The sequence below is a fragment of the Euprymna scolopes genome, chromosome 20 (assembly GCF_053919585.1).
Source record: "Euprymna scolopes isolate OS-2025 chromosome 20, ASM5391958v1, whole genome shotgun sequence".
Lineage (NCBI taxonomy): Eukaryota > Metazoa > Mollusca > Cephalopoda > Sepiida > Sepiolidae > Euprymna > Euprymna scolopes.
Genome location: NC_136501.1, coordinates 53,169 through 197,347, shown reverse-complemented (window position 1 = coordinate 197,347; position 144,179 = coordinate 53,169). Strand labels below are relative to the sequence as shown.

At 38.1% G+C, this 144,179-nt stretch overlaps 3 protein-coding genes across 5 annotated transcripts; 2 read left to right on the top strand and 1 right to left on the bottom strand.

Moving 5' to 3' along the window:
* Positions 1–26,841: 26,841 nt before the first annotated feature.
* On the bottom strand, positions 26,842–129,714 carry LOC145241274 (uncharacterized). 3 transcript variants are annotated; one of them, XM_080104013.1, is made up of 3 exons: positions 129,616–129,714; positions 109,027–109,129; positions 26,842–33,486 (listed from the first exon to the last, which is right to left on the bottom strand). In XM_080104013.1, exon 3 carries the CDS (start codon positions 32,893–32,895, stop codon positions 31,948–31,950), a length of 948 nt encoding a protein of 315 aa, XP_079960139.1. In that variant the 5' UTR covers positions 32,896–33,486; positions 109,027–109,129; positions 129,616–129,714; the 3' UTR covers positions 26,842–31,947. The 3 variants fall into 3 exon arrangements, 2 of the variants coding, with proteins under 2 accessions (XP_079960139.1, XP_079960140.1); XR_013862528.1 differs by lacking the exon at positions 26,842–33,486 and adding an exon at positions 102,689–102,908; XM_080104014.1 differs by lacking the exons at positions 109,027–109,129; positions 129,616–129,714 and adding an exon at positions 49,903–50,280.
* LOC145241673 (uncharacterized) lies at positions 61,218–63,698 on the top strand. Its single transcript, XM_080104802.1, has one exon. The coding sequence runs from the start codon at positions 61,218–61,220 to the stop codon at positions 63,696–63,698; it is 2,481 nt and encodes an 826-aa protein (XP_079960928.1).
* On the top strand, positions 64,482–65,504 carry LOC145241672 (uncharacterized). Its single transcript, XM_080104801.1, has one exon. The coding sequence runs from the start codon at positions 64,482–64,484 to the stop codon at positions 65,502–65,504; it is 1,023 nt and encodes a 340-aa protein (XP_079960927.1).
* Positions 129,715–144,179: the final 14,465 nt, after the last annotated feature.

Sequence of the window (144,179 nt, the reverse complement as noted above, 5' to 3'; positions counted from 1 at the left end):
GTCCGGCTACTGGCATTTGAAACTGGACGAAAAGTCGAGACGTCTCACAACATTCATTACCCCACATGGCAGATACATGTACAACAGGTACCCCATGGGAGTCAAATCTGCCCAAGATGAGTTCCAAAGAGCCATGCAGGAAAACTTCGGAGACCTCGAAAATGTCCTATCCATATGCGACGACATAGTAGTGTACGGATTCGAGGAAGACGGCAGTGACCATGACAAGGCACTGAGGCAGCTAATGTTTAGAGCAAGGGAAAGAAACTGCAGGTTTAATTCAGAGAAATTTGTGGTGAAAACCTCCGAAATCCCTTTCTACGGCCACATAATCTCAAGAGACGGTGTCAAGTCAGATCCCCGGAAAATAGAGGCGATCACACAGATGCAACCCCCCGAGGATGCAAAGCAGCTCACCAGCTTCCTAGGCCTGGTGAACTACTTGAACAAATTCTCTCCACGACTCGCGACACTGACAAAACCCCTACGTGAGTTAACATCGAAGAAGAATGACTTCACATGGTCTTCACAGGAGCAACAGGCATTCGAAGAAATCAAAAAAGAGATCGGAAATCATACGACACTCCGATACTTCGACCCTAAAGAACCAATAGTGCTACAGGTAGATGCGTCTTCAATGGGTATAGGCGCGGCTCTGCTACAAAACGACAGACCAGTAGCATTCGTGAGCAAAGCACTTTCCGGACCAGAAACACGCTACTCAAACATAGAGAGGGAGATGTTGGCTATCGTCTTTGGCCTGGAGAAATTTCACAGTTACGTTTGGGGCCACAAAACGACAATTCATACGGATCACAAGCCATTGGAGTCGATAGCATTGAAAAATCTAGCACAAGCACCCCCAAGACTGGCTAGAATGTTATTGAAGGTCGAGGGATATGATTTTACTGTAAAATATACCCCAGGAAAAACAGTTCCAATTGCAGACTGCTTGTCACGAGTAGCACCCAGACCCAGTGGGCACATTGAAGGGATCGATCTCAACGTCCATAGCATGATCTCATACCTCAACTTTGCGCCGACGAGAGTTGAAGATATAAGAGTGGAAACATCCCAGGATCCACTCCTAAAGCAACTTGTAAGCATGGTATTGACCGGCTGGCCTTCCAACCGGGCTGACTGCCCAGGAATTCTCCTGCCATTCTGGAATTTCAGAGATGAGATTGGGGTCCAGGATGGAATTCTACTCAAGAGCCAGAGAATCATTATCCCAGCCTCGTTGCAAAGAGGCATACTGGAAGAGCTGCATACTTCACACCAAGGAGTAGAGAGAACGAGGTTACGAGCGCGTTCAGCGGTGTACTGGATAGGGTTAAATAAGGACATAGAAGATATAGTCCGAGAGTGCCACACATGCCAGAAATACCAAGCCAGTATCCCGCCCGAATCAATACTCCAGCACGAAACCCCTACGTACCCCTGGCAGTACGTCAGCACAGACTTGTTCACATTGGCAGGGAAAGAATATCTGCTTGTGGCAGATCAGTACAGCCGAAACCCCTTCGTACGACGCCTTCCGTCCGCCTCATCAATATCCGTTATTAGAAGTATTAAGACGATATTTGAGGAACAAGGAGTGCCGGAAATCTTGTACTCGGACAATGGTCCACAATTTACAAGTAAAGATTTCAAGGATTTCGCCAGGACGTACAGCTTCCAACACAGGACATCGTCCCCACATTACCCCAAGTCTAACGGATTTGCCGAAAGAATGGTGGGAACATGCAAGAAAATTTTGACGAAGGCAGGGGAAACTGGTCAAGACAGCTACCTAGCAATGATGGCTTACAGAGCCACGCCACTGTCATCAGACATTAAGTCCCCGGCAGAGTTACTCAACGGACGAAAAATACGGACACCCCTAGTATCCAAGCAACAACTTGGCGATGAGCAGACTAGGACAGCCATACAGAAACAGAAAGATCATTCTAAGGTCTGCTATGACAGGAAACATAACAGACACCACTCCCACCTACATGCAGGACAGAATGTCTATGTCCAGCAGGAAATAGCAAAGATATGGGAGCCTGGAAAAATCCAGCGCTCCAGCGTGACACCCAGATCCTACATAGTTGAATCTGAGAACGGTAACACCTATAGAAGGAACAGGCAGTTCCTCAGACCAGCTGGGAGGAGATCAACAACCGCAAATAGATCCGACCAACCTCGCCCCAGCGACTCTCCACCGGATCCCACCCAGAAGGAAGGTCCCCCCCCTAAACAAATCGACCAGCCGACCACCGAACAACACTCCAGCGGCACGCCTCACACCCGAACTGAGAAACTCACCCCCGAATTAAGAAGATCTCAGAGACGAGTGAATGCTCCTCAGAAACTGAACTTATAGGTTACACTATCCTAAAAAAAAGAGACAATACCATTACCCTAGAACAATGGAGACAAGCTAAATAATATATTAGAGACTATGTTATCCCTTACTCAGATAAAGGCTAAATATCGCCCTTGGACTATATACATATATATGGAAGGGAAGGGATGTCATAATATAGGCTAAGAGACTATTAGTCGCCTAGAGTTATGCCCCTTGGCCCGTGACGTATGAATCTCGTCCGCCATTGTTTCTCAGTGCAACGTTTACTACTAGACAATAAAGAACGCATTTTACACCACCTTCGAGTCTGTTTATCAATGCTTCCAAAGTATGTATTATCACGACAGTGACTAAAAGTTTTTCTTTCACCCTCCTCCTGGGGAAAACGACGCTAGAACGCACACACATGCGAACAGGAGACAAGTAATTCGATGGACAGTTAATTCCGTGAAACAAAAAAAGAGAACTTATACTAAAAAAAAACAAAAAAATTGCTTTCACGTATCGGCCAAAACATAAGTACCCGTTTAAAGAATTCATTTACTTCCAGGTTATAGATTACACACACAGGCACACACACAAAAAAAAACACCCACACACACATATTGTCCATTTTTTTACCACTGCTCTTTTGAACAATTTTTCTAGTTTATTTTCTGGTAAAATTTTTTCTTCTCTCTCTTTTTAGCCTGTTAAATATTTTTCTTATTTTTGCCTCTGTTTAAATATTTCCCCTTTTTTCCCCAACGTGGTCCTATCTATATTTTGGATAGTTAATGTTTTTGTCTGTTGTCATTTTCTTTATATATACGAGTCTATAAAATAGTTGCTGCGAGCCTTCGCAATGATGTCACAACCTAACGGCATCGTAGATATATGGCTATTTTAAAAGCCATTGAGAGATTCACTCACGAGGTAAAAAAATTTAGCAAGCTGAAGCCGCAGTTTCGCAGGCACCGCCTGCAGACTAACTCCTTACATACAGGCCACTACCATCGCCACCGCCGCCACTCAAACAAGCCGAAACTGTGCTTTTATCACAGTCGTTTTGGTATGGAGGCGCGGAAATGTAAAAACCCCTGTTGATACATAAACCAGGGAAACTAAGGTCTGGGGGGCTGAGCACAGCAGGCTCTTCACGGGATATTCACAACAACCGTGCCTATTTCATTATGGACTCTCGATCCCAAGCACGTTGTTTGGTTGATACTGGGGCAGCTTATAGTATTTGGCCACTTAAACTTTTCACAGAGAAGCCTCCAGTGTCGTCCATCACACTACAAGCGCACGTAGGTCAAATTTCTCGTTCTCTGGACTTGGAATTACAGAGAGACTTTACGTGGGTCTTCACTATAGCAGATTTACCCTACCCCATATTAGGTGCGGACTTCCTGCACCACTTCAACCTGATAGTGGATATGTGCAGATGCCGGCTGATAGACGCAAATACAGAACTTTCTGCCCCTGGTGTAAAAACAAACACCCCCCTCTATCAGCCCAGTATTCTTCATTGTCACTTCAGATAGCCCGTATCAGACCGCCTTAGACTCCTACCCGGAGTTAACCAACTTAAATTTCGTGGTGAGCAAACCCACGCACACCACAAAACACCACATTGAGACCACAGGTGCTCCTGTTTTCTCACGCCCTCGCCGCCTCCCTGCTGATAAACTTAAGGCAGCGAAGGCAGAATTTAACCAAATGCTGCAGCTAGGAATAATATGCCCCTCGTCCAGTCCATGGGCTTCCCCTTTGCATATAGTCAGAAACGAGATGGAGATTGGCGTCCGACTGGGGACTACCGACGACTCAATGCCATGACGGTACCTGATCGTTACCCAATCCCACATATACAAGATTTTGCTTCCTCTCTGCATGGTTGTAAGACCTCCTCCAAACTAGACCTAGTTAAGGCTTACCATAAGATTTCAGTGAATCTGGCCGACATACCTAAGACTACGGTAACAACTCCATTTGGAGCATTTGAATTCTTAATTATGCCTTTTGGTTTACGAAATGCAGCTAGCACATTTCAGCTCTTCATGGATGAAGTAGTGCGCGACTTGGACTTCATCTATAACTACATAGACGACATCCTCGTGGCAAGTGCCTCACCTGAGGAACATGTCAGTCACCTCCGCCTACTATTCAAACGGTTTCAGCAATACCAGATGAGGATTAACCCTGGTAAATACGTTTTCGGTGCTTCGTCACTAGTTTTCCTGGGCCACACTATCAGCCCAGATGGTATATCTCCGTTACTGGAAAAGGTGAAGGCTCTGCAAGACCTTCAACCACCTACTTCACTTCGCCAGCTAAGGCACTTTCTCGGTCTGTTGAACTACTACAGATGCTTTATCCCACACTGTGCGAATCTTCTAGCTCCTCTTTCCGACCTGTTACGTAACAGGAAGAAGAAAAATGAGCAGATCTCACTTAATGAGGCCCAGCTAAAAGCTTTCAATGAAGTGAAAACAAAACTAGCGACAACATCTCTACTTGCACATCCTGTACCCGATGCCCAGTTTTCACTGGTCGTTGACGCATCAGGCACAGCTGTAGGTGCAGTATTGCAACAGCAGCACCAACAACAGTTACAACCTCTCGCATACTTTTCGAGACAGCTGAAACTGGCAGAACAACGTTACAGCATGTTTGGCCATGAACTCCTGGCAATGTACCTCACACTGAAATATTTCCAGCATTCACTCAAGGGCCGTCAATTTGTGATCTACACTGATCACCGTCCGCTTACATACGCACTTCGTTCTAAGCCAGACAAATATTCTCCCCGTGAAACACGCCACTTGAATTTTGTTTCGCAATTTACCAGCGATATCCGACATATCCCAGGTGAGCAGAATGCTGCGGCAGATGCTTTTTCCTGCCTTCCCATTAATTCTCTGTCCTCACCATCAGATATCGACTTACAGCAGATGGCCTTAGACCAGCCAAGTCTGGACACGTTGGATCCGTCGTCACCTAAATTTGCAACTTGCAAATTCGCATACCTGCCCGTGCCTACCTCGGACATGCAGATCATTTGTGACACCTCAACAGATTCACCTCGACCATTCGTTCCGTTGATTCATCGTAGAGTTGTTTTTGACACCCTACACAATTTGGCACACCCCGGATGCAGAGTCACAGTGAAGCTGATTACAGCTAGATTTTTCTGGCCAAATATGAGGCGTGATATCACTGCCTGGACACGTTACTGTGTATCCTGCTAAATGTCAAAGGTGCACAAGCATATCCATGCACCCCTTGGAACATTCACCACCCCAGACACTCGGTTTAGCCATGTGCACATCGACCTGGTTGGACCTTGGCCGGTCAGTCAGGGATTCACTTATCTCCTGACCTGTATAGACCGTTTCACATGGTGGCCTGAAGCCATTCCCCTCACAGGCATTTCAGCTGAGTCCGTAGCGCGAGCCCTTATATCAGGCTGGATATCGCATTACAGAGTTCCCACTACCATCACCACTGATCGTAGCGTACAGTTTGAATCCCACCTCCTCCAGGAACTCTCCAGCATGCTAGGGATCCAACGTATTTGCACTACAAGCTATCACCCTGCTTCTAACGGGATGATTGAACGCTTCCATTGCCAATTGAAAGCAGCATTACGTGCTTCCCCTGACTAACAGCGATGGAGCGAATATATACCGGTTGTCCTTCTTGGCTGTCGTGCCTCAATCAAAGAAGACTTGGGATATTCTGCAGCTGAACTAGTCTATGGAGCACCTCTATCATTGCCAGGTCAGATGCTGACCCCGATAGAGGATACAACAACTGACTCAGCTCTGTATGTCAACAGACTACGAGCCTATCTCAGTAAGCTACCACCAATGCACCCTAGGAAACAGACTATAAAATCTTTGGTCTCAAAGGACATATCAACATGGACCCACATGTTCCTTAGAAAGGACGCAGTAAAAGCTCCCCTAACTCAACCCTACACTGGCCCTTATTGCGTGCTTTCATGCACTGATAAAACTTTTATCCTCGACATTAGTGGTAAAAAAGAGACAGTTTCCATAGATAGGGTAAAAAGAGCCTTTCTGGACACATTAATACATGAACCACACATTCCTCCAACATACACACAGCATCATCATACACCTGAAGTAAATGCTCCATGTGAGAACAGTTATATGACCACTACACGCAGTGGCCGGCGGGTACATTGGCCAAAGTAACTATGTAAAACTGTATATTTCTGTTAAAAAAGAAACTTTTCTTTCTCTCCTTTCTACAAAAAAGAACATTTTTTTTCTTCATAAAAACAAAAAAATAACGTGAATAAATTGACATTTTTATTTAATTTTTTTTTCTTTTGCTATTCGTTCTGCTACCTTTTTCTCTGTCGGCTTTCAGCCTAAGCAGGGGGTTATGTAGCAGAAACAAATAGAACTCTTTTCTTGTGCGTCAGTGCCTCCCCTGACTGTGCGATATGGTACATACTGACCAATCAGAGGCATAGCGCAGGGATCTTCCTTACTCCCTTAAGGAACTATAACTGCTTCTGTCTCGGACAAGAAAAACTCTTACCTTTTTCCAGCGAGACGTCAAGGAGAGCGGAACTGTTTCCTCACTCTCTCTCTGTGCCTACATCAGAATCAACGGTCCCCACTTGGGAATAACTACCGGGCAAAGGCAGACGAGTTCTATCCCAGCTATATCTAAATGGCATCTTGCCTTACTTCAATAAACCTTTTCCTTACAAAGTCGTTTGTTCGTTTATTCAGTAGCTTGTGTTGAAATATTTATTTTATTAGGGAGTGCACGACAAGCATTAACTGAACTCTCTAAAGGTGTATCTCTTTGGGTAACTATAGCTTTTAATGTGTTGAAGGTAGACGGCAATCCCTTGAGTAACATAGCTGTTGCCAATGCGTCTGAAATTGTCTCTCCACCATTTCATGAAGCAGCTATTGCTTTTTCAGCATGTATAACGTAGCCGGTGACATCTTCGTCCTCGTGTTTTTGAAGGGTAGACAGTTCGGTATACAAGGCAATGATTTTTGGTTTGCCTTGGGACAAATAATGTTCTCTTAAAATTTTTAAAGCTTTCCTTCCATCATCTTTCGCGTCTCGCATGATTAATGCCAAACTCCTATCATCTAGAACTTGGATAAGTTCTGCGAATATATCCTCGTTTCTCTGTGGACCAATTTCATCATCTTCCTTTTTTTTAACTCGGCTTTTAATTTTAGCCTGTGAAGGTGCCCCATGAATTTTATTTCGAACATCTCATAATTATTTTCATCGCCATCAAACATTAGTCGGCTGGTCCCATAACCTGTTAAAGTAGACATTTTAAATGTATGTGGCAGTCAGTAAAAGAAGAAAGGTCCACACACGGAGATAGGTTATCAACATCTTTATTTTAAGAAGGTTAACACCGAAAAAGGAAGAAACATGACTCCTTAAGGAGAGAGTTCTCAAACCAAAGGGGCATAACTCAGGATGCTAAGTTTACTCTCTTAACAGCAGCAGCCAGATAAAACAGTCGATGTATTTTTGGTAGAACTACGCAGTCTTGTAGTCCGATTTGGTGCTGTATCAGATCAGTGCCTGCAATATGCTAGGTGTATCAGAATTTTGAGGGAATTTTTGACACCCCTAACACGAAACTGCAAATAAAATATAAAAAAACTCGTAATTTTTCTTTTAAAAGTGGGTTGTTTATTTTCTTTATGGAATGTACTTCCAAAATAAACTATTAAGTTGTTTAAAAAACAGTGCTTACAAAGTGTCGGCGCGCCTTCATGCAGCCATTTTTTTTACGAGTTAATTCTTTTCAATTTTTAAACTTTAAAAATCTATAAACCTTTTTAGATTGGTTAAATTTTTACGATATTTTCAGGGTCAATGTGAAATTTTATGCTCTTTCCAATAAATAGAATATAATATTTTAGACAAACGTTTTTTTTTTAATTTAGCCACCCCCATTTTGAAATGTCTATTAAAATTTTAATAATTAATTTACTCACCAAAGTTTTATATATCACAAATTGAAGATAAAAGATCAATAAATAAATAATATATTGTAATTTAAAACAAAAAAAGAAGTGTTTTTGGAAATTTACCTGTAATGTCTAAAGTGTAAAACCTTTTTTTTAAAAAAAAAACACGTTGATTTTATTTTTAATTGGAAGCCTGTGTTCCACTTATATTGTCCCGTAAGTATTGGATGCTGACAACAATTTTTTCTATTTCATTCAATCTTTTCTTTTTTTTTTTTTTAGATATTTAAAACAAAATAATTCCCCCGATAAAGAAGAATTAAAATATAATAAATCAAAAATTTATGTATTTCTTTGAGAAAAGAAAAAGAAATTCCCCAACTGCTTTTTTTAAAGGCAGAAACTTATAAGTAAAATTTAACTATTTTTAATCCATGGGAACACATATTTCTTCACACGCAAGGCTAGACGGCTAAACTGAACGTGTGGTTTTTACTGCCTTCTGTTCATCCGTAGTTCTAAACAAGAAAAAACCGCTACTTCCAGTTTTTCGATAACATAAGTCGTTTAAAAAAATTCTTTTATTTAAAAAATAAATGGAATTTAAAATATAAATATGGATAAATTCTGAACAATGAATAATGGATCTACACATTCAATTGTATTTTTTATGGGTAAATAATTTTTTGGAATTTATAATCGAAGTAAGTAAAATTTTGTTGATTTTCTTTAAATCTTTTTTAAAGAAAACCGATTTAAAAAAAAAACAAATATTGCATAATTTGCTATTAAACCTGTTATTTTTTAAAAAATTGGTCTTGGCTCCTTTAACTAAAAAAAACATTAGGGTTGGAATTACATTTTTTTAAGTAGTTATAACTTGTAAAGATAAGAGGTCGAATTATTCAATTTTTTTCATGTATTCTTAAGAATGGTTTCTGACACTGCTAGCAATATGCATTCATTGCTGGATTGCCTGAACACAAAGAAGAACTATTATGAGCATCCCCCCAGATGGAGAACCCAGATCTGTCACATGTGCTGGCGCATGCTTGTGCCATTTTAAAGAAATGCACTGGAGTTACAGAGCAGGCTGCAGTAGTTGCACAGTTAGCACAAAACATATCTAAGGAGACGGATACCTCCATGCTGTGTTATAAATGTAATGAACCCAATCATAGAGCAAGCGATTGTCTACTGAATAGTAAGAGTGTCAGAGTGATGTCAAGCCCCAAAGAAACATCATGTGTTATCAATGTCAGCGATGTGAACATATTGCCTGATTTTGTCCAGGAAACGAGCAGGAGAGAGTGAGAATTCAGCACCAAAAACGGCACATTGCCGGTTATAACTGTTTGCCTCAATGGAATACCACGCACAGCTCTGATGGATCTCGAATGCATGCATTAACTAGTCCGCAAGACGTGTTGTAAGGAATGAATGGGAAAAGTGACACCTGTGCTCACAGGGGATAGAAGCGTACTTAATTGCTATGGAATAAGAGTGATGCAAGTTAACATGTGTGCAAAGCTGTGCAGTAACATAGAAGTTTTAGTTGTGGATGGATACTTATTTGGATTTGATTTGTTGCTTGGGCTGGATGCAATCAAGCGTCTGGGAGGAGTAGCTGTGCCTAGTGCCGGTAAGGGAACATTTCCACAGTTCAGGAAACCAAATTTTGCTGTCATAACCATTACTGTAGCAGTATCAGAATTTTCAGCCGAGTCGCCATAAGAAACAGTTGTTTGAATAGACACCTATCTGTCTATCAGATTATAACAATATGAAAACGTAATTTAAACCCGTAAATTTTATTTCAATAAAACGAGCAAAGACCAAATTTTAATATCATAAAAGCTTTAATAGAGAAATAAACAATTTTATTTATTTTTCCTTGGATTTCTTCACTTAACATTTCACGGAATGTCAAACAATAACACTAGTTGAATCTTACGATATATATTTTAACTGGCAAAATATATAACTTACCTGGTTAATGAGTAAGATATGCTTTCTTTTAATCTTCCTGTATGAGAATTTATTCATATTTATGTATTATAATCCATGTATTTTTTAAATGGAAGGATTTTTCCAACACATATCGTGACAACGCGTGTCTTTCAAGAAAGTTTAAAGAAACCGGATGTTAAGATTGTCACTTTATTGTCTACAGAAGCCTATAAGTGTAAAAAAACACTAATTCAGAAACGTTAGTAATCTCGATATGGGATTATATTCCTTCAAATTTTCCACTTTTAAAGGTTTTCGGGGGCGCTGAAAATGGAAATAACCATTTATATATACGGCAAACGAAACTAGTAGTTTCCAAGATAAAAAAATTTTACAAATGGTTACAAAGTGGGGGTCACTTTTCTATAATGATGTGACGTCCAATCGGCACCCACTTTATGGCCACATTGCAATGAACAGATTTGGTCGTAATTTTAAAGGAATTTTCGATACCAAAGGGAGATAACTTATCGTCCTTTTTTTAATGTTGGCGCGTTTACGCTATCGTACATGAAAACTGGGATCTTTTATTTTTGGATTTACACGGATTACGGAATGACGAGGATATGAAATGTAAATTTTTTTTTTAATATCTGAAAGAAATACCTGAATTTTTTATTTATTATACTATAAATCTGCATTATATGGTATCGTCTTTTTTTTATATCGAAAAAAAGGAAACCAGGAATTAAATATAAAAATATACACTGACCGAAAAATATTGACTGGAAAATTCTAAACAAAAATTAAGCTTCCATGTAAAAAAAAAAAAAAAACAAAAAAAACAACACGTGGTTATCGAAAAAAGAAGGATTTACATTTTGGACTTTACCGGTAAATTTACAGATAAGTGATATTTTTTTGTTGTTTTAAATTTGAGCATTTTATTTATTGATGTTATCTTCAATTTGTGATATATAAAACGTGTCAACCAAAATTAATTATTAAAATTCTCATAGACATTTCAAAACGGGGGGGTGAATTTATAAAACAACGTTTGTCTAAAATATTATATTCAGTTTATCGGAAAGAGCATAAAATTTTACATTCACCCTGAAAACAAACGTAACAATTGAACGAATAGGAAAATTTTGATAGATTTTTAAAGTTTAAAAATTGAAAAATATTCATCTCATAAAAATCAATTGATTTCACTACGTAACAAAATGGCTGCCTGAGCGCACGCACGCACTTTGTAAACACTGTTTTTTAAAAAATGAAAAATGATATTTCTATTATTTTTTAAACAACTTAAATAGTTTATTTTGGAAGTATATTCTATAAAGAAAATAAATAACCCACTTTAGAAAGAGAAATTACGAGTTTTCTATATTTTATTCGCAGTTTTCTGTTAGGGGTGTCAAAAATTCCCCCAAAATTCTGATACAGCTACCATTACTGTGCTTGATTTCACCGCAGATTATGAAAAGAACACTCGAAACTGGACCGCATTTTGGAAATAGGCTTGTAAGAAGCCTTGAGTTATATTGAATAAATTGCAAGATATGTAGCCCTAGCACAAATGTGTGAGGAATATGATTTGCGAAATACAAATGGGATCAATAACAGCTGGCTACTGCCGTATCCAGAGGATGAAGACGCTTCACCAAAGGGTCTAATACCCATCATGCCCGTTGTGCAGGTAAACAAACAGAAGGTTCGACTCGTTATGAGTTATCGGGAGCTAAATGAGTACGTGGACATGTATACGGCCAATACGGATGTTGGGCTCGTGACGTCATCAAGGAGCTAGCATTTCCATTTACTCAAATTACAGGGAGTTTCGTACAAACCCAAAATATACGAAAGTAAGAATCATAAAGGATACAAAATACAAAATATCAAGTATAAGAACCAAATAAAAAATAATAAATGTAAACAGGGGGGGTGCATTATTATTGGTACAAAAAAAATTCCAACACTAGCACCCATGTCTACCACGAACATTACAGGGGAATTATTGACAAGGGCGGTCACTTTTGGCGTCTTAATTGACGGTGTATATTTTACCGAGTACACAGACTCATCACTAGACATAGAGGGGGATGCCGGGGGAGGATTGGTAAAACGAATTACTCTTACCGGCTTTGCATGCTCTAGCAAAGTGGTTTTTCTTGTGGCAATTTTTGCATTCTTTGCCTCGGGCTGGACAAGTCAGGTGTGTAGAGGAATAGCCACAATAGTGACACGTTTGCCGTCCGCCATCTTTTTTTGTCAACCATGCGGTCGATTCCTCAAGGTGCCATGGCGACTGTTTTGCCGTGCGTGTTCACAACAACTGTCTTTACTGCCGTTGGTGTTGAAATTTTCGTTATTTCCACATGTGAGACGTGTGCGGTTCTCGTTGCTATAAAGAGCATGTAGTTCATTATGCTCCATGTCTGCAGCACACATATAAGCCAGTTCGATAGCCCTAGCTTCGTCCAGGACTTGCTTTAGTGTAGAGTTGTCCCTTAGCGCCTTCCTTCTGATTTTAGAGGATGTGATGTGCACCCCTGCAAAATTTGGGCTAGAATCTCTCTCTTTATCTTCAAAATCACATGTGGAGGCTAGAGTCCGTAGTCGTGCATGGTACGAGTCTAAGCTTTCGTCCAGGTTTTGCATGGCCCATCGAAACTTGAAAATTTCATACAATGTGTTCTTTTGCGGCGTAAAATGATTTGTTAGTGACTTTTTGTAGTTTCATATTCGCCCGAAACTACATTTGCCGTCGTCCAAAATGTTGATTGCGCCTATGCCCTTTTGTTGGTTTGTGAAGTCATGGAAAATATCGAAAACTTCGTCTCCTGCATAGTGGAGAAGTGTCACTTTCTTTTTTTTTATTGTCATGAATGTCCATAGCGACAAATAAATTCTCCAACCTGTCTCTCCATTTTTTCCAACGAACGGCAGTTGTGGTTTGGTCCGTATGTACGCTAAAACTGGGAAAAACTGGTAAACCACCGCTGACCATTTTTTTTTTTTTTTTTGTATTAAATTCCGAAAATTATGTAGCATGAGTTCATTACAAAACATAATCTCTCATCCCCATGTTGGGGACTCCCGTCTGGTGGGAATCAAACAGCATGAAAGAAAGACAACGCAGACATAGGTGTTGACAACAGCTCGGTCGCCAGCAAACTACCGTCCAAGCTTACTTTATTAGAGAGCGCACATGCCTAAGGGTAGATAACTCTTAGGGTTATATCCCTTTACTTGTGGACATCACAGTATGTACCTCCTACAACTACTCACAGAAATGGACCTATGCAAAAATTACGGGCCGATTAAGATATTCGAAGATAACCAGAGTGCAATAGCACTTTCCAGGGACCCTGTGCACCCACAGAGGTGCAAGCATATAGACAGAAGTGGTATTTTCTGTCTATATGCTTGCACCTCTGTGGGTGCACAGGGTCCCTGGAGGACAACAGATAATTTTTATATCGCCGTTGTTTAGGGCGTCTCTGATGAAGTGGCACTTCATCAGAGACGCCCTAAACAACGGCGATATAAAAATTATCTGTTGTCCTACAAATAACATTTTGACTAGGCACCGCCAAAAATGGCCGAAAAATCGACATGACTGGTAGCGTCCGTCGTCCTTCCGGGAACCTCCTCCTACCCCCCAGGGCGGGGCTGGCATCGAAACTCGCCCTAGTTGGGTTGAGGCTGGCTGTATTCATTTGGCCAGCGTGATGTTGGTGATGTCGCTCTCAATAAGACAAACAATCGACTCTAATTAATTCTAGAACGAAATTTATGCAATAAAAAGTAGATTGCGAGTTTGTTGATTCCATTTAAATTAATATCGTCGAAAAGGTAAAAAGTCAATCGCCTGTTTTGTTGATATATTTAAATTCCGACGTGAGTAGCGACGTTGATGATGAAAAGAGAAAGGGTAGGTGAATGAATTCATTAGACCCGGATATTGTTCATCCGTGTAGCTCGCGTTTAGCCAAATTGCGTCCTTTGTTTAAGTGAAGAGAAACAGCGGGGCGAAAAGAGAAAGAAAAAAAAAATGGAGACGGTGATATTGAAACCGTGACAGATATATGTCTGAAACTCTCATAAATGTCTTCTTCATAGGAGAATCTCATACATATCTTTAAAAATAATCATAAAAAAATGATTGTAATTAATACAATAAATATATTAACATCTTTAAACGTTCATAAAATTTGATATCTTCCTTTGAGAGGTATTTTAATAAATGTTTGTTTTGGTAAACGTTTCAAATAAAAAATACGAACAGATATATTTTAGATCATAGACCTTTAAGATCTTTTTTTACATTCATCATGAAATAGCGTTAGATTTTTAGTACAATTAAGAATAACATAGAATAAGCATAAAATAGACATTTTGTAATGTTTGTAAAATATTTAGAGAAAAAGAATAATATAACACAGTGAAGGCTGTGTTTGGATGGAAAATCTTGCGTGGACACTGTAAAAGTTAGCGATGATTCCAAAGTGGAAATCAATGAAACCACAATTTCTGATCGGGTGTTATTCTATTTTTTTTTTTTTTTTTTTTTGGCTGACTACTTAAGAATCGAAGGCAAAAGAGCCACAGCAATGTTGGAAGTGATCATATTGTTAGATTTAACGATATAATCAATATATTTATCCATGCGTGTGTCTTCTTTCTGTCTATCTTTCCCTCTCTCATTCACCCATCATCCACAAGTGAATTATTGCTCTGGTGCTTTTAGTTATTGTCTCTTTTAAAATAAATTTTATAAAGTAACATCAGAGTCTGAATGTTTCATATACATCTGAAAAAAACCTGGGTTCACAGCGTTGACATGGGTCAGTGTTATATTTTCATTTAAAGGAAACGCCAATGCAAATTGTTTTCTTCTCACTGTTAAAAAAAATATTAGATATGCAAATTCAGTTTCTTGCCACATGATTTTGCACACGTTCCTTTTTCTTTAGCAGACTGAGTTCTTTCTCTCTTGCTTTATGTTATGGCGAGATAAGCAATTCACCGCCGGAACTTTTTATCGAAAGAACGTTATCACCGGTCACCGGTTGTGAGAGGCTTCCCTGGGCGGGAACACTTAAAAACGTAACATGCTGTCTGTTGTAGAACCAATAGTAATAAGCCCATCCAGTCTTCCTCCCACTCCTCTCCCATAACCCTACTTCCGGTTTCGGGCTCACCGCCAAGCAGTTCCGGTTTGTAAGACTAGAAAATAAACGCGTTTCAGTCTCTCAGCGTTCTAGTTAATCACTAATCATCAGCACGGTGCCCGGAAAACTCGTCCCGGGAAAACTCGTCTCCGGAAAACTCGTCTCGGGAAAACTCGTCTCCGGAAAACTCGTCTCGGGAAAACTCGTCCCCTTTCGCTAGGTAGGAAAACTGGTCCCTTATTGAATTAATATCGATTGAAAACACATTTTATGATCGTTCTTGAAGGAGAAATTGTTTTTTTAAAATAGACTATAGCCCCCCCCCCATAATATTGAAAAAAAAATTTTTTTACTTGTTTGATGTTTTTTTTTTTTTTTTAAATAAAATCGATTTTCTAAGTGTCCGTTTTCTACCTAACTGGCTAAGTTCTTAGTGGTTTCACTTATTTTAAAGCGTTTATTATGTTCATAAACGAGACCGCATATTTTTTTATATTAATATAAAAAGAATTTACTTATTTACTGTTGTTATAAAAGGGTAAAATCGATTTGGGGTTGTATTACTGTACACATAGATTCGAAAAAATTGTCAAAAAACAAATATATAACAAATAAATGTTATCAAAGGCAAGATAAGTTACTTTCCTACCAAACTGGATATATTTTTCGTGTTTTTATTCAATGTAACATGTTTATTCAGCTCGAAAAACATACAGTGTTTACCGATGTATTGGACAATTCAAAATAGCGGCCGACTCTCTCTTAAACACAGTAAGTTCGGGAATAGGTGTTATAAATAATAAACTAGACAAAATACTATTAAAAAAAACACCGAATATATGTCACGGTAATATATATTGAGCGAATTTCTAACAGTATTTTGTCTAGTTTATTATTTTTCGAATCTATGTGTACAGTAATACAAACCAAAATTTTAATATTTTTTGAAATATAATTTAGAGAGGGGGGGTTATATCTCCCTCGGAAAAACAACCAACAAAAAATGAAATTAAAAAGATTCTTGATAAACGATAGCGGAGTTTTCAATAAAATTGATTAATAAATTTATTTAGTGATTACTTTTTCTCTTAATGATTGATTTTAGAATTTTGAAGTAAAAATTAAAAAAATTAAAAATGAGTTAACGAGAGATTGTTAGCACATGGCATCTCTCGCGCCAAAAAAATATTTCGCTTTTGATTTATTAGTTAATTTTTGCAAAATTTGACAGGACGACAATAAATGTTGATAATTGATAGAATTATAATTTTAAATAACGCATGAGTGCATTGCATTTGGTATGAGAGAAAACGAAAACATAACAACAAAAAACTATCATAATTAAAAAAACGAAACAAAAAAGTAACGCTCCCAGTTTTTAATTTTTGTGTTTTGTTTTTTTATTATTGTTTTTATGACTCTAAAAAACATCGTTAAAATAAGAACCAAAAAATGTTTTAATTAACTTTGTATGAACATAATAAACGCTTTAAAATAAGTGAAACCACTAAGAACTTAGCCAGTTAGGTTGAAAAAAAAAAAAAAAAAAAAACATTAAACAAATAAAAATATTTTTTAAAAATATTATGGGGGGGGGCTATAGTCTATTTTAAAAATATCTCCTTCAAGAACGATCATAAAATGTGTTTTCAATCGATATTTATTCAATACGGGACCAGTTTTCCTACCGAGCGAATGGGGACGAGTTTTCCCGAGACGAGTTTTCCGGAGACGAGTTTTCCTGAGACGAGTTTTCCCGAGACGAGTTTTCCCGGGACGAGTTTTCCTAAATTCCATCAGCACATGTAAATAATACAACATGGTGTTAGAAGTGGTTAAATATAACTAGATATCTACGGTTATAGCAGAGAAAAAAAAAATAAGCAAAAAAGAGAAGAAAAAAAAAAACGAAAACCAATCGACCCATCAGTCCACGTGCGAACGCGACGCAGGAACTCAAAAACGTTGTATCATCACGGTGTAAAGTGAACTAACGAAATACACGCGTCAACTGAATAACTCAACAACAAGGAAATAAACGAAGTCACAGACTGAGGAATAAAAGTAATAAAAAAACACACACACAAATAAAGACAAGACACGACACAAGGTAGGCGATTCGCTATTGTTATTATTTTTTATAAAAGCAAACAAATACCGTACGCCAATCAGACACTTAAAAAAAAAAGAAAAAAAAAAAAAAAAGAAAGGAAGAATACAGTTAAAAAAAAAAAAAAAGTGAAGACAAGACACGACACAAGGTAGGCGATTCGTTATTGTTATTATTTTTTTACAAAAGCAAACAAATACCATACGCCAATCAGACACTTTTATAAATAAAAAAATAAAAAAAATTCTTATTTCTTCAGGTGCTAATTCCTTATCAACAATGGCTTGTCAAATACCGCCCCCTTCTATGGATTCGCAGAGTAATAATTTACCAAAAGATTTCGATAGATTCGTGCGACAAGTCATGTTGCACTTTAACGGACCCCTCAAGGATGTAAGTGAGGACGTAAAATATTTTGACCCAAAAGCGCAAATCAGTATACAAGTAGACGCATCATCAGCTGGACTGGGTGCAGCCCTCATTCAAAATGGAATGCCAGTCGCTCTAGCAAGCAAAACCCTGTCAAGGCCAGAAACAAGATACTCCAACATAGAACGTGAAATGCTAGCAGTGGTCTTTGGATTGGAGAAATTTCATCACTATGTATGGAGCCAAGCAGTGACAATACAAACAGACCACAAACCTCTAGAATCAATAGCCTTAAAGAATCTGGCTAATGCACCACCAAGACTAGCAAGAATGTTACTCAAAATCCAGGGCTATGACTTCACAGTTAAATACAATCCAGGAAAGTCTATCCCAATAGCCGACTGCATGTCCAGGGTATCACCAAGACCAGGGGAACCAATCAGAGATGTAGATATCAACATACATCTACTTAACGCACACCTCAATGCATCTCCAACTCGCCTGCAAGATATCAAGGCAGAAACATTCAAGGACCCAGTACTACAAGAGCTCACCAACACTGTTACGTCGGGATGGCCAGCAAATAGATTCAACTGCTACCCTCATATACAAGCTTTCTGGAACTATAGGGACGAAATTGGACTCCAGGATGGGATACTCCTTAAAGGCAATAAAATAATTATACCTCTCTCACTTCAATCAGACATCCTACAACAACTACATTCGTCCCACCAAGGGATAGAGAAAACACGTTTACTGGCTCGAACAGCAGTTTTCTGGGTGGGTATCAACAAGGACATAGAAGAACTAATTAGAGACTGTTCTACATGTTAGAAGTACCAACCCAGTATCCCATCAGAAACACTACACCAGCATGAAACCCCTTCTTACCCATGGCAGTATATCAGTACAGACATCTTTGCTATGGAAGATAAGGAATTCTTACTAATGGGAGACCATTACAGCCGCAGCCCATTCATACGGCGTCTCCACTCCACCACATCAGCCGCAATAATTCGACAAATGAAACTCCTGTTTGAAGAACGTGGTGTCTCAGAGGTGGTATACAGTGACAATGGGCCACAGTATTCCAGTACAGAGTTTGCAGATTTTGCAAAATCCTACAACTTCAAGCACACTACCTCGTCACCACACCACCCCCGGTCAAATGGATTCGCAGAGAGGATGGTGGGTATCTGTAAAAAGCTATTGTTGAAAGCTCAAGAGACAAACACAGACAGCCACTTAGCAATGATGGCTTACAGAGCCACACCGCTATCAGCCTAAATCCAATCCCCAGCAGAGTTACTGAATGGGAGACCCACGAGGACCCCACTGATATCGAAACAACAACTAGGAGATGAACAAACAAAGGTAGAGCTTGAGAAAAACAAAGAAGAAACAAAAAAATGGTACGACCGAAAGAATAGCCACCAACACACAGAGTTACAGACCGGTCAACAGGTTTATGTTCAAGACAAAAGAACCAGACTCTGGGAACCCGGAAAGATTGTACAGATTGCTGATGAGCCAAGGTCATACCAGGTGAAACTTGCAAGTGGTGTAATACATCGTAGAAACAGACAGTCATTAAGGCCAATAAAGGGCAAGGCAGCCAATATGAAGTGTCAGCACCAACTGAAAACTTGTTGCGGAACACACAGAGTTCCTTATCTTCACAACGCTATTCCAGCACAAAACCCAAGGCAAACCGATGGTCACCTATCAACCATCCCAAGGACACATCCATCAGTTCCATCGACGCCTGCCAAACCACGCAGACCAAGCAGGCCGAGCAAACCTATACAGAGACTCGACCTGTGACACATAACAAACGATCTATTACCCCCTCCCCACAAACCGTCCCCAGCCCATCACAACCCAATATACTTCTCCTTCCATAGAAAGGGAGATGTTGTCTTCCTCCCACTCCTCTCCCATAACCCTACTTCCGGTTTCGGGCTCACCGCCAAGCAGTTCCGGTTTGTAAGACTAGAAAATAAACGCGTTTCATTCCAGTCTCTCAGCGTTCTAGTTAATCACTAATCATCAGCACATGTAAATAATACAACACTGTCTCTGTAAATATTCTCAATAAACATCTCTATTTCTTTATTAACTTCAGACCCTCTTTATCCATTTATTTTCCTTGCGGAATACCTTTCTTGAATATTCTTTTATTACGGCCACCCACCACAGGATATATCAACTGGCGACGAAGATGAGATACGAACTGTAAATTCATCTAAAAATAAAAAAAAACAAACAAAAAAAAAACACGTGGTAACTGAGAACATTCTGAAAATTTTTGTTCACAAAGTTCACTTTTAATTGAAGAAAAAGCTTCTTAGAAAGCGAAAGACTGGTGTCTGTCACAAATTTACGCAAGTAAAAAAAATAATTTTTATATTATTGACGAGTTAAATTCCGTTTTTCTCTTTTTAAACTCCCAAAGAGTTGACGTTATATAACATGTGTGTGGGTGTGTGTAAATTGAGACTTTCTTCATGATTAACGGACGTGTTTTTTGTATTTGGTTAATACGATAAAAAACCAACAAATGAACAATACTGAGGAATCTGTCTTTATTTAATAAAGAAAATTTTTTAAAAGAAGTTCGTGTGTGTCTGCTGCAGTAGACGAAAAAAAGAGTCTCTTGAAATTTTGTCAAGTGTTATTTTAACGGTGATTTTTTTTTTATTCGGAACTTTCCTATGTGTTGACAATTTTCTGTGAAAATAAACATCTTGTTTTTGAACAATATTTTTTTTTCTTCTCTGTGGTATACGTTAACTTGTTATTGATACAATTAAAAAGAAAATGACATCGGAACAAATAGCGACGTTGACGAAAACGTTAACGGAGAGTTTAAGCGCTCATCAAAAAGCCCAAATGGATTTTCAAAAACAAATGCTAATTCAACAAGAACGTTTCGAAACTCTTGTAATACAACAAACGACGAATAATGGCTTATTTTGTGAAACGATTTTGTCAGAAAAATCTAAGGAGGGTGCATCCAGATTTTTTTCGGCTGAGGGTACAGCGAACTCACTTTCAGAGTTTAAATATGACCCAGAAAAAGGTGACACTTTTCCAGCCTATTATCGTAGGTTTGAAACGATATTTACAAAACGATGCGAGAAGTGGTCGGATGAGGAAAAAATAACACTATTACTCCAAAAAATGGGCACAGAAGAAAATACTAAATTCACGAATTTGATATTGCCTAAAAAACCGGAAGAGATCTCTTTTTTCTGAAACGGTGAAAATTTTGTGTGTTATATTCGGGGAAAGAGATAGTCTTTTTCATACACGGTATAGGTGTTTAAATATGTCAAAAGACGAAACTGATGACATTGTCACATATGCGGGCAAAGTCAACGCCCAGTGTAAACTGTTTAAATTAAAGGATTTATCAGTGGACATGTTTAAGTGCTACATATTTGTCCAGGGACTGACAGCACCGAAGGACAAGGATTTAAGGTCAAGGATATTATCAATCATGGAACAAGACCTGGAAATGAACTTGCAAAAAGTGACAGAAGAATGTCAAAAATTGATAAATGTAAAAAGGGATACTATGAGGATAGAGGGAAAAGTCACATCCCAAGTCCAGGTAGTAAAACAGAAGACATTTCCAAAAGACAAAGGGAAATGTTTTGAATGTTGGAGTTGTGCGGGTCCGCACTTAAGAAAAAACTGCCCTTATAAAGACCAACGTTGTACCAAATGTGGCCTAGTGGGACACCGGGCATCCCACTGTCGAACTAAGAAAGACAAAAGACGGAAATGAAAGCCAAAAGTAAATGTGGTCTTGTCCAAAGAAGAAATGAAACAAGGAGGGAAACGGAAATTCGTTCACACACAAATAAATGGTCACTCAGTGAAGCTACTTTTAGACACAGGTAGCGACATATCAATTATCGACGAAGTGACCTGGAAGAGAAGTGGTGGTCCAAAACTGAGAAAAACAAAAAATTGCAAAAGGTGTTTCCGGAGAGCGATTAAAATTCATGGGAGAATTTAATTGCAGTGTTTCTCTTGGATCGAAAACTTTTTCCTCAAACCTTTCAGTTGTTCCATGAATAAATTCTTGTCTTTTTGGAATTGATTGGATTGGGTTTATGGGAGCTACCCATAAATTCATTTTGCAATAATGTAAGAGCGTTGGAAAAGAAAAATTCCAAACAAAATGACCATTTTCTAGCAGTGTTAAAAAGTGAATTCCCCAAAGTTTTTTCAGAGGGATTAGGAGTGTGCACCAAAACTGAAGTAAATTTTGAATTAAAACAGAATGTGAAACCTGTTTCTGACCAAAAAGAAATGTGCCTTTTTCTTCAAAAGAAGATATTGAAATTGAACTAAAAAGACTACAGAAGAATGGTGTAGTCGAAAAAGTTGACTATTCTGAGTAGGCGAGCCCCACTGTGTATGTTAAAAAAAAATAAGAAGATTCGGGTATGTGCCGATTTTTCTACAGGCCTTAATGACTGTCTGATGGATCATAGTTATCCACTTCCATCTCCTGAAGACATTTTTACAAAGCTGAATGGAGGTAGAATTTTCTCCAAAATCGACTTATCGGAAGCTTACCTTCAGGTAAAAGTCAGTGAAGAATGTTCGAAGTATTTGTGTATCAATACACATCTAGGACTTTTCCGACTAAAAAGACTTCCTTTTGGATTAAAAGTGGCCCCAGCACTATTTCATCAAATAATGGATACGATGCTTGCTGATTTAGATGTTGCAAACGCATATTTGGATGACATCCTTGTCAAAAGTAAAAATGTACAGAAACATAAGGAACACATCAGAGCAGTTCTCCAAAGAATTGAGGAATTTGGTTTCAAGTTAAGTGCCGAAAAATGTGAATTCTTTTTAAAACAGATAAAATATCTTAGTCAAATTATCGACAGCCAAGGCAGAAGACCGGATCCTCAGAGAACAGAAGCAATCGAGAGGATGCCAGCACCCAATAATGTTGCCCAGTTACAATCTTTTTTGGATTTGGCTCAATATTATGCTATTTATATTCCAAACATGCATAAGTTGAGAGCACCATTGAATGATTTGTTAAAAAAAGGACAAAAGTGGATTTGGTCAAAAGAATGCCAAAATGCGTTTGAAGATATTAAGAAATACCTGCTATCATTTAGCTCTAGCACATTTTGATCCACAGAAAGAATTGATTGTTGCATCAGATGCAAGTGACTACGGAGTAGGAGCAGTTCTTCTCCATAAACTTGAAGATGGATCAACAAAGCCAATAGCCCATGCATCCAGATCACTTTTGCCGGCTGAAAGAAACTATTCTCAAATTGAAAAAGAAAGCTTGGCGATTATTTATGCCATTAAAAAATTCCATAGATTTATTCATGGAAGGATGTTTACTTTGCAAACCGACCACAAACCCTTACTGACTATTTTTGGCTCTAAAAAAGGCATACCTACGCACACTGCGAACAGACTCCAACAATGGAGCATACTTCTACTAAATCATAACTTTAAAATGGAGTACATTTAATCCAAAAATATCGACCATGCAGATGGACTGTCCAGGCTCATCCAAAAGTGTGCTGAACCTTTGGAAGACACAGTAATAGCTGCATTGATAGAGGAAAAAGAACTCTCCGAATTACTGTGCAACACAATCAGAGAGTTACCAGTGACTCTAGACGAAATAAATAAGGCAGCAGAAAAGGATGATTATATTGTGAAAATGAAAAAGTTGGTGCAACTAAATGGAAAATCAAAGAAAGACCCTTCAATTTCACCATTTTCCATTTGTGCTCAAACCTTGATGTATGCAGACAGAGTCGTCATACCGACTACGCTTCAGAGAAGAATTTTAAAAGAATTTTATAGTGGGCATCCAGGCATGTCGAGAATGAAAGCTTTAATGCGTGGATATATGTATTGGCCTAGGATGGACCAGGACATTGAAAAACTCGTAAGAGAGTGTCAAGGGTGTCAGCTAGTAGCAAAGGCACCACCTGTGCAGCGCCGTGGACTTGGTTGTGGTGGTCGACAGTTTCACAAAATGGCCAGAAGTGTTTAAATACAAACCCCCTACTTCGATGAGTACAATAGATGCACTAAGAGTTCTCTTCAGTCGTTTTGAAGTGCCTAAAACTATTGTCAGCGACAACGACACCCAATTTACCAGCAAAGAATTTGAAGAATTCTGCAAGGCTCTAGTCATTGAACATTTAACAACGGCAATCTACCACCCAAGGTCAAATGGCCTAGCAGAGAGGTTCGTCGCTACATGCAAAAGAGCCTTGAAGAAAAACCAAGGCATGGACACTGACGAGAAGAGTCTTGAACAATTTTTATCAGTGTACAGGATAACTCCGAACCCAAACACTGATACCGGTTCGTCACCAGCTGAACTGATGTTTGCACGGAAAATCAGATCTTTATTTGACAGAATTTTACCAAGTGCAACCATAGTAACAACAACAAAAGAAAATTTTTCAACAAGGTTTTACAAACCTGGTGACAGAATATTCTTCCTGAATTACAGGAGTGGAAAAAATTTTTGGGAGGAGGGGATTATCATGAAAAGAATCGGACACATGCTATATTCTGTAAGAAGTAATAAATTCGACTGTCGCAGGCATATAAATCAGCTAAGACCTCGACACACTGATGACTACAAACATGCAGAAGAAAATGACCTGCCCCTAGAGGTTTTGTATGATTCTTTTTATACTTCCCAACCCTTAACAGAACTTACTCCAGATTTGAGAGTTCCAGCTTCTCCACCAACTCCACCCACTCAAACGATATTGAGGAGAAAAAGTACAAGGGTGAAAAGAAAAGTTAACCGGCTGAGCCCCAAGCCAAAAAGCAAACGATATTAAGCCAACTTCTCTTGGGAGAAATTGTCTTGGGGGAAGTGTTATGGCGAGATGAGCAATTCCCCGCTGGAACTTTTTATTGAAAGAACGTTATCACCGGTCACCAGTTGTGAGAGCCTTCCCTGGGCAGGAACACTTAAAAACGTAACATGCTGTCTCTGTAAATATTCTCAATAAACATCTCTATTTCTTTATTAACTTCAGACCCTCTTTATCCATTTATTTTCCTTGTGGAATAGCTTTCTTGAATATCCTTTTATTACTGCCACCCACCGCAGGATATATCACTTTAGTAGCTGTGAATTTTGTTCAATAAAGCCTTGGAAAAAGGTTTGTTTTATGTCTTCATTTATTTACAACACTACAGTCAGAATAACATGTTAATGTTAATCTTCTCGGCATAGAAGCTAAAATAGAGATGACTCCTTGTAACCCTTTACGTCTTTATAATTGATAGAAATAAAACCATTTCTCATGTGAGAGCGGTTTGTTTTAATAAGGTTTTACAACAATGTGGAATTCCTACATAAAATATGACAGGGAGATCATCAATTCAAAAATTATAATTACTTTTTCTAAACTTCGATAGAAAATAAATAGAATAAGCTGCAAAACTAAAATTATTGAGAAAGTTTCTTACTTAACATTTTATAAATAGTTTTAAAAAGATGTCTACTAGATGAAATAAAATTTCATTTTCGAAAAAAAATCCTGAAGTAGACAGAAACAATAAAAAAACGAACAGAAAAGCAAGGACGAGGATGAGAATCAAATAAATACAAAGCCAGCCACTCATAACTAATATCTATTGAATTGATCGTCAATTTTCCTTTTATCTTCTCATATTCGTTTCTTGCTATTAACAGATTCTCCCCATGTTTACATGAAATTAACAATAATATCCATATTTCTTAACTGATTTTACATCTAAAACACAATATAACACTGTGGGCCGGTCAATAGTGTGATCGGCCCATGTGTTATGTAAATGGTGCCAGATTGTAACGCGATGGCCAGCCAATAGAATAGGAGTATGGAGATCAGTCAGTTAGACACCTTTTTTTCAGAGTTGAAGAGTAAAGGTGTACCTTAGGATTTTAAGTGTGGCTGGCTCCTTCCTTCTCTCAGGATGACGTCTCATTCTGGTGGTCTTCTAGCTGGAATCTTCTTTAGGTAGTTCCTTTGATTGGAATCATCTTCAGACACCGTTTTCACATTTAAGGCAGAATAAAACAGTGTGCAACATGTGTAATATATATGAGAAATCTTAACTATTTTATTTCTATACATAAATATATTACAATGTTTTACAATGTTAAAAAAAAAACAATAAAAAAAACACCAGTACTTAAACTTTTTAAATTATTAGACTGAGCTAGCTACCTAGATAGTCCAAACTAGTGCTGAAGGAAGGGGTGTCCCCCTACTCTCATTTATAGAGAGCCAAAAATATATGTCTCTTTACACCATGGCTGTCAGAATCGAAAGAGGTAGAGTTCTGTCAACAATGCATTGTGGCCCCCTTTTTTTCTGTATCGCTCAGTGCACGACCAAATCACTTCCTGGCTATGGCGGGGGTGGCAGACCACGACAGCCAGTGGTACTAGCAAATAATACCACAACAATATTTCTTGATCTTGAAGATGACTACTGCATAATAAAGTCACTCATGTAACGTGCATCCAGGAGATAAGCGCCCGTGTGTTTGCGTGTTGTGTGGGTACGTGGGAGAGACGGATGAGGGGAAAAAGACTTACCTCGAGACCAGCTCAGCGTTACTGACCAAAAATAGAAAAGAAAGACCAAGATGGCGGCCGCCATCTTTTGTAAAGAATGATGTCTCGCAAAGTCACACGAATTCTCAGAATATGCAAATTTAGCCGGCCTAGAACGACGATAAAAGCGGGTGAGGGGAAAGACGTGGGTGAGTGACGATTGAGTTGGCTGGGGAATCATGTGGCTGTTGCTTCTTGTGCCGTGTTGAGGATATCTTACCGTGTTAAAGAGAGAGTCGGGCGCCATCTTGAATTTTTCCTTACACTTTTTCGTTACAACTCAAGCAGTAAATTCAATTATCTGCATATCATCATTGGCTGCTCATTTTTTTTTTACTTCCAAGAGCTTATGATCTTTGTCCAATATTCATTATCATTTAACAGTTCATATTTGTCGACTCCACTCTTCCTATTTCCCATTTTATCATATAAGTGCTGATTTAGACACTATCTATCGATATGTTACTTGCATAACCTGAGTAACGGGACAGCACTACTGTCAAAGGAAAAGTAAAACACCCCTTTCCCTCCGTTAGTTTGTGGGAGGCCCTTTGGGCATGATCAAGAATCAACTTAGTCCCCCCGCCCCGATCAGGTAACATGAGGTCATGGAAAGCAGGTGGCTAATGTAATACAAAAGCAAACAGAAATAATTCTGTTTACGGTTTTGTATTTCGTTGTGCTGAGCAGAAGATAACTCTGGGCACAATGGTCAGGACAATCGCCCAGTATGGGCACTGCTCAGAAAGAAAGAAACTGCAACCTACTGTCTATACAACTGCAAAGAAAGCTATGGCAATACATCAAACTCTTTATTCAAGAAATAGCGTGGATAGGGTTCTGAATCAGAACACCTCACTTGGTAAGGATTATGATAGACAGGTGGCACATCGTCAAACTACTCTCCAACAACCAGCAAAGAATGACGGGACAGACCATGGGCAGAAGAAGCAAAGGATGACAGCAAGAAAAATACATTGGGGAACATCAAAAATGATGAGCAACAATGAATTCATGAATGCCTTGAGGAAGAGAGATAAATGGAGAACAGGCAAGGCACCACTTGAATGAATGAACTCGCATAACAAAAAACATTTTTGTTTTATTTTCAGCAACAATATCCTACCAATTTACATCCATGTTTCTCCTCTCCACATAAATGCAGAATAGTCTAAGTCATCTCACTATGGGGCAATTTTCCAGCAATTTAGAATAAACAGCATTTCTTATCTCGGCGGGTTTTCTTTTCATATATGGAATGTCATCACCTATTATTTTTTAATACTAGGCCAAGTTCTTCCCTACAATCAGAATGGTTTTGGATGTTCACCATCACTCCGTTCTGCTAATGTGCCTTATTATTTTTTCGATAGACATCACCAATGATCCACTTGTACACAAAGATATAATCTATGTTGGAAATTGTTGCCTCTCTAAAGAACCAGCAACCTGATTTCTGGTACTGAATTAAGTTCAGGGCAAAAGTCGACCCAAATTTATTCTAAGCAATGAATCTTCCATTGGTAGTTAACTCATAATTCCAGTTTATCTGTCACTTTAAACTGCAAATACACACACCTTAAACAGACTTAAAAATATTTCCAACTAACGGGGGTTACCCGGCATTGCCCGGGTGTTTGTGTTAAAAAGAGGCGTAAAAGAAAAAAGTTGAAGGTGGAAATGAAAGGGAAAAAAAGCCAGTCACCTAACCATCTGGGCCACGAGGGAGAGGAACTGATAAGGGCGTTATATGAAGGTTTATGAAGCGAAATAAACAGGTGTGAGGAAGTTGCATGGTGTCTGACCTAGTTTTGTGCTACAAGCCAAATCATTCGCTTTCGCTTTTCAAAGACATGTCAAGTTAAGTCGTAGTTATTATGATTTAGACGCGATAAGCCTTTCGTGGACATACACAAGAAGTGAACATACATACATACGGTTTATTTTGTTGACGAAATAAACCGGTAATGATTTATGCTTAATTTGTTTTTATTGTGGAAGAAATGGAAAGAATCAGAGTTCTGTTAGTGGCCAATTTTTGTGGGAAAAAATGACATTATTGTGGATGTTCCACTATCCCCATTCTGGCGAAGAAATGAAACTGTATTTATTTGCCCCCCCCCCCCAAACAAAAGGACCCAAATATGTTTAATTTTATTTTTATCTGTCTGTTTTCTGCGCGTAAAATTGAAAGAATTACTAATTTTGTATGGGAAAAACTGGGGGAAAAAAATGTAAGAAAAGGTGTTTAAAAATCATTTGTAGATGTTTAGGGCACAAAAAAAATGAAAATAAAAAATGAAGGTAGTCCTGCATAATTTGACCCAAATTCTTGTGAATTCCCGTGAATTCCTGTCAAGCATGGATCGGGTGAGACCAGTAATCATTGGTGTCAGAAAACAAACAAACAAAACAAACTGGAAAAAATACAAATGCAAATAATAAAAACAAAAACCCAAAAAACTTACCATGTAAAATGGAAATATGTTTATTTGAAATTAGAATTTTTTTTGTTGGTTTGTTTTCTGCAATAAAATATTTTTAACCATATAATTGTTAGGTGTAAGTACAACGGTTTGTTATTTGTTTTGTTTTATTTTTTGTATTGTTTTCTGTGTTGTCACTTTTTTCCAATTGGAATGTCGCCTGCTTCCATTTAGATAGCGTTTTTGTAATTGGACTAATGAAACTCCCAGAAATTCAATGTAAAGAAATAAATAATGAATAAGTAATCCGAAAATAAGAAGTCAGCCCTTCTCCTTAGTATCACTTTAAAAATTACTGTAAACATAACAGAAGGAAAAATACAGTAAATAAAATATTAAGTCGGGTAATCGTTTCAACATTTGCAAAACGCTCGTGGCTGACTGTTAGAGTTTGTTGTAAAACCTGGAATCCAAGGTTAGATCATTTCGTTTTTTTTTATGAATGCGATTTTCTCTGTGTAAACTGTAGTTGTATTGCGGAGGAGCACGGATTTCTGTAAGAGAGCGTTTTCATAGTATGCTATGAAATTAAGCAACATAAAATTGAACGTGGGCTAAGAATTAATGCATCTGGGAATAATGATTAAGATGAAATCCGTGGTGTGGGAAAGATGCAAAACAATGGGGGAAAAAAACAAAAAAAAAGAAACAAATGGCCTAAGTAACCGTTCGAATCATGAAAAAGAAGAAAAAAAAAGAGAAAGATGGCCTTAGTAACCATTCGATTCGCAAAGGGGAAAAAATGGCATAAGTAAGCCTTAGAATAGCTGTAATCAAAAGTTGCGTTTCATCCGACGGTAAAATGCCAATCCATTTTTTTTATGCAACTACGAACTCAAACCAGTGTTTCTTTGTAATGTCATCTATGGACGTATCTGCAATGGTGTTAAGTGGTCGTAGGGGGAGGATGAATGTAATAGAGAGAAAAGATTTTACAACTTCCATTGATTTTAACAGATTTTGGCCGTGAACTCTCAGCAGAAAAAATATAGACATCTAAGATTATCGAGGAACTGGATAGGTAATAGGCCTCTAACACACCAGAGATATTGTGCTGCAGTCCGTGCATATTACATTCGCATGAAATGTCTTGATGTTTAATCCTATTAAGGTCAAACTCAGAGGGGAAAAAACGAGTTCATTTTATTTATATAGAGATATTTCCTTGATTTTTCCATATGAATTTCATCGCTTCCAGTATTTCATGCCATATATTGGTTTAATTTTTAAAAGTGCATTATTTGTTTGGTCGTGTTTAATCAACTGCATTAAAATTATTTGCTACAACAACCCTCTTTATATTAACAATACATGAGTTCCTTCATTCCAATATCATTTCATTTTACACGATAACCATATTTTGTTGGAAAACATCATCTTTGGTTATAGAAACATAATTCCAGTTCTACCTGAACTCTATATAGCAGCAGCTATATATGAGTAGCCCTTAGGAACTGTACTTCCTTACTATTTACTATTATGCTTCTTCAGCTTTTCACTCATTTCAAAATTACAGAAGTTATCATACAAAGTTTATTGAGTAAAACCTTTGTTTCTTTTTTATTCATGAAAATCTGGATTGCATGTGATACATTATATTTAAAAATTGCTGTACAGCTTACAAAGAGGCATTTTTCCTTTTAGATTACATTGGCATACACATTATGAGTATAACACCTATAATGAGATTTGTTTTAATCGATTTATTTTGTTGAAATTAATAATTTTTTGATAAATTTTCAACATTACTATATTGTTAATTTTTATGTAACATTAAAGGAGGGACTTTGAAGATATCATTTTGTTTTGAGTTGATGAAGTCATGTCCTATTAAGATATTAAGTGTTTAGCAAACCTGACCTATGAGAAAATATTACAAAAACAGGTAAAAATGAATACATACTCAATTCATTTCTAAAATTTTGTTAATTTAGCTAATATTAATTAGCAGCATTTTTATATAAAATTTGGTACTATCTTAATTAGAAAATAAAATTGAAATATCTTTGGATAGATAGTAGAGCATATTTACAAAAAGCCAAAGGAATTCACATGACATACTTTCATTCAATTGTCTTTCATTTGTGCGATTGAATTTTTTTAGGTCTTAATGATCATTCGCATGTCTTGTCATGAAGGGTAGAATCAGTGAATCTCATCAAGGTCGTATAGAAATATATGACCAGTTTCTAGATTATAAATTAGAGCAAAAACTTAAACCACACATTCAGACACAAAAAGCCCCCAAAAAGTGCCAAATGGAAAATGTGAGATTATATCTATAAGGGTATGTGTAAGATAAAATTATTTATGTAATGTATATACTAACTCTGAGTATTAAGCTGTTTCTGAATTTTACAGAAAACCGCCTGTTTCAGAATACCAAAAATAGAGGATTTCATGTCAACAAAAGAAACATCAGTTTTCCAAAGAGAACATCCTTACTATTCAATTTTTAATAATTATTATTTTATTTCTCAGAGGTAATTTGGGCTTTACAGCCAATATTGTGGGGATATTGATAGAAAAACTGATTCGTCTTTTGGAAAAAAATATTCAAATTAGTTCTCTCACATTAGTCTTACTTGCTTAGAAAAATATACTGTTTATTAAAAATTGGAATAGTTTATCATTTATCACCAATTATATAGTTAGATGAAGAGATTATATGATTTGTAATACATAATTAGCAAGAGTGTTCTTCTCTTTGTGAATGATCATTCATAGGTTTCAATAAAATGGTTAGATAATCAAGCCTGTAATTAATAAACGTTCTTAAAAAATAAAATATTCAAGTGATTGTATCTACAAACGATACAGAACCTTGTGTTCCTAAAGATAACAAGTGTATAATGATTTATACATGCCATAAAGAATGAAACCTGATTATTTTCCAATATGGATTTGCATGTGTCGTTTTAAATTTGAGTTCTCTGTGAATGATGAATCACAAATATCACAAGAATATGGTTTCTCTCCAGTATGAGATCGCATGTGTCGTTTTACATGTGATGAAGTTGTAAATGATGAACCACACACTTCACAAGAATAAGGTTTCTCTCCAGTGTGAGCCAACATGTGTTTCTTATAATCAGATTGCCTTATGAATGACGATTTACAAACATCACAAGAATATGGTTTCTCGTCAGTGTGCGATCTCACATGCAGCTTAAACTGAGAGGAATTTGTAAATGAGGAGTCACATATATCGCAAGAATAAAGCTTCGCTGCAGTGTGTTTTTGCATATGTATCTTTAAACTTGTTGCTATGGCAAATGATGAGTCACAAAGTTCACATGAATAAGGTTTCTCTCCTGTGTGTCTTTGCATATGTATCCTTAATCGACTCGATATTGCAAATGAGACACCACACACTCCACAAGAATATGGTTTCTCACCAGTATGAGTTCGCACATGTTTTGTTAAATCAGAATTGTTTGTGAATGAGGAGTTACAAACCTCGCAAGAATAAGGTTTCTCGCCAGTGTGAGATCGCATATGTATTTTTAAATGAGTTGATCTTGCAAATGATGAGCCACACATCTCACAAGAATATGGTTTCTCCCCAGTGTGTGTTTGGATGTGTCTGCGTAAACACGATTTTTGTGCGAAGGATGAGCTGCAAATTTCACAAGAGTAAGGCTTCTCGCCAGTGTGTGAGAGCATATGCCTTTTTAAATTAGCAGAATTTGCAAAAGACGTGCTACACACTTCACAAGAATAAGGTTTCTCACCAGTGTGGGTTCGCATGTGTATCCTTACATGAGCTTTGGATGGAAATGGTGACCCACAAACTCCACAAAAATGTCGTTTCTCTCCAATATGTGTTTGCATGTTTATATCTATGTGATTTTTTGACACAGAATTGAGAATATTTTTGCTTGACAGGAGCCAAGTTGTTTTTTTAACCCTTTATTATGACCTGGTTGAACTAATTTGTTCAGTCATAAATGAATATAACGGCATAAATAAAGTGGGAATCGATTCAAACATGCCTTGTACGTACTAGTTTAATATCTGGGTAGATGCCAGATACCTCCAGATTGCAACTGTCCATTGCTTACATTCAGTATGCCGCCATCTGTCTCAGAGAGTGGAGGATTTCGTTTGTCATAAACACATTTTTTCAAGCACTATTAATAATAATCCAGGAAGTTTATGAAATGCAAAAATCCTTAGTGGTAGTTTAACTATTGAACTTCATAATTTTTCTAGTTTGAAGACAATCAATTCACCTTTAAACTAACCAAAATTAACAATAAATATTTTTCATCATCTACATAATAATTCAGGTTATAAAGGGTTAACAGTGCTTCATTGTTATTACTAAATGAAATATTGGAATTGATTATCATCAAATTTCAGAGTAAGACATTCTTCCATATGCACATAGGCTATTTTCATTTTCATCCATTGTTTATGTTCCTGTGAACAAAAAAAAAGATTTTATTTAACAATTCATACATTAATTCAAACATAAAGCAGTTGTACATTATATTTAATTTTATATATTTTCTACAAAGAATTTAGACAAAAAGTATGGTAGAGTGAATACCCTGCTTAAACGATTGTATTGCATGTTAACATTGATCATCTGAGTTAGTTATCAATTGTGTAATGTCTAACAAAAACAAATGATTAAAATAAGTGTACATAAAGAATGATTAAAACTAATGTTTTGAATCTATGAAATAACTCTCATGAATAAACTTGTATAGACTTATGCTATTTCCATGTGGCATCAGATAAAGACATTGAGGCACTTCTACATGACAGTGACATATTAGCAACAGAGACGAGTTATCGACCCCTGTTCTTTGAAAGAGAAATGACATCTAGCAGCTATTATGTGAACCTCAACTATAAAGAAGTGTTTACGATAGCACAAAAATATATAACGAAATAAATAACACAAAAATATATGAAAATCGAAACATTAGCTACTTTTATTTTCTCTACTGCTCTTCCTCGACCCAGGACTGTACCCTAATAAACAAAGTCTCTGACAGCATAGATATAGCACTTTCCCTCGACACTAGTGCACAAGTGCATATATTTGGTGACTTCAATGTCCACCACAGCAACTGGCTTGGGTTTTCTACTTACACAGACGCAGCTGGTACCACAACACGTAACTTCTCTATATCTCATTCCCTATCACAGATGGTTACGTTTCCAATCCATTTCCCAGACCAGCAAGAACAACATGCATCACTTCTAGATCTGTTTCTGAACACAGTTCCCGATGACTGTGTAACGAAAGCCCACAGCCCTCTTGGGAACGCCGTTCATGCAGTGGTAATGGTTGAAATCGCTCTAAACTCTAGAGCTAAAACTGAAGAGCCACTGCTCAAAACAATGAGATATTATAAAAAGGCTGACTGGGAAGCCATCAGGGACCTCACCAGGGACGTTCCATGGCAAAATATCTTTTCACTTCCTGCTGAACATTGCGCAAATGAGACCACTGAATGGTTCAAAGCGGCAATTGAAGCACATGTTCCCACATGCAAATTCTATAGAAAGCCTCACTCTCCCCAATGGTCACTTCAACTTGTGCAGATGCCATAGCACAAAGGCAGCATGCGTACCACAAATTTAACCGACATAAGTCCAGTTCAAACAAACAGAAGTACATAGAAGACAGAAATAACTGTAAGAAAGAAATAGCGACAGCTAAGAGAGAATTTACTGAAACCACCCAAAATCGCATCGAAGCACAGAAATTAGGTACCCAAGACTTCTGGAAAATCTACAACAGTGTAGTAAATAATGGGCAATCAACAATTCCCCCACTATCCAACAATCATGAGGTTGTTTGCTCAACAACTGAGAAGGCTAACATGCTTGCCAGACGGTTTGCCTCCAACTCCACACTGGACTCTGCTAACCACCCCTTCCCTGACTTTCCTTTGCAGACAGATGCCACACTAGACGATCTGAAAATCACCCCTGCTTAGGTGCATGCTATCATAAGAAAGCTTGACACTGCAAAAGCATGTGGACCTGATCTCATCTCAGCTGTGCAATTAAAAAAGTGCGCCGCAGAAGTAGCTCCAGTTCTCTCCAAACTTTACAACAAATGCCTTAATGAATCTTGCTTTCCTGCCTGCTGGAAAACTGCCAGTTTTCAAGAATTCTGGCAAAAGAACTGACCCAGTAAATTATCGCTCCATTAGCCTCCTCCCACTTTTCACCAAAATATTTGAGACCATAATTAACCATGCTCTAGTCCATCTTACAGATGCTAAACTTCTGACTGACCAACAATATGGATTTAGGCAAGCCCGTTCCACAGCAGACATCCTAACTGTAATCTCTATTACTATTAGAACGTATATACCAGTCACTGGACAAAGCGGGGAAGGGTAGATTGGTAGCTCTAGATATATCTAAGGCTTTTGACAGGGTATGGCATGAGGGCCTTCTCAAGAAAATCAGATCATATGGCATCACAGGAAGAATACTTAACATAATTAGATCCTTCTTAGATAAGAGAAAAATCCAGGTTGTCCTCGACGGTCGTGCATCTAAACAATATGATATAAATGCGGGAGTGCCTCAGGGGCCTTGGACCTGTTATTCCTAATATTCATAAATGACCTTGACAAAATTGTCTGTGAGATGGGTATGTATGCTGACAACACCATGCTCTAGAACAGACACAACAGGAAAACAAATGAACACATATCAAAAGAAATGGCAGAAACACTAGAGGAAGACTTCCGATCCATAGTGGAATGGGGACAAAAATGGATGGTCACCTTCAATGCTGCCAAGACTAAACTTGTTTCCTACGATAATTACAAGAAACTTTCCCTACCGCCAATAGCAATGGCCAAAGACTCTTTATCTGAAAGTACATCTTTTAAACTCCTCAGCCTAACGTTCACAGCAAACATGAGTTGGAACAATTACATTGAGAACATTGCCAGGACCGCTGCGAAGAAGATGAGTTATCTCTACCATGCTAGAAAGCTATTAATGCCTGAAAGTATCCTATACCTCTATAAGACCATCATTCGCCCATGTATGGAGTATTGTTGTCATATTTGGGCTGGTGCATCTGCCACTAATCTCTCGCTTGTAGACAAGGTTCAAAAGAGAGTCACCAACCTAATAGGTCCTGAACTGTCAGCTAAACTTCAGCCTCTGTCACATCGACAAAATGTTGCATCCCTTTGCCTGTTCTACAAGTACTTTAACGGCGAATGCTCTGACGAACTGCAAGCACTTGTGCCCCCATGACGTAAATACCCCCGACAAACCCGACAAGCAGCTAAGTCCCACCCCTTCACAGTAGAGATCCCTAGATACAAGAAAGCCTTCTATTCCAGTAGCTTCTTCCCCAGAACAGCTAGACTTTGGAATTCCCTTCCGGGTCTCTGCTTCCCCGACTGTACTGACATGCAGAAGTTCAAGTGCAATGTGAACCGACATCTTGCTGCCCAACTTCCTACACAGTACCCCTGATGCTTATGTCCCTGATAGTAGCCCCCTACAATAAAGTGGCAATGTGCTTTGTTTGGGGTGAAAATGTAATAAAAAAAAATAATAAATTTATTGAATAAAAAAATGTACCAAAATATAATTTTAATGTAGTAATATAATTTCTTTTCAATAAGTGATTTAATGTATCAAAATATAATTTTAGTTTATCAATGTAGCAAAATAGAATTTTAAAAACATAAAACGTTTATAGAGATTTAAGAATAATGTTTTTTACAGAAAGATTGTTTTTTTTTCTCACAGTAAGATTGTATAAACATATATCAAAATATCATTTTTGTTTGTCAATGTAGCAAAATAGAATTTTAATATAGAAGTTTTTATTTATAAAAATTTAAAGAGGTTTTTTTAATATTTTTTTTCAATGAATGATTTTCCTTGGAATCTTTTTAGAATAGTGTTTTTTCACAGTTACAAGGGATAGAGTTCCCTTATTTGCTAAAAAAACCTTCCAAAGGATTGTCTTTGCACAAACTTATAGAAAGGTATTGATCCCTGCTCAGCTGACACACGTTCTCTATTCGCCATTCTTGAAACGAAAATACACACATTCGCCTCATGTCACTGTCATGCAGAAGTGCCCAAACTGATTTTTAATTTCACAAAATATTTTATATTTTAATATTGCTGTATTGTTATTGGTAAAATAAAGATTAGTAATTTATAGCATGAAAACACTTATGATTTTAATTGGATATTATGCGATTTGATAACTCAAAACAAAAGAAATTATAACTGATTAATTTAATTTTCCAAATGTATCATAATAACATTAAATGAAATTAAGTAAAAATATGAAAAGATTAATTTGTTTAAAAAAAAATTATTAAAGTTTAGAGATGGATTTTGAAGATAGTTATAACATTATATTACTGTAATCATTCAAGGAAATTTGAAACCCACTTCTTGTGAGGCTTTTGTGATACCCATGTGATACCAAGTTATTCAAAATCTGATAATTTATTAAAATTCTACATCCATAACTATCAGAAAGATAACTTTTTGTTAGAAATCTATCAGTTCAAGTTTATTCAACATTTTTCTATTGAGATTTGCCATTTTGCTACCAAAATCGCAATGCAACTCTTGATGCACATACAGATACACATCAACTATTTTCAACCATTGATAGAACCCCAGAGGTCAGCTAATCTTGACTCATACCAACAAAGACAAGGAAATGGTTATTTCCTGATCACAAAAGAACTGATGGAATGTAGAGTTTGCAGTCTTAGACATCAGCCTTCAAATCAGTGTTGTACCCTTGAAAATTAGAAAACAATTAAAAATGGTCAACTATTTTCTATCTTGTCTCACTGTCCTATTTCTAACTATCCCATCTCCCTGCCTCTTTTCTATCCCGTTTCTCTGTTTACTTCTTAACACCATATTCCAATTCATAACTACACTTTCTGCTGTAATTATTTGGTAGCAATGAGTTCACAAGTGACATAATATTATTCATTTAATCTCCAAATAATATATTATATTTGCTGCAAAGTTTCAACAAATTAATAAATGAATTTTTGCTCAACCACAATACAGAAATCAAATTCAAGGTACAGAATTATGAAAAAATTGTAAAAGAAACACATATTAACATTGACCATCTCTAAAAAAATTAATTCATTTAATTTTTTAATTAGTCATTATTTGAACTTTCATATATGATATTTATATAACAAAGAAATGTCTGCTTTTTTTGTTATTGCAAATTTGTGGATGAGAATAAATTTAAATGGCTTTAAACTTTTGTGAAATTAGCATGAAACTTCTTTTTATTTTGTTATTTAATATCTCTTTATAATAGAGATTATGCATTTGTCAGCATGAAGCTGAGACTATTTGATTTAAGACTACTATTGTATTAAATGAGTTGTCTTTAAAAATTTTTGTGAAACAATTGAAATTGAAAGTCAACATTTGCAGAATGTCTCTCAAATGTGTGGGGAGGTAGACAACTGAATTCTTATTTTTCAAGTTTAGATGAATGAATAAATAAAAATTAAAGGACAGATTTCAAAGTCACAAGTAAACAAAATTCTACTCCCGAACACAGGAGGAAAAAAATTGGATAGAAATTTTGTTTGATATTAATAAATATTGTGGAGTGAAAGAAAAGGGTTCTTGTACTTCTCCTAAAATGCTTTAAACAAAATACTGATAAAAACTAAGTTTTCACTTTCTGAATTTCTTACTAAACAATGTAAAATAATTTGCTTTTTTGTATTACTCAGCCTGGCTTTGCTCGAGCCTTATGTACTGTTCATAACTTTATGTGCATGAGTATGCATATATTAAAAAGTTTAACACATTCCCAGGTAACCTACATCTAAAATTTCAATTGGTTAAACCCAAAATTGGCGGAGGAGTTTGGTAGAGTCTGCAAACGTCAACTCTTTCAACTTTGACCTCTTGGCAGCCAAATTTCACCCAAAAACTGATTAAAAAGCTTGCTACATATCTGAATACCCTTTATGTAAAATTTCCAATATTTAGACCCAAAATTGGTTGAATAGTTTGCTAGGAACTCCAAAGGTAAAATCTTTTGAACTTTCACCCCTTGGCAGCCAAATTTTCAGCCAAAAACCGATTAAAAAGCTTGCCCTATGTCTGAATACACTTTAGGTAAAATTTCAAATGTTTAGACCAATAATTGTCTGAGTAATTCGGTAGCGACTGTAGAGGTCAATTTTTTTTTACTTTGATCCCAATTTTGACCCTAATCCTAATAATCTCTTTTTATATTAATATATATTAATTGTTGAAATATTTTTATATAATTAACAGGATATGATTAAAAAATTGAAAGGTTCTGTTTATAGACAAGGATGATAACTAACCAATCAAATGGAAAGATGCTTTGCTATCAACCAATCAGAAACCAGAATCATTTCATAAAGCATACAATATATTTTAGAATTCTACACATATTTTTCGTTTTTCACACTAAAAAGAAAACTATATTCTTTGTCTCTGAATTTCTACAGATTGGCTACCCACTAGAAACTCTTCTCAAAAATAGCTTACAACTCAAAAGTTATGGCTCCAGGCTGACTTTACTTTGATGAATTGGAATCGAAATTTGAATTTTAACAGGTGAAATATTGGGGTTATTTACAAATTCAAAAACTCTACAAGGTCAGGTAGACACAACTTGAAAACCGAAATGACTCAGAATTTATTGAAATGAATACAACCGTTTTTGTGGAATTGATAGTGTGTAGATGACAGAAGTTTATCTTTAATAATGTGAGAAGTCTTGGATGATGGCTGCAAAACATTGAACAAGTTAAGGGAGCATTACTTATCGCAAGGAACAAGTTAAGGGAGCATTACTTATCGCAAGGAAAACCCAAAATTATTTCTTCATATACAGAACTGATGTTTTTAAAAATTAATTATGGATTGGCTACCCACCGAAACTCTATTTTTTGTCTCTGAACTTCTACAGATTGGCTATCCATTGGAAACTCTTCTCAAACTAAAAACGGCTTGCAACTAAAAATTAATACTGTATTTTTATCCATAGCTCAAATCATTTCTTCTAATTTAAATTAAAAATAAATTATTTTGCTTTCCATGTTGTATATTAACATAACCATTCTGATTAAAAGATAGAGACTTATCGTCTAATATTAATTAATTTCTTTAGAAGTCAAAAGAAGTTTATTCAATTCTATATTGAGTAGATACTTATTATTTAAATTTCCCCAGGCGGGGGCTTAGAAATTACCTACCTTAGAACCCAGGTGTCGGATAATCCCTCTCAGTATGATGAACTCATAAATCTTGTCAGGTCATCCATCTAGAAGGAAAATTCTGATATAAAACCTGTGCTACTGAACTCACAAGTTATCGCATCAAACTATTTAGGGTGGGAGACCTTAGTCCTTGACGACAACCTTCTTAGAGCTTGTTACTCAAACAAATTATCTGGTTTTCACACTCCTTCTTTATCTAGACACCTAGTGCTTGGTTTTGTTTCCTGACTAGGACAATGAAGGCTGTCTCCAACCTTTTTTCCTTTGATTTCTTTCCTTTCTTATCTCCTTAAGCTGAGCAACTTTGTAATGCTTGCTTGCCACTTATGTCTGTGCGACTAGTTTGGATTGCTCCTGTCTGAGAAGTAGAGGGTACAAGTTTGACAGTTTGTCTGGATATTAATTCTGATTTATGGTACAGGAACCCAACTCTTTGGTAGTGCTTAGAGCTGCTGCTCGATCATTAGTTGTATAATATCAGGATGGTTGTACTGCCATGTAGCACATGGAAAAAGACCCTGCCGTTATATCTGTTGGGCTTTCTCGATGCCACAATCTATTTAGATAAGACTTAACTAATGGTCTATTTGTGTGTACATACTTAGCTTCAAGCTGACCCACTTTGTTCTACCCTCTCTAACCCAGATTAAAAATTTTTAATGAAATAATATCCAAAGCAAAAACACATTTAAACCAGACATCAATCAAAACAAAACCAATTTGCCTCCTTCGTTGAGGCTTACATTTATAAATATCCATGGGCTTAGAAGAAACAGATGATGTAGAATCTTTTCTCCTAGTAAACTCCCCAGATATCCTAGCATTAAGTAAAACCAATCTACACTCCTTTATCCTCTCTACTTGAACATGACAGGTTATTTCCTTCTCTGTTGGAAGAATTCAGATATATGCATAGTCTACATTCATAACACCCTTACCATGACTATAGAGCACAGCCTAGAATCAGATGATCAGGCCTTCACATGCTTTAGACTTACAACATTAGTTACTTATATTTTCTCTATCGTTCTTCCTTGAATGAGGACTGTACTCTAATCAATGATGTCTCTGACAATATAGATGTAGTACTCTCTTTAGATATTAATGTACAGGTACCTGTATTTGGGGATTTTAATGTCCACTACAGTAGTTGTCTTGGTTTCTCAAGTTATACAGCTGCAGCTAGTAACAGTACAATAGCTTCTCTATATCTCATTCCCTATCACAAACAGTTATGTTTCTTACCCAAATCCTAGACTATAATGACCAACAAACATCGATTCTAGTCCTATTCCTAACCACAATACCTGAGGATTGTGTGACATAACTATAGTTCACTCAGGAATGCCAATGACGTTGCATTGATTGACATCAACCTAAGTTCTTGATCCCAAATTGAGGAGCCATTACTCAAAATGATAAAATGCTTCAAAAAGATTGATTGGGTAACCATCAGAGAACACATCAAAGATACTCCATGAACCAATACTTTTAAGCCAAAAAGACAACTGAATGGTGTAAAGTAGGCAATGAAGCTCATGTTCCCACAAAGAAGTACTATAGCAAGCTCTACTCTCCTCAAAGGTTCACTTCAAATTGGGCAGCTGTCATTGAATAAAGGCAGCATGCTTTCTGCCGATTTGCCTGTCACAAATCAAATACAAATAGACAAAAGTTTATAGAAGCTAGAAATAATTGTATAATGTGAAATAGCCATAGCCAAGAGAAGTGAGCAAGAAACATATTCAGAGCAGAAAATAGGAACTCGTGGTTTCTGGAAAATTTATAAATGTGAAATGAATAATGGACAATCAACAATTCCCCCACTATATAATAACCATGTTATTTACACAGCAACCGAGAAAGCACACATGCTTGCTTGTTGGTTTGCTTCTAACTCCCCCTTAGATCTATTAAATTATTATCTACCAAATTTCCCTTTGCAGATAGAAGCCACATTCATAGATCTAAAAATCACCCCTTCTCATGTCCGTGATATTATAAGACACCTGGACACCTCTAAAGTATGTGGGCCTGATATCATCCCTGCCATACTAATTAAGAAATGCTTCACTGAGCTAGCTACTGTCATCTCCAAACTTTTCAACAAATGCTTATCTGAGCCTTGCTTCCTTGATAACTGGAAAATTGCATATGTTGTAAAAGTATTCAAGAATTCTGGTAAAAAACCTGACCGGCTTAATTATTGCTCAATCAGTCTTGTGGCCCTCTTCGCTGAAATCTTTGAATCTTTAATTAATCAAGCACTAGTCCACCATTTTGTAAATGCTAAGCTTCATTCTGACCAACAGTATGAATTTAGGCAAGCCCATTCTACTGCAGATATTTTAATCATCATCTTTGAATGCATATACCATGCACAAGATAAGGCAGAGGAAGCTTAAACTGTAGTTGTAAAATGTTTGGCAAGACCTAGTATAAAGGACTTCTCAGGAAAATCAAATCCTATGGTATTTCTGGATGAATACTCAACATAATTATATTCTTTCCTAGACAAGAGAACTGTGGTCAGAAATAGGTCCCGAAGTAAGGCTTGCTGGTCCTGACAATCTGGGAGACAGATTGGGAACGTTACTGTCTGTGTCAGGGAATGGGATATAAAAAAGTTATGCGACCAGTTGTGTCTGTGTAATTAGAGAAACCAAGCCAATAACTGTGGTGGACATAAAAGTCACCAAATATAAGTACTTGGGCGCTAGTGTCTTGAGAGAGTGCTACATCTATGCTGTCAGAGACATGATTGATTAGAGTACAGTCCTGGGTTGAGGGAAAGTGGGAGAGAAAATATAAGTAGTTAGCACTATGCTGTAAAGTTAGTCTAAAACAAATTAAGGCCTGATCGTCTGATTCTAGTTTAGATTCTCTAGTCATGGGGAGGGTGTTTTGAATATAAACTCCAAGTCCATGCATGTATCTGTCAGAGTTCTTACGACAAAATGCTAATAACCATGCTAATATTATACAACTGATGATAGAACAGTCGCTCTAAGTACTACCAAAGAGTTAGGGCTTCTGTACTGTCTGTCCTAATACAGCAGCCAGAAAACTTTCAAACCTGTCAGACAAGAGTGGCCCAGTCTAACCATGTAAGCATACATGTAAACAATCACCTCCAAGATACCCAGTTTTATGGGAAGAGAATGGAGTGGAAGAGGGGGGCAGTATTCAATGCCCTAATCAGGAAACAAGGCTAAGCATTGGGCATCTCTAATGAGTTCCTGTGACCGCACTTCTGCTCCTTGCTAATAGGTATAGAAAAAGTATGGAAACCGGGCAATAAGAACATATCTACTCCTTAGGCAGTTAAGATTTGTAAATCAGTGACTTGATCAAGTTACAAGCTCTAGGGAGGTTGTCAATCAGGATTGAGGAGTCCTCCCTCTCCACATCTGGTTCCAAGATGTATGAGATCAGTGGTACAGGTTTAACATCAGAGTTTTCTTTCTACTAGATGGATGACTTGATGAGATCTATGGGCTCATCAGCACAAAGAGTGTTAGCCACCCACCTGGTTTCAAAGCCAGGTATTTCTACACCCCTGTATGGGTAGTTAGGATTTATTTTTACATAAAGGGCACGACTTATTAAGGCCTGGAGGCCACTCGAGGATAAGGGTTATTTAGTGTACAGTAGTCAATGGGATAATTTCTTAATAAACCTTAGTAGTAGAAATTTGGTAAATTGGATTATTTAATGGGATGGTTCATCAAGAATTTGTTTATGTTGGACTTGAAGACAACCAAATTGTAGTCAGCTGGGAAAAAGACTAACAGAAGAGAGTTCCACAGAGGTACAGTTCTGAGAAATAAGCTTTGTTCATGGAATCTATGTTTCAGCTTAGGCACAGATAAAGAGTGGGGAAAATCATTGACAGTGGTTTCAGCTAGACGGGTATTTTTTGTGAAAGATTGGTGAGGGGGGATCATAGATTGGAGCTCAGATGAACACTTGCCAGGGAAATAATGATAAAGCAGGCTTGCAACATCTCTTCTGTGGGAAAGAGATTGCAGGGAAGAGAAGAGGGTATCTTCCACTAAACTACAAAGTCTATTTTGAATTCTGTCAAGGCAGGATAAGCTGCTTCTAACGGCTTCTGCCCAGATATGGCAACAGTATTCCATCCTTGGACGTACTTGGCTCTTATATAGATAGAGTTGCATCAGGAGTGAGATATCTACTGGAGTGGTAGAAGGATCCCACCATTTTTCCAGTGACCTTGGCAACAGATTTGATGCATGTTTCATTTCAGATCAGGAGTAAAGGTCAAGCCCAGAGGATTAATCGAGTTAGTATCTGCTGTGAAGTTACACTGCTCAAAATAGAATTAAGATAAGATTGGATGATGTTGTTATTCACACATTATAAGTGGAAAGGCAGAGGGTATGTATGAGTATGGGGTATAGATTTAAGGTTTATATCTATTAGAGTTTAAAGGAGGATTAAATATGATTTGTGAATTAATAAATACATTGGAAAAAGTATGGTATAAAGAGTTAGGGTACAATTCAAAATGAGCTTTGAACTTTAAATTTTGGTTTTCCTGTAAAGACAATCACTAGTACTTTCGCCTATATAGAGAAAAGAAAAGTATAGAGTTTCTATTTAATATATATAACTTTAGGAACAAACTATGGCTAATAAATACCTATCTTATAGAAAGATATAGAGTATAGGTATAAATTATAGCTAATGCATGCCTACTCAATATAGATAATTGTAAATGTTTAGTATCAATTTTTAAAGTTATGCCTTCTAAGCTTAAGAACTAAAAGATAAACCTCATCTCACATGGCACGTGCAAAGTACGATGTATGTGATTTTATAGCAGCTTGGGGAGAAGAGCAATTGGCTTCTGTATAGTTGTAACAGAAGAGATGATCTAACCTACAAGAATAAAGTAATCCTTTTAACTTGACATTTAGAAAAGAATTGTTCCAGCTATTTTAGTATCAGACCTAAGAAATAATATACATATGACCAGTATAGGCCTAATATTTAAGCATACACTTAGTCAAGCCATGATGATTTAAGAGCTTAAAAAAAAAAAATGAAGAACTATCAAAATTAAGAGCAGGAAAACAAAGTTTAGGTGAATAAGCAATAAACTTACAATATTTAAAAAGCAAGTAAGGAATAAAAAGTAAGAAAGGCTTGCCGTTCACAAATGTTTTGATTACATGTGTTCAGCATTATGGGCAGCTAGGTTTCTACTTATTTTCAACCTGTGGTCTACTTATTTTCAACCTGTGGTCTACTTATTTCCAACCTGTGTGTCAAATGCATCTCAGCAGGGAGTCTTTATGTGGATTGAAATTGCATATAACATTATTTATTTTACACTCCATAAAACCGGCGAAATTTGATTTGAGCATCACAAAATAACAAAACCTTAAAATCGACAGTGGTGGCAAATTCTTCATAAATACAAGAAAAAAAGACCAAATTAAACATTAAAAATATAGGGAAAAACTTAGTACAAATGAACTTTTAATTTTGTTCATAGAAAAATATTTTTCATTTGATGAAATAGAAAATAAATTAACAAAAGAAAAATATTTTTCAATATCATAATTTGTAGCCCTCAAAAAGTAATATTTAAATTATTTTTATTAAATTCCTCTTTATTCTAGGAAATATCATTTATTAATTCCTATAAGTAAGCATTATTCAAATTTGAACTAAAACCTTGAATTAAAACACCATGCTAAAATAATCTTATTGTTTAGAAAATTTGGAGAGAATTAAAAAAAAAAAATTGCGTTGTTTTCATTGTTTCCGTCAAAATACGTAGAAATGACATTAGGTTCCATTTTTCTATTTTTAGCTTTTTGGGGGATTTAAAAAAAATTCACCGGTTTTATAGAGTAAGATTTCCAGCTACAGTATAACTGGAAGTGTTTTCCCTATCACTAAATCAGTTCTCTCTGATAGGCTCATAAGAGTAGTGGTAGATGGACAAAAATCAGAAGCCTGCAGTATTAATGCTGGAGTCCCTCAGGGGTAAATCCTGGGCACAATTCTCTTCCTGATCTACATCAATGACCTCCTTAAACACATACTTAAATCATTTGTTGACATCTATGCTGATGACACGACCATCTACGGCAACACATCAAAGGCTGTAAATGACAAAGTTCTCTCTGATTCTCTCTCCTCTGATCTCGAGCGCGTGGTTCAGTGGGGGAAGATGTGGCTGGTTACCTTTAATGCATACAAAACCAAACTCCTATCCTTACATCATCAACGCTCTGATCCCCATCTGGCATCAATTGTGATGGATGGCTCTCGTCTGGGTGAGGCCCCGTGTTTTGACAAGCTTTTGGGTTTGACCTTTACTCCTGATCTGAAATGGAACACATACATCAAGTTTGTTGCCAAGGTCGCTGGAAAGATGGTGGGATCCTTCTACCGCTCCAGGAGATATCTCACTACTGATGCAATTCTCTATCTATATAAAAGCCAAGTACGTCCAAGGATGGAATACTGCTGCCATATCTGGGCAGGAGCTGCTAAAAACAGCCTATCCTGCCTTGACAGAGTACAAAATAGACTTTGTCACTTAGTGGAGGATGCCCTTTTCTCTTCCCTGCAACCTCTCTCCCACAGAAAAGACATTGCGAGCCTATCCTTGTTTTATCGTTATTTCCATGGCAGGTGTTCGTCTGGACTCCAATCTCTGGTCCCCCCTCGCAAATCTTTTATGAAAAACACCCGTCTAGCTGAATCCACTGAAAAATTTCCCCCACTCTATATCTGTGCCTAAATCAAAACGCGGATTCCATGAACAAAGCTTCTTTCTTAGAACTGCACGCCTGTGGAACTCTGTTCCGTCTGCCTGCTTCCCACCGGACTACAACTTGGATGTCTTCAAGTCCAATGGTTACAAATTCCTAATGAACCGCCCCCTTAAGTAACCACTTCATCAAATCTCCACACTAACATAATGTACTTGCAATAACCCTTATCCCTGAGTGGCTTCCGGGCCTTGATAAGTGGTGATCACTGTGTAAAAAAAACAAACAAAAAAAACATGAAATTTATATAGGAAAATTCTTCCCCTACAATACTAAAATATTAGTTAAAAAGATAAATAAAACGGAGTTCTTCAGCAGGTAAATGTACAGACAAATATTAGTGATGGTCAAAAAGTAAGTGATCATTTTATGTAGAATTTTTATAGGAGAGTGATCCACACTCTACAATGTAGAATATTTTATAAAATAATTTAAAAAATATGGTCATTCTGAAAGCCATTCTTAGCATGGGGAGGTTGAAAATAAGAAAATGCCTTTCGGAATAAACACCCCTAATCTCCCCATGTTAGGAACAGCTTTTGGTATAAACAGGTTGAACAACCAGTGCACATTGACCAAAAATATAATGGAATCATCTTGAGACATGATCGATAAAGATAATAGTGAAACGGCAAAAAAAAAAAAAAAAAAACAAGTTATGACTGCGTACCGCAAATAAAAAAAAAAGATATTAAAAATAATAGCGATTTTGCATCCAATAATACTTTGACATAATCAACCGTTTAATCAGTACTTATGCACTTATGTTACCGTGCTGAAATAATAACGTTATTATTTAGAAAGCTATTCTTAACATGGGGAGGGTGTTTTGAGACTATACTGTCCTGTCACCCTTAAAACTGGATAAAAAAAGATATCGTAAAACTTGATTTTAACTTTAAAATACTATTTTTTTTTAAAATAGTAACGGTAACATAAGTGCATCAGCACCGTTTAATTGACTCTTATACTTGAACCATGTTGTCAAATGAATATATATCTATATATCTATAAAAGTGAAAGTGTCTGCCTGTCTGTCTGTGTACATTTCCCTACACAATAACTCTGTCAATTTTCAGTCTACAGACTCGAAATTTGATATACAGGGTACTGAGATTTAGGAAAATCTTTGTAATCAGTTTTTTACCAGAAATTTGGCTATTAAGGGGTCAAAGTTCAACGATTTGACCTTTGAGAACTCTACCAAACTCCTCCGACAATTTTGAGGCTAAACACTTGAAATTTTAGATATAGGTTCCTTGGACATGGATCTAACTTAATAACTTGATTTTGAGCCCAAAACAATAAATGTTAAGAGAAGAGGTCATAATAGGGGGCAAATTTTAAAAAATTGACCTCTGCGGTCTCTACCAAATTACTCAGACAATTTCTGGTCTAAACATTTGAAATTTTATATAAAGGGTATTCAGAGATAGGGCAAGCTTTTTAATCGGTTTGGGTCGAAAATTTGAGCTACAAATATATAAATCTATGTATGTATGTTTGCATGTCTGCCTAAAACTTTGGACAGAGGCGACGGATTTTCACAAGATCAGTATCGTTTTGAAGCTCGACCTTCAGACGAAAAATACCGTAAAATTGGCTAAAAATATTAATTTCTTCACCCTCAACTGGGCATTTTTCTACAGGGAGGGGTCGCTTTTTTCGCCGATATTTTGGAAACTCATCATCACCTCTTTTCGGTTGTCTAGCTTTAATTTAAACTTGCATCACTTCCGGTTTGGCAGTGGTCGTAACAGCAAAGACGTCACGTTTTTTTCCATTCTTTTCCTCCTTCAGGGTACGGGTTCGAACCTGCTTTCCTACTAGCACTTTTTTTTTTTTTTTTTTGCTGAACACACACCTCCAAACACCTGGACAACGGACAACGCCGGCCACCCATATATATATATATATATATATATATATATATATATATATATATATATATATATATATATATATATATAAACAAACAAATAACATCTAAATAAATCGCAATATATCCTAACTATCGGCGAGATGGACCAGCGGGTAAAGAGGTCAGGCTTATTACCCTGGGGTCCCGATTTGAATCTCGCTAGATTCAGCCACTCGGATGAGTCGTAGACGACAAAATACGTGTCAGTAGATAATTATATTTTAAAAATATATATATATATATTATTTTTAAAATATAATTATCATGGGGAGCGGTATATATATATATATATACCGCTCCCCATGTGGGGGTACCAAATTGGTTAAAAGGGAAATTATTCCCAACTCGCATTTAGGTAAAAATGCACTTTCGTAAATTGAATTCATTCAAAACGTATCGCAAAAACAAATAACATATATATGTATATTATGCCTTTGAATGGACTCGGTTTTTAACCATTTTCTCAACCCAAACACTAAAAACATTGAGAAAAACACGAATCATAATATTCGAAGGAAAATGTAAACAATATTTCTTACTAACAATTCAATGACACACACAAAACATGAAGGTCATTTATTTTTATTTACAAAATGTTTGGGTCATTTCTTTACACTTAAAATTGAGAAAATGGGAAAACGAGAAAAAAATTTCAATTACCTCTTCTTGGAAAAAGTATAATTCGGAAATCAGAGAATTAAGAAATAATAAAAATAGAATTCCTTTTTTGTTTGCATCAAGTTTAAGCATTTCCAACATTTTATCTTCAAGCTTCAAACTCGATTATTAAAATGAAAGCAATGAAAAGAATTTCGGCCATGATTGGACTTACCTTCACATATTTCTTTTATTTTCTCTGTAAAACGGAAATCCTTCTTTTGACAGTGGAAGAGCCAATAAGGGAGATAATTCAGTATAAACTGAACAAGAAAGTTACTTTTTCTTTTTAAGATATGTGTAACTTTTTATTTTTATGTATTTCTATATGTAGGATTTATTCGTAAACTAATTAACTGATCATAATTAATTTTAGTACATAACCGCTAGACGTAATAAAGGGTACAAATGTGGGCTGCATTTAGTTTAATGCAAAATCAGATACCTCCGATTTGGACAGAATTACTGGCCAAATGAACGCCGATGCTGAAAATGTATAAACATTTTGACCCGCCCCTCCCCTTACTTAAAAATTCACCAAAAATCAGAAAATTAACCAATTTTAATGACATTTTCAGTATTTATCAAATAATGACCGCAGAATATAATAAACTAATTATTTTTATTTAAATCTGACTGGAAATCTAGTATTTTGTTTAAACAAAAAATACCGGTACTCATGCAGAGAGTGATAGGTTAGGTGTATCAGAATTTTTGTAGGAATTTTTGACACCCCTAACACGAAACTGCGAATAAAATATAAAAATCTCGTAATTTCTCTCTTAAAAGTGGGTTATTTATTTTCTTTATGGATTATACTTCCAAAATAAACTATTAAAGTTGTTTTAAAAGTAATAAAAATATTTTTTTTTAAACAGTGACGAATTTTCCAAACTCAATATTTTTCCATTTTTTAAATTTAAAAATCCATCAAACTTTTTTATTGATTCTATTTTTACGATATTTTCAGGGTCAATGTGAAATTTTATGTTCTTTAAACCGAATATAATATTTTAGACAAACGTTTTTCACCCCCCCCCCAATTTTCAAGTTTCTATTAAAAAGTAAATAATTAATTTACTCACTGAAAAGTAAATAATTAATTTACTCACAAATTGAAGAGAAAAGGTCAATAAATAATATATTCAAATTTAAAACAAACAAAAGAAACGGAGTGCTTTTTAGAATTTTACCTGTAAAGTTTGAAGTTTAAAACCTTTTGTTTTTAACCACGTTATTTGTTTTTTCTTTTTTTTTTTAATGGAATCTTGGCCCTTGCTCCTTTAATTGAAAAAAAAATTAGGGCTTGAATTACATTTTTCGAGAAGTTATAAGCTTAGAAAGACAGGGGGTCGAATAATTCACGCTTCCCATTTGGAAATGTCTATTAAAAACTAAATAATTAATTTATGTACCAAAGTCTTATATATCACAAATTGAAGAGAAAAGGTCAATAAATAATATATTCAAATTTAAACAAACAAAAAAAAAAAGAACTGGTTTTTAGAAATTTACCTGTAAAGTCAGAAGTTTAAAACCTTTTTTTTTTTTTTTTTTTAAAAAACACGTTGTTTTTGTTTTTTTTTTTTTTTGTTTTTTAATGAAACCTTGGTCCTTGCTCCTTTAATTGAAAAACAAAATTAGGGCTTGAATTACATTTTTCGAGGAGTTATAAGCTTGGAAAGATGGGGTGGAATTATTAATTTTTGACACCCCTAACACTGACTGCGAATAAAATATTTAAAAAAAAAACTTGTAATTTCTCTTTTTAAAGTGCGTTGTTTATTTTCTGTATGGAATATACTTCCAAAATAAACTATTAAAGTTGTTTAAAAAAATAATAGAAGTATTATTTTTATTTTTTAAAAAACAGTGTTTACTGTAATGACATCGCCTTTCGTTTCAGCTATTTTTATATGGACCCTTTCATCTCGGTTTCCTGGTCCAACTTTTGTATGCACTCACGCATGCGCATAGCAATCGATCAATAAAGCGAAAGCGGGCGCCATTATTCAGTTCCTTTCTTACAACCAAACACACGTGTTCCTGTCTTATTATTACACATACATGCTTACCACGGCATGACATGGTGGCAAGCGATATTATCGAACAACACACAATCTTATAACGTCACAGACAGTAGAAAAAAAAACAAAAAAAAAGAAAACGATTATTTTTAATTTCTCGCACGCTGAACAAATTTTTTTTTTCTAATTTCTAACCTCCCACGCTACAAAAATTGTCTGTACCTTTTTTTCATAACACTTTCTTATCATCATGGCCACAATTTCATTACAAGTCCCTAGTTTTGATTGGGGCTCGACATGTATCACCGAATCATTCAAACTATTCCGACAACGAATGGAACTTTACTTCACCGTCAAAGCGACAAAACACGAGGATAAAGTCCCTCTTAACTTCTCGCGACCGGCGAAGAAGGTTTACGCTGGTATAATAGTTGGTCGATGTAGGATGACGATCGCAAAGATCCACAAATAATATTTGCTGCATTTTTGGAGCAGCTAGAACGGGCAACAAATCACCGCGTTTGTAGACTGGAACTCGGAAAATACCAGCAGAGACCAAATGAAACAACAGACATCTTCATCAACAGATGTCGACTGTTGGCAAAGAAATGTGATTTCAGTACCGATGAATTAAAGGAACGCCTCGTCGAGTTACTAATTGCCAGCACACCTATACCCGAACTGCAAAAGGAACTGTTAAACAAACCGAAGTGTTACAGAATCGAGGAAGCCATTACATTAGCCCGTTCACACGAGGCTTCAGCAGTTTATGTCAACCAGCTCCACCAGTTACAGGAATCACCAGAGATAGCCGCAATAAGCCATAGTACACACCAGTGGCAAGGGATTGACTGAAAACGCGGCCAAACCTGCAAAAATTGTGGACTCAGCCACCGTTTTGGCAAAGAACACTGCCCTGCCAAAAATGATATATGCCACACATGTGGCAAAACAGGTCACTGGGCTACAGTTTGCATCTCAGGGAAGCACAAAACCAAGAGACAACAAGGAAGGCCCTGGCATAACAGTCATAACCAACAATGGGAGTTTGGCAAGAAAATAAACAGCGTTGCCAAACACGACGACCAAGCCATGACTGACACAGGCACGGCAATGGAGAACCTCACCTTTAGCTCCATCACAACCAACAGCGGAAAGCCAGCAAACATGGAAGATCTGCGAAATGAGGCATTTGTTGATCTAAGCATCAAGATAAAGGACCACCCAGGCACTCATACCTTCAAGCTGAAAGTAGGTACAGGGGTACAAGCAAATACATTGCCTATCCGCATATTCTGCAACATGTACCCTAGCAGTATAGACGAAGCTGGAAACCCAATGCCTGGATCACGCACCTCAACACAATGTATGTTAACAGCCTACAACAATACTAGGATAAACTGTTATGGCACAACAACTTTTAGGTGCAAGTATAAAAACTCCCCATGGCTGGATACCGAATTCTATGTGGTTGATGTACCAGGAGCAGCCATATTGGCCATGCCAACATCTGTGGCTCTTAGGGTAGTGACAATGAACTGTGCCATCTCAGCCCAACACCAACCCATCAATAGTGTAGCTGACCTAATGCACATATACCCTAAGAGATTGGACCGTATTGGTGAATTTCAGAACACCCACAAGCTTGTTGTCAACCCCAATGTACCATGCCACATAGACCCACCGAGAAGGACACCTATAGCCATGCGCGAAAAAATCAAATTGGAACTCGACAAGATGGAATCGCAAGGAGTCATTCGCCGCATCAACGAACCTACAAACTGGGTAAGCTCTCTCACTTATGTCACCAAACATGACAACACTATTAGGGTTTGCTTAGACCCACGAGCGCTAAACAAAGCTCTCATACGGCCATACCACCAATTTCCAACAGTCAAGGAGCTCAACCACCGATTTGCAGGAGCAAAATTCTTCTCAAAGTTGGATGCTAAGTTTGGGTACTGGTCTATAAAGCTCGACCCTGAAAGTCAGCCACTAACAACTTTCCAAACACCATTTGGAAGATATTGTTTTGAACGACTGCCATTCGGTTTGTGTGTCAGTCAGGACATCTACCAACTCGAGATGGACAGAATACTCGAGAAGTGGACTGGTGCTTGTGGTATAGCTGACGATATCACCATATATGGCTCGACAGAGCAGGAACATGACGAAAACCTAAGACGTTTCATGGAGGTCGCTACCGAAGAAGGCCTTATCTTGAACTCAGAGAAGTGCAAGATCAAATGCTGTGAAATATCTTTTTTTTGGAAACCTGTACACACACACCGGACTAAAACCAGACCCGGCAAAGGTACGTGACCTACAGAAAATACCTGAACCACACAAGACGGAACTACAACAATTCTTGGGTATGATGACATACCTGTCTCGTTTTGTCAAGGACTTCAGTTCCAAGACAGCAGTGTTGCGTGACCTATTACACAAGGACTCTGTTTTCCAGTGGGAACCACACCATCAGGAAGCTTTCAAAAAGATAAAAAGTGAAGTATCTGAAACGTCCCTGCTCCACTATTTTGACCCTAGAAAACTGATATACATGCACTGTGATGCGAGTTTACATGGAATTGGTGCAGCTCTGCTACAACCAGATGAGGATGGCAATATATCGCCAGTCACATATGCAAGCAAGAGCCTCACACAGACAGAACAGAGATACGCATGTATCGAATGTGAGCTACTGGCCATCGTATTTGGTACACAGAGGTTCCACACATACCTCTATGGCCACCATTTCTAAGTCGTCACTGACTACAAACCCCCCTCACTATGATCATCGACAAACCGCTCACCTCAGCCCCGGCACATCTGCAAAGAATGCTAATAAAACTCCAAGGATACAACTTCAGGCTCACATATAACAAGGGATCTGACAACCTCTTGGTTGAGTGATTATCGCGCCTACCACCACCTTGTAATGCGGACCCTATCGAACTTGATGTCCGGGATGATACAGTTCGTTTTTCCACTAATTACATCGAACAGCTAAGACAGTGTATGACAGCAGATCCTCTGCTTAACCAGCTGAGAGAGACCATCATCACGGGATGACCAGAGACAATCAAGCAGCTGCCCACTGACATTAGAATGTTCTGGGGCCTAAGAGATCAGCTCTCAATTGATGATGGTCTTATCCTCAAAGGACAACAAATCGTCATTCCCCAGACACTACAAAAAGACATATTAGAACAACTACATGCTGCTCATTTAGGACAAGAGAAAACAAAACTCCTTGCCAAGGACACTGTTCATTGGGTATACATAAACAAAGACATTGAACAGTTCACAAAGTCATGCAGTATCTGTCAACAGCATCAGCCCTCCCAAATGCAAGAGCCGCTAATGCAACATGACATCCCAACAAAGCCATGGGACGTAGTTGGCACACACCTGTTTGATCTCCACGGAAGTCAATAGTTGATCATAGCTGACTATTACTCAAAGTATCCTATAGTCAAACGCCTACCTGATCATTCACCAAGCAGTGTTATAGTGAACATTACACGCCAAATCTTCCATCCATCAAAGATAGTCAGCGATAATGGACCACACTTTCCAAGTCATCTCTACCGCGAATTCTCCATCATGAGACCACGTCACCTTGGAGACCACAAGGGAATGGCTTCATAGAACGTCAAATAAGGACTATCAAGAATATTCTCAAGAAAGCCAAACAGTCGGGAACAACTCCTGAGATCGCACTGCTGCACTGGCACTGCACCCCAATTTCAAGTGTCATACCAAGCCCTGCACAACTACTCATGGGTAGACGAATCCAATCTCCACTGATCACCAAAATCAGAAACGACAACCTATCTCCTGGAGAATGTCATTGGGCATGTGCTGCGAAGAAACCGACAACACATAAGAGGTATTCCAGTGACGCCTACCCCACAAATGTCGCAAGACCTCCCCAACACAGCTCCACAAAAATGTGCGACATCTGTGGATCCACTTGTGTGTGCATCCCCAAACATACCAAATGACACTCAAAAACGTACCCGTAGTGGTATGGTGGTACGACCACCATCAAAAATGAACTTGTGATGAGCAAACACTCATAACCTCCCAGCAAGCATCTCATGGGGCAAAATAATCTCCTGCTTCGCGGCAGCTGTTCAGGCAGTCTACCCTGAACCAGTCTCTCCATTTTCTTTGTTTTGTTTTACATGCATAAGTCATCTTTGTTTTCAGAGAAAGGGAGATGTAATGATATCGCCTTTCGTTTCAGCTATTTTTATATGGACCCTTTCATCTCGGTTTCCTGATCCAACTTTTTTATGCACTCACGCATGCGCATAGCAATCGATCAATAAAGCGGGCGCCATTATTCAGTTCCTTTCTTACAACCAAACACACGTGTTCCTGTCTTATTATTACACATACATGCTTAACACGACATGACATTTACAAAATGTGTACAAAATGCCGGCTTGCCTTCATGCAGCCATTTTGTTATACATAATGAAATTAATTGAATTTTATGAGTTAAATATTTTTCAATTTTTAAACCTTAAAAATGTAACAAAATTTTTCTATAGGTTCAATTTTTACGATATTTTCAGGGTCAATGTGAAATTTTATGTTCTTTCCAATAAACCAAATAAAATATTTTGGACAAACGTTTTTTTTTAAATTCACCTCCCCCATTTTGAAATGTCTATTAAAATTTTAATAATTAATTTATGTATCAAAGTTTTATATATCACGAATTGAAGATAAAAGATCAATAAAGAAAGTATTCTAATTTAAAACAACAACAAAAAGAATAGTTTTTTGGAAATTTACCTATAAAGTCCAAAGTGTAAAACCTATTTTTTTTTTAAAAAACACGTTCCTTTTTTTATTTATTTATTTTTAAATGAAAGCTCATGTTATGCTTATATTGTCAAGTAAATACCGGATGCTGACGGCAAATTTTTCTATTTCATTCGATGTTATCTTTTTTTAGATATTAAAAAAAAAATATCAGTCGATAAAGAAGTATTAAATATATCAATCAAAAACTCGTGTATTTCATTAAGAGAATTAAAAAAAAAAAAAACAATTGGTGAACTGGATTTTTTGTTTTAGGGGAAAAACTTATAAGTGAATGTGCGTTTCTTTTTAACTATGGAGGGCGGAAAATACTAATTTTGATTAACACATGCAATAAAAAAGAGACATTATTTATGTCCCTTTGACGAATCCATATTTGATAAATTTCATATTAGCAGGAGGAGCCCTTTTAAGCTTGGCACAAAACACGTTACGAAATGCGATTTTCTACGATCCTCGCTTTAAAAAATCCTTTTATTTAAAAAATACATGGAATTTAAAATATAAATATTGATAAATTCTCAACAATGAAGAATGGAACTACCCATTTAATAGTATTTTCTTTTTAGGTAAGTGATTTTTTGTCATTTATATATATATATATATATATATATATATATATATATATATATATATATATATATATAAGCAAGTCAAAATATGTTGATTTTCTTTATATATTTTTAAAGAAAACCGCTTTTAAAAAACAAATATTGCATAATTTGCTATTAAACCTGTTATTATTATTTTTTTTTAATTTGGCCTTTGCTCCTTTAAATAAATTAGGGTTTGAATTACATTTTTCAAGTAGTTATAAGCTTCGAAAATAGTAAGTTGAATTATTAAAGTTCTGATCATCAATTTAATGGCCAGTTTCTGATACACCTACCGTGCCGAAATAATAACATTATTATTTAAAATGCCATTCTTAACATAGGAAAGGGAGAATGTTTTGTACCTATTCTGTACTTTAACCGGTAATCTCCAAAAATACCGTTAGGGCTTACAACATGGCCGCCAGAAGAGTCACGTGATCCGGTTGATCCAAAACATGAATCGTGCAAATGGAAAACGCAGCCTTGAAGGCAAACTTTGACAAACAATCACAATTTGTTTGTATTTAATTTTTTGTTGATATAATGTTGTTATAAAAATAGGCAAACTTTGAGAAACAATCTTAGGTTGGTTTTAGTTAAAACAGTGTTTATAAAAAGTATTTTATTCAGAACAAACAAGTGGTCGACTAGGTGTATCAGAATTTTAGGCGGAATTTTTGACACCCCCAACAAAAAACTGCGAATAAAATATATAAAACTTGTAATTTCTGTTTTTAAAGTGGGTTGTCAATTTTCTTTATGAAATATACTTCCAAAATAAACTATTACAGTCGTTTAAAACATAATAGAAGTATTATTTTTTATTTTTTAAAAACAATGTTTACAAAATGTCTACGCACGTTCGTAGACATTTTGTAAACATTTAAAAAACAAACAAACTGTGATTGTTTCTCAACAAAAAATTAAATGACCATTCTAAATAAATTATTTATTATTATGATATTGAAAAACTGTTTTTGTACTTAATTATTATGCTTGTTTGTCAAAGTTTGCTTTAAATTTGCGTTTTCCGGTTTCGTAATACGGCGATTCATGTTTTGGATCAACCGGATCACGTGACTCTTCTGGCGGCCATGTTGTAAGCCCTAACGGTATTTTTGGAGATTACCCTTTAACCTTACAATTGAATAAAAAACATATCATAAAACTTTAATTAAACATGGAAATACGATTTAAAAAATTAGCGCGGATCATTCTCTGCATTAGCACCAAAATACCTTTACTAAAGTTATGATTTTCAGTAGTAAATAAAAAACGCAAGAATTTATTGTTGCTTTTTTTTTATATAAATAAAGCATCGTAATTTGTGACAATAATAAAAAAAATAACAATTTTTTCAGGAACATTACGAAAAAGCCCCCAAAAGTTCGTATTAATTAATTCGATATAACTGGAAGAAAAATGAATTTCTCGAACTACCGATATTACCATTGAATTAAGCATTATTTATTTAATATTTTCACACACAAAAAAAATATAATAGCAAAAATATTTCTACTTTTTTTTTAAATTACAGATTTTGCATAATTTTTACATGCAAGATTTTAATAATTTCCTTGCTCGCAAGAATGTGAAACTTCCGGCGTAAGATAATTTTTATATAATCTCGAACTATAATTTAAAAATAAAAGTTAATTCAAAAACAGGAACATAAAAAATAATTAAATTAAAAAATGATGAAAATTGATACAAACGTTCAGAATAGGAATGTATGGATGCACATCTGGTGGTGGTGGGGGGGATCTAGCACCCCTACCTCCTTTTACTATCATGGCTTCATTTTGAAACAGCGTTTCGATTGGCTGAAATTTTGGGCCTCCTTATAATCGTGTTTACAAAATTTTAGTTTGTTGCGTTTTTGGCGAACGGTAAATTACTTGCTTTTTGAGAGCTAATTAAGTTATTTTTGCACAAACAAGGTGGTTTTTTTTATTTATTTAATTCAATATCTTAAGACTTTACTTTACTAATTATCTTTGAAGTAGACTAAGAAAACTAATATTTATCTTATTAAAGGATTTTTACAATGAATTTATTTAACTTCAAAATTTAGCTGAATTGGTAAGCTCGCCGTGAAAATAATTTTCATAACTTTTTTTTTCACGTGTACAAATAATTTTTCCCCTTTAGGAAATTAACTTTAGTCTCTAATCTTTTCAAATAAAATCAAAAAGTAGTCGGAAACCTACAAAAAAATTATGATAAATCGACTTAACTAGGTCCACCCATTTTTGCCCGTACCTAATTAAGTTGTCCACCAAAATTAAGTTTCTTGGGAGTATTTTAATATATTATTTAGAGGGTGTAGTATGGACTCAATCTTCCATTTGAAAATTCAAATATTTCAGATTTACATTAGTCCTCAAGCAAGACTCCATGAATTTCAGTTTCTTCTTAAGATCTTAAATTAAAAAAAAAAAAATAGAATCCAAATTATGGAATGGATTTTGATCAAAATTGGAATAAGTATTCTAAACCTAGAAACAATTCAGTATTTCAATTTTCGAAATTCGCTATTGTAACAAAGAAGCACCAATCAATATAGAAACTTGTGCCAGTTGACACGGTTAAGATTTGGATTAAAAATTGTTATAAAAATAAATACAATTTAAGCACGCATTATGATTATGTTGGCACGTGAAAAATAAAAAAATAACTCCCACACAAATTCCGGGGTGGCCTTATATATTAAATCGACTCCCTTTTTTTTCTTCTGTTATTTTTTTATTATTATGGCCGCGGAACAAATGTCTTCCCTTGAGGATTCCTTAGGAATGCAAGAAAAAACGGATCACCTTCTTGAGGCCCTTTTGGATACGGAGGAAAGATATAAAAACATTATCGGATACACATTAGAAAAATTAAAGAAAAGAGTCGCAGTGGATGCATGTGCCTTGAAGAACACCACAGACAACATAAACGAGTGGCTTTCTAAAGTAGACCAAGTTCAGGAAAACTTGGTTAAATTCCTTCCTAGAGATAGGGTGGCACCGCATGCTTATGACCTTATCAAATTCAAAGAGGAGGTGAAAAGAGATTTACAAAACTTAACTGCGGAGGTTCACAAGGATGATTCTCCTCCCTTCATACTCCCAAAGGTAATGCAGCCATCTCAAGTTGACACCTCTATGTTTAGGCCTAAGGTCAAATGCCCTAGTTTTGATGGCCTGGACTTTGAGAACAAATTTGCATTGAGAGATTTTCTCACTAGATTTGACTATTGCACTTCGGGATTAAAATCAAGGAGAGAAAAATTAACCTACCTCAAGACTTGTGTTACGGGACGTCCGTTTCGGCTAATACATCATCTTGAGGAGACATCCAATAATTATGATGCCGCAATAAAAATTCTTAAGGATAATTATTGGGATGAAGAGGGCATTAGAGAGGAGATATTCTCTAGCCTATTCAAACTGTCCACCCGAGGCAGGTATGATATTGAATACCTTAAAAACTATTTGTCTCAGGTTAAATACGAGTTGTCGGAATTGGACTCTATGTTGGGATATGGATTTATGAAAAGAAATTCAGGCGGAGGGGCATTAGCGGCTCATATACTGTTCCAAAGACTGCCTAACCGTCTTAAGGAAGCATTAGTGAGGTCTGTAGGGGCACCGCATCCATCTTTAACTTCTATTTTAGATACGGGCATCAGGATCTTAAAATCCTGGAAGGCTGCACTCCCTGAAGCAAACCAGAGAGATTTGGATTATGGTAGCTCTCGTAGATACATTCATCCAGACAGAAAACCGGAGACAACAACACCAACATTGGAGAACTTCCATATCCAAGAGAGGCATACCACCTGCAACCTTTGTTTGAGGGATGGTCATTCCACTCAAGTTTGTGAAGAATACCATACATTTCCTCAAAGATGACGTCGTTGTCGAGAACTCGGACTATGTTATAGGTGCGCAAGTAGCAATCATTTCAGTGATTCGTGTCCCTGTAAAAGAAGCCCTAAGGGCAATTGTGAGCGATGTTCAGCCCAGGACCATACCACAATCATGTGCCCTATGCCGTATACATCAACAAATGAATGTATCAATACCGGTTTGGGTGAGCAGCAGTGTATTTTGTCGATTACTACCATCGTACTACAAAGAGGGGACAAAGCTGTGAAGCTGCGATGTTTGATAGACACGGGCAGTCAAAATTCGTACTTTAGTGGAAGAATTTTGCAGGATCTGGCTTGTGACCCAAGATCTGTCTCAGAGGTAAACCTTGAGATTGTGACGTTTCTAGGAAGGAAAACCTGCAATTTTCAGCGACTTACCACAACAGTGGAGTTGACGCCAGGGGTAAAGCGGCAGCTACCTATCCTTATTGACAAGGAATTAGACATCATTCATACAGTGGAGCATTTGCCGATTGTGGTCGAGAACCTTACGAAATTGGATTACACCCTGGATACAGATTTAGGAAGAAATGCCAATATAACTTTGGAAGGGTTAATAGGGGTAGACCTGTTACAATTTATGGAACCCCTACAAATGATAAAATGTATGAATGGGAAAGCTTGGCTTTCCCAACGAGGAGTGATACCTTTTGGGGATCCCAGGAATTTCATGTTTCCTCATCAAATTAAAACGATCCAACACAAGGTTCCAGTTTATGGAGAAGTCATGAGAACTTTTAAGTGTCCGACCTCCATTGTTAATAGTGTTCTTGACGTGTGTTCTTCTTATTCGGACTCCTATAAAGAAACTTTTGAGGACAGTACTGTAGAAAGAGGTCTGGAGTGGATTTACAGTGTGGAGTCTTTGGGGCTATCAGAAAATGATACCTTGTCCGACTATGATGCCCAGAAGGTAGAGGAGTTTATGAGAAATATAGAGTTTAAGGAGGGACGGTACTGGGTGCAGTTACCGTGGCACACTGATAAATTAGCTCAGGTGCGCTCTAATCACCAAGTAGCCCTCAAGGTGTTAGATAGGGTGGTACACACTCTGGAAATGAAGGGCCTCTATGAGGAATATTTAGAGGTTTTTGCCGAACAAGAGGCAGAGGGCATAATAGAACCCTTTCATTGTTCACCTAAACAGTTCCATAAACATGTTTGGATCCCTCATCGACCAGTCTTTAAATCCGAGAGCATAGCAACTACTAAAATGCGACCAGTCTTCAACTGTTCATTGAAGGTCAAGGGAGGAGTATCCTTAAACGAGGCTGCATACCCAGGGGTAAATTTAACCGGACTAATAGATATACATTTTCGGACTAATAGATATACATTATTGGGCGACATCAGGAAGGCATTTCTGATGATTGGATTATCAAAGCAGTCTGATAGAAATAAGTTTTGCTTCTTTCTAAAACGGGATGATCGTCTGGTATGTTACCGTTATACGACCATCATCTTCGGCTTTAACGCAAGCCCTTTTATATTGAACTGCATATTGAAGTATTATGCATCGAGATTTCCAGTTGATGATTGCACCAAACTGTTGAATTCAAATTTTTATGTTGACAATCTGGTCAGTACGAATAATTCGGAAGGTGTGTTGAGAAAACTATATCGTGAAATAAAGGAAAGATTGAAGAAAGGAGGATTTGATCTTCGATCATGTAACACCAATTGCCCAAAGCTACAGGAATTGATGAGGAAGGATGAGACTTTGACAACTCACAGTTGTCCATGGGAAAAGGTTCTTGGTTACAGATATGACCCAGAGTCGGACTCCATCAGCCTAGTCCAGCGAACTTGTGACCCCAACTTAGCAACAAAACATCAAATACTATCAGCCGCATCCAGTGTATTTGACCCATTGTCTTTATGTCTCCCAGTCACCATTCAAAGTCGCATATTGGTGGGAGAAATGTGGAAGGCTAATATTGATTGGGATGATCCCATTCCAAAGGAAATGCAGGAAAGGTGGAGATTACTAGCTAGTGATTTGTCGGCACTTCATTCGTTATCGTTTAGAAGACAGGTACTTGATAGCGATACTGTTGCGGATTTGTACATATTCACAGATGCCTCAAAAAAGGCATATGGGTTTTCTGTATATGCAGTTCAGGGAGGTATATCTCCTCTGATTTTTGCTAAAGCAAAGGTGGCACCATTAAAAGCTAAAACCTTGCCAACGCTGGAACTATTAGCAGTTTTTTTGGCAATTAAATGTCTTAGTAATATCTTGAGAGCCTATCAAGGAACGAAATTTGGAAGTTTGTATTTGGCTGTAGATGCCCAAATTGTACTCACTTGGCTGATGTCCAAGCAGACGAGCCATAAAAACATTTTCACGAAGAATCGCCTCAAGGATGTGACACAGATGGAAGAAGTGATACTTGCAAATTACAACCTTGCTATCAGGTATAAATATGTGCCTTCCAATCAGAACCCTGCGGACCTAATGACTAGGGGACTGACAGCAGCTAAATTTAAGGAAAATTTCTCTTTTTGGAGTGCTGGACCAAACTGGTTGTCTGGTGGAACTGTCTGTTGGCCTGATAGTACTTTGGATTGTCTTAGTGCAGACAACTAGCAAATAGTTCGTACGAACCTGTTCTACACCTGTAATGAGAACTGGTCTCAGCCTATCGTCGCCTTTGACAGATTTTCGTGTATTAACAAACTTCTACGTGTGGTCTCCAGAGTCTTCGAATTTATATCCAAAGCAAGAGGCAAGGAACTGGACTATAAACAGGCTGCTGCTGACTACTTGTTCAAGACAATGCAACAACAGGCATTTCCCCTTGAATTGAAGTTCTTACATGCACCTCATGATAAACCCATTCCGAACCTTGTGAGTCAGTTAAACCTATTTCTGGACAAGTCTGGTGTCGTCCGCTCCAGAGGCAGAATCAAAAAAAATTTTAATCTACAATATGAGGTTTTAAACCCTGTATTGCTCGGGAAGAATCATCCCTTGACTAATCTAATTGTGAAGGATCAGCATGAGAGGGCTAAACACTTGGGTGTGCCGGCTACACTTAGTAGAATCAGGATGTCAGGATTTTGGATACCTCAAGGCAGACAGGCTGTGAAGGGAATATTGAAGGACTGCTTTATTTGTCAGAAAATCAACTCGATACATTTTCCGTATCCTAAGATGACAGACCTGCCTAAACATAGAGTAAATCTGGTAAGGCCATTCTTACATACAGGGATAGATTATACGGGACACCTGTGGGTTCAAAACCAAAATCTTCAATCTAAGGTTTACATTCTCATATTTACATGCTTGGAAATCAGAGCGGTGCATTTAGAACTGGTTGAGGACATGACGGTGCACATATTTATACTGGCCTTCATCAGGTTTTCAAACATGTGGGGCTTGCCTTCTCACATATATAGTGACAATGCAAAGTCATTTCTTGCTGGAGTTAGTTTACTAAATCAGGCCCTAACTTCTTCCGAATTTGATGAAAAATTTGGGCAGTATAATATAAAGCATGTTAAGATCCCTCTTCATTCGGCTTGGTATGGAGGAGTTTGGGAACGCATGATTAAAACATTAAAGGAATGCCTCTATAAAACTGTTGGAAGGTATATTTACAGTCAATCTGAGCTGTGGACAGCCATTTCAGATGTCCAATGGGCAGTGAACAATAGACCGTTAACCTATGTGAGTTCGAATGACTCTGGATTGGAGGTAATTACGCCCAATCACTTCCTGCGCCCAGATCAAAACCCTGGACTTCTTCTTAGAATGGAGATTCAACCAATTAATGAAGGGGAACTACCGTCCAGACAGATATTGTTGGAATCTTTGAAGAACCGGGATGAGCTGCTCAAGGAGTTTAAACGGATATGGAATGAGGATTACTTACTCTCTCTTCGAGAATGTAAACAAGATCGTTATCCAACTATATCTAATAAGGTACGACCTGGAGATATTGTGACGATAAAACTTCCAAACAAGTCTCGACCCTTCTGGGCATTGGGGAGAGTAGAAGAATTGTTTCTGGGAGACGATGGTATGGTACGCTCGGCACAGATACGACGGGGTGATGGGAGTGTGAGAACATATTCTCTTAAACATCTATATCCGCTAGAACTACATGCGGAATATGAACCACAAGAGAATGGTCCGGAAACTTGTTATGATGACTGGGAGTCCATAGAAGGAATTTCTTGGTCAGAAACCAGTTTTGAGGAACCCACTTTAGTACAGGAGAGTGAGCAGGTTTGGATTTGTCCCGGATGTAATAAACCTGATGACGGATCGGCCATGATCTGCTGTGATCAATGTGATAACTGGTTCCATTTTAGATGCGTTGGGATCAGTGCAGCTCCGCCAGATGAAAAGGATTGGGTTTGTCACCACTGCTCTGGGGATCAAGAATGAGGAATATGTATATTGAGAAGGCTTTACAAAATCAATAACAATTGATTTTATTTTCTGTTGAGTGGAAGGGTGTTGAGAAAACTTGAAGCACTTACCTGCGACTCTCAGGAAGAGTGGCAGCAAAAACCTTTTGTGTGGGCGATGACTCTTTTTATATTGGTAGATGTTACATTTAACTTATTTGATTGGCTAACTGGATTATAAGAGGGATGGAGTGAACTGAATTTTGGTTGTGATTTCAGTTTGGGATTGGAGTTGAAGGAAATTGAATCGTTACCCTTATTACCAGACCGACAAGGTTCTACAATTTTTACCTAGTCACAGGTTGCAACAAACCATTGTTGCAAAATCCTTGTTAACCTCTACCTTTCAGTGGAGAAAGTTTCCACAACAGAAAGTTTTTACAGAAATATTTCCTTTCTTTGTTTTCGCCAATAGTTGTCAGTTGAGTGCATTTAATTATTGTAAGTCTACAACGTGGGAATTTGCCCCGGGACTTAGCGTTAATAATTCAATTTAAGTTGTAGTTTTCTTCTGACTTTGGTTCTGTCCTTGACCAGAAAAGAGAAATTTCTTCTGCACTTGTTAAAATAAAAAATAAAATCCTTCTGTCCTCAGTCAGAGAAGGAAAAATTGATAGCTTTCATTTTAGGAGAAAGAAATTAGAAAAAATTCTGCTGCACTTTTGCAGTTAATGTAAGAAGTTTATTTCTGCCCTCAATCTTGAAGGATAAAATTCCTTCGGAGGTTATTTAATTTGTCCCAATCCAAAGTGCATTCTTGGAATTGGATTTTCTCCTTTGTTAAGCCCGACTTTGTGTCCACTTACACCTTAGGGTGAATAATTGATAATTTTATTTATACAATTTTATTGTTTAAAATTATTACTAATGCAAATCTCAGTTTAATGCGTATTTGTTTTAACTTTCTATAAGAGAAAATTTACTTTAAAATTTAGGCGGAATTCTGTGTGATAGTTATTCAGCTTTAGTTTATATTTATTTCATATTTTTAAAAGCCTGTACATTGGTAGAGGAAAGGTTATTTGGATACTATTATTCTCAATCTCAGCTTTATGAGTTCAGACAAAAATTGTCCTAAAGTTCTCTTTCAACAAAATATGACTGAGATTAGAGAGGGATTAGATACGTTTCTTAACTTGACTGAGCAAGTCTATGCTTGTTTTTCTCCTGAGACTGTGGATTTAGAATTTCTGGATGCAAATGCTTCTCGGGTAGATGCATTCAAGAATGGTGTTAGAGAAGCCATGCATAGTTTAGCTAGTGGTAAGGTGATTCTATTAGTATCCTGGTGCTCTTTGATACACCAACGATAATGCCGGTCAAGGTTTCTGATCCAGAACCAGAATGCCTGGTTGCTGAGACCAACTCTATAAGTACTGGCGAATTCGGCTTAATGAAGGTCAGGGCGCGGCTAGAAAATTGTGCGGTAATCAAATTTAATCTGCCTAGATTGCAGCTTGCCATAAATGTAGCTAGGAAGCATTTAAATTTGTTAGAAATTTTTGAGTACTCCAGCTTAGTCCATAATTTATTGAGCATGGATCCCTGGAATTTTATGCAATTCATGGAGGAATTTAAGTGGGAATTGGTTAGAGGCATTGTGCCTATTATTGTGCCTATTATTAAAGGGAGACAGCTAGGGGTTTTTAAGCAGTCCGCTAATAGTCAGGGAAACTGTTTAGATTTGGGCACTTGTCAAGATGGCCAAGCCCTGTTTTCTGCATGTGTTGATGTGCATGTTAATCCTAATGGGTACATTACCACTGACCATTTAACGCACCCTTATCAAGGTGAAAGTAGTTTTGGACCTGATATGAGCCTATTGCACCGAGCAAATAACTCTGAAAAGGGTCAGTGGAAGGACAGGACTTTGACTCCTTCCAAGGAAAGGTACTGGATAAATTCAGTATCTTTGTCTCATTAGAAGTACTTGCTTTCAGTACTTCATTTTGTGTAAATATGTAAATGACAAGTATAAGCAACAAGTATAAACAGTTGAGATTTAAAAAATATATTATTTTATTCACATGTCTTTTTATAACTTTTATAAAGATGAAATGTAGTATCACAAGATACAAATCTTTATAACTTTTATTTTTATTAAAAAAAAACTTGCTATTTGCTTACTTCTCTACAGAAGGATCAACGGAACACCCACCACATATGAGGCATTTGGAGCCTCCAACTTTCATCTCTCTGAGACTTCAATTTTAAGCCTAAATGATAAGGCTTAGATATCATTATGTGTGTCTCCTTGAGAGTTATTTTAAACCTAAATAATTAGGCTCAATTATTATTATATGGGTCTCCCAGAGACTTTGAGGTCTAAATTGCCGAACTGTTATTAAAGACCTTTCCTTTAATGAAAATTAATTATGAACTTCTGTACTATCATCTCTAGGCGAGAATTGTATCTTTTCATCAGAAGGCATCATAACGATCCCCATTCAAACGGCTGTAAACCCAGATCTTTGAAGACAGATGAACCTGCATCCAGTTTCTGTTGAATATAAAAGACTATCACTTTTTGAGGTTGTTAACAGCTCTTTTTAAAGAAACAAAACAGGCAATCCTTTTTGCAACCAAGGAACTAATAAAATTTGTATTGAATTTTAAGGTAGGTCTTTGTTGTATTTTGTCTTATTTTGTCACTGTTATGGAAGAAAACAGGTGAGATAAAATATCTTACAATATCACTGATCCATGAAGCATTCAAAGTATTTGTTTTTTATGTAATAATGCAGTAATATTAAAGTAATTACAATATGAAAGTTAAGTATTTAAAGTTGCTTTTATTTGAAATTGACATAAAAAGTAAGTATATACAAATTTTTTTTTTTTTAATGAAAATTAAATTTTTTTGACTATCTGATTTCACTGTTATAATGAAGAAGCGCCTAAACTGATGAGTTTTCCCTATCTTGGAACGGGTATTCTTCTATTTCAGCCGAAATTCAAACAATAAAGTACATTTTTTTAAAAATTCAATTTTCACCCCAAGCAAGGCACAGTGCCACTTTGAAGCAGGGGGCTACTATCAGGGACTTAATTAGCGGGTCATTATGAAGGGAGATGAGTAGAAAGATGTTTGTTAACATTACACTTGAACTTGTTATATAATAACACAAGCGTATGGAAGCAAGGAGAACAAACAAAGTAATTCAGTTCAAACCTTTATTTAGGGTCAAGGTGAATTGATATACACAGTCTACTAGGCGTCAGGAAGGCCGGAATAGGGATCCAAGTGTTATGGTAGATTGGAGTCCTCTGGTGGTAGGCCTCAGGGAACGAACAGTGATAGGTGACTAAGCACCTTTGAATCAACTGCTGTCGCCGAGAGCGGAGCTGCCGCTGCTGCTGCTGGAAGGAGCTGAGGGGAACGGCTGTGGCTGCTGCTGCAAAGAGTTGAGGGGATCAGCTGTGGTTGCTGCTGCTGCTGCTGGAAAGAGCTGAGGAGAACTGGCATGGCTGCTGCTGCTGCTGGGAAGAGCTGAGGATAACTGGCGTGGCTGTTGCTGATAGTGGAAAGTGCTGAAGAGAACTGGCGTGGCTGCTGCTGCTGCTGCTGGGAAGAGCTGAGGAGAACTGGCATGGCTGCTGCTGATGATGATACTGGAAAGAGCTGAAGAGAACTGGCGTAGCTGCTGCTGGGAAGAGCTGAGGAGAACTGGCGTGGCTGCTGCTGCTGATACCGTCAGCGAGGCGATCCGCTCTGGTTGGCAGTCTGCCGGTAACTGCTTTTTGACGGTCGGCTTATTTATACAGCGAGCGCGGACGTAGTAGAGGACATAGCGGCTCCGAGGCAAAAATGGCTGTCGTATTTTTTATTTGTGTTAGTTTTCCGTAATTAACCACACATCAGGGATTCGCTTATTTGGAGGTATATTCAGTTATATATATCCCATCAAAGCTGTAAACATTGCGAATCAGCTTATGTAGGAAATACGTCGCGACCGTACTCCGTGACCTAACTATTTATGTTTGAAGTGCATGTGAGAGGGGTTGTCAGGTGTATTATTAATATTTGTACTCCTAATTTATTTGATGCCGTTAATGTGTTTTCCCCCGGATGATTTGCGGGTTATGCTGTTGATGTGGGTGTGGGAGTGGATGTGTTTTGACATCCCAATGTGTGTTTAATACGGCTCTGAACATTTTGCCGACAAACAATATCTGTCTCCGTGCCGCCATTGTTGTTTCCTAGTTCCTCCTCGTCCCGTGCTTCGTTTATGTAACTGTGTGGGGATCTTGCGATATAACAAACTTCTGCATATCAGTGCAGTTGGAAAAGCAGAATCCCGGAAGGAAGTTCCAAAGACCCGCAGTTCTGGGGAAGAAACTATTGGAGTAAAAGGCTTTCTTGCACCTAGGGATCTCTTCTGTAAAGGGATGAGACTTAGTGGCTTGTCGGGTTTGTCGGGGGTAGTTACATCGGGGAGGTACAAGTGTTTGCAGTTCGTCAGAGCATTCACCAATCAAGTATTTGTAAAACAGGCAGAGGGATGCAACATCTCGTCGATGGGACAGAGGTTGAAGCCTAGATGACAGTTCAGGACTTATCAGGTTGGCGACTCTCTTTTGAACCCTGTCTAGGAGCGAGAGACAAGCAGCAGATGCACCAGCCCAGATGTGACAACAGTACTCCATACATGGGCGAATGGTGGCTTTATAGAGGTATAGGATACTGTCAGGCGTAAGTAGTTTTCTAGCACGGTAGAGGGAGCCAACCTTCCTTGCAGCAGCCTTGGCAATGCTTTCAATGTATCTACTCCAGTTCATATTCCCTGTAAACGTTAGGCCGAGGAGTTTAAAAGAAGTACTTTCAGGCAATGTGTTCTTGGCCATTGCTATTGGTGGTAGAGAAGGTTTCTTGTAGTTATTGAAGGAAACAAGCTTAGTCTTAGCAGCATTGAATGTGACCATCCATTTTTGTGTCCATTCCATTACAGATTGGAGGTCATCCTCTAGTGTTTCTGCCATTTCCTTGGATATGTGTTCTTTTGTTTTCCCCTCATATCTCTTATAGAGAGTGGTGTCATCAGCAAATATACCCATCTCCGAAACAATTTTATCAGGGAGGTCATTTATGAATATCAGGAATAATAGAGGTCCAAGGATAGACCCCTGAGGTACTCCCACATTTATGTCATATTGTTTAGATGTACGACCGTCGAGGACAACTTTGATTTTTCTATTACTTAAGAAGGATTTAATTACATTATGAATTCTTCCAGTGATTCCATATGATCTAATTTTCCTTAGAAGACCATCGTGCCATACCCTGTCAAAAGCCTTAGATATATCAAGGGCTACCGCTCTACCATCCGCTGTTTTGTCAAATGAACGGTATATACGTTCAGAAACTACAGTTAAAATATCTGCTGTTGAACGGGCTTGCCTGAATCCATATTGTTTGTCAGTCAGGAGTTTAGCAGCTGTTAGGTGCTGGACTAGGACTTGATTAACTAAGGACTCAAATATTTTGGTGAAAAGCGGGAGGAGGCTAATGGGGCGATAATTTAGTGGGTCAGTTCTTTCACCAGAATTCTTGAAGACTGGTACCACAGAGGCGGTTTTCCAGCAGTCGGGAAAGCAAGATTCGTTAAGGCATTTATTGTAAAGTTTGGAGAGAACTGGAGCAACCTCGGCAGAGCATTTTTTTAATAGCACAACCGGGATGAGATCTGGTCCACATGCTTTTGAGGTGTCTATGTTTTTTATAATAGCATGTACTTGAGGAGTCATTTTCAAATCGTCTAGTGTGGCGTCTGTTCGCAGAGGAAAATCAGGGAGGGAGTTGTGTACCGAGTTCAGTGTGGAATTTGAGGCAAACTGACTGGCAAGCAGATTAGCCTTGTCAGTTGCCGTGCAAGCAACCTCATGATTGTTTGATAGTGGGGGAATAGTTGACTGTCCATTATTTACTACACTGTTGTAGATTTTCCAAATCCAAATGTTCCTAATTTTTGTGCTTTGATGCGTTTTCTGGTGGTTTCAGAGTAATCTGTCTTAGCTGTCTCTATCACTCTCTTACAATTATTTCTAGCTTCTATAAACTTCTGTTTATTTGAGCTGGATTTATGTTGGTTGAATTTGTGGAACGCATGCTGCCTTTGACAAATCATTGGGGAGAGTGGGGCTTGCTATAGAATTTCCGTGCGGGAACATGTGCTTCAATTGCAGTTTTGAACCAATCAGTGGTCTCATTTGCACACTGTTCCGCTGGAAGAGTAAAGATATTTTGCCATGGGACATCTCTGATGAGTTTCCTGATGGCTTCCCAATCAGTCTTTTTGTAATACCTCGTTGTTTTGAGTAGTGGGTCTTCAGTTTTAGGGCGAGAATTTAGACTGATTTCTACCATTATCACAGCATGATCAGCATTCCCGAGTGGGCTGTGGGCATTTGTTGTACAGTCATCGGGAACCGTTGTCAGAAAGAGATCTAGAAGTGAGGCATATTGATCTTGCTGGTCTGGGAAACATGTCGGGAATGTAACCAACTGAGATAGGGAATGGGATATAGAGAAGCTATGTGTTGTGCTACCAGCTACGTCTGTGTGATTAGAGAATCCTAGCCAGTGGTGGACATTGAAGTCACCAAATACATATATTAGAGTTAGTATCGAGGGAGAGTGCTATATCTATGCTGTCTGAGACTTTGTTTATTAGGGTACAGTCTTAGTTTAAGGAAGAGCGGTAGAGAAAATACAAGTAGCTAATATTGTGTTGCATATTTACTCTGAAGCACATAAAGGCCTGGTTGTCTGATTCTAGTTTTATTTCTCTAGTCAGGGGGAGGGTGTTACGAATATAGACTCCAAGCCCATGCATATGTCAGTCCGAGTCCTTACAGTAGAGTGGGAGATAACCAGGCATGTTAAAGTGGTTAGAGGGAATGGAGGAGTGAAGGTTAGTTTCACTTAATGCTAAGATATCCGGGGTGTTTACAAGGAGAAATGACTCAACATCATCTGTTAGTTCTAAGCCTGCGGATATTAGTAAATGCAAGCCTTAAGGGAGGAGGCAGGTTGGTTTTCTTTGAGTTTGGTCCTGCTTTAAACATAGCTTTTGCTTGAGCTGTCATTTCATTTTATTTAAAAGTTTCAGTTAGAGTGAGTGAGTGAGGGAGTGCTGGACAAGTAGTTGTGCAGAATACCAGACATGCAATACAAGTAGACCATCAACTGTCCTCACCCACAGGATTGTGGCCTCAGGAAAGCCCACTGGGGATGAGTGCAGGGTCCCTTTCCATGCGCAACATGGCACTACAAACATCCCGATATTTTACAACTGTTGATGGAGCAGCCGCTCTAAGCGCTACCAAATAGTTAGGGCTCCTGTACTATCAGTTGGAAACAGCAGCCAGGAACTGTCAATCCGGTACCCTCAATCCATTAGGCAAAGCCAGCCCAGTCCAACTGCACCGACATATATGGCACTGAAGCACCCCACTGTGTCCAGTTTAGGGGGATTAATTGAATAACAGGCAATAAGTCATATTGCCTGATTTTTCTAAGGAAGGTAACTTTATTATTTTACTAAGAAATTCATTCATTTTTTGGGACGCCAAAACTATATTTAATGTAACAAGGAAAAAGCGACAATAATTGCAGAGAAATTGTAATTTTTATGAAACAAAATATTCGAGGAATTGTCAGAAAAAAAAATGCGATTATTATTTTTTCAAGTACTTCATATAATGTAACAAAGTTTTATAACATTAAGAAATAAAAATGTAAAATGTGATGATATTGTAATTTTTATAGAACTAGACACAGCCAAATAGTGAAAGAATAACCAAGTTGTTGTTTTTAAAACGAATAAAAGGCTATTAAAATCCATTATTCTTAAGCAACTTTTTTCCAGAAAGATAAAAACCTGAATTTTATCACATGAAAAGCAAAATGATATAAAACATTTTTGTTATTTTTAATAGAATTTAAAAATTCCCTAAACCACACAATCTACCATCATTTTTGTCTCAATCGCTTAAACATTAAAATATTTTTTGTAAAAGGTTTTCGAACCAAATAATTTTTTTCGTCTAAATAAGATTTAAGATGATTTATTATAAGAATTTGCAAAAATATTATAATATAAGTACCCTAAATTCAAATAATTCTGATTGTTTATATCGCTCTATATATTTGCGTAGTGAAATTAAAAAAAAAAAAAGTTAAAAATTAAGTGTGGAGGCCTGGAGGGTACTAAATAAACTATATTAAGCCATGTATTTTTAACGTATAAATTGACGGTTAAGTGAAGGGTTTAATTCTTTTTTCATAAGCAATATAAAAAAAGGATGAAACTCTAGTGTCTGTAGGTATTTAAAAATTATTATTATAACAATTATGTCAGCCCCTTTAAGAAACTCAGTTCTTCTTGTTGAGCACTTTAAAGTTAAAATAGAAAGTTGGTTACCTAAGCTCACATGCATAGATCATGATGTTATAATCATTAGATCACTATGGCCGGACGTTACGACATTTAAAAAATAAATGTAAAAATTTCAACAATATTTCTCACGGTTGAGATTGGCTGTGGGGTTTGTTCCCTGCTAATGGCTTCGTGGCCAGGTTCAAATTTCCCGACTGGTAGTAATCGTGTCACCCTGCACTGATAATTCCTGAAAGGATGAAACACTAGTGTCTGCAGGGATATATATATATATATATATATATATATATATATATAAATAAAATGGAAAAGAGCAAAAAAAAAAAAAACTGGCAGTGTCAAACTGTCCTCTTGTTGATATAATGCATGAAAGTCTTTTTTTCTTTCTTCTCTCAACTTGCAACAAATCCTTGTGTATTCAATATTATCTTCCACCGGTCACTCTTGTTCTAAGCTGTCCAACAAAAAACTCCACTCAGCGCCATGCTTTAGAACTTATCCCATTTAACAGTTACCAATTGTGTACATATACAAATTAATTGCATACGTTCACCAATAAGCGACCTACAAAATTATGCTTGTCTTTTCTTTTCTACATTTTCTGCTGACATTCTACAGTCTAAGCAAACACAAGGTCATTTGCGAGATTGATTTATATTACACCCCCTCCTGATATCCCTATCACATATTCGGTTGTGAATTTCTGAAATTCTTGACATCGAAATGTAGAGGCATTATCAGTCAAGATTTCAAATGGAGGACCATATTAAAAAAAATAGATCTTAATTTTCGCACAATGCTTCATGGATTCTGTCGTGTCAATAGACACTATATCGTGAAACGTGCTGGGCCACAGTCTGTTAAGGTTAAGAAACGGTTGCCATCATATTGAGTTATATCCATACCTATCCAATACCAGTTTTGTTCCACCTCAAGCTTCCCTTTTTGCATTGGGATGGTGCTTAATCAATTCACTAACACTCTTCGTACGAGTATATTGCTGCCTTGATTGATGCTTTCATAGTTGCAGGGCACACTCTTAGGACAAAATATGTGGTTCGACAAATTCCAAGACATCCACTCACCTGATGTATTTTACAGATCTGATCCAGTGTTAATTAATCTGTTAAGCTTACGCATGTCAGTGGTGGAGGATTACACATCTGCAGACATTATGTCTTCATTAACATAGATATCATCAATACAAGCCAAAGTAACTTTCACTGTGGTCTCATCTTGCATCAAAACAGTTTTAATAATAGCTGTCATTATTAAGGATGCTACGTTTAGCCCAAAACCTAAGCACATCAAACAGTATAATTTACCCTTGATTATCACTTTCTAAAATGGCCACAGTGACTCGTGAACCCATATCTGTAGGTAGGCTCTCTTCAAATCTAGCAGTGCTACAATAATCCCTTTCTTATGCCACTCTCATAGTTTAACAGCACACACATCTGCATTTCCGGTAAAGGCATCAACATGCTGATTCAATTCTTGATAATCCATCATGGGTTGAATTTTGTGTTTAGTCAGTTATTCAATAGCCATGAGTGGAATTAATCCTTTGTGTGATCCTAGACGTTCTTGTGGGTATGGTATTAACCAACAATTATCACTTCACAGCTGAAGTTCTTCATATGCAGCCCGATTCTTAGTAGACACTGCATACTCTGGAATGGTATTGCATAACCAATCTGGCGATTCGATCATGGTCCATTTCCACAGCACAGTCCTGGCCCTTTCTTTGTCATCAAGCGTAGCAGAGAAATCCTTTTCCTCAAAAGAAATAGCTGCACACACTTCTTTCCCTCTACCAAGCGTTATACCTCCAGTTGCTTTAATCATGATGCCTTCTAGAGCTCTTATTACCTCAATTCAAAGTAATAAGTTGTATCCAAGGGGTTTTTCTGCATCATCATGACATCAACTTCAGTTATGTCACCTTTCTCAGTGCAGATTGTGACAGTCCCTATACCAGAACATGCTTGGGTATAAGCCATTAATGGTCATTGTCGTTTATTTATGTTTGTTATTATAAGTAATTGATAACCAAGTTGTGGTTTTATTTGATATAGAACTTTATTACATATTTACATAGGAAGAGAGATTGAAGGTACGTGTGTATAGGTCTACGCCATGTTGTCGAATACGATATGTATTAGGCGGTTTACATCAATATTCATATGCCATGATTTCCTTGTTACGCGTATGAAAGTAGTTCTATGATAACACTACATCCCCCTTACCAGAATGAAGAAAAGTAGTACACATTGTTCAGATGTTTATTGTTTAAATCTGTTTGGCCTATGGATTTCACGACCATGTCTTGTTATATTTGATGCGTGTTTCTTAGTGTTTATTTGGTTTGAGATGCTTGTGTTAGGGAGTCCAGATTGAGATTGGGTTTGGTCAATGAAGTGAACATGTTTATGGGTTGCTTTTCCATCTGCTCTGATATGGACTCTGTTACGTCTTTTTGATGATCCATCTGGCAATTTGAGGATTGTACGATCTAGGTTCTGTACATTTGCTGAGAATTGTTGCTGGTTTCCATTTTCCAGTTTGGTTATCCCACATACGTACGTGTTGTCCAGGGACAAGTGCTGGTAAGTCATGGGCTGTTTTATCATGATAGGTTTTTTGTATATCCTGTCTGTGCTTTAGTTCTTCGTGGATGTGGTCACGGTTGGGAAATCTGTGATTCGTGATTTTTGCAATCAGGTTCGATTTCATGATGCGACTGTTTAGAAGTTCAGCTGGGCTTGGAAGTTTGTGGCTGATAGGCGTTGTTCTTAAACACAGCATTGCAAGGTTAATATCTCTTCCTGCTTGCTTTGCTTTGACTATTGTTCTTTTAATGGTTTGAATCTGTCGTTCAATGAAACCATTTGATTTAGGAAACCTTGGAGATGATGTGATATGATCGACTTGCCATTGTTGAGCAAATTCTTTAAATGCTTCACTGGAGTACTGTGGTCCGTTGTCACTAATAACTCTGGTGGGAATACCATGTTCTGAAAATATCTGCTTCATTGTTGATATGACCATGTTGCTTGTGGCCATGCCATTCATTTTCCGTATGATTGGGAATTTACTATAATAATCAGCAATTGTGAGGTATTCCTGGTCGTTACAGTGGAACAAGTCAGTGCCAACAACTTCCCATGCTCTGCTAGGGATGTCGTGTGGTTGTAACGTTTCTTTTGATTGTGCTGGGAGGTTTTCCTGGCATATTGAACACTTTTTGATCATGTTCTCAATATCAGTGTTAATTCGCTCCCAGTAGACAGTATCTCTAGCTTGCAGACGTGTCTTTTCGATACCTTGATGGCTGTAATGTAGTTGGTCCAGGATAGTTTTCTGCTGATTTTCAGGGATAATAATCCTTGAGCCTTTCATGATTATGCCATCACTGACAGATAACTCATCTCTGTATGACCAGTATGACCGAATTGTCGGTGGTACTTCCTTAATTGAGTCTGGCCATCCTGTTGTTATGGTTTCATGTAATTGGTTGAGTATTGGATCAGACTTTGTTTCCTTTTTTATTTCATTTAGGCGTTCGCTCCTGAATCTCACCAAATCAACTCGAATATCTAAGTCGATCATGTCAGTGTTTTGAGTACTGGGGAGACGACTTAGTGTATCAGCTATAGTCATTTCTTTGCCTGGTATGTATTCTATTTGTATCTGGTATCCCTGTAATTTGGTCATCATTCATTGTAGCCTAGGAGGTGCACTGGTCAGTGGTTTCTGTAGTATCATGACTAAGGGTTTATGGTCGGTGTGTACCTTGAAATTCCGTCCATATAGGTAGACATGATACCTGTGCACACCAAATACAATTGCTAGAAGTTCCCTTTCTATGCACGAATACTGTTGCTCGGCGTCTGTTAAAGATTTTGACGCGTATGCAATAGGTTTTTTTGTTTTGCACTAATGCTGCTCCAAGTCCTTTTAAACTCGCATCAGTTTGCAGTATTGGTACTTCATTCGTGTCGAAGTATGTTAGTGTGGAGTCTTTGGTGATTATTGTTTTAAGCATCTCAAAGCATACCTTGTGATGCTCTTCCCAGAGAAAAGGTACGTCTTTTTTCAACAAGCCTCTTAATGTATGTGTCTTGTCAGCTAAATTTGGTATGAATGGTGATAAATATGTGACAAGGCCTAAGAATTCTTGTAGTTCTTTTTTGCATGTTGGATATGGCATGTCTTGTAATTCTTTAAGTTTTTCTGGGTCTTGGCTAACACCATTTTCACTATATATCATTCCAAAGAAAGATATATTTTTTGATTTGATTTTGCATTTTGCTGAATTAAACACAAGACCATTTTTTGCAGCTACTTGCATGAGCCTGTATAAGATCTTATCATGCTCTTTGTCCGTTTTACTATAGACAACAATGTCATCTGTAATTCCAATTGCTTCGTCAACTTGTTCGAGTATCTGGTCCATTTTCATTTGGAAAATGTCCTGGGATACACTTAACCCAAATAGTAATCTCTGGAAACAGTATCTGCCAAAAGGGGATTGGAATGTCGTTAGCAGCTGAGATTCCTGATCCAAATGCATGGACCAATAACCAGCTTTGGCATCAAGTTTAGAGAACAGCTTGGCACCTGCAAAGTGGTGTGTTAGCTCCTCCACTGTAGGGGTTGCATGGTGTGGTCTCTTTAGCGCAATGTTAAGGCGTCTTGGGTCTAGACAGATTCTCAGGCTTCCATCTTTCTTGTGTGAATAAGCTAGGCTGGAAACCCAGTCTGTTGGCTCTGTGACTTTTCTAATGATCTTGTTGCTGACCATTTTGTCTAGTTCCTGTTTTATGTCGTCCTTTAGGGCAATTGGGGTTTTTCTTGGAGGGTCAATGTGAGGTTGTACGTTTTTGCTCGTTGTTAACCTGACATGTCCAGGCATAGAGCCTATTTTGTCGAATTGATCTGGATAGATCTGTACCAAGTCTTCGATTTTGTTGATTGGTTTGACTATATTTTGTTCTTTCCCCGTGCAGTGAAGAGTGACCATTTTCAGTATTTCCAGTGATGGTAATCCTAGAATTGCTGGTCCATTTACATCTACTATATAAAAGGTGCTTTCGTGCCAATCAGGGGTTTGGTAGTTGCATGGTATACTGATATTGCCATAGCACTTTATTGGTGTTCCATTGTAGGCTATTAATTTTTTGTCCTTACTTTGTTTTTTTAATTTTGGGCAGCCATCAGTAGTTAATTTCTCAGGAAACATTCTACGGAATGTAGAAATTGGTAATGTATTACCTTGGGCTCCAGTATCGACTTTAATTCGTAGTCTGTGAGTCCCGTTTCGATTAGGTAATTTTATATTTATATAAGCGAAGGCTTCATCTCTCTGTGTTTGAGAGGGTGTGTTAATGGTGGAAAAAGTTAAATTTTCGAATTGTTCATTTAGTTCCTGGCTGTTGTTCCTGGATAATATATCAGTTTGGATGAAGTGTTTTTTCTTGGTCTGGTTCATGTTTAATGGTTTTTGTTTTCCACGGTCTCTGTTTTGCGATCTTGACCTTGATCTTCTGTTATATAAACATACTGTTGCCCAGTGGTTATATTTCCCACATGTTTTGCATTTGGAACCAAATGCTGGGCATGCTTCACGTCGACGTTCGTGACTTTTTCCGCAATTAAGGCAGTTGTTTGTCTTTCTATTTTGTTTATATTTTTTAATTGCTTGTATGTCAGTATTGGCGCTATTGTCCTCCCCGTTATTGGTGTTTAAGATCTCTCTAAGCTGTTTAATATGTGCGTTTGTTGCCTCATACGTTTTACCAATTCGGATGGTTTCATCCAGTGTTAGCATATTATCTTTTCGTAATAGTTCTTTCTGGAATTCGACAATTGGGGTACTTGCAATAATTAGTTCTATAATTCGCTGTTCTTGTTCAGTGTCGGTTAGTGAGCATTTTAACGTAAGTTGACGACATCTATTGACGAAGTCGTCTATTGTCTCATTTTGTTTTTGTTTATAAGACATTAGTTTTAGTCTATTAATCCTAAAGTTTTCTTTAGGTTCTAAATGCTCCAAGAATTTATTAAAAATAGTGTCGGGAGAACGTTTTTCCTCATCTGTTAATTTCCAAGTGTTAAATTTTTTGAGACCTTCGTTGCCGGTCTTTAGCAGTATGTAATTCACTTGTTGGTCGGTTTTTATTTTGTTTATAGCAAAATATAGTTCTAACCTCTGTTTAAAAAGTTTAAATGTTTCTGCTGGATTTGGCATTTCCCAGTCCATAAACGGAATAATGTCATTATTGGTAGACATTATTATTAACGGCTATGTATTTTTTCAATAAACAGAAAATTCAATATGTCTGCCAATGTGCGAAAATCCACACGTGTTTACGGGAACACATACGATAACAACAGTTGACAAAAATTCAAAATGTCTGCTATTGTGCGAAAATCCACACGTGTTTACGGGAACACATACGATAATAACAGTTGACAAAAATTCAAAATGTCTGCTATTGTGCGAAAATCCACACGTGCTTACAGGAACACATACGACAACAACAGTTGGCAAAAATTCAAAATGTCTGCTATTGTGCAAAAATTCACATGTGTTTAGAGCATATACGAGAATAACAGCAAAGTTTTATAAAATGCACATTAATGGTAAATTAATGAAAATTGGTTTACATGCCTTGTTTTGTCTTCTGTAAACATATTTTTCCTCTCGTATCTGTTGTCGAAGTTTTTTTTTTTTTTTTTTTTTCAACCGTTATAAATGTTCGGTATCCATTTCACTGCCACCATGTCGTTTATTTATGTTTGTTATTATAAGTAATTGATAACCAAGTTGTGGTTTTATTTGATATAGAACTTTATTACATATTTACATAGGAAGAGAGATTGAAGGTACGTGTGTATAGGTCTACGCCATGTTGTTGAATACGATATGTATTAGGCGGTTTACATCAATATTCATACGCCATGATTTCCTTGTTACGCGTATGAAAGTAGTTCTATGATAACACTACAGTCATGACCTCCACTTGTTGTTTCCTCTATGTCTGACAGCGATTTGTACTAACTATAAACTGGGAACATCCCATGTCTACAAGCACTGAACATTGCATTTCATTAATTTTGATGCTGACAACAGGCAATGCTGTGTTCATTGCTTAGCAAGAGGCAAGGGTGGCGACAGTACCTTGTCCCGACTTTGTTTCCCGAATAGTTACAAGATATGTAACCTAACTTATTGCAACGATAACATCGTAGTGTTCTGTGTGCTCGTGGACAAACATTCGTCGTACCACTTCGACTCAGGCACTCCTTAGCAAAATGGTTAGGATCTCCACATTTATAACAGACAGGACTCTCATGCTTAGCGTTAGCTGAGAAAGAATCTACATTGTCTTCATAGGGTTTAGATACTGCATGACTAGTACCGGCTGCTGCTGTAATTGGTTCTGGTTCCTTAAGGATGTTTCATGTCCGGGCCAATAACTCGTCCATTGTTAATCTGTCGATGCATGATGCAAAAGTCTACTGACATCCTCAGATAAGCCCATCAAAAAGACACAGCTTAACATTTTGTCGTTGATACCACCAAAAAGTGCTGATAACTTCTGTAAATCAGCTAAGTAAACATCCACTGTTTCATTGAGATGTAGTCATCGGGTAGTGAACTGTTGCCTGCAACAAAAGGATCCATCCCAAATGCTGTATATAAGCTCTACTTAATTTCTTCCTACTCACATTCATCCCTGAGTTGCTGGTACACTGCATAGGCCCCTCTGGTTAACCTCAACGGAATGATTGTTGCTGGCTCCTTTATTTTGCCCAATTTGCAAATACGCTCAGCTTTCTCAACCCATTTTTAAACATTTTTAATCACCGCTTATCAAAGTCACTTGAAAGTAAAATAAAATAAAAATGACGAAATAGCTTATAAAATGGAAATGGAAAAAAACCCCAAAAAACTGGCAGTGTCAAACTGTCCTCTTGTTGATACAACACATGAAAGTCTTTTTTCCTTTTTTTTCTCTCAACTCGCAACAAATCCTCGTGTATTCAATATTATCTTCAACCGTTTGCTCTCGTTCTAAGCTGTCTAACAAAAAACTCCACTCATCCCTGCTTTAGAACTCATCCCATTAAACAGTTACCAATTGTGTACATATGCAAATTAATTGCATACGTTCACCAATGAGCGACCTATAAAATTATGCTTGTCTTTTCTTTCCTACAGTTTCTGCTGGCATTTTACAGGCTAAGCAAACACGAGGTCGTTTGCGAGATTGATTTCTATTACAATATATATATATATATATATATATATATATATATATATATATATTGATGTATGTACTTCTGATGGAAACAAAATATCGTACCCCAAAAATCATGTAAATTGATCAAGTTTTATTTTTATAAACAAAATAATTTTAACGTGATTAATGGGAATTTGCAGGTGTTACAGCATATATCTAGGAAGTTTGAATTATTTTGACTTATCTTTCTTGTTTCATGAGATTGTTTTCAAAATTACGTCATGAAACAGTCGTTCCTCAGTTAGCCATAAAATTTGATTTTCTTATTTAAAAATAAAATTGTGATCAATTTACGTGATTTTTGGAATACAATATTTTCCTTCCAGCATTGGTATGTATGCTTGTGTGTGTCTATGGCCCACTTAAAAGTAGCCTGATCTTTAATTTTTCTCTTATCGACCAACTGACACCACAAGACAAAATGAAATTCTTTTTCCAACAAGATGGCGCTACATGCCACATGTTTCACAGATCACTCACACGAGTTCCTGACATGTTTTTGGAAGAGAGAACAATAATGAAAGGTTTATGGACACCATTTTTCCCGGATTTGTCATCATGTGATTTTTATCTTTGGAGGACTTTAAAACAAAAAAGTTTATGCAAATAATCCTTACAATCTAGACCAAGTAAAGGAGAACATTACCAATGCTATCAGGATAATCACCAGAAAGATCTACAGGCAGTATCTGCAAACGTGGTTAAATGTGCCCAGAAATGCATAGATGTCAATGACATAGATGTTCTGCCAGATCTACAGCTGATATGCTAACTGTTATATCTCATAGGATTAGTGAATCTCTCGACAAAGGCTTCCTTTCTAGGGCAATTGCTCTTGACATATCAAAGGCCTTCGATAAGGTATAGCATAAGGGTCTATTTCACAAGATTTCCAGCTACGTATAACTGGAAATGTTTTCTCAATCATTAAATAATTTCTCTCTGATAGGCTCATAAGAGTAGTAGTTGATGGGCAGAAATCAGAGGCCCACAGTATTAATGCTGAAGTCCCTCAGGGGTCCATCCTGGGCCCAAGTCTCTTCCTGATCTACATCAATGATCTCCCAAAACACATACTTAAATCATTCATTGACATCTATGCTGATGACACGACCATCTATGGCAACACATCTAAGACCGTAAATGACAAAGTTTTCTCTGATTCTCTCTCCTCTGATCTAGAGCGCGTGGTACAGTGGGGGAAGATGTAGCTGGTTACTTTTAATGCATCAAAAACCAAGCCCCTATCTAATCCCCATCTGGCATCAATTGAAATGGATAGCTCTCATCTAGGGGAAGCTCCATGTTTTGATAAGCTTCTGGGCTCGACCTTTACTCCTGACCTGAAATGGAACACGTACATCAAGTCAGTTGCCAAGGTTGCTGGAAAAATGGTAGGATCTTTCTACCGCTCCAGAAGATATCTCACTGCTGATGCAATTCCCTATCTATATAAAAGCCAAGTACGTCCAAGAATGGAGTACTTGGGCAGGAGCTGCTAAAAACAGCCTATCCTTCCTTGACAGAGTACAAAATAGGCTTCGTGGGTGATACTCTTTTCTCTTCCCTGCAACCTCTCTCCCACACAAGAGACGTTGTGAGCCTGTCTTTGTTTTACCATTACTTCCATGGCAAGTGCTCGTCTGAACTTCAATCTCTGGTCCCCCCCTCGCCAATCTTTCATGATAAACACCTATCTAGCTGAAACCACTGTCAAAAACTTTCCCCACTCTTTATCTGTGCCAAAACCAAAACGTAGATTCCATGAACAAAGTTTCTTTCTTAGAAGTGCATGTCTGTTTCCCACCTGACTACAACCTGGATGTCTTCAAGTCCAACATAAACAAATTCCTGATGAACCGCCCTCTTAAGACACTTTATCAAATCTCCGATACTAACAATTACTGTGATACTATCCCATTGATTACTGTACACGCAATAACCCTTATCCCCGAGTGGCTTCCAGGCCTTGATAAGTGGTGACTACCTTGTAAAATATATATATATATATATAAAATATATTTTAGTCATCGACATACAGACCTGTTTCGTTGTATCACAACTCATCAGTGCCGCTAGACTAACACCTCTCCCAAGCCGAGGATCGAACCTAGAACCGTCGTGATGACAGTCGGCAGTCCTACCCCTTGACTATGGAATCGGTGGCCGAAATTAACCTGTCCGAACGATTATTTAAATAAACATTCGTCCGCTACTCGTAGAGGGCTCAAACGTTTGTTTGTAAACAAATCGCGAGCTTCGCATTATTTCAGCTAAATTAAGTAGCGAGTAAGATAATTTACGAGAGTGCTCTACCAAAGAGGGGAGCTTTATAAAATATATTTTAGTCATCGACATACAGACCTGTTTCGTTGTATCACAACTCATCAGTGCCGCTAGACTAACACCTCTCCCAAGCCGAGGATCGAACCTAGAACCGTCGTGATGACAGTCGGCAGTCCTACCCCTTGACTATGGAATCGGTGGCCGAAATTAACCTGTCCGAACGATTATTTAAATAAACATTCGTCCGCTACTCGTAGAGGGCTCAAACGTTTGTTTGTAAACAAATCGCGAGCTTCGCATTATTTCAGCTAAATTAAGTAGCGAGTAAGATAATTTACGAGAGTGCTCTACCAAAGAGGGGAGCTTTATAAAATATATTTTAGTCATCGACATACAGACCTGTTTCGTTGTATCACAACTCATCAGTGCCGCTAGACTAACACCTCTCCCAAGCCGAGGATCGAACCTAGAACCGTCGTGATGACAGTCGGCAGTCCTACCCCTTGACTATGGAATCGGTGGCCGAAATTAACCTGTCCGAACGATTATTTAAATAAACATTCGTCCGCTACTCGTAGAGGGCTCAAACGTTTGTTTGTAAACAAATCGCGAGCTTCGCATTATTTCAGCTAAATTAAGTAGCGAGTAAGATAATTTACGAGAGTGCTCTACCAAAGAGGGGAGCTTTATAAAATATATTTTAGTCATCGACATACAGACCTGTTTCGTTGTATCACAACTCATCAGTGCCGCTAGACTAACACCTCTCCCAAGCCGAGGATCGAACCTAGAACCGTCGTGATGACAGTCGGCAGTCCTACCCCTTGACTATGGAATCGGTGGCCGAAATTAACCTGTCCGAACGATTATTTAAATAAACATTCGTCCGCTACTCGTAGAGGGCTCAAACGTTTGTTTGTAAACAAATCGCGAGCTTCGCATTATTTCAGCTAAATTAAGTAGCGAGTAAGATAATTTACGAGAGTGCTCTACCAAAGAGGGGAGCTTTATAAAATATATTTTAGTCATCGACATACAGACCTGTTTCGTTGTATCACAACTCATCAGTGCCGCTAGACTAACACCTCTCCCAAGCCGAGGATCGAACCTAGAACCGTCGTGATGACAGTCGGCAGTCCTACCCCTTGACTATGGAATCGGTGGCCGAAATTAACCTGTCCGAACGATTATTTAAATAAACATTCGTCCGCTACTCGTAGAGGGCTCAAACGTTTGTTTGTAAACAAATCGCGAGCTTCGCATTATTTCAGCTAAATTAAGTAGCGAGTAAGATAATTTACGAGAGTGCTCTACCAAAGAGGGGAGCTTTATAAAATATATTTTAGTCATCGACATACAGACCTGTTTCATTGTATCACAACTCATCAGTGCCGCTAGACTAACACCTCTCCCAAGCCGAGGATCGAACCTAGAACCGTCGTGATGACAGTCGGCAGTCCTACCCCTTGACTATGGAATTGGTGGCCGAAATTAACCTGTCCGAACGATTATTTAAATAAACATTCGTCCGCTACTCGTAGAGGGCTCAAACGTTTGTTTGTAAACAAATCGCGAGCTTCGCATTATTTCAGCTAAATTAAGTAGCGAGTAAGATAATTTACGAGAGTGCTCTACCAAAGAGGGGAGCTTTATAAAATATATTTTAGTCATCGACATACAGACCTGTTTCGTTGTATCACAACTCATCAGTGCCGCTAGACACTATATATATATATATTGGAAATGGTAATTAATAAAAACTGAAGAAAGTGCTCAATACTGTTGTAGAGTAAATATGCGTTTTATTTTTTATTACCGTATCTTTCTGTTAAGTTACATTATTGTTTCAGCTACCCGGCCATTTTTTTTTGGCCGTCTGTAGCTTCCTCAGACTTTTACAGAAGTGTTCGTTCTTATGGGATGAAAGAGTGAAAGAGTCATCCCATAATAACGAACACTTCTGTAAAAGTTTGAGGAAGCTACAGGCGGCCAAAAAAACGGCCAGGTAGCTGAAACAATAATGTAACTTAACAGAAAGATACGGTAATAAAAAATAAAACGGATATATATATATATATATATATATATATATATATTATCCAAGGCGTCAGTTATTTTTTATCTTCTGACAAGAGTTTTACATTTGAAATATATGTATAACAAAAACAATATTTACTTAAGGTTTGTAATATGGTAGCCCGTGTGTTATTTAACCATGTGGCATGTCACGTGCTGTTTTATTTTATGTTTTGAAATGTCTGTATATATTTAACATATCCCATGTGTTTAGTTTTTTTATTTTTTTTTTTATTACATTTTCACCCCAAACAAGGCACATTACCACTTTGGTATAGGGGGCTACTATCAGGGGCAACAACTACTGGGGTACTATGTAAGGATTTGGGCAGCAAGATGTCGGTTCACGTTACACTTGAACTTCTGCACGTCAGTACTGTTGGGGAAGCAGGTACATGGAATGGAATTCCAGAGTCTAGCGGTTCTGGGGAAGAAACTATTGGAGTAAAAAGATCTTTTACATCTAGGGATCTCTACAGTGTGGGGGTGGGATTTAGAAGCCTGTCAGGTTTGTCGAGAGTGCTCACGTCGTGGGGGCACAAGTGATTGCAGTTCATCAAAGCATTCACCGCTAAAATACTTGTAGAAAAGGCAGAGGGATGCAACATTTCGTCGATGGGACAGAGGCTGAAGCTTAGATGCCAGTTCAGGGCCTATCAGGTTTGCGACTCTCTTTAGAACCTTGTCAAGGAGCGAGAGACTAGTAGCAGATGCACCAGCCCAGATGTGAGAGCAATACTCCATACACGGGCGAATGGTGGCCTTATAGAGGTATAGGATACTTTCAGGTGTTAGTAGTTGTCTAGCACGGTAGAGAGAGCCCACCTTTCTTGCAGCGACCCTGGCAATGCCTTCAATGTAATTGTTCCAACTCATGTTTCCTGTGAACATTAGGTCAAGGAGTTTGAAAGATGTACTCTCAGATAAAGAGTCATTGGCCATTGCTATAGGTGGTAGAGAGGGTTTTTCGTAATTATTGAATGAAACTAGTTTAGTCTTGGCAGCATTGAACGTGACCAACCACTTTTGTCCCCATTCCACCACAGATTGGAGGTCTTCCTCTAGTGTTTCTGCCATTTCTTTAGAAATGTGTTCATTCGTCTTCCTGTCATGCCTGCCATAGAGTGTAGTGTCCTCAGCATATATACCCATCTCAGAGGCAATTTTGTCGGGGAGGTCATTTATGAATATCAGGAACAATAGAGGTCCAAGGATAGAACCCTGGGGCACCCCCACATTTATATCATATTGTTTAGATGTACGACCATTGAGGACAACCTGGATTTTTCTCTTATCTAAGAAGGATTTAATTATGTTAAGTATTCTACCAGTGATACCGTATGATCTAATTTTCCTGAGGAGACCCTCATGCCATACCCTGTCAAAAGCCTTAGATATATCTAGAGCTACCACTCTGCCCTTCCCCGCTTTGTCCAATGAATGGTATATACGTTCAGAGATTACAGTTTGGATGTCTGCTGTGGAACGGGCTTGTCTAAATCCATATTGTTTGTCATTCAGAAGTTTAGCAGTTTAATTCCGAAGGTAGAAACAAAAGGAACCACAGCTGCCATTGTTATGATTTAATTTGTTGTTAAGAGTTATCCCCCTTGGGATTGACATTCATAATAAAAGCGCCCTCTGTTTCATTTTCCCCGCTCGATCCTTTCAAGAGCGTACGTGTATTTTACAGTTAATAAAACCTTTCTAAAAGGCAATTCTTTACTTACTGATACTATTCACTTCAATTTTATTAACTGTAAAAAAAAAAAAATAAAAAAAAATAATGGATTGAATCTTACGTCCCGACAGATTCGAGGTGGAACCTACATGCCCTAATTCCGAAAAATCCTATAGGCATTGGAAATTAACCCTCCAGAATTATATCCGCTCACATAATAACGGATTAATCGAAAACACTTCAGATAATTTCTTTGCCTTGATCAATTGTATTTCAGCCTCTGTTTTCGATTTAATAAGCGATAAAACCGACTACGATAGTGCATTAAGAACATTGGACGCCGCTTATTTAAAACCTGAAAATATTGTTTATAATAGATGTCGATTGATGACGACGAAGCAACAAACAACACAAAATATAGATGCCTTCATACTACAATTGGAAATGCTTGCCAAAACATGTAACTTCGAAGCGGTTTCTGCTGAAGAAAACAAAAATCAATACATTCGGGAAGCTTTCATCGGTGGAATTTCTTCTTCGTCCATCCGACAACGACTGTTAGAAAAACCCATCCTGACTTTACAAGACACATATGCCACGGCCAGATCTCTTGAACAAGCAGAAAAGCATTCGATAAGCTACGCAAATAACTTTACTGTAGCAGCTACAAATAATCCTTCGGGCTACAATCGTATAGCTGTGACTAAAGAAAATATGCATCCAAAAGGGGTTTGTTTTTTCTGTGGAAAATCACGTCATCCTCGATATTTATGTCCTGCACGAAACGCCGAATGTAAAAAATGCAAAAAAAATGGTCATTGGGCTAAAGTGTGTAAATCTTCTATTTCTAATACTCATACTGCTGTTCTTTATGACGACTCTGACTACCCCTCACCTTTTCTATCCTGACTAGGAACTAACTCCAAAGATGTCACATTCACTCAATGCCAAATTAACGGGCACTTCGTGAACGCTATGGTGGACTCCGGCAGTGTAAAAACATTCATTAATGAAAATACTGCTAAAAAACTTAAACTCTTCACAATACCTAAAAACAAAACTATAGTTCTGGCTGCTTCCGATCAACATGCTAAAATAACTGGTGAAGCTGTCGTGGATTTAATACTGAAAGATAAAACCCATTCTGGAATAACAATTGAAATCATTGAAAACCTTTTCATTGATTTAATAATCGGAAAAGATATTTTAAAAAAATATAAAAAAGTAACACTTAAATTCGACGGTCCTAGAGACAAACTTATAATTGGAGCTATAAACACGAATAATTTTTTTCCTACCATAAACGTTCCACCCCCTCCTCTCTTTTCTAATCTTTCTCCTCATACTACTCCTATTGCGACAAAATCCCGACGTTACACTTTTGCCGCCAACAAATTCATAAAAGAAGAGACTGCTAGAATGTTGAAAGAAGGCATAATTGAACCTTCGATATCTCCGTGGCGAGCGCAAGTTCTTGTAACTTCAAATGAGAATCATAAGAAAAGAATGGTAGTCGACTACAGCGATACCATTAATAGATTCACGGAACTAGACGCTTACCCAATGCCTAATATCAATAAGATGGTAGACGACATCGCTCAATATAACATCTTCTCTACTCTCGACCTAAAATCTGCTTATCACCAAATACCTATAAATCATGCTGATCGTAAATTCACTGCGTTTGAAGTAAGTGGCAAACTTTTTCAATTTACTCGTCTTCCTTTTGGCGTCACCAATGGAGTAAGTGCTTTCCAGAGGAGCATAGACTATATTATAGAAAAAGAAAATCTAACCGATACCTTTGTGTATGTTGATAACATAACTATATGCGGAAAAAATCAAGAAGAACACGATTACAATCTTAAAAAATTCTACAAAATTGCTAAACAATATAACATCACTTTAAATGAAAATAAAAGCATAATTTCTTCTAGTTCTATTACTCTACTCGGCTACACCATAGAAAATAATCAAATAGCTCCCGATTATCAAAGACTAAAACCATTACTCGAAATGCCACCTCCGCTGAATCTTAAATCTCAAAAAAGAATAGTTGGAATGTTTTCCTATTACTGCAAATTCATTAAAAAATTTTCTGATAAAATTTTATTACTAAATCAAAACAAAGAATTTCCACTACCTCCATCTGTATTAAAATCTTTTCAAACATTGAAAAATGATCTAAAAGACGCCACTTTAATAACGGTAGATCCAAATAAAGAATTTGAAGTAGAAACGGACGCTAGTAACTATTGCATTGCTGCAACACTAAATCAAGAAGGTCGTCCTATTGCATTTTTTTCAAGAACTCTCAATACTAACGAAATTAAGCACCATGCAGTAGAAAAAGAGGCAGCCGCTATTGTAGAAGCTCTCCGTAAGTGGCGACATTTTCTACTCGGCAGGCACTTTAAAGTCATCACAGATCAGAAGAGCATCAGCTTCATATTCGACAATAAAAGAAAATCAAAAATTAAGAATGACAAAATATGTCGTTGGCGTATAGAATTATCCCAATACAATTTCACTATAGTTTATCGACCTGGACCTGAAAATATTGCTGCTGACACATTCTCTCGCATCTCTGCTCTTACTTACAATCTACAAGATCTTCGTGATTTACATAAACAATTATGTCATCCTGGTGTTTCAAGACTAAGCCATTTTATAAGAACGAGGAACCTCCCTTTTACTTTGGATCAAATTAAGAATATTACTGACTCTTGCTCATCCTGTCAATTACTGAAACCCAAATTCGCCAATACCAATGGAGGGACTCTCATTCAAGCCATATTACCTTTTCAACGATTAAATCTTGATTTTAAAGGCCCTCTACCTACTTCTATACATGGCAACAAATATCTACTTACTCTAATTGATGAGTATTCCCGTTTTCCTTTCGCTTTTCCTTGCAGAGATATGACAAGCAAAACCATTATCCACTGTCTAAACAAACTCTTTTCAATTTTTGGTTTGCCTGACATGATACATACTGACCGTGCTTCTGATTTCTTAGCAAGAGAAATAAAGGATTTTTTACACAAAAAAGGAATTGCTACTTCTAAAACAAGTAGGTATCATCCTGAAGGTAATGGACAGATTGAAAAACTCAACGGTACCTTATGGAAGGCCATTCAAACAACATTACATTCTAATCAAATGAAACTACCTTATTGGGAAGACATACTACCGGACGCACTTCATTCAATTAGATCATTACTTTGTACTGCCACTAATATGACTCCCCATGATAGACTATTCAAATATAGTCGTAAATCTGCTTCCGGAATTTCAATTCCTTCTTGGGTTAAACCAGGCCCAATATATATTAGAAACCACACTAAAACAAGTAAACATGACCCTCCTGTAACGCCTGCCACCCTAATAGATGTCAACCCCCACTACGCTTATGTTCAACTACCTTCTGGTACTGAAACCACTGTCAACGTTCGAGACTTAGCTCCAAACTCATCAAATGAAGAAAACTCTAATAATAATCCTACTACTTCAGAGACTTTATTTGAACCTTCTACTAATGAAAACATTGGTCATGAGGAAGACAAAAATCAATCGTCTGATCTTGAAGAAAATCAGATTTCACTAAAAAATAATACTGAAAATCAGCATTCCTGCCAATCTGTGCGGAGGTCGTCCCGAGTTCGACAATTCCCTAGTAAATATAAGGATTTTGTGACTAAATACTGAAAAAACTGCAGTTTGGGTTCATATGTTATTTGTAAATAAAATGATTCTTATGTGATTGTAAAAAAAAAAAAAAAAAAAAAAAAAATTTGTCTATAATTAATTACCCCTTACTTGAATACTTTAGGACGGGGAAAATGTTATGATTTAATTTGTTGTTAAGAGTTATCCCCCTTGGGATTGACATTCATAATAAAAGCGCCCTCTGTTTCATTTTCCCGCTCGATCCTTTCAAGAGCGTACGTGTATTTTACAGTTAATAAAACCTTTCTAAAAGGCAATTCTTTACTTACTGATACTATTCACTTCAGCCATCATGTAGTATTCTTTCATTATTGAAAAGAAAGAAAAAAAAACACTTTATATAGTCAAGGAGTCGTGATATGACCTCCATTTTTATTTTTCCTAACTCCGCCCCAAACTGAAGGGGTTATATATCATAAATTCTGTTGATTAGAGAGTTCTCTAAGAGGATATAATGATTACATGCTATCACAGTTATTGGATACCACAGGTCAAGCTGGCCGTTAAAAATATAGTGAGCACTTATATTTGGTGTAAAAGGTATGCAACAGATTCCTGCTCCTTGGGTGAATTTGGTGAGGCCATATCTCCATACTGATGTGGATTACACTAGTCACATTTGGGTTAAGGGAGAGATGAAGGACTATAAAATGTATATTCTTATTTTTGCCTACATGACTATCAGAGCTGTTCACGTACAACTAATCCCGGATATGAGCATATCTTCGTTTATACAGACTTTATTTGCTTCACAAATTTGAATGGAATCCCCTCTCATCTTTACTCTGATAAAGCAAATACCTTTATTTCTGCAGCTAAAATAATCAATAAGAGACTGATCAATGATGAATTCAAGGAGGTTTGGTTTTTATCATCTTAAACACTATACTATTTCTCTTTATTCCGCTTGGTATGGAAGACTTTGAGAAAGGACAACTAAGACAATTAAAACCTGTCTATATAAGACTATAGGGATTAGAGAAAAGGAGTATTTTGTGTACTAGCCATAAATAATTAATAGTCACCTCCTGGTTTATAGAAGTTCTAATGATATGGATTATCTTATCCCCAATTCTCTATTAAATCCAAATGTGAACCAAGGTATTATAGTAATAAGGTTGGAAATTGAAGATCTAAGACCAACAAGGTCACTTAGCAGAATCAAGTTAAAAGGACGCTTCATTTTCATGAAGAAAATTTAGAAAAATTTAGAAAGATGTGGCACAAAGACTACCTGTTGGGCCTAAGAGAAAGAACTCTTGAGTTTTCAGATCCTTCATTTGATGACACTATCAAAACAGGTTGATACATTATTAATTAAGAACACCCTTAAAACTAGACGCTTTTAGTCTATGATTAATTAAAGGAAAACATGAATTGGTGTATTCAGCAAAGGTTGAAAAAAAAAGGAAATTAATCTATATTGATCCTTTAAGATGATATTTCCTCTTGAGATTAACTCACATTCAGAAGAGGATGAGAAAATTTTTAATGAACCAGATGCGGCACTTTAGTGCTCAATTCTATGCACAAGCCGATATATGCAAATTTGTTGCAACATGCTGAAATTGCGAGTACAATGTCAACTACACTGATGCTATCATAAGCGATATACTGAGCAAAGGCATCACCAATTTTCACATCCTATTAGACATCCTTGGAGACAAAAATTAGAATATGCTTAGTTAAATATGAAGACAATTAAAGGAAGTCGCATTTTAACATTTAAAAGCAACTTTATTTGTCATCTTCATTAGTAGCGTGTATAAGAGTAGCAATGCAAGCGTATGCCACATTTTCGCTGACATCGATAATATTTTACACCTAATGGGGTTAAACAAGCCATATCTTTTTTATTTGTGGACCAATCTTTAAAAGAATTACATGGATGGAAAGAGAATAAAATAAACTTTCAAATGGTATTAATTTATTTTACTTTTATGCATTCAATGTTTTTATGCTTCAAGTTAAAAATGAAAAACCGTTCAAAATTGACGAAAGCAAAATGGAAACACATTTTCCAATGCTTAGATTTCATACATTGCGGTTGGATACATATGTGCGGGGTTAAATTTTATTGGATGTGGCTGAAATTTCACAGGCTATATAAACTCAGAAGTCCATTTCTATTGGACTTGGAATTGTATTTCTACGACCACAGGAAGCAAAGTTACGACCGAGCAAAGTTGACAAAGAATATTTCGAAATCGATAAGGTAAGTCGACATATTTCATCCATTTTCATTTGGATAATAGTTTCAGAATTATTTTTATATATAATATGTAAATATTTGATAATTATTAATTGCGAGTAACTTTCTTTAAAGTGTTATGTTTTTAAAATTAACGAAAAAAAAAAATGACTCGCTATTTATGCGCTCCGGCTGCCAGTGCGTAAGTGCTGCTATGTGCTGACTGTCAGTTTCATTTTAGCGAGTTTCATTTCGTGTTTACGTCTCATAAATAGAAAACTCTTAAGCTTTTGTTTCACTAGACTACTCATTATTTTACTCTGAATTTGTCAATTTAAAAAATAGTTTTCAAGTTATTAAGAGAGAAACGGGTTAGTAGCTGGAAGTGTTCTTGTGTGTAAAGATAGATTAATATGCCAGCTTGTAGGAGAGAATAGTCCTTTATACACATGTTGTAGCCAGTAGTTGTAGAGACGAAAAAGGCCGGTTAAAGGAGAAAGAAAGAGCTAAGTCTTCAGTATGTAGTGGGTACTAGGAGTGTGTGTCAGTGTATCGACGAGAGTAGTTCTGTAGCATGATAAAGAAAGTTTGTGTGGAAATAAGTGGGTGTTAAAAGTTAGCCATGTTGGTTTGTTGTACTCATGTTAGCTTGGGGCCAATACCCCAAATGAGGTCTGCTGCCAGGAAGAGCAGGGAGGAAAGAGGCGGAATAGTTGCCGATTTCACTTTTTATATACTTGGTCATGTGATTGAGAGCTGGCCTCCAGTTGGATAAGCCAGGAAGAGGGTTGATTTAAATCTCAAGCCACAAGATTTCGCCCCTGCAAGTTTTGACTGTTACATATATCATTGAAGAAGTGTTTCAATTCATCGAATCTAAAGAAGCTAGGAAGCGATCAACTTCGAGACTAATAAACACATACTTAATAGAGATTTCACATTCATCATATCAGAAAACCACAGAAACATTATATGAGAACAAACAGGGCCTATGCTGATACCGTGGCAAACCTGATAATAGTACGTAAGCACCACAAGCATATGTAGATCCAAGCATCCTGCATTTGAGCACAAATGTGAGCACTGTCAACAGAAACACTTTGAAATCATGTGTTACAAGAATAGCAGCCTGTTCTTGTAAGTGAGTAAATATGAAATAGGATAGTCAAGGATTCAAACTTGCAAAGCTAGATTTGGAATTGAGAATTCCAATCGTAAGTTAAAATAAATACAGAATGTTTTTGAAAATAAGGAATGTGGAATTGCCATTGTTTAGCCCACACAAAAATAGTTAGATATCTGTTTATTGAAAAAGGAATGTAATGATGAATTTTGTTTCTGTTATAAAAATGAAAATTAAAATAAGGAATTTAAAAACGGACAATGGAAAATGTTATTTGTAAAGTGGATTACGAAAATTAGGTTAGAGGGTCGGCTTTGTAAGAAACATGTGAATAACAATGCATGCTTAAACACAGAGGCATGTCATGCCATGTGTCTGAGAGGCACGTGCTGGTCATGCAGTGACGTCATGAGTTATGAATTTAGTTAGATAAGTCAGAATCAGGATCAGTCAGTTGGAAGAAGCGAGAGGAGTTAGACGGGAGAAGCTAGAAGAGTCAAGGCACCCTTTGGGAAGCGAAAGGTTTTAGAGGTAACCATGTAAACAACTTTGAATCCCTGAAATACAGAATCATGTCTGACCGGTCGAAAAAATAAACATATCACCATGTGTTTTTATAACTGCCATCTTGTGTTCTGTCATTCTACCAAAACAAAGGTAAAGTGAAATTGTATTAATATGAACTTTGTGTGTGTTTATGAAAATGTACAACTGTCAAAACGCAAATGTCAAACGCACTCTCAGTCTATCTATCATTGTTCTTGTAACATATGCAATATGTATTAGTCTGTACCCTGTCTCTATATCTCACCAATGTCTCCATCTCTCAACAATATGAACAATCACAATGAATATATATAATATCTAGCATCTCACAACACTCAACACATGAACACTCTAAGAAGCCCTACTAAGACTCGTATTAATATGAACAACAACAAATATAATATATAAGTTGTCATCTAAATAAGAACAACATAACATACTCTCATATTTGGTACCTTCTAAAATAACACCCAGTACGTAACACATGTGTCACAGCAAAGGCGAAGCAATACCAATATAAACATAAAAATTTAGCAAAGGTAACACTGTGTTTGACTCTTTAAGTATGAATACATTATTATGTAAAGACTAAGAATAGCGTTTGCAACAGTAAAAATAACCAGCATGGACAGCAAAGAGAAAGCATATCATTAGATTAACATGTCTATGACAGCCTTTCTGGCACTTGGATCAAGCAAAACTCCAAACCCCAACCATTTATAAATCTCACGCTAGAAGCCCTCCAAGGAAATTATAAAGCTTTAGACATTGATGTGTTCATTCTAGAGTCTGTATCTTATCAGCTACCCCAACATCAGTTGTTAAACTATCGCTTTAGTCTGCATGAGTTATATCCAATACCCATGATGATGCTATGATTACTGATATGAATATTGGTATCAAAATAGTAGGGGCTATTCTACTACGCCTTTCCAGCCAATATCGACATGAACACATGATCAAAACTATGCTAATAACATACAAAATCTCTCCTCATACAAATTATTCTTCAGTGAAGCAGCCTGTATCGATGTCGACATTATAAAAAGTGATTTTCCTTCTCTGCACGTAATGCACAATTACAGTGATGACAACATATATGCAACAATCACCATGTGGATGCCTAAAGCGTCGACCCCTTCACTGGCATCAACCACACTGACATTTATTGCAATAGAAGAAAACCGTGAGATATTGTAGCAATTCCCCCCTCCCCAATTTTTATGGTGCCTATAGTCCATTACATGTCTGTACAAGTTCTCATACATTGACGAGATGATGTCAAGAAAAGACTTGATCAAGATGTGAAGTTGGGTGTCATTGAGCTGGTGCCCATTTGGAGAACCAGCCACATTGTGTTACAGAAGTGTTATCTGTGTAAAGAAAAACGGTCAACCTAGACTCACCATGATCTTTAAGCTTTGAATGCTCATACTACTTGTGAAACCACATACCATCACCATTCCCTCCGACATTATCAGTACCTCTGGTAAGAAGAAAACTGTTCCCGGCGCTTGGAACGGTTATCATAGCTTATCTCTGTGCAGAGACAACTGCCACCTCTCTACATTTATTACTCCTTAGGGTTGGTATCACTACAGAACAGCAACACAATATTATATTGTATCTAACGATATGACAAGATTATCACAGACATCCCAAACAAGACTAAACATTGTACTAATGCTCTATTTTGGGCTGACAATCAAGGAGAGAGTTTTTTTTCCTAGATAGTGAATTGGTTAGATATTTGTTTGAGAAATATAAACATGCTGAACCCCGACAAGTTTATCTTTAGAATAGATGTTCTTGAATTAGCTTGATTCGAAATAACGAACATCGAAGTTCGTCCATGCAGGAAATACTTACGAACCATTTTAAATTTTCCGACACCAAAAATATCACAGATATCCTCTCATTGTTCGATCTCATAAATTAAGCTGCATATGCTTTCAGCATGGCACACTGAATGTTATCATTCAATCAGCTCCTAAAATCTGGAACCCAAGTCAAGTGAGATGAGGATCTAGAGTTTCTCTTTCAGTAGTCGAAAGCATTAATTATTGCTGAAATTAAATATGCTGTCTGCATCTTTGATCCAAACTAAAATTCCTGCTCACCGACTACTCAAAGTCCAGTACTAGATTTTGACTATTACAAAAATACTGTGAATGGATAAAAGTGAGTCATTTTGCTGTCACTCTGGTTAGAAGGTTAAATTGAGTGGTATCTGGTTCACCTATGCAGCTGTTACGATTTATACCATTGTATTCTCTTAAGAATATCCTTTACTTCAGCAATCACAGTTTTACATTAATATCAATGGAGAGAATTACAGATGTAACTAGCAGGGTGAGGTTGAAAGCAGGTTTTTTTTTTCTGAAGAGCAGTATTGAATTCACATATTCTGCCCCACAGATGTAAGAAAAAAAATTAGCGGAGACTTGTGTAAAGTTATCAGCTGGGTTTTAGTAGTAAGATGGAGACATGTACAGAATAAGAACATTCTTCGGACTTCTGGCTATGATATACATGAATAGACTAGAACAGGACACACTACATAATTACCAATCCAACATCTTCTACACAGGATATGTAGATAATATTCTCATTTTGACATATTCTCACAAAGAACCTAATAAAATATTTATCAAGTTCCACAATACAGATCCACATATTAGATTTTCCATAGAACATCTAAACATCCATCACTACTCGATTTACATTCTACATCCCCAGAACAGGTCAAATAAACACCAATTTCTATAGGAAACCCTCCTGCTGAGACATTTTCATAAACTACAAGTCATTACTCCCTACACAAGCAAAAAGCCTATGATTCAAATGAGACAAACTGCATTCACAAATGAAACAGGCAAGACCACCTCCATTAGAAAATTTCAACAAGTCCTCAAGCAAAATGGATCCCACACAAAAACCCAACAGCACATTAAGACATCTAGCAGAAAATAATCACACACTATCCAACACATGCTTCCTCAAAATACTACATTTTAATAATAGGATAACAACAGCCATATGCAAAGCCACTCACAAAGAACATTTAGACATACAACTGACACACTGGTCCAACATTAAATCACCATCTATCTAAAACCAAAACTACACTAAGAAACAAACCATGTTCATTATATAACTGCCCCATAAAAACTCAGGACTATGAGAATGCACATATTCAGTGTATCGAATCCAATGCACTATATGTGTTGCATACTGGGTGTTATTAGAAGGATGAATTATATATATATTGACTGTTCATCTTAGAGTTTTCATGTTACAGAGATGTCATATTGGTGTGCAGATATATCGTTTATATATAAAGTGAGGACACATACATTTTCTTAACCCGTAAATTTTTGAGATGATGATTTTAGTCTTTTATCATAATGAAGAAACATTCATTATTTATAATAGCTGAGGGGGAGACGCATTCTTAAGATAATAGAGACACATTCTTAGATGAGTTTATACACAAAGCTCTTATAATACAAATGAGTGGAACAAGTCTTATAATACAAATTCACAATACCTTTGTTGTGGAATGACATACCACGAAGACGACAGTTACAAAAATATGGTGATGTTCGTTTATTTCATTTCAACCGGTCAATGGCTTTGCATCAAGGAATTCAAAGTCTCTACATGATTTCCTTCTTCTTACCTTCACTTCCCAAGGCAGATGTCAGCTCTGTCTGTCCGACCTCCGACTTCTCTCTTGACTTACTGACCTCTTTCTCTCTGCCAAGCTCTAACTATATTGAGAACTTATGACGTCATTGCATGACCAAACAACGTGCATATCAGACTCATGGCCTGACATGCCTCACATGTCCAAGCATGCATCGCTCCTCACATGTTTACAAGACCGATTTCTGTAACCTAATTTTCCTAACCCACTTTACAAATATGTTTAAAATTTTCTATTGTTTGGATCTAGATAACCTCATTTTTAATTTCATTTCATTAATACAATTGCATCATCACATTCCTTTTTCAATAAACAGATATCTAACTATTTTATGTGAACTAAACAATGGGTAATTCTACATTCCATTTCCAATAACATTCTGTATTATTTATTTTAACTTATGATCGGAATTCTCAATTCCAAATCTAGCTTCCCAGGTTCTAATTCCTGGCTATCCTATCTCATATTTACTCAAGAACAGGTGACTTGTTCTTGTAACATATGCAATGAGTGTTATCTTGAAAGTAGAATTAAGCTGTTGCATATCCGAATCAAAGAACATATGACCACTAAGACCTCCTCTTTTTAAAAACACATATCTCACATGCATAACCCTAATAGAAACATAATTGTTAAAATATTAGCACCTGAAAGGAACTAAGGAAATCTCAGATTGAAAGAATCGATATTGCTGGAAAAATTAAAACAAAAAATTAATAATAAAACAAAAATATCCAATATCTTCCTAATAAAAACACAAGCAGATTTTTTCCTTGGATGGGTTACAGCATTGGTTTCCCCCCAAAAAGTGGAAACGATCCATTCCCTAAACCTCTAAAACAAAATTGCATTATAAGATGCAAGCAGATAAATTACCTCCCTGGGACAGAGATGTAGAATTATTTCCCTTAGATTAGAGAACTTGGACAGAATTACAAAATTATTTTCCTTAGATTAGAAAATTTGTTTTAAAAAAGATAGCAGAATTATCTCTCCTAAACTAACATAATTTTAAACTTAAAAAAAAATAGCATTACAAAACAAAATTACATTTGACGTTTCTGAAATTTTTAGATGAGGATTGGTTATTTGTATAATACAAAATTAAATTTAATGGGCAATTTTAAATTAAACCAAAAACGACAGCATAAAAAGTAAACATATATTTCTTACCTCTTAAAAATGGATGTTGCATCTGAAACTTTTTGACAGTCAGGTAAAATAAATGAATATTTATTTAAACTATTGAATTGTATTTATCTATTTATAACCACTGAATAATGTCCACACTGACAAGCCTTCAAACACACCTTTTATATCTATATCTATATTTAAATGAGATTTAGTTATAAATAGCCACACACATTACAAAACGTTTGATAATATTTGAAAACTATGCTTTACAGATTAACAGTGTGTGAATTCATTCCCATTTCCCCCTCATCTTCGTTTGTCATTTTCTTTGATGCCATACTACTTATATTGACCTTGTTCATTCAGATTTCTTATGTTGTTATCTGCGTCTAATTAAATGCTTTTTGCATTTGCCACACTTGTCAACGTTAAAGTAATCCTGATGTTATTGAGAAAAATGTATGCAACTTTTAGATGCCTGTTAAACTCATTACTTGAACTCATAAAAAACGTCAGTTCACTCATAAAGAAAGGTACTTTCTTTTTGGTTCGCCTTCTTGGTGATAAGATTGTTAGCAACATATCTGACTTCCTGAGCAGGTCTATGTCCATACAGTATAGCAGTAAAGATAGGTCGCCTCTTTCGAAAATTTATTTCCAGATGAATGCTAAAAAATTTTTACTTTGCCTTAAGTATTTTGTTACATCTGTAAATAAAATCATTGTTTATTACTGGGTTTATTTTATAAAACCCATTCCATCATAATTGCAATAGGTGAAGGATTCTCTTCTAGGTAATGAGCCAGTGTTTAGCCATACTGAAATAATGTTATTTGGGCTTTGAATATTATGTTATTTTGAATATTTAATCAGGATTTATTTGTAGAAGTATCTAAATGACATACTCTTTTTAATTTTAGTTCAGTTAGATTTAAGAGAACAAGGGGCACTCTCCTAGAACTCTTTATTTCATTATGATTTGAATTTATATCGGAGGGCTCTTTTAAGAATAGACAATCTTATATTTACATTTGCTATCTGTATTTCATTACAGCTTGTTTTGTAAAGGATTATATCCAGGTATTTTTTAAAATATTTTTCATTAGACTAATTTCTCCTGTCACAACTGGTATAATGTTTATTTATTTCATATTTTTTATTATTTTACTTTGGTTAGTTTTAAGAGAGGCTCTGTCCTGGAGCTAACACTTGTTTTCATTATGATTTGAATTTATACCTGAGTGCGTTTTTAAGAATAGCTGCTGTTCTCGTTATATATATTTCATCCCAGCTTGGTTGCTCAGGGATTGTTTCAAAGTATTTCTGAAGATTCTTTTTTATTAGGCCAGTAGCTCCTATTACAATTGGTATAATGTTGATTTTTTTAAGGGACCATGTTGTTTTAAATTAATTCTTAAGGTACTGGAGTGTGGGTTTGCATATGTCTTTTTAAATGAGTACCTGTAGTAAATAATGATCCACAAACTTTACAAGAATAAGGTTTCTCCCCAGTATGTGTTCGCATATGTATTTGTAAAAATGGTTTCCTTGCAAATGAAGAACCACACACTTCACAAGCATATGGTTTCTCTCCAGTGTGTGTTCGCATATGTAACGTTAACTTTGATGATGTTGTAAATGATGAGCCACACACTTCACAAGAATATGGTTTCTCACCTGTGTGAGATCTCATATGTACTTTTAAATTAAATGCCGTTGTCAGTGATGAGCCACACACTTCACAGGTATAAGGTTTCTCACCAGTGTGAATTCGTATGTGTTTGCCTAATGCAGAAGTGTCTGCAAATGATGAGCCACAAACTTTGCAAGAATAAGGTTTCTCTCCAGTATGAGTTCGCATGTGTATATTTAAACTTGATTTCTTTGTAAATGATGAGCCACACACTTCACAAGAATAAGGTCTCTCCCTGGTGTGTGTTCGCACATGTGTCTTTAAATCACTTTTGTTTGTAAATGATGAGTTACAGTCTTCACAAGAGTAAGGTTTCTCTCCAGTGTGAGTTCGCAAGTGTACCTTTAAATAACTCGTTGTAAATGATGAGCCACAAACTTCACAAGAACGAAGTTTCTCTGCACTCTGTCTATGCATGTCTTTGTTTCAATGAAATGTTCTCACAGAAATTGACAATCTTTCATTGATTCGCTGTTATTAGTAAATGAAATCTTGGAATATCCTGTCAATGATAAGAAATATTATTTAAGAATTAATATAACACAGATATTAATCACATAATTCTAGAATTATTCTTCCCTGCAACATTTTTTACCTATTTGAAATATTGATAGAATATCACAATGGTTTAATATTTTATGAATGTAGTCAATAAAATGTAGTGAATGTTTAAAATAGATTTACGAAATGATTCTCATGTTGACACAAAGTAAACATAAATTATGTTAAACATTAATCACAGAATTACTTTTTCCTATAAATATATGCATATGACAGGGTAATAACCCTGGTGTGATATTTCTATTTCTGCGAATATATGATTAATGGGAATAGTATTGTCATAGTAAACTTTTTACAACGTTCATATTACAACAATTTTTAATTTCAAAAGTGATGGTTAGAATTTAAAAGCGTTCACTATTTTATGTAAAATTCATTCAGTTATATTTCTCAAACTGGTTATTTCAACTGAAAAATATTTCATTAACGGATAAATATATATAGTATTATTAAAAAAATTTTTTTATTATTATTTTACCCCAAAACAAGACACAGGCATTTAGTCACGAGGAGCTACTATTTGGGACAAGATTTACAGGGATACTATTTATGGAGTTTGGCAGCAAGTTATCTATTTACATTACACTTTAACTACTGCATGTCAGTACAGTCAGGGAAGCAGGGGCCTGGGAGGAAATTCCAAAGTGCAGCAGTCCAAAAGATAAAACTATTCAAGTAGGTTTTATGGCATCTAGAGATGTCTTCATTTTTCTGTTTGTTGGGTTTTTTGATGAGGTATTAGTACTCAGAGGCCGTCAGAACACTTGCCATTGAAATATTTGCGAAACAGGCACAAAACATGCCATGTTTCTGTGATGGGATAGAAGTTGGAGTTTAGTTGATAGTTTAGGACCTATTAGGTTAGTTACTCTTTATTTTACCCTGTCTAGAAGCGAGAGACTAGTTGCAGATGCACCAGCCTAGATGTGGCAACAATACACCATGCATGAGCAAACAGTGGCCTCATAGAGGTACAGGATACTCTCAGGATTGAATAGCCTTTTAGCATGGCAGAGAGCCCACCTTCTTGCTTCAATGTATTTGTTCTAATTCATAGTGTCTGTGAATGTTAACCCTAAAAGCTTGAGGGAAGTACTCTCAGGCAGTGTATGATTAGCCATGTCAATCATTGGATGAGGAGGTTTCTTGTAATTCTTAAAGAAAATAAGCTTAGTCTTAGCAGAATTGAACATTACCAATCAGTTACGGGTCATATTCCACTGAAATTTTAGGATTTTCCTAAGATATGTGTTCATTAGTTTTATCCTTATGTCTGTTATAGAAAGTGGTGTCATCAGCAAATATTTCCATCCCAGAGAAAAGCCTAGTAAAGAGGTTTTGGTCTGTCTTCCGTTCTACGATAAAACGCCACAGGTGGCCTGCTAGATCTAAAGTGGAGTTGAGGCAAAACGTTGGACAAGCAGATTTGTCTTTCCAGTTGCTGTGCAAACAATCTCAAGATTGTTGAATAGTGGAAGAATTGTTGATTGTCCATTATTTACTACACTGTTATAAATTTTCCAGAAATTATGAGTTCATAATTCCTGCAACTTGATGCATTTTCTTATGACTTTGTTATGTCTTCTCTTGGCTGCAGCTCTTTCTATGTCACAATTATTTCTAGCTTTTACAAACTTTTGCCTATTTGTATTTGACTTATGCAGAATGCATGCTACCCTTGAGCAATAGCAGTAGCACAATCAGAAGTAAAATATTGTGGAGAATGTGGTTTCATAAAGTACTTCTGTGTGAAAACGTGTGCTTTAATTGCTGCTTTGAATCATTCAGTAGTCTCATTTGCACACTGTACTGCAAGAAGAGAAAAGATACTACTCCATGGAATGTCTCCGATGTAAATCCTGATGGCTTCCCAGTCAGCCTTCTTATAGTACTTTGTCATTTTGAGTAATGGATTTTTAACTTCGTATAGAAAGTTTAGGGTGATTTCTACCATTATCACAACGTTATCAGGATTTCCAAGTTTGCTCTGGGTATTTGTTACACAATCATCGAGAATTGTGGTCAGAAATAGATCTAGAAGTGAGGCTTGTTGGTCCTGTTGATCTAAGAGATGAGTTGGAAATGTAACTTTCTGTGATAAGGAATAAGATATAGAGAAGCTATGTGTTATGCTACCAACTGGGTCTGTGGAAACCAATTACTGTAGTGGACATTCAAGTCATCAAATACATGTACTTGCACACTAGTATCAAGGGAGAGTGCTGTATCTATGCTTACAGATACTTGGTTGATTAAGGTACAGTCCTGAGTTAAGGGAGAACGGTAGAGAAAATATAAGCAGCTAATGTTATGTTGCAGGTTTAGTCTAAAACACATAAAGGCCTGGTCATCTGATTCTAGTTTTCTCTAGTTAAATGGAGAGTGTTTCAGATATAGACTCCAAGCCTGTGCATATGTCTGAGTCTTTATGGCAAAATGGGAGATAACCAGGCATGGTAGTGGTTAGAGGGGATCGAGGAGTGCAAGTTAGTATCACTTAGTGCTAAGTCACCTGGGGAGTTCGATAGAAAAATGATTCAATCTCATTTAAATTAGTTTGTGAATATAAGTCTCAAGAGAGGAGGCAAATTGGTTTTCTTTGAGGTTATGCCTGGTTTAATTGTATTTTTTGATTGAACTGTCATTTAATTAATAGTTTCAGTTTTAGTGTGAGATGTATGGACAAAGTGGATGCATAGAATACCAAACATACAACACAAGTAACCTTCAGCCGACTCTTCATCTATAAGATTATGGCCTAGAGAAAGCCCACCAGAGATGGGTGCAGGGTCCCTTCCCTTCACAACATTGCACTATAACCATCCTGATATTATACAGCTGATGATGGAGCAGCTGCTCTAAGCACTACTAAAGGCCTCCTGTGCTGTCAGTCAGAATACAGCAGCCAGACAAACTGTCAAACCGGTACCATCAACTTGTCAGACCAAACTCAACCCAATCTAATTGCATTGACATATGCCACTCAAGCACCCCCAAGATGCCCAGTTTTAGAGGATGGGAATGTGGTGGGAGTGGGGAACAACATTCATTGCCCTAGTCAGGAAACAAGGTCAAACACTGGGTGTTTCTGTCAAGTGCCTGTGATCATACATCTGCACCTGGCTAATAAGCAAAGTAGGAGTATGGAAGCCGAACAATAGGCAGAGTTTACCTACCCCTTAAGTAGTTTAGGTTTGCAAACTGGTAATTTGTTTGAGTCACCAGCTGTAGAAAGGTCATTGACCAGGACTAATGAGGCCCCCCCTCTTTCATTTATTTAGTGCCAAGGTCAGTAGTACAGGTTTAAATTCAGTTTTCCTTCTCCTAAGATGAGCTGAAAAGATCTATAGGTCTATTAGCACAGAGAGGATTAGCCCTGTGCTTGTATTTCTGCTCCCACCCCACATCAGCAGTTATGATTAATTGATTTAGTACTAAAGGTTGTATATCTATTGAAAGGTTACACTTCTCAAAGTAATTGAAAAAGATTTTACTACACTTTCCATTTCATTGTTGATGGAAAAGATGGGGTAAGTAAAAATTCATGCAGTAGAATCATTTAGATTTGTGACTGGAATGAAGAGAGAGGAATTAATATCTGGTTAAAATATTGTTCATATATTAGTTTAAGAAGAGGATAAAATGTTAAAGCTGATTCAAAATCTGATGCAGGAACTCTGCATATTTAAGCTGATAACGGGGAAAATAAAATATATCTACTCAATATTGATTTAAGTAATGATATATATAACTATGATCAAAAGTACATTTCAGTATAAGTATAACTGAAAATAACTTGTAAGCTATAGAGATTTAGTATGATTAATTAGATATGAATAGACTACTCTACACTCTTTAACCCTTATCCTTGAGTGGCCTATCGGCCTTGATAAGTGGTGACGCCTATGTAAAAAAAAAATAGTGATAGGGACATATTTACAGTATTATGTTCAGATATAAATTATATCAAATTAATTACAGAAAGCCTTTAATTATTTTACAAACATATAAGATCAAAACAGTAATCCAAATAATAAAAAATCCAAATAATCAGTCCTCATTTCAAAATTTCAGAAACTTTCAGTTTATATTCTTAATCAACTGAAATATTATGATAAAGAACTAGTAAGGACTATATTGTTAATATCCTATTTTATGGTTCTAATTTTGTTAAGTTCTTAGCAAACCGAGACCAGTAAATTATAATGTATGATTTATTTTCAGATGAAGTTACAAAATAGCTTTTTGACAAGTAACAAGAAATGAAATAACAATATAAAAATAATTTACAGAATTTATCAGATCCAAAATGTTAAAATTGACATTATCAAAAACATTTAGAATCTAAGATGAAATTTCCATATTTTTAGTAAGATTAGTAAGGGTAGCTGGGTGAGATTATTTTACAAACAGGAAAAGTAAGGTTCCTCCTTCCTTCTGCTAGCCTGTGGGAGATCCTTGGCCAAAATAGAGTACCCACTTAGCTTCCTGAGCAGGGTTATATGAAGTCATGGAAGGCAGGTGACAGATGAAGTATTGAGCAGTCAAATAGTTTTGGGGAACTGTTCAGCATTTCAGTGTTTTAGGCAGATGATACTATATGAGTACAATGGCTAAGACAATCCACTCACTATAATCACTGCTCCTATAGAAAGTACTTGTAGCCTACTGTGGGTACACTTCTACAAAAAATGTTATGGCAATCAGAAAGAAACAAAATACAGATAACAGCATGAAGGGGGTTTCCAATCCATCCAGAAGTTCCTTGCTCAGTAGGGTAGATTGTGAGTGCCGGATAACCCTCAATTATAATCTAGCAACTGTCCACATCAAAAAACTTCTCAGAATTGGTGCATGGAACATACTGACTATGCTACAGAAAAAAAAAATTGGAAAAGCTCAAACAGGAAATGGAAAGAATGAACCTCAATATACTAGGACTGTCAGAAGTGAGAGGAAAAAAACAGGCTGCATAACATCCGACAGCTACACCATTCTATCACCCCAGATGGCAAGAGTGACACAGAAATCAAGAAGAGAATTTTACAATTTAAGAACTTGTAATGGCATGACATGCATTTTTACCAAAAGTAAGATAAGACTCAAGGCAAAGATACATGTTATGAGAACCTACACATGATCCATTCTTCTATACAGATGCTAATGCTGAACCCTAATCAAGGACATAGAACAGCGACTAGAAGCAGTGGAGGTATGGTTCACCCAGAGAATCATAAAAGTCTCATGAACAAAAAGAAAAACAAATGCAGAAGTAATGGACATAGCTGGATACAAGAGATCCCTTTTCAATACCATCAGAGAAAGACAACTCAAATTTTTCGACCTTATAATTAGAGTTGACTGACTAGAGAAACTTATAGAGTGGCAAAATATGCAGAAACCAGAGTTTGGGCCAAGATCACAGTGTAGTATCTGTTCTGCTGCTGCATTTCATCTTTTCTGTCCTCGGTCAGTGGAGGAGAAATCCTTCATGACCGAGACAATTTTTTATTTTTGTTCCTAACCAGAGTGCCCGTTTTTGGGAGCTGGATTTTTTCCACATTAAAAACTGACTGTGTTTAACTCTACCTTTGTGGGGAGGCAAGTAAATAGGAACAAGAGCAAAAGAAGGCAACACACAAAATTCATAGACAGTTTAAACAAATTTACAACAAATAAGGTGGGCATCAACAATAAGCTCATGAAAAAGACCAAGAACAGGGAAGAATGGAGAGCCATGATCATCGATGTCTGCAAGACTAGACTGGACACTTAAAGAAGAGTAAAATTTTCTGACCATAGGAAATTTGTAATAAATTTAAGCATAATTATCCAATGATTGCGATTGTAGTCATCCAATCATTTCATAGTTTTAATTATATTAAAAAGTAAAATGCATTATAAAAACTGAATCATGTATCTTAAACATGAACTAAATATGAATTATTCCTCCACTACAGATATAAATATTTTTATTAATATTAAAAAAAATAAGTTTTTATGTCCAAGTTGATATAAAACAAACATTTTTATTTAAAAGACAAATTACTCAAACCTACCTGGAGAGAAATCTCTTATTAGAATGTCTTTGGAAGAGTTGTATTCCCATTATAAGCTGATCTTTCTTTGTTGGAGACAGAAAAGCATATCTTTATCTGTAATCTATAGAAGATAAGTTATAGGTTAGATAAGTTAAGGGAGGTTATAACAAATTTTATACTTCTGTGACTTTCACAAACTTGTAAAGATAAAAGATATAAACTATTAACTAAGAAAAGATGTTTTTTTGTTTGTTTGTTTTTTTTTTGCTGTTGGTGTCAGTATTATTACCTTTTTTTCCACAGCATACTTTATTAACAAAAGAAATATTTTCCATAAACACTGAAATTTACTAATAAGAACAAAAGCGTATTATTGCAAAGACAGAAGATGCTTTTTATCTTAGTCTTGAAAAGACCAAGGCTATAGGTAGAAGAAAAAGAGTGAGCAGAAAGAGAGTTCCACAAACTTGCAGTCATTGGAAAGAAGCTACTGGAGTAGGAAACTGTATTACAATGAGGTATTAAAACAGCGAATTGATAGAAACCTTGAGACCAATAAGTCAAACAAGTTGGAACAAAGAAAACAGGAAATAGATCAGACAATTCTGAGAAACACATACCGTAATAGTATTTGTAGAAAAGACTGAAATTAGCAATATCACGTCTGTGAGAGAGAGGTTACAGTTAAAAAGAAACTGTGGGGCCAATCAAATAACAGACATGTTTCTGCAATTTCTTCTTCTTGTATTATCACCTTGTCACGGTGAAGGAGCTATGCTGGAGGGAATTGAAGCTCCTGGTAGGGCCACCCTTGCCAGAAAGGTTGACGGATAGAAACCAGAAACTGGTCCTTCAAGTTGGGGGTTGAGCATAGGGCTAATGACCCTTTCTCATAAAACAAGTATGTTATGGAAACGGCAACAAAGAGAACTCCTACTTTGGCATGTGAGGAGCCTTCTGAGTCAAGTGAAACATATGAATGCTGGTGGCCAAAGCCAAGAGGACGTTACCAGCAGGATGAGGGAGGACCTTAACACCACTAAAACCAAGATCAGATTAGGACATTGGAATGTAAGAACAATGTACGAGATGGGCAGGCTTACAGAGGTAACATCTGAGATGACACGTTTTAACCTCCATGTTCTAGAAGTGAGTGAGAGTAGATAGACTGGATCTGGAAGGTTTAAAACCACCACCAGAGAAACCGTTCTCTACTCTGGGAGAGATGATGACCTAAACCATGAGGGAGTTGCCATCATCCTCAAGAAAGGTGTAGAGCGAAGTCTGCTAGAATGGAAGCCTGTAAATAACAGACCAGTTTGAGTGAGACTGAAAGGCAAACATGTCAACATCAGCATCATCCAATGTTACACAACAACCAACAACAGGAGCGAAAAAGACAAGGATGACATTTATAGTCAACTGCAGAAAGAGATGGAGATAGCACCATACCACAACCAAATTATCATCATGGGAGATCTCAATGCCAAAGTTGGAAATGCCAACACCGACTTTGAAAGAGTCATGGGAAAGCATGGGATGGGGACCAGGAACAACAATGGCGAGAGACTGGTGGAGTTCTGTGCCATGAGAAACTTGGTGATAGGGGTGACCCTCTCTACACATCGAGACATCCACAAGCTGACCTGGAACTCATCAAATGGAAGAGACAGGATCCAGATTGACCACTTGATGATCAGCAGTATGTGGAGATGATTCCTGCTAGATGTGAAAGTCAGGCAGAAAGTCGGCAGTGACCATCACCTGGTGACAGCACTCACCAAGACCAAACTAAAGAAAACTCCTTTAAAGACAGGCTCTCAGATGCATTATGATACCCAGTGACTGAAGGACAACACCATAAAGGCTGCCTTTATCAGCAACTTGAGAAATCGATTTCAGATTTTGCAGGACATGCTTGAACAACTAAAAGACACTAATGTTGACAATACACTGCACTGTACACCGAAAGCAGCAAGAAAGAAATAGGATATCGCAAGAAGAAGACCAACAAGAACTGGATAAATCAAGAGACTTCTGCAGATTAAATTCCCAAGACTATATGAACAACAACAAGAATTATACAAAGAAACTAACAAGAAAGGGAAGACACTTGCATGCCAAGATAAAAGGGAAGCCATGGATCAACTTACAGCTAAGGCACAGGAGGTGGCAGCACAAGGTGAACAAGAGAGGCTGTATAAGAACATTAAACGGGTGTCAGGCAGGGATGTGTGATGTCAGCAATTCTCTTTAATCTGGCCATTGATTGGTTTATGAGGACAACAGAGGCTCCTCAACGGGGATTAGATGGAGTCTTTTCTATACTCTCGAAGATTTGGATTTTGCTGATGACCTAGCACTACTGACCCATACACACCAACATATGCAAGAGAAAACCAGTAAGTTGCAGACATTTAAGCAGCAGGTTGGACTCAATATTATTAGGAAGAAGACAGATAATGGCATTGAATGTGAATAGGCCAACTCCAGTTCAGACGAATGGAAAGGATTTGTGCGAGGCAGACAGCTTCACCTACTTGAGCATCATCATCAGACCCAAGGGCAGCACAAGAGAGGACATACGAAGCAGGCTGAGCAAGGCCAGGAACGTGTTTAGGAAAATGAGCAACATCTGGATATCTGTGCAATACAAGAGCAACACCAAGTTCAAACTCTATCAGAGCTGCGTAGTATCAACATTCCTATATGGATCGGAATGCTGGAGAATGATGGAAGCAGATTTCATCAAGATTCGATCCTTCCACACCACCTGCTTTTGATGAATACTGAGGATATTCTGGCCTGATAAGATTTCTAATGAAGACCTACTAAGGAAATGCCATCAAGAAGATATGGGCCTAATCATCAGAAAATGATGATGGAGGTGGATTGGGCATGTTCTCTACAATCAATCACAAGAACAGCACTGCACTGGACCCCAGATGGCAAAAGGAAGAGAGAAAGGTCGAGAAAAACTTGGAGAAGAATGGTGGAAAGGGAGAGGTGTTGTCACATCTACGGCCAAGTTGAATTCCATGATGATCTCAGTCAGGGCAGCAAGTTGTCTCCGTATTAGCATTTTGGCTGATGCCTTCATTGTCAATCGTGCTTTCCCACCCAAGGCATTAGTTATTTACCGATGCACGCACACAGAGTCTGTGATAATGTGTAGCACTCTGGTCTGCTACTGAAGCACCAGATTTACCTCTTTGAGTTTAGCATCAAGCTCAGCCAGGTTTATGTGCCTGATGTCATGTTCCGGCCAAAGCCAGTAGGCATCTTCTACGATAAATCCGTCGACTGCCAGAGCAACACCAATGGCGTATGAGCTGGCATCCATCCAAACTGTAAACTCATTCCCGTCGAGCACAAGTTCCCTTGCACAGAGTCGTCCTTGGTCACTCTGGCCACAGCTTCCACCAGCATACTTCGCAGGGCGGGATTGCACACCTCATCATCCCATCCCATTAACATGGAAGTCACACGTCACTTTATGGCCGCCGGAACCACCCACATACAGGGAAGTGGCCCACCAGTTTTGCACAGATGGAAAAACGCTCTGATGTATGGTGCTGGATGGAACTTCCAGGATATTACCACCTCTTCCCCAGCAGAGTCTGTCTGCCGCTCACATGCAAGCCAAGAACTTTCGCTCCATCTTGCAGGCACTCTGTCTCCTTGCATGACAGCCCAAAGCTCTCAAAGTGTTCTTTCACCATCTGAGCAGACATGAGGCTCTTGTTTATGAAAATGTTGTCAATATACGACGATGTCGTCTGTTGCATGGCTTCATCCTGATGCCGGATCACCTGCATAATTGCTGTCATAATGTTCGGGGCCACATTCAGGCCGAACCCCAGCCTGGTTGAACAATAGCGAGTCCCTTTGATCTCGACTGCTTGGAATGGCCATAGCGATTTCTCGACGCGTATCTGCAGATAGGCTTTCGCAGGTCCAGGATTGCCATGCACGCCCAATGCTGCCGCCACTCCCTTAGTTTATGTGCGCAAATATCAGCCCCTGCCATGTGTGGGTCAACATGTTCATTAAGTTCCTGGTAATCAATGACGGGTCAGACCTTCTGTTTATTCTCTTGCCTGACGACCATCAGGAGGATCAGCCCTCTTGGTGGCCCGAACTCATCCTCTGGGTAGAGAACCAGCTAGCTATTAGGTCGGCCAGGTAGACACCCACAGTCTCCCCTGACCCAAGCCGATGTTCAGAGAATTGCCTCCAGGCAACAAAAGAGTCCGCACCGAATGCTCCATACAACGCTTGTTTTATCTGCTCCATTGTCACCTCATCCCTGAGCTGCTAGTACATGGCATTAGCCACCTTAGTGAGCCTCAATGAGATGACCATAGCTGGGTCTTTAATTTTGCACAACCGGCAAACGTGCTCGGCCTTCTCTACTGAAGGACCAGCCGGGGACCCGTCAAACTCTGGTATCAGCTTCAGGTCGAATCTGTCCATGGTAAAAAATGTATGCTGAAATAGCTTGTTGTTGCAAAGAAAAAAAGAGTACACAAAACCTCAGCTCACTGCAGCAGCGTCGTTCATCAGTACTTTCCGTAGACTCGTTTTCACGTCTGTCCCCATCTGCTCCAGTGGCTTGTTTTTATAAAAGACAGAGTTCTCCGAATTTGCATATGTGTGTGAGAGTACACGAGAATCTGCAAGACTGCATTGTTATATAAGGCCGCAGGCACCATCTTGGACCCTTTTCAGCATCATGATGCTGCGTCAGCAAAGTGCACACTGAGGTCGTTTAAGAGGTAAGCCTACATTCCCACAATTTTTGCCACAAGAGGAAAGCTATGCAGCATTCTTGGGGTTCACTGTCTAGGCTGGCTCAGGATATGCAGAGGTGTAGGGGTTTTGTTGCTGCCCAACATACCACTGGGTGTAATGTTTGATGATTCTGCAATTTATTAAGAACCTTTAATTTCTCATTGAGAGCAAAGCCAATTATAAGAATCTTAGGAAGAAAAGGGACACACCTGAAACTAAATAACAATAGCTATGGCTTAGAGGATTAAAAAAAAAGAAGCCATTTCTTATCCCAATCTATAATAGGACCCAAATCAACTTCTAGATCAACTGTATATTTCAACTGATGGGTGAGAAGCAATACCAGATTAGAGGGTGGTGTTATCAGCATAAATGTTCATTTTCTTCATAATATTCTTTGGAGAGGTCATTTATATAGAGAAGAAACAGTGTTGGACCTAGAATAGAGCCCTGTGGAACACGAACATTAATAGGAAAAGAAACTGAAAGGACCGAGACAAACAGAGATTGAGTAATTTGGAGAGAATAGAAGAAAGTTCAGATGAACAATGTTTGAGAATACAAAGCAAATCAGGACCAGAAGCTTTAGATTGGTTAAGACCAGCAAGAATTCTACCCCTGGTATCAACTGAAATGAATGGCTCTTGTATTGGGGAGGCTCCATGTTTTGACAGGTTTCTGGGTCTGACATCTACTGCTTCATTATATCCATCCATCTCTTTGGCATTCGAGTCAGCTTATCAGCCAAATTCTGTATTTGGCAACTAGATGCTTTATTATCACGAGTCTCCTTCATATCAACATTTCACTTGTGGTTTTAGTCTTAATTCATGCCTTTGCTATTAAAGTGTCAGTCAACCAGTGGTAAACACACAATGAATCAGTGTGGAGGTGTACAACCTGGGCCTGCTACTGCAGCGCAAGATTAAGCTCTTTCAGTGTGACATCAAGTTCCACCAAATTGATATGCTGGGCATCATATTTTGGACAAAGCCAGCACGCATCTTCTACAACATTACTTAATCATTCCAACACTACACCTGTAGCCAAAAAACTCATGTCAACCCATGCATTCAGTTTGTGTCCGGATACATGTCACTCTCCCCAGGCAGGGTCGTTTCTACATACTTTAGTCAAAGCCATCCACAGACAGGTAAATGTCCTACTAATTTACCACAAATAGAAAACGTGGTGCACTGTGTTAACACACTAGGTACATCTGGAATCGGGCTCCCTTGCTTCCATCCTACAGTATTATATTCCTCTCGAACCTCACGGCCCAACATGAGTGCCTCATCCTTTAACCACTTAGGGCCCTTGCTTATTAAACCAAAAGATTCCAGTTTCATTTGAAACACATCTGCAAACATTATGTCTTCATTAACATAGATGTCATCAATATAAGCTGAAGTACCTTTCATTGTGGTCTCATCTTGCATCAAAACAGTTTTGATAATAGTTGTCATTATTAAGAGTGATACGTTTAGGCCAAAATGGCAACAGTAGTCATGAACCCGTATCCGTAGGTAGGCTCTCTTCAAATCCAGCAGCGCTATATTACTCCCTTTCTTATGCCACTCTCGTAGTTTAGCAGTGCACGCATCTGCATTCCTGGTAAAGGCATCAACATGCTGATTCAATTCTCGATAATCCATGGGTCGAATTTTGTGTTTAGTTGATTGTTCAGTAGCCATGAGTGGAATTAATCCTGTGGGTGGTCCTAGACGTTCTTGTGAGTATGGTATTAACCAACCGTTATCAATTCACAGCTGAAGTTCTTCATATGCAGCCGATTCTTGGTAGAAACTCCATACTCTTGAATGGTATTGCATAACTGATCTGGCGATTCAATCATGGTCCATTTCCACATTGCAGTCCAGGCCCTTTCTTTGTCATAAAACATAGCAGAGAAGTCCTTTTCTTCAACAGAAATAGCTGCACATACTTCTTTTCTTCTATCAAGCGTTATACCTCCGGCTGCTGTAATCATGACACCTCCTAGAGCTCTTATTGCCTCAATTCAAAGTAATAAGTTTTATCCAAGGGTTTTTTCCTGCATCACCATGACGTCAACTTCAGCTGTGTCACCTTTCTCAGTACAGAGTGTGACAGTCTCTATACCACAACATGCTTGGGTATAAGCCATTAATGGTTATGACCTCCACTCGTTGCTTCATCCACATCTGACAGCAATTTGCGCTAACTATGGACTGGGAACATCCCGTGTCTATGAGGGTGAACATTGCACTTCATTAATTTTGACGTTGATAACAGGCAATGAGCAAGAGTGGTGACTACCTTGTCCCTGACTTCATTTCCTGAACAGTTGCGAAATATGTGATCTAACTTATTGCAGTGATAACATTGTAGTGTTCGGTGTGCTTGTGGATAAACATTTGTCGTACCTCTTTGACTTTGGTACTCCTTAAAAAAATGGATGGGACACCCACATTTATAGCAGATAGGACTCTCACGCTTAGCATTAGCTGGGAGAGAATCTACATTGTCTCCATAGGGTTTAGATGCTGCATTATTAATGCCAGCTGCTGCTGTAATTGATTCAGGTTCCTTAAGGCTGTTTCATATCTAGCCCAATAACTCGTCCGTTGTTAATCTGTCGATATGTGACAACGCTTGCAAAAGTGTACTGACATCCTCAGGTAAGCCCACCAAAATGCACAGCTTAACATTTTGTCGTTGACACTACCAAAACGGTGCTGATAACTTCTGTAAATCAGCTAAATAAACATCCACCATTTCATTGGGATATAGTTGCTGGGTAGTTAACTGTTGCCATGCAACAAAAGGATCCGTCCCAAGTGCTGTATGTAAGCTCTGCTTAATTTCTTCCCAGTCAGGTTCATCCCCGAGTTGCTGGTACACAGCATAGGCCCCTCTGGTTAACCTCAACAGAATGACTGTTGCTGGCTCATTTATTTAGCACAATTTGCAAATATGCTCAGCTTTCTCAACCCATTCGACAACAGACAGCCCAGCATTAGATCCATCAAATTCTAGTATTAAACGAATGTCGAATCTGTATATTTTTTTTCAAGTCATCACTCATCAAAGTCACTATATAAAATAATATAAAAATGCCAAGATAGCTTATTCAGTGGAAATGGAACAAAAAAAAAACTAGCAGTGTCAACCCGTCCTCTTGTCAATATAGCGCATGAAAGTCTTTTTTCTTTCTTCTCTCAACTTGCAACAGATCCTTGTGTCTCTGATATTATTTTCCACCATTCACCTTCGTTCTAAGCTATCCAACAAAAAACTCCACTGAACCCCTGCTTTAGAATTCATCTCATTTAACAGTTACCATTTGTGTACATATGCAAATTAATGGCATATGTTCACCAATGAGCAACCTACAAAATTATCCTTGTTTTTTTCTTTTCTACATTTTCTGTTGGCATTTTACAGGCTAAGAAAACGCAAGGTCGTTTGCAACATTGATTTCTATTACATTTACTAATCTTGAATCGAATCGTTTCAACATTAGTTTTGTGGGCTGATTCAAATATCAGGTTTTTGGAGTTTTGCTCTAATAGGTTTCAATAACTTGGTTGAAGGATTCAAATATTGTGGATTTTTTGTTCTCATATTTCTTTTATACATAGTAGATGTGGTTTGTGTGCTTCGCAAAGTGAACATGTCTACCTGAGTGTGCGACGGCAGGTTTGTGTTGAGTCTTGTATGCCTTGTGTTTAAGCTGACATGCCTCTTGATGTATTGTCATTTGTTGTCATTCATTCAGGGTCTTTGTTATCAGTATTTTTGCCATTGTTGACACTAAAGAATTTAACTGGTTTCAGTTTTTCCACTGAAAGTGTTTGCTTTTCTCCGGATGGCATTTCTATTTGGAAATATTTGTTTTGTCTTTGAATGATCCAGAGTATGGAGTTTCAACTGACTTTTATATTTAGTGAGTTCATCATCAGCTTTCTGTGATTTGCAGATGGCTGGTAAATCACAATGATTAATGGTCATTGCACACATTGATCGAGATAGACAGTCCGCAACAATGTTGTCCTCTCTTCTGATATACAACACATCCACAATGTATTCAGTGATAAGTGATAAATACCTGCATGCTGCAAATAGTTCTCTCTGGGAGGTGGCGTATTTCTTTTGACTGTCTAATAGATTTTGTGAGTAAAACCCGATGGGGATTAATTCACCATTTATTATTTATGGTTGGAGCTATCTGTGACCAAGTGGCTTTGTGTGGCTTTTGGAGCAGGGTATGTCAATGCAGATATTTCTGTAAGGATACGTTTTATTTTTGCAAATGCTTCTCTTTCAGATGTCCTAATTCTAGTGTTTTAGCTATAGGATTGTGTTTGATGGCTTCAGTCAATGGCAGTAGTACATTTGCAGCCTGTGTGATTAATTTCCTGTAAAAATTAACCATTCCAAGGAATCAGTGGAGCGATTTGAAGTCTGTTGGTTCTGGAAAATTTTTTATCTCTTCAACTTTTTGTGCCATCAGCTTAAGTCCATCAGCACTTACATTGTAGCCCAGAAATTCGATACTGTTTCTGTAGACGTTGTCAATGTAGATTTTAAGATTGTTTTCTTCAATAAGGGAGAGAAGTTTTTCAAGGTCACTGGTGTTTTCCTCAGACTCAAAAAACTCCAGAATGTTGTCAATATACATGAAAACAGCCAACATCTGTGAGTATGCTGTCCATAAATTTTTAGATGGTAGAACTGCTATTTTGCAACCAGAATGACATGAATAAATATTCAAACAGACCAAATGGTGCAGCCTTTGAATGGGAATTTGATGATATGTCTGTAGTAAGTCAATCTTTGAAAATACTTTCTTAAATAGTTTGGATCCAAGGCTGTTAATATTTGGGATTGAGTATCTGGTTTCATCAGATGGTTGAGGTGTCTGAATTCACCACATACTGTCTATTTCCTGGGAGTTAATTTCGGAACAAAGTGGATTGGTGAGGACCATGGGGATTTTGATGACCTTATTATGCCAGCTTTTAAAAGTTCTGTGAACTTTTGCTTTGCCGCCTCATATTTTTCTTCAGACAGCTGTCGAACATTGGCATTAGTTGGGGCACTATCTCCAGTGTCTATGACATGTATTACTCTCATGTTAGATGCTAGAGGTCGTACTGTGTGTGGTGTGGTGGGTTTGGGGAATTGTTGAAGTAGGGACTGCATTTGCTCTGGTAGAGTGTCATGATTGTTTACTGTTATATTTTTTATGCGGGCTGTGACCCATCCACCTTGTATATAATGGCGTATTGTCTTATCACACAGTCGACCATCACTACAGTTCAAGATGAGGCCATACATAGTGGTGAAGAAAGTCCACACCTAATAGGTGGTTGATTGTGTCTGCAATTACAACTGTCCAAGGATATGGCCAGCATAGGCCTGGAATAACAATGTCCACCTGTATTTTTCCAAAGCATTTTATTACCTCTCCATTGGCCGATGACAATCATACAGGTGTGGAATTAATGAGTATTGGGAGTATTGTTATAGAGACATCTGTATCTATAATAAAGTTCACTAATCTCTGTCCAATTTTAGTTCCAACCTCAAATAGTTAAGAGTTGTCCGGTGCTGCTGCAACTCGATTATACATTTTCTGAGGCTTGGTTAGGTTGCCTGATGGGTGATGATGGTCTCGATGTGGGCAACATTTTGCAGTTGGATTTTTGTGACCATCTGCACCATGGTTTATATGTCCTCACCATTTCAGCAAAATATAAGTGTCCATGACACTCCTGGGGTTTATGGTCCTCATATAAATGCTTTACATTATTATTTGTCCTTGGGGCAATGTTACTGGGAGGTGAATTTTTACTGGCCCTAGGTGTTGGTTCGGTAACCTTGTGCATATATCTTTGTTTTAAAAATGATCTTATTTCGTCTACTAGCATACCCAGTTCATATACTGAGGCATGTTTTACAGCTGCTATAACTGGGGTTATTTCGGTAGGCAGTGCCTGGATAAATTTATGATGCACTAGTTCCTCTCTCACACCTATTTTGCTGGGCATCACCATCAGATCATGTAGGTATGCTGACGGTTTACCAGCCATGGTTGTGGCACCAATGAGTCTGTTAAACAACTCGGGCCTTGACTGTTCATGCATGTGTATTACTGCTTCTCTTAGCTCTGCATAGCTCCTGGAGTTAATGATTGTGGTACGCATGTTTCAGATTAAGTCTGGAGGGAGGTTTGAGAGAACATGATAAAATTTAGTAGTCTTGTTGGATATATTTCTCAGTTCAAACTGAACCTTGCATAGGGCAAACCGCCCGTCAACAGCAGCATGCATAAATCCTGGGATTTTAACAGAGACTGATGACACAGTATCCTCCATTATAAATTTCATCAGGTGGTTAACAAAATTATTTTAGCTGATTAGCACTCCTTTTTGCTAATGGAAGTTAATACCTTTTTTTTTTACAGATGAAACTAGACTTTGTATATTCTGCAAAAAAAAATACAATTTTTTTTAAAAGACTTCCTGCAGCATTTAAGTCAAAAATGAATAAACCGAGATTACAGTATTAACGCAATATTTTCAGATATTATTGTATGTCGGAAATTTTAGTCCAATTTGCTTTCATACTTATGCAAGAGATTTGTCTCTTGTCCACAGGTTTCCTTTGGCAGATATTAGAAAATTTGCATCTTATTCATTGTTATTGGTGTTGTCCATATGAGTGTTTTGTATTGTTTGTGCTTGATAGATTTTTTTTTAAAAGAGCAAAATTTGAAGAGACAGGCATAGAATGTTTTATTTATTTTTTAAAAATTGTTTTATGGTTTGGTAGCAGTCGCCATAAGAAAAAGTGGTAGTCAATTTCTACTCCAAAAGTGGATTTTACTGCTGTTTCATACTTTCCTTTCATCTCTGCCTATTTTAATCACCCAAATTATTTTAGACAAAATGGGTTCTCATAATGTTAGATGGCAGGTATAACTGTCTGATTTTTTGTTTATTATTATTATTCTTTTTTGGAAGGCGTGATAAGTCATCATTTTATGGCCCATAGTTTATCAGGTTGGTATTTTAACATAATTATCTGACTTCATGAAATAAATAAGACAGACATAAAATTTTAAAAGTGAGAAAAGTAGCTCTATTTATTGGAGTGTAAGTGGAAAGTGTTTGTTTTAGTGGTAGAGAAGAATGTTTGTGAATGTGTGAGAGAAAGGTCAGTGTGGAGAGAAATAAAAAAAAAAGAATGTTCCTTTGGTTTGTACTTATCAGTTTAGGTGTGAATCAGGCAACAGTAAGTAAATGAAGGTGCTCGGCCCATAACGTGGGAATAGAATTGAATTCAGTCCATTAGTGTCTTCTTTTCTTCATATCTGTAAAAGGTTTGTGGCAAAATCAGTCCATACGTGCACACATGAAGCGAGACAAAGTTCCCTTCAAATCTTACTGCTGAAGTTCCCTCGTTCATAAAATCTTGGGTTTTTATACTTCAGCAGCAATCAAAAATGCAAGTTTTTTTATTTAGGCACCAAAGTTTCCCATTAGCTCACAATCATTTTTTGAATATTTGTTCTCTTTTCTTTTTTTTTTTTTAATCGGAAGCCTTGCATCGAGCAGGTGCATATAACTTATTTTTATTCAGTCTCTGACCGTGGATGTGTCAACATCCGGTTCGTAGCCAACTCTCATCAATCCCCACAAATTAAATGTGTTATTTATTTATTTTGCGTGTGTTTATGTTTAATATTTTAAGTAGAATAGACGTGAAGGCGGATGTAATTTAACTGATTTACGAGCATCTCCAAACCATTTTCATTTTTTTAAAAATGTTTATTGAGTAATTAGAGATAGATTTCAGGTACGTTAATAACTAAACTATGTATCTGCGGTGTTTTCAATATCAAATCATTTTCAGGTCTCTGTCTCTCTTACTCACACACACTTTACAAACAAGAAATTGGGTTTATTTTACAGTCTACAAGAGTACAAAAAAGTGATCGAAAATAAAAATAAGGCAAGATACGTTGTTTTTTTTTACACAGTGATCACCACTTATCAAGGCCCGGAAGCCACTCAGGGATAAGGGTTATTGCAAGTACATTACGTTAGTGTGGAGATTTGATGAAGTGTTTACTTAAGGGGGCAGTTCATTAGGAATTTGTTAACATTGGACTTGAACACATCCAAGTTGTAGTCCGGTGGGAAGCAGGCAGATGGAACAGAGTTCCACAGGCGTGCAGTTCTAAGAAAGAAGCTTTGTTCATGGAATCCACGTTTTGATCTAGACACAGATAAAGAGTGGGGGAAATTTTTCACAGTGGATTCGGCTAGACGGGTGTTTTTTGTGAAAGATTGGTGAGGGGGGACCAGAGATTGGAGTTCAGACGAGCACCTGCCATGGAAATAACGATAAAACAAGGATAGGCTCGCAACGTCTCTTCTGTGGGAGAGAGGTTGCAGGGTAGAGAAAAGGGCATCCCCCACTAAGCCACGAAGTCTATCTTGTACTCTGTCAAGGCAGGATAGGCTGTTTTTTGCAGCTCCTGCCCAGATATGGCACCAGTATTCCATCCTTGGACGTACTTGGCTTTTATATAGATAGAGAATTGCCTCAGTAGTGAGATATCTTCTGGAGCGGTAGAAGGATCCCACCATCTTTCCAGCGACCATGGCAACAGACTTGATGTACGTGTTCCATTTCAGATCAGGAGTAAAGGTCAAACCCAGAAGCTTATCAAAACACGGGGCCTCACCCAGACGAGAGCCATCCATCACAATTGATGCCAGATGGGGATCAGAACGTTGATGATGTAAGGATAGGAATTTGGTTTTGGATGCATTAAAGGTAACCAGCCATATCTTCCCCCACTGAACCACGCGCTCGAGATCAGAGGAGAGAGAACTTTGTCATTTACAGCCTTTGATGTGTTGCCGTAGATGGTCGTGTCATCAGCATAGATGTCAATGAATGATTTAAGTATGTGTTTAGGGAGGTCACTGATGTAGATCAGGAAGAGAGTTGGGCCCAGGATTGACCCTTGAGGGACTCCAGCATTTATATTGCAGGCCTCTGATTTTTGTCCATCTACCACTACTCTTATGAGCCTATCAGAGAGAAATGATTTAATGATTGAGAAAACATTTCCAGTTATACCGTAGCTGGAAATCTTGTGAAGTAGACCCTTATGCCATACCTTGTCGAAGGCCTTTGATATGTCAAGAGCAATTGCCCTAGAAAGGAAGCCTTTGTCAAGAGATTCACTAATCCTGTGGGATATAACCATCAGCACATCTGCAGTAGATCTTGCAGAGTGGAAACCATATTGAGTGCCACTAAGAAGGTTATTCCTGCTGAGGTGGTTGACTATTTCTCCATTTAATATGGATTCCAGCAACTTACTCATAACACACAGGAGACTTATTGGTCTGTACTGAGAGGGAGATGACTTATCACCTGAATTCTTAAATACAGGGCAAACTGATGAGGTCTTCCAGGGAGTCGGAAAGCACTTCTTCTTAAGGCAGCGCTTAAACAGTTTCGTAAGTATGGAAGCAAGTTCTGGTTGAAGCTTTTTTAACACTATAATTGGGATGCCGTCAGGGCCAGTTGCTTTACTGGAATCTAGGTTCTTGATTAGCTTGGCGACCTCATGCACGGATATTTGTATGTTACCTTGCTTGTTCTGTGTTATAGGAGGAAATATGGGGAGTTGATGGCCTTCGTCGTATAGGGTAGAATTAGCTGCAAAGTTCTTTGCAAATAGTTTGGCCTTATCTGACGCTGACGAGATGACCTCTGGTCCATTGATAATGGTTGGGATAGAACGCACACTTCTGTTTAGGATCCTATTTGTTATTTGCCAAAACTGGTGGGAACCAAGCCGCTGATCAGCTACCTTGGATTTAACAGACTGGGCATATAGCTCTCTTGCATTTTTTATTACTCTTTTACAGTGGTTGCTGGCAGTCCTGAGAGCAGCTTTAGTCTCAGTGCATCTATTACGTTGGTAGCTATGGAAAAAGTGATTTCTGTGCGCGATAGCAGCAGCACATTCTGGGGAGAACCATGGCTGGCTGTTAGGTTTTTGTTGGAATTTTTTAGATGGTATGAATTTGTCTATGCCTACAATTAATTATTCGGTCAGATCTGATACTATAGAGGACACTTCCTTTTTAAACATGGAGTGCAGAGGTAAATTAGATATTAATGTACTGAAGCTATCCCAGTCAGCCATAGAGTATCGGTATACAGTATGGTGGAGGGGTACGTCTGGAGGCTTCTTACATTTCGTTTTTATCTTAACTGATACGACGGAGTGGTCGGAGGATCCTTGAGGAGAATGAACGGAACATGAACATAGCTCAGGGGAAGTTGAGAGAAAAAGGTCTAGGAGGCTTGCATATTGACCGGGTGTATCGGGCACACGGGTGGGTTCACGAACAATCTGAGTGAGGTCATAAGCAATGGCAAAATTATGTCAAAACCTCCCCTCATCATCTGTCTTATTTGAATGGGTCAGCCATTCCACGTTATGGGCGTTGAAGTCACCACATATGTGGATGTTAGCCGAGGGATGTGAAGACAGTATGTGGTCTATTTTCTCAGATATGCTCTTTAAGATAGTAACTCCACTGTTGTGGGGCCTATAGAGGGCAAATATAAATGCAGTGGTGTTAGCAAGTGCAACCCTGAAGCACATATAGGGTAAATTAGGATCTTCTCTAGAGATATCCCTGCCACACGGGAAGCCATCCTTAATGTAGGCACATATTCCATGCCCATGGCGATCTTGGGTGTCAGATTTCGCTGTTAAATTAGAGTATCCGTTAATTATGAACTCATCTAGGGAAGTGGTCGGCCCTATTCCAGTTTCACTTAGAAATAATATGTCCGGTTTTGTCTTCTGTAATTGGGTTTCAACCTCTGGAAGGTTGGAACGTAGACCCCTGATGTTGGAGTTACTCTTGTACCTATATGGAAAAGTTGCTGACGGTTTTACTTAAACAAAAGACTGTTAGAAACCCACCCAATACATGTTACCGTGATATACATTGCGTGGCTTTCTTACAGTATTTGGTTTGATTTTATGTTTAAGGCATTCTCAGAACTTTAAATATTTAGAGTGCCAGTTTTCGCTGCCATTTCCTTGTTCGTAACAATCGCTTGACAGTATATTTTTATCAAACCGATTAAACATTTTTGTACTCTTGCATAATTCTACCCGAATTCTCGTGAATTCCCATCAAGCACGGATCGAGCGAGACGGGCAATTATTGGTGTCAGCTGAGCATCCTAACAGACGCAGACTAATGAAAAAAAAAAAACAAACAAGAAAAAATACAAATGCAAATAATCAAAATAACAAAAAAAAAAAAAATCTACCTCGAAAATGAAAATACGTTTATTTCATTTTAGTATTTAATTTTTTTTTTTTTTTTGCAAAGTATTTATCAACAGAAAATTTGTTTCTTTTCTCCAAGAAAAGATTTTTTAACCGCATAAATGCTAAGTATAAGAACAAGTTTCTTTTTTTGTTGTTTTTTTTTCTTTTTTGTAACCATATTTTTTTTCTTGCTTTTTTATTTTCAAGACTTGTTGTTCAGTCAAGTTCTTTTGGTGGCCCTGTCCATTTGTACATCTGCAGAAGAAACCATCCTTTACACACAATCTTTTTTTTAAGTAAACATTTGCGTTTACAATTGTTGCACCTCATTTTTGGGGGACAGCAATTTTTTCTGTTGACAATATGAGACTGTCTTCATCGATGTTTTCATTTCTTATTCTAACATGTATAGATTTATTTTCTTGCCTATCATTTTTCTGTTTGGCGAGTTTGAAAATATATTTGTCAGCTTTTTTTTGCTTTTGTTGGTTTAGTCGCTTTCTACCAATTCGAATGTCATCTGCTTCCATTTAGATAGCGCTTTTTCTTTGGCTAATCAAACTCCCAATAATTTAATTTAAAAAAATAATAAATTATAAATAAGTAACTAACCAGAAAATAAAAAGCTCTCCACCTCTTAATATCACCTTAAAAATTACTAAAAACATAGAAAAAAATTTTTTTAAATAAAATAAAAAGTCGAGTTAGCGTTTCAACATTTGAACAACGCTCCTCGACTGACACTGATTATTGCCGGTCTTGCCCGATCCATGCTTGACGGGAAGTCATGATGTTGAAAAGGGTCCAAGATGGTGCCTGCGGCATTATATAGCAATGCAGTCTCACCAAATCTTGTGTGCTCTCGCGCACATATGAAAATTTAGAGGACTCTGTCTTTTATAAAAACAGGCCACTGAAGCAGATGAGACAGATGTGAAAACGAGTCAACAGAAAGTACTGATGGACGACGCTGCTGCAGTGAGTTGAAGTTTTGTGTTATCTTTTTTTTTTCTTTGCAATGTCAAGCTATTTTGGCATAAATTTTTTACCATAGACAGATTCGACCTGGAGCTGATACCCAAGTTTGACGGGTGCCCATCTGGTCCTTCAGTGGTTGAATGGCTGGAGAAGGCCAAGCTCGATTGTGCAATATTAAGGATCCACCTATGGTCATCCCATTGAGGCTCACTAAGGGGGCTTATGCTGTGAACCAGCAGCTCGTGGATGAGGTGACAATGGTCCAGATAAAACAAGCATTGTATAGGGCATTCGGTGCGGACCCTTTTGTGCCTGGAGGCAATTCTCTGAACGTCGGCTAGGACTGTGGACGTCTACCTGGCCTACCTGAAGAAGCTTGCTCCTCCCTTCGGCGGTGCAAGCAATTGAATATTGACATGCGCCTTTTTGTCTGGGCTCCCGGATGACGCCAGTTGGCTGTTGCGGGCGTCGATGAAGCTCACTGAGCTTGGGTTGAAGTAGCTGTTGGCTAGAGCCCGAAACATCCTAAAGGACGATGTAGAGCAGGTCTCGGCAGCGGTTGGCGCTCTGGAATCGCCTACAGAGAGCCCATGATGCTACAAATGTGGTGGCCCCAAACCACTTCGCCAGAGACTGCAGAAGCAGTGTGAAGCGCACGCCAAACTATGGAGCATGGAAATGAGGACACTGTCACCAATGCGACAAGTCAGGCACATAGCACGGAATTGTCTGGGAAACAAGCAAGGGGAGGAAGCTGCGGCGCCAGCACCCTCCCCAAAGTAACACTGAACAAGGCGTCTCCTGTAGTGACAGTGCGAGTTGATAGGTGTAGGCGCTCAGCGCTGGTTGACACCGGATGTACCCAAACCCTCATACACAAGAAATGTTGCACCACATGGATGAAACAGAAGGTCCCAGTATGAACTGTTGGCAGAGGCTCGCTGGTGTGTTGCGGGTGAGCGATGTCCATATAAGCATTGGCAATGCCCCCCCTCCCCGGTGACTGTGAAGGCATTGGTGGTCAACAGGGAGCTTCTTCGATACGACCTTCTCCTTGGAATGGACACTATTACACAGCTAGGTGGAATCACCGAGCACTGCACCGGTGATGTGAGGTTTTCCCAACACAAGGAACAAGTCTGTGCGGCAATAACTCTTGATGAACCCGACTTCCACGCAGAATACAACAAGGGCACAAACACATGGACTGTGTCCTGGAAATGGTTGGGCAACCAGCCACCAGTGTCCTTGTGGAATCGGCTGACGGAGTATCCGCCTCCCACATGGCTCAGCAGGCAGTATGAGGCAGAACTCCAGGTTTGGATGGATAATGGCTGGCTGATTCTTTACCCAGAGGATGAGCTCGGGCCACCAAGGGGGCTGATCCCACTGATGGCCGTCAGGCAAGAGAATAAACAGAAGGTCCGACCCGTCATGGATTACCAGGAACTGAATGAACACGACGACCCACACACAGTGGGGGCTGACATCTGTGCACATAAACATGACATCCCAAAGTTCCATCCAACATCATGCATTGGAGCATTTTTTCTATCTGCGGAAAACTGGTGGGACACTTCCTGTGTGGGGGGTGGCTCCGGGTGGCGGTGGTGGCCATAAAGCGACTTCCATGTCAACGGGTTGGGATGATGAGGTGCACGATCCTTCCCTGCAAAGCATGCTGGTGGAAGCTGTGGCCAGAGTGACCGAGAATGACCTCGTGCGAGGGATCTGAGTGTGAAAGGAAATTGGAACAGGCTCGCAATGGCTGTAATTCACCACAACGGTGGGCATTTTTTGACACTCATCAATTGTGGACTGTCTAGATTTGCATTGTGGCGGCCCCTTTGCTGGCAGGACTCGGTCACCATTGTCCGTGAGCTGGAAAGTGTCTTTCTCGAGCATGGTCCCTCTCTGTGAGATACTGACCGACAATGGCACCACCTTTGTTAGCGAGCAGTTCAAACAGTTTGCAGACAGCTGAGGTATACGTCTGCAATTTCAGTGTACCCATGTGCCCAGCGGAAATGGAATTATCGAGAGAAACTACAGGACTGTAAAGACCATCGCAGTTAGGAAGGGGTATACGGTGCCTGAGGTGTTCTATTGGTATAATGGACGACATTCCACCCTCTACCGCGTCAGCCGAAGCACTGCACAGGTACAACATCAGGGTGAGAGGCATGGAGACCAGCCCACTGCCCGAGCCGGAGGCGATGAGAGAGAGTATCAAAAAGGGGGGATGCTGTCTGGGTTAAGAACCCTCGCGGCAAGTGCACCACACGCTACGGAACCGGGCGTGTTACTGAAGTGATCAGCCCACAATTGGCGCAGGTTGATAGGGTGCTCCGTTACATCAAGCATCTTCGATTGATATCACACTTGCAGCCGCTACTCTGCGATGAGAATAAGACTGGATCCGGGACCAGTGAACCATCATTTTGGGTTACGTCGACTTCGTCGGAGAGCGACCCCAAGATTAGCAGCCTTAGGTTCACCGACCCTGAAATTGAGGATGAAAGCACAGGCGAGGACGAAGCCCCTGGTCCCCCTCTTCGAAGAAGCACCCAAAGAAAAAAAGCCACCACGTCCCTGCCCTCCCTGTGATGATGATATCAGGGGGGAGTGTGGCGAAAATTGTGGGAACGCAGGCTTACGTCTTAAATGGCCTCGGTATGCACTTTGCCGACACAGTGTCATGATGCTGCGGCGTTATATAACAATGCAGTCTCACCAAATCTTGTGTGCTCTCGTGCACATATGCAAATTTAGAGAAGTCTGTCTTTTATAAAAACAGGCCACTGAAGCAGATGAGACGGATGTGAAAACGAGTCTACAGAAAGTACTAACGGACGACACTGCACAGTGAGCTGAAGTTTTGTGTGGTCTTTTTTTTTTCTTTGCAACGTTATTTATTTCAGCACTGATCACTCTCTGCATGAGTAACAAAAAAAAAATGTCTTTCCGACATTACCCCCCCCCCTTCACTTGGAGTGCTTTTCTTCTTTTTCATAGAATTTTAAATGTTTCACAAAAGATTCGTATGCCATGTGAAAAGGCAGTTTGCTACGTGAAGACACACTCAACTGCCGCCGTTTACATTACCACGCGCTCGAAAATAGTCCCTGGGTTCAGGGGTTAATACCATGCAAATGGTAAATTTGCGATGGGTTTGATTATCAGATTCGCTGTCAGCGACCTCGATTACCCCATAAAAAACAAATTAGGGTGGTCGGTGTTCTGTTGTAGTGTATTCCTATATTTACCTCTATTTGTTATGCATTTAAATTTTAACCACTTTTTCGTATCTCTGTGGATTATAATAGAAACCCAAGAAACTTTACAAGAAGAAAAAAATGATTTTAATACTCATAGCTATATAAAACCAAAAGGACTTTGGGCGCAACCCTGTAGTAAAAAAAAAAAGATATCACAAAAACGAATGAAATTTAAGTAATACTTACTTTTGTTTGACAATCTTCTTTCAACAAATAAACGATAAAATATTTGAATTCACCCGAGATAAGTTTGACGGGTGGAAGTCATATTTAAGATGGCGTGTGATAACCGAAAAAGCAAGTTCGCAGAAAATTGAAATAATTATTTTTACTTATTGTGATTAAAACTTCCGTTTACATTTTGTTGTTATATATTGTGCTAAATAAAAAGTTACTATTTTATCAGTAAAAATTTATTAATAAAGTGTTTTTTAACAATAAGAATAAAACACCCAATTTTGTAATAAAATTTTTTTTTTTTTATTTTGCTTTTTAAAACAACAACAAAAACAACAATTTTTAATAGGAGTGGGTTTTTTTTTTTTTTTTTTAATACAGATTTTCTGTGAGTTTCGGTGAGAAACTGATTTGTCCTGAACTAAAATTAAACAAGAAAAACGATCGTCACTTTAAAAAAAAACATTACTGTCTTTTTTGTTTTTTTAGTGTTAACATAATATCCGAATTATGTGCCCTTGATAGGAACTCCCTACCTTGGCATGGGCAACTCCGTGGGTGAAGATAACTGTCATGGCGACCTAAATAAAGTCGTTTACTCGCGTGCTAAGTAATTACTGAAATGAAGTGTCCTATTATTATTACCACATATAAAATATTACATATTTTTATTATACATGATGTCAGGAGTGGGATATAAGAAATATATGAAAAATCATTAATAGAACAGCCCATCCTAAGTCAAGAACGGAGAAAATTACAAGACAACGGACGCAGGGAAATAATTACTTACCTCTGGGGAGCTCAGCAACAGAAAGTTGTTCGTTTTTATGAGGACTTGGGCGCATAATATCACGTGCAGGTGATTTTTCCTTTCGTGTGCAAAAGCATTTTTCTATTTAAGGCGACTTGTGACAGAGACAAGTCGCTGTTTTTTTTGTTTTTTTTGTGTGAGTATTGATCAACTAATACGAATTATCAGCTAAGTGACCTTGTATTCGCAACAGACGAATCTGTTGCAACGTCATCAACAATCTTTCAGGGACCGTATTCTGGGAATTACCCATATTTTGCACAGACGTTAATTACTCTCCGTTTTACGGAATGGAGTCTTCTCGGCTGGATGCTCTAAAAAGAACGACATGCTTGTTGATAGATCGATCTCTGGAACGACTTAAGGCTCTAAGCCACTCTGATAAGGATTTCCTGAACCACCATCAAGGGAACATCGAATCAGGAATTAAGGAACTAGAGAAGTTGGACAAGGACATAATTAACTTGTCTCCCTCTGAGGAAGCAGGAGAACTGGCTGATGAGAACTTTTACAGGTCTACAGTATTACTATTATTGGGAGAGTTGAGGAATTCCCTTGCCCCAGAGGAAGGCGCTCCTCATTTGGCTCCTGTTGAATCTGCTACAACTTCATCCAGCCCTGGTCTGGGGTATGAGTTGGTGAAACTTAAAATCACCTGCCCCACCTTTGACGGCCTTCACCGAGAAAATAAATTTGCATTAAGGGATTTTTTAGCGAAGTTTGAGTTTTGTACTGCAGGACTTCATGATGATTGTGAAAGACTGGTATGTCTGAAGACATATGTTTCTGGTCGCCCGTTTCATCTTATCCTCATGGCAGAGTACTGGGACAAGGACGCTATCAGAGAGGAGATATTTAAAAAAAATCATTCAAGGTCATCCCAAGGTGGACAAAAATTACGATGCTCTGAGAAAGTACCTGGCACAAGTACAATACGAACTTAGGAAATTAGACTGATTATGGCTATGACTTCCTCCAGGAGGGTGCTGGTAGTGGTGCTATCGTGGCACACATACTGTTCGAGAAAATTCCTTCAGAGATCAGTGCTGAACTAATTAGAATGTCACGTTCCCATTATCCTTGCCTGAGATACATACTGCACCATACTGCAGGTGTGATCAGGGCCCTCCTTACAGTTGGACGCGCTCCTTCTAGTAAAATTGATACTACCACTCGATTCCGTCCAAGGGCGAGTTCCTCTTGGAATAGGAATACACAGGGAGGAACCACAGAGGGGTTTCATGTGGATCTCGATATGGAGGGTCCCCAATTCTGCAATTTTTGTGCCCACAATGGACATTCCAGCATGGACTGTAGAATGTTTTTGTCTTATGGCTAACGACTCAGGTGTTGTAAGAGGCTGGGTTATGCAAGCGATGTTCCGAAGCCAGTCACCTTAGCAGTGCATGCGCTGTCGATAAGGATTGGAAGGCTCGATGCAGGGTGTGTCACTTTCAAGGCCATCTGTCGGTATTGTGTCCAGAATTGAAACTAGAACAGACAGGAGTTAGTACCAACGTAAGCTCTGATGCTGAAATAACCCATAACATTCTACCCATGATCAAGACTACTATCAGAAGAGGGGAATATTCAGTATCGATGACCTGTCTCTTGGATTCTGGCAGCCATAGATCATACTTCTCGAGTGAAGTCCTGGATCGTTGGCATTGTGACCCAGATACGTGGAGGACGTAGACCTGGACATAGTTTCCTTTGTTGGTAGGAAACATTGTAGATGTAAACAATTGACTGCTGTAGTGGACTTATTTGCTGGAGCAGCCCCTCAAGTGCCTATTCTTATTGACAACCAACTAGACCTTACACATAAGGTCCCTGACATTTTTTTTTTTTTTACATAGGCATCACCACATTATCAAGGCCAAGAGGCCACTCAAGGATAAGAGTTAAAGAGTGTACTGTAGAAATTGGACAATATAGTAATCATTAGTAATGAAAATTCGGTAAATTTGTTAATTTATATGGAACGGTTAATCAAGAACTTATTTATGTTAGACTTGAAGACAACCATATTGTAGTCCGCCGGAAAGCAGGAAAACGGAAGACAATTCCACAGGCGTGCAGTTTGGAAAAATCTTTGAAATTTAGGGATGGAGCCAACAACAGAAATTACAAGTGATAGTGTTCGGCTCTGGGGCTTGATGGGAGTAGACCTCTTACAATATTTTTACCCTATTAAGGTAGTATGTTGCATGAATGGCACCGCTTGGGAGACCCCACCTGGGATAATACCATTCGGGAACGTCCAACATTTTCTTTATGAGGGCTAAAGAATTGTGTACACTGAGAGCCTGGATTATAACCTAATGGTCGAGCAGTTTCCTTGCGATGACACTCGTTAATAATGCTATGAATCGTTGCCCTTCATATGTCGATACTTTCGCAGATGTGTTCGAAGACAGTCTGGTGGACAGAGGCCTGGAGTGGATATTCAGCCTAGAGGCTCTGGGTCTCCCCGAATCCGAATTTAACTCAGACTATGACAAGGATAAATTAAAGGATTTTATGGATAACATCTCCATCAGGACGGGTCATTATTCAATCAAACTGCCCTGGTATGAAGACAAGCTAAGAAGGGTCCAGTCCAATTACCATGTGGCCATCAAGGTCTTGGGCAGGGTGGTTAAGGACTTTGAGAAAAAGGGATTATACGATGAATACGTGAGAGTTTTTAAAGAACAGGAAGAGGAGGGTATAATAGAACCCTTAGAATGTACACCTGAAGATTATAGGAATTATGTATGGATCCCGCATAGACCAGTCTTCAAGAACAATCTTACCAGCACGACCAAAATTCGGCTGGTATTTAATTGCTCATTTAAAACTGCTAATTCTGCTTCTATTAATGACGCAGCATACAATAGAGTCAACCTGACTGGTCACATGCTGAATCTCACATCGTTCAAACAAATATGTCCTTTTGGCTGACATTAGGAGAGCGTTTCTGATGGTGCGTTTGGCGGAGGAATCAGATAAAAACAAATTCTGCTTCTTTTTGAAGAACAATAGATTAAGGTGTTACCGTTATGCTACCATTATTTTTGGCTTCAGTACAAGCCCATTCATTCTAAATTGCATATTATGGTATCATGATGGACGACTCCCCATGGATCCATGCTCGGAGATGTTACTATCCAACTTCTACGTGGACAATTTAATAAAAACTGACAATAATTTGGAGAATTTGATCACTCTCTACTCCAAGGCAGTAGACCGGCTGCAGGAGTGCGGATTCTCCCTGCAAGCTTGCAATTCGAATAACGCTGTGTTGCAGAAGACAATGAAGGAGGACAGAACATATATCAAGCATGACTGTTCATGGGAGAAGGTACTAGGATATAGATATTATCCCCTGAATTACGTCATCTCTGTTGCTCCCTATGGTTGTGATCCTGAGGCCAGAACCAAAAGGCAGATTCTTTCAGAGACCTCTAAGATTTTCGATCCTCTTTCCTTATGCCTCCCCGTGACCATTCAGGCTCACACCTTCATCGAGTTGTGGAAGTTAGGAGTGAGTTGGGACAAAATAGTTCCGGAGAAACAGCAAGTAAGATGGGCAGCCATTGCATTGAAGTTATCGGGGTCGCCTCCATGAATTTTCCTAGGCGTGCCATTAATGAAGGGGAAGAGGCAAGGCTGGTCTTATTTTGTGATGCCTCTAAAAGGGCATATGGGTTAACAGCTTATGCTGCCGGGTGGGGTAATTCATCCCTTATATTTGCCAAAGCTAAGGTGGCACCTCTGAGAAACAGGACATTACCCACGATGGAACTGCTGGCAGTTTTCCTGGCAATAAAATGCCTCCCCACTCTGTTGAGCTCCTATTCAAGGATATGATTTAAGGCTGTAACCTTGGCAGTAGATGCACAAATAGTTCTATCTTGGATAATCTCTAAAACCACCAACAACAAAAATGTGTTTGTCAAAAACAAACTAAAGGATATTGATCAATGGGAAAGGGAACTAACCGCAGAATTTGGAGTACAATTGCATTATAAATATGTACGCTCAAATCTAAATCCATCAGACTTTGTTACCAGAGGCTTATCTACTCTGAAATTAAAAGAAAACCTAAGTTATTGGATTAATGGACCTGTGTGGCTGAGGGATCAGGCAGTCCCCTGGCCGGAGAACACCTTAAATTGTTTGAGTCCTGAAAATAAGAAGATGGTTACCTTTGTGTGCTGCTCTGTATCAACTAATCAGGAAGAGCCAGTCCTACCATTTGACAAATTCTCCATGCTTTCGATGTTGATGAATGTTATGGCTCGTGTCTTTGAGTTTATTTATAGGCTGAAAAGGAAGGACCTAGACCCAGTAAGGGCAGCTCGCCTACATTTAATCAGGGTGATGCAATGTCAGGCATTTGTGGAGGAGCTGAAATTTCTACAGAATCCTGACAGAAGAGCCATTCCTCAGAGAGTGGGAAGTTTGGATCTCTTCTTAGATGAAGAGGGGCTAATCCGCTCCAAGGGCAGATTAAAAAAAAACGCTGTCTTTGAATTTGAAATCCATAACTCTGTAATCCTGGCTAAGGACCATCCATTGACTACGTTGATTGTGTGGGATGTCATCACCAATGCAGCCACTTAGGTACCCCCACCACATTGAATAAAGTGAGGCTGGCCGGGTTCTGGATACCTCAAGGGAGACAGGTGGTGAAGAGAGTTTTTTCTGGATGCTCATTGTGTCGAAAGTTCAATGCAATACCCTTCTCGTACCCAAGAAGAACTGACTTGCCTAAGCACAGAGTCAATTTAGTTAGACCTTTCCTTCGAACTGGTGTGGATTTCACTAGGCATTTGTGGGTACAGAGAAATCTAAAAAGGACAAAGATGTACGTATTGGTGTTCATGTGCTTGGAAGGTGCGAGCGGTGCACTTAGAGTTAGTGGAGGATATGTCTGTTTATTCCTTCCTGACAGCATTTATATGTTTTACTAATGCTTATGGCATACCTTCCCACATTTATATTGATAACGCTAAATCGTTTGTTGCAGGGTGCAGTGTGGTTCATCAGGCATTTACATGTAGTCAATTTAAGGAGAGATTCGGGATGTGTGAAATAACCCACTATAGGATTCCATTGCATTCTCCATGGTACGGTAGTGTCTGGGAAAGGCTTATTAGAACGATAAAGTCTTGCCTATACAAGCTGATAGGCCGGGCAACTTACAACTATACCTACCTTTTAACTATACTCTCAGATGTTCAAAATGCGGTGAATGATAGACCACTGACCTACAGAAGTTCCTTCGACCAAGGGTTGAAGATTTTAACTCCAAATCACTTCCTACACCCCGTGCTTAATCCCTGACTAATATTTAGGATAAACCAAGGAGATATTAGCCAAGTTGAACCTTCATCCCGGAAACACTTGGTAGAATCCCTTAGCAATCGAGATGAAGCTTTGAAAAGATTCAGAAGAATCTAGCACCAAGAGTACTTGCTAAGCCTAAGGGAGCGAACCCAACCACAATCTGGAGCAACTTCAAAATTTTGAATAAAAGAGAAGTGGTTTTGATCAGGGTTCCATTTTTTTTGTCTTTTTTTTTACAAGGTGATCACCACTTATCAAGGCCCGGAAGCCACTCAGGGATAAGGGTTATTGCATGTACAGTATGTTAGTGTGGAGATTTAATAAAAGTGTCTACTTAAGGAGGCAATTCATCAGGAATTTGTTTACATTGGACTTGAAGACGTCCAGGTTGTAGTTATTTATTCAGAGTTCCACAGGCATGCAGTTCTAAGAAAGAAACTTTGTTCATGGAATCTACGTTTTGATTTAGGCACAGATAAAGAGTAGGGAAAATTTCTGACAGTGGTTTCAGTTAGACGGGTGTTTTTCCTAACAGATTGGAGAGGGGGGAACCAGAGATTGGAGCTCAGACAAGCACCTGCCATGGAAATAATGATAAAACAAAGATATGCTTGCAACGTCTCTTCTGTGGGAGACAGGTTGCAGCAAAGAGAAAAGGGCATCCCCCCACTAAGCCACAAAGTCTATTTTGTACTCTTTCAATGCAGGATAGACTGTTTTTAACAGCTCCTGCCCAGATATGGCAGCAGTATTCCATCCTTGGACGTACTTGGCTTTTATATAGATAGAAAATTGCATCAGTAGTGAGATATCTTCTGGGTGGTAGAAGGATCCCACCATCTTTCCAGCGACCTTGGCAACAGACTTGATGGACGTGTTCCATTTCAGATCAGGAGTAAAGGTCAAGCCCAGAAGCTTGTCAAAACATGGGGCTTCTCCTAGACGAGAGCCATCTATTTCAATTGATGCTAGATGGGGATCAGAGCGTTGATGATGTAAGGATAGGAGTTTTGTTTTAGATGAATTAAAAGGTAATCAGTCACATCTTCCCCCACTGAACCACGCGCTCGAGATCAGAGGAGAGAGAATCAGAGAGAACTTTATCATTTACAGCCTTTGATGTGGTGCCGTAGATGGTCGTGTCATCAGCATAGATGTCAACGAATGATTTAAGTATGTGTTTAGGGAGATCATTGATGTAGATTAGGAAGAGAGTTGGGCCCAGGATGAACCCCTGAGGGATTCCAGCATTAATACTACAGGCCTCTGATTTTTGTCCTTCGACCACTACTCTTATGAGCCTATCAGAGAGGAATGATTTAATGATTGAGAAAACATTTCCAGTTATACCGTAGCTGGAAATCTTGTGAAGTAGACACTTATGCCATACCTTGTCGAAGGCCTTTGATATGTCAAGAGCAATTGCCCTAGAAAGGAAGCCTTTGTCAAGAGATTCACTAATCCTGTGGGATATAACCATCAGCACATCTGCAGTAGATCTTGCAGAGTGGAAACCATATTGTGTGTCACTAAGAAGGTTATTCCTGCTGAGGTGGTTGACTATTTCTCTATTTAATATGGATTCCAGCAACTTACTCGTGACACACAGGAAACTTATTAGTTTGTACTGAGAGGGAGATGACTTATCACCTGAATTCTTAAATACAGGGCATACTGACGAGGTTTTCCAGGGTGTTGGAAAGCACTTCTCCTTAAGGCAACGCTTAAACAGTTTCGTAAGTATGGAAGCAAGTTCTGGTTGAAGCTTTTTTAACACTATAATTGGGATGCCGTCAGGACCAGTTGCTTTACTGAAATCAAGATTCTTGAGTAGCTTGGCGACCTCAAGCACAGATATTTGTATGTTACCTAGCGTGTTCTGTGTTATAGGAGGAAATATGGGGAGTTGATGACCTTCGTCGCATCGGGTAAAATTAGCTGCAAAGTTCTTGGCAAATAGTTTGGCCTTGTCTGATGCTGACGAAATGACCTCAGGTCCATTGATAATGGTTGGGATAAAATGTACACTTCTGTTCAGGATCCTATTTGTTATTTGCCAAAACTGGTGGAAACCAAGCTGCTGATCAGCTACTTTGGATTTAACGAACTGAGCATACAGCTCTCTTGTATTTTTTATTACTCTTTTACAGTGGTTGCTGGCGTTCCTGAAAGCAGCTTTAGTCTTAGTGCATCTATTACGTTGGTAGCTATGGGAAAAGTGATTTCTGTGCACGATGGCAGCAGCACATTCTGGGGAGGACCATGGCTGGCTGTTAGGTTTTTGGTGAAATTTTTTAGATGTTATGAATCAGTCTATGCCGACAATTAACCATTTGGTCAGGTCTGATACTATAGAGGAAACATCATTTTTAAACATGGAATGCAGAAGTAGATCAGATATGAATGTATGGAAGCTATCCCAGTCAGCCATGGAGTATCGGTATACAGTACGGTGGAGGGGTAAATCTGGGGACTTATTACATTTCATTTTTATCTTAACTGATACAACGGAGATCCTAGAGGAGAAAGAACAGAACATGAACATAGCTCCGGGGAAGTGGAGAAAAAAAGGTCTAAAAGGCTTGCATACTGACCTGTAGTATCGGGCAAACAGGTGGGCTTTCTAATAATCTGAGTGAGGTTATAAGCAATGACAAAATCATGACAGAACCTCCCCTCATTGTCCGTCTTATTTGAGTGGGTCAGCCATTCCACGTTATGGACGTTGAAGTCACCACAGATGTGAATGTTAACCCAGGGATGTGCAGACAGTATGTGGTCTATTTTCTCAGAAATATGCTAAAGATAGTAACTCCGCTGTTATGGGGCCTATAGATGGCAAATATAAATGCAGTTGTGTAAGCAAGTGCAACCCGGAAGTACATATAAGGTAAATTAGGATCTGCCACACGGGAAGCCATCTTTAATGTAGGCACATATTCCATGCCTATGGCAGTCTTGGGGGTCAGATTTAGATGTTAAGTTAGAGTATCCATTAATTATGAACTCATCTTGGGAAGTAGTTGGCCCTATTCCAGTTTTGCTTAGAAAAAATATGTCCGGTTTCGTCTCTTATAATTGGGTTTCAACCTCTGGAAGGTTGGAACCTAGACCCCTGATGTTGGAGAAGGAGACCTGGTAGTAGGGGTCTATGTTGAAAGATGGGGTTCTAGGTTTATTCGAGTTTTTTTTTCTGGAGATATTTCATGTTGAGGTTTTGGGATTTGTGGAACAGGTCGGCATACTTGGTTAGAGCAGGATAAAGAGGGAAAGTAAGAGAGAAAAGGACAGGAAAATTTTTTCTTTTATGTAGCACATGATAAGGTAAAGCCGTAACAATTACACACTAGTGTGGCATCAAGAGGCCCCACCAGAGACTACTGCATGGTCCAGAATCCATTCACCAAATGGCAATACAGCAGCCCCAGTACTTTGCACCTGCTGATAGGACAGCCTCCTTAGTGGTTAATCCAATGTTCGGGTCCCTGACTATCAGGCGGATAATGTCAGCCCAGACGAAACGTTTACCTCAAGCACCCTTACTAGTGACATGGCCACAAGGATAGACATTGCATTGTCCTTGGGTGTTATATTATACCAGTACACAGCTTCTGGAATAGAGCACTGCGTCCTGGCTGCAATTCTTTTGATGGTGCGGTGACACCGTTCTGCTATACCATTACCCTCGGGATAATATGCACACCGATAATCCATTTTAATCCCCCATTCGTGCACGAATTTCTGAAATTCTTGACATCGAAATGTGGCGGCATTATCAGTCAGAATTTCAATCGGGGCACCACGTTCAAAAAAGACGGCTCTCAACTGTTGTATAATGCTGGCTGCATCCTGTCGTGTCAACAGGCGCCATATTGTGAAACGCGTCGGGCCACAATCCGTCATGGTCAAAAAATGTTTGTCCTTATAATGTGTTATGTCCATCCCTACTCGCTGCCAGTTGCCCTCCACCTCGAGCTTTCCTTTTTGCCATTGGGATGGTGCCGGATCAATTCTCTGACACTCTTCACATGAACGTATGGCTGCTTTCACTGATGCTTTTGTAGTTGCAGGGCATACTCTTCGGACAAAATATGCAGTCCTCTGAATTCCAGGATGTCCAATCTGCTGGTGTATCATACGGATCTGGTCAGGTGTTAATTGATCCGTTACAGTCGCGCATGTTTGTTGTTGAAGATCGGATCCCTGCCTCATTGCATCGATCCACCTCTTTGGTACTCGAGTCAAGCTATCAGCCAAATTCTGCATCGACGAGACTAACGTAATGTCTACCTGCAAGCTGTATTCGTCAACTAGACGCTTAATTATTGCTAGTCTCCTTCGTACTAGCATTTCACTTGCAGCTCTAGTCTTAACTCGAGCCTTTCCAGTCAAGGTGTCGGTTAACCAATGGTAAACACACAATGAGTCAGTGTGGAGATGCACAACATTAGTCTGCCATTGCAATGCGAGATTAAGACCTTTTAACGTGGCATCAAGTTCTGCCAAATTTATATGTTGGGCATCATTTTTTGGACGAAGCCAGCATGCATCTTCTACAACAACACCTAGTTGCTCCAACACGACACCTGTAGCCAACGAACTTGCATCAACCCATGCATTTAGTTCGTTTCCAGACACTTGCCACTCACCCCGGGCAGGGTCATTCCTATGCACTCTGGACAACATTTCAGCCATCATTTGTTGGAGAGAATCATTATCCGCAACATCGTCCCATCCTTTTGTTACTGTAGTCACTAGTCTTTTCATCACTCCTGTTGCCGATCGGAGCCATCCACAGACAGGTAGATGTCCTACCAATTTACCACAGATAGAAAACACAGTACGTCTTGTTAATACATTGGGTAACTTTGGAAGTGGGCTCCCTCGTTTCCATCGCAACGTATTGCCCTCCTCCCAGACCTCGAGGCCTAGCACGGGCACTCCATCCTTTAGGCGCTTAGGGTCTTTGCTTATTAACCCAAACGCTTTCAGTTTTATTCGAACTGCATTCGCACACATTATGTCCTCATTAACATAGATGTCATCTATGTAGGCTAAAGCAGCTTTTGCTGTGGTCTCATCCTGCATCAAAACAGTTTTAATAATGGTTGTCATAATCAAGGGTGCTACGTTTAGGCCAAAACCCAAACGTGTCAAACAATATAGTTTTCCCTTGAGTAGTACTGTCTGAAACGGCCATAATGACTCATGGACACGTATCTGCAGGTAGGCCCTCTTTAGATCCAGAAGTGCTACATTGCTCCCTTTTTGACGCCACTCTCTCAGTTTAGCAGCGCACACATCTGCGTTTCCGGTAAACGCATCAACATGCCGATTCAACTCTCGGTAATCCATTACGGGACGAATTTTTTCTTTGGTAGGTTGTTCAACAGCCATGAGCGGAATTAATCCCTTGGGTGGTCCCAGACGTTCCTGTGGGTATGGTATTAACCAACCGTTGTCAATCCACATCTGAAGTTCTTCTTCATATGCGGCCCTATTCTTGGTAGAAACTGCATACTCTGGAATCGTGTTGCACAGCCGATCTGGTTCCTGGCCCATGGCCCATTTCCACTTTGCAGTCCACACCCTTTCGTTGTCATCAAATGTAGCACAGAAGTCCTTTTCTTCAATCGACATGGCTGCACAGACGTCTTTCCCTTCTCCAAGCCTGATACCTCTAGCTGCTGTGATTGTAACGCCTCCTAGTGCTTGTATTGCATCAATTCCAAGCAACATGTCGTAGCCAAGGGGTTTCTCCTGCATCACCAGAACGTCAACTTTAGCTGTGTCACCCTTCTCAGTACAGATTGTGACTGTCCCTTCACCACAACATACCCGTGATAAGCCATTGATGGTCATAACGCCGACTGGGTTCCTCCGCCACACCGGACAGCAAATGGGCACTAACTATAGACCGGGAACACCCCGTGTCTATAAGTGCTGAACACTGCACATCATCAAGTTTAACGCTAATGACAGGCAATCCTGTGTTTATTGGTTGGCAGGGGGCAAGGGTAGCGATAGTACCTTGCCCCCAACTTCGTTTCCCGAACAGTTGCGAGATATGTGCCCAAACTTATTGCAGCGATAGCATTGCACTGGTCTCTTTGATTGTGGATATACACCTCTCCTATCACTCCGGCACTCTTTAGCAAAATGATTGGCCTCCCCACATTTATAGCACACTGGGGTGGCATGCTTATTACTATCTGGAAGAGAGTCCACATTGCCTCCATGTCGAAAACGAGCTGCTGCTGCAATTGGTTCCTGTTCCTTACAGATGTTTCGAGCTCGGGCCAATAACTCATCAATTGACAATTCATCGATTCTTGATGATGCCCGCAACAGTTTACTGACCTCCTCGGGTAGGCCTACCAAAAAAGCACAGCTTAATATTTTATCGTTGACCCCACCAAACGGTACAGATAATTTTCGCAGGTCGGCTAGGTACACATCGACTGTTTCCTTGGGTTGAAGTGTCCAGCTCGTGAACTGTTGCCACGCAACAAATGGATCTGTACCAAACGCTGTATACAGGCTCTGCTTGATTTCATCCCAGTCTGGTTCATCCCCGAGTTGTTGGTAGACTGCATAGGCCCCTCCGGTTAGTCTCAAAGGGATAACTGTGGCTGGTTCTTTAATTTTGCACAGTTTACAGATTTTCTCTGCCTTTTCAATCCATTCGACGACAGCCGGTCCAGTGGTAGATCCGTCGAACTCGGGTATTAAGCGAATGTCGAATCTGTCCATTGTTAGTCACCGCACACCAAGCGCCGAAATAGCTTAAAACCAACACAAAGTCAAGTATCTGCAGAATGTTTTCTTGGTTCCTCCTCTTCTCTTTTCTCTCTCTCCCAACAATCGAACACAGCATATAATAACAAAACTCTAAAGCACGTCTGACAGCACTGACTTCTGCCAACAGTCTGCCCCTCCTCTTAACAACGCAGGCTTTTTATATCGCAAAATCGTTCACCTCTATTTGCATATTCTTCTAACTCACGTGATCACTACTCTATAAATAAGAGTCTTGACCGTTTCTTTTCTTTCTTTTTATTTTTTTTCGGTGACCGACCCGCACGTGGTCCATCCAGGTAAGTCACGCATTTCTCCACAGACATAGAGAGAGAAAAATTTCCGACATCTCAGACTACTGTTCACCAAATACTACCGACCTGGAATGCAGCTTTTTCTTCACCCTTTGTCAGAAAAATCACTCATTTGAATGAGGACTGAGGGACAAAAAAGGAGAAGCGAGAGTTACTGCCGATAACACATCCACTGCATTATCTACTCTCCATTTAAATAAAAAAAAAGGGGAATAGATACGAGGGGCTTATTAATATCTATTTAGTATAAGTCCAGTGCTCAATTATGAATTCAGGACGCTGTTTGAAGATAATCTCCCCTCCCATATTTATGTGGAGATGTTTTGGCGAGTTTGAATCATTCAAGCTTCACCTTATAATTAAAATCCAATAATGAACTTTTATCAATTTGTGAAGTCGGTTTAATTTTGTAATTTACATTTGAGTTTAAATAATAGTTCAAGGTTTTAATTTGGAAGGTTCTCGTTTTCATGGGTGACTTTTTTTCCTTTCCGTTTTACATGGAAAAAGACAATATTGATTAATAGCATATTTGACAAAAAAAGATTTCAGAACAAAAAAGAGAGAAAAAAAGCATGACAAGATAGGTAAAATTAAGTTACGGGTTTTTAAGTCAAAGCTGCAATAAGAAAACAGTTAGCGTTAATTAGCACAAAATAAATTTCAAAAAGATAGAAACATTTTTTAACCTTAGCTTAAGAGTCTGAAAAATGCGACCTACCCATTTTCAGGTCATATCGGAGTCGACCATTTTGGACCTTGGGAAGGGTTATGCAGTTGTATCCAGGAGAGGATGGCTTGGTGAGATCTGCGCAGGTCAAGTGTGGGGATGGGTCACTGCAGGTGCACTCACTCAAAAACCTTTACCCACTGGAGTTAAGGGCTGAGAGAATCCTTCATAACAGGGTGACCGTGACCAGGAAGAGAACACCTCCCTTGATACGGCATCTGAGGTTCACCCCGAGGGGGAGAACATATTGAGAATTTCCCAGTGTACAGTTTACCTGAGGATGGGAGTCCCATTGTATGCTGCGACAGATGTGATGACTGGTTACATTTTTCATGCATAGGCCTAAGTCAATTTCCTCTGGGGGAGGAAAATTGGTATTGCCCTGTTTGCCTTCAAGAGAGCACTTCCACCGCAGAGGATTTGCTTCCCCCCCCCCCCCGCCTGGTTGGCATGGTTTAGAGGCATCTGTGGTGGATGAGGCGCCGGATTGCATTTGCCCGGGATGTGGGAATCCAGATGATGGAACAGCAATGATTGGGTGCGATGGTTGTGGTTACTGGATCCATTTTCATCGCGTGAG

Excerpts from the sequence above, each read along its gene's own strand:
- LOC145241274 (XM_080104013.1), bottom strand. The coding sequence starts at position 32,895 with ATGCAAACACATATTGGAGAGAAACGACATTTTTGTGGAGTTTGTGGG.
- LOC145241672 (XM_080104801.1), top strand. The coding sequence starts at position 64,482 with ATGTGGGGCTTGCCTTCTCACATATATAGTGACAATGCAAAGTCATTT.
- LOC145241673 (XM_080104802.1), top strand. The coding sequence starts at position 61,218 with ATGTGCCCTATGCCGTATACATCAACAAATGAATGTATCAATACCGGT.